The 144,179-nt window shown below is 40.2% G+C and overlaps 1 protein-coding gene across 2 annotated transcripts; it reads right to left on the bottom strand.

Annotated features, from left to right (window-relative positions):
• Positions 1–35,310: 35,310 nt before the first annotated feature.
• Positions 35,311–143,051, bottom strand: Ttll7 (tubulin tyrosine ligase like 7). Of its 2 annotated transcripts, XM_057793180.1 has the most exons (22): positions 142,865–143,051; positions 122,335–122,395; positions 105,342–105,547; positions 105,045–105,176; positions 103,155–103,276; positions 102,097–102,164; positions 99,025–99,183; positions 96,782–96,998; positions 90,463–90,627; positions 87,505–87,663; positions 84,582–84,676; positions 82,449–82,596; positions 82,182–82,255; positions 80,614–80,749; positions 77,601–77,687; positions 75,205–75,403; positions 71,351–71,562; positions 70,325–70,459; positions 67,878–67,958; positions 53,310–53,470; positions 47,357–47,530; positions 35,311–39,740 (listed from the first exon to the last, which is right to left on the bottom strand). In XM_057793180.1, exons 3-22 carry the CDS (start codon positions 105,364–105,366, stop codon positions 39,620–39,622), a joined length of 2,670 nt encoding a protein of 889 aa, XP_057649163.1. In that variant the 5' UTR covers positions 105,367–105,547; positions 122,335–122,395; positions 142,865–143,051; the 3' UTR covers positions 35,311–39,619. The 2 variants fall into 2 exon arrangements, with proteins under 2 accessions (XP_057649163.1, XP_057649162.1); XM_057793179.1 differs by lacking the exon at positions 122,335–122,395.
• Between the last annotated feature and the right edge of the window lie 1,128 nt (positions 143,052–144,179).

The raw sequence follows: 144,179 nt of genomic DNA, 5'->3' as shown, positions 1-144,179 counted from the left end.
GAAAACATGTACGGTTGTTAGCCATCACCTGTAGCTACTGGCACTTCTGAAAGCCGTTAGAAAGCAAAGCCTCACGACTCGCCAACATGGTTAAGCTGGCTTACAAAGATAGGATTCATTGGAGAAAAGAGAAACTTTAAATGCTGTGAACAAGCCCTGCTTCTTCTGATTTATTTTTGCAATTATATTGGCATCACCTGCAAGAATCAGTTGCTCTGTGAATGGCTGCCAGAATCAAGTCTTAACACTAAATGTACACCGCAAAATTCAATGGACTCCACTTATCCCAGCCCTGACTATAAAGCTAGCTGGGTATTATTTGCAAAAAGTACAAAGATGTCAGGAAATCCTTAGACTGAAACTAGATTGCCAATGCTAAGCTCCAATGTCAACCAAAGAGGCACCAATACAGGTGCTAGGACAGGATGAAGGATGCTGCGATGGGACTCTGATGGTCTAGTGGGGAAAACAACTGTTCTCAGAAGAAAGGTGATGACCCAACACCTGAAGCTTGTAGGCTCCTAGTGATCAAACAATTTTGACTAGCTCTTAGTTTGTTGACACTCAAACTACCTTCCCATAAAAATCAAACAATAAGCCCAGGCACTGGGTAGAGGTTTCAGTGGATAAAATGCAAGCACAAGAACTGGAGTTTTGATCACCAAAATCAATGTAAATGCTGGGTGGATATGGAAGCCCACCTGTAATTCCAGCACTGAGAAGTCTGGATCAGGGGTCCCCTCAAGAGAGTAGCTGTATCAGGTAAGCATTGGGTTCATTTGAGAGATTCTACCTCAGTGAATAAAGTGGAGAGTGATCAAGGAAGACCCCACATTAACTTAGGGACTCTCTGGGCAGATATACATCTGTGCATAAAGACACACATGCATTCAACACACACACACACATAAAGTAGTAAAACCATTAGAAAAAGCCTATTTGGTACTATGCTACTTGGAAAGCATATAGATACACCATAGCCTTTGCTGGGAGTGACAGGAGGAAGAGTTAGTTCTGTGGAGATCTACTGCATCAAAAGACTTAACAAGAAGGACAGGATGCTCCTTTTCCCGAGGGGAAGAGCTTGGGGGCCTCGGTGTCCACTGGTTTCATTGATGGGTGCAGACTCAGAACATATTCTTCACCGTTATTGGCCTATTTTTTGGTTGCAAACATGTATCTCAAAGGAACATAGGTTTAATTTGTGTCCTGAACAATGTGAGGTTTGCAAGGATGTCACTACGCTGCTTACTCTATTCTCAGAGCGGGAGTCCTCTGATTTGATGTCTTCTAACTCCTGCATCTGCTCCTGAGAGGATGTACCTTATCCCTTCATGTGGTACCTGGTCAGCAAGCTGGCCATGTGGTTCAAGTTCACTGAGCTCACCAGATGCCTGAAGGTTCAGAAGAAAAACTCATGAAGTCTCTATGCCAACTGTGGTGTGGCTGAAGGCAATGTTTATCTTCTCTCCTGCCATCTTGTGCCAATTCTTTTGTCCCTTACCCCAAACCAGCACCCAACACGCAGAAGTCCATCTGAAGGGAAGTTATCCATTTTATTCAGCTAAATGTAAGAATCTACATTTTTATAATGTAAATGGCTAACATATACCTCCCCTCACTGGGATCCATACAGGAGGAGCTAGGTGTTCCAAGACTGTATTGTCTACGAATGAATGGCTCTGATTGAATTGTCTATGAATGATCGACTTCTTTACACACACGAGAAGGTGAGATCATCACTAGCCCTACTACCTACTCCACAGGCTCCACGGGGACTGCTGAGGGCAGCATTTAGAAGAGCGAAGTTATTTTCCTCATTTGGGGGATCTCACTACAAATCTATACATAGAGTTCAATTAAATATCCTGTCATAGCCAGCACATTTGAGGAGAAGGGATGTCACATAAGGCAGTATAAATCACCTCTACTTCTGGGCTGGCAAGACGGTGATGGATACTGAAACACTATTAATAAAAACCCAGCAACAGATATTGGGGTTCACCCTGAAGAACAGAAAACCAAAGCAGCCAGCCACTGGCTTTTATCTCAACCTCAGTCCAAAAATGATGATCCTGCCTCCAGGAAACCTCAGAAGGAGACTGTGACTGAGAGCTGTCTCCTCCAGTTTTATAATCCTCTCTAGTTCTGGGTTAAGGGTGTGTACCACTACCACCTGGTTTCTATGGCAAGATAGTGTGGCTACTGGGATTAAAGGTGTGTGCCATTGTGGCTACTGGAATTAAATATATGTGTCATTGCTGCCTGGCCTGTAAGGCTGGCTAGTGTGGCTGCTTTACTTTTCTAATCCTCAGGCAAGCTTCACTTATTAAAATACAAATAAAATACCACTACAAGCTACGGAGCCTGATAATCTGACTTTGATGCTAGCATTCACATAGTGAAAGGAGAGAACTGATTTCTATGTGATGTCCTCTGATCATATGGCATGTGTCCACATCTGGGCATACGTGTACCATGGACAAACTATGTATCCTTCTCAAGGTATTTTTATGGCAATTAATTGACACAAAATAAGGCAGTAATATTTTATCTCTATTCTGTAGCAGTGAAGATGGAATTTAGAAAGGTCAAACAGCTTGTTCAAGATCATATAACTAATAAGGGATGAAGACAAAGTTCTAACCCAGCTCCTTCTCAAACACAGCTTTGTAATTTGGCTTCCTGTTTCACATGGTGTAGCTGGTAGCTAATATCCCTACTACCTTTGGTTAATCTATTACCTGGTTAAATTGTTGTTTTAATGTTAGCATGCATGAGTTTTTCTGTGTATATGCTGATATTTGCTAATTGTGTATGTGCACTTGTTTGTGTAGTTGTTTGTGTGTATGAGTGTATGTGTGTTTTGTGTGTGCACACGCAAGTGCATGTGTGTGCATGTATGTGTAGACACCAGAGATCAACAATGGATTTGCTTTCCTCAATCAATGTCTACATGAGTCTTGAGGCAGAATCTTTCACTAAGCTTGCACCTCACAGATTTTATGCTGTTAATAAATAAAAATCATAGTGTAGCTTTTCAAATGGATGTTACTTGGTTATTGATCTCAATGTATAGATAAACTATATATCTAAGTGATCAATTTTCTGTATATTGACTCTTCATACTCTAATTTTCTGATTGATTTGATAAAATGGAGAATCCATTCTCCTGCTGTATAAGGAGGGCCCACAGTTAATTAGTGCGAAAGTTTCTTATCTAAATATATATAACTTGGGACTCACTTAGATTGTCCAAACACTAATAAATAGGTCGATTATTTTCCAACTTTTAATAAATAGTATGTAAATGATTACAGGTCTATTAGGTAATGAGGAAAATAAGTAGTAAGCTAAATCTAGCATATCTGTCTTTCCAGGCCAACATTCTACAAGGGGAGGGTAACGATCTGACCTAGTTTGACCCTGAAGAAATTGTAACCCCATTTATTTATTGTACCACATCTAAGACAATGCACCATCCCTAACACAGGTAAATCTGAGGATTCTATCCAGGCATAATCCTGGGCAATGTGATCATCTTTTTATAGGTTAGACAGCTTTCCCTTTTGTCCTGGCCATAATCTAACGACATCAAATATCAATTTCTGTACCCACAAAATATTCTGTGTTCCTCAGTAAACACTTCAGGTGGAATAAAGGCATTGAGAATTATATTCTTGTCAAAGGTGCTGAAATTTTTTTGAAATTCTGTATCTAAATGCCTGTCCTAAAGTGACCTAGAAATTTAGACATAGGTGGTAAATAAAAGATAAAGTCAAAAATATTATGAAAGTACTTAAGGATGAAAATGAAGTTACTCTTCTTGAGTCAGAAGAAAAAAACACAAATATTTCTCTTTTGCTGCATTTTATATATGTAATTACAGAGTGTGTGATGCAAATTCTGTTAAATATTTTAATACTACAACATCTATTCATCATTTCAATTTTGCTTTCCTCTCCTGTATCTTGTATGTATAAGAGAGAGAGAGAGAGAGAGAGAGAGAGAGAGAGAGAGAGAGAGAGAGAGAGAGAGAGAGAGAGAGAGAAGAGAGAATCACGTTGCAGTCCAAGTTGGTTTTAACTTCATGATTCTCCTCTCTTAGCCTCCCAAGCACTACCAAGGGAATGAACACTATTTTAGAGACCTGTATGAATTACCTAGCAATCGGACTGAAAGTTTTTGGATATCTAAACGGGATCCATCATTTCAAATCAAAGAAAGAATTCATCAGTGTTCATAGTAATTTTGACTTACTGCAGAAAATACCAAAACTACAAGGTCCTATTACAAACCCCTTGAATCAATTTGTACATGTTCTGATTCTATGATTACCAAGAAATATTTTTGATTTCTCAGCTCCTTATGGGCCTTTTCTTCAGAAACATACTTCACAAGTCCAATAGGTTTTCAGTGTTTTTGTATATTGGTAAATTAAACTTTGGGATTTTCATGTATAAGTCTTATATCACTTATGATTCTTTGGATGAAATCATTAAAAATTAACTTGACTACTATAATCAAAGGAGAATTTATGAGAAGCATAAATTATTGATAGAGCATTACTCTTAGAAACAGGTAAGAACCAAGGCAGCTTCAGAGCCCAGAAACCAAGGCAGTGCTATGGTCCAGGATGTGACAATCGTCACAGAAATGACACAGTAAGATATAGAACTCTGTGTATGTCTCCTTCTTTCACGTCATACTCTGGAACTCTAAATTCTGGAAGGACTGGTCACCTCTACTTAGATACCTGTTCCGGGTCATGGCAGAATGAGGAGAGATGGGTGTGGCAGCAGGAACTTATTCATTCATTACAGAATAGCAGGAAGTCACCACACAAAGAGAACATGTGTTAAGGGACGAGTATTATCCCCCCTCAAAAACCTGTGTCAAAGAAAGAACAACGAGATATTTGATAGCCCAAATCAACACAGCGATGACAGATTTCAACAATTATTTTTCACGTGACTTCAGAAGGCCAAAGTCTGCTTGCATTGAGACAAAAAACAATTTAAGTTCTTAGGGTGGCAAGGGTGAAGGCTGGGGTTATGAACTGAGGTGAACTCACAGGGGGAAATAATGTTTTATGAGTTCGGGGAGAAGGGACTCCAGAGGTCATGCAGTGTGACTCCCCCACAGCCTCCCCATCGATTACCAGTGCTCTGTTACACATCATGTCTGGAAAAGGTTGGGTGACCTGGAACTTCCTAAACTCAATTTTCTAACAGTTTCACCTAAGAAGGTAAAAATCAGTGCAACCTGTGGACTCACAGTGGTGGGAAGAATTCAGAGGACCTGGATGGGCCACTCTGATGAAGTCCGTTCCATGTTGACTATTCTGAATATTAGAAAAGTACTCTTTTATGGACCCAGACACACTACACTGTAGATTAATACTCATTGATATTTTTCTAATTCATAAGATCACAATGAATAATGATTATTATTCTTTCTCCCCAACAATGTACAGCCTCTCTTCTATCCTTTTTATATCTTCTACCTTCAAGCCATCTCCAAGATAGTTATTTTCAGTTTCTTCAACTGTTCCTCTCATGCCAATATATATAATTTTTATAACATTATTCATCCAGGCTTAGGTAGCTGTGTGTAATCATGTGTGGATGGTACATGTGTTTGCATGTGCTCATGAATGTATGTGGAGTCTAGAGATCAACCTCAAATATCTTTCCTCAGGAACAGCGCACCTTATATTTTGACCAAGACTCTCACTGGGACTTGAGGTCTGCTGATTCAGCCACCCATCCAATGAGTTCCAGGGATCTTCTTGTCTCCACATTCAGCACTGGGCATGCCACCATGTGTGGCTTTTCACACAGGTTGTGGGCATTGGACTCTCACCCTCTCGTTTATATAGCAAGCACTTAACCAAGTCAAAACCCAGCCCCCATACTAAGATTTTAAATCTCTTTACCCTACCAATTTTGTGATGTGTTCTCTTATGAAGTGTAGTAGATGATCTCCAAACAGCTTTATTTCTACGATTTCAACTTCACAAACTAAGATCACACTAGTTTGCGACTATGTCTCATGTGGCACATGGGTTGGGCTCCCTCAATTACTTTTAAAATAGAACTTGTTGTAAAGCTATGCCTCCTGTCCTAAGCCTTTCCCCCTCACTTTATATCACTGAGTCTGGTTTACTTTCTTTAGGACCTGATGCTCATCCTCGCAGTTAACTCCTGTATTTCCCAGATTACACTCTGCTAATCCCAACAACTGCATCTATACCAAAGTTCCTTAAGCCTTTTCCAGTTAGTGACCTTTTCTGCCTCAGAAATTGTGCATGATCCTGGTTATCTAGACAAGGTATCATAAATCAAACATTCACTGCTCATAAATCTTGAAGAAATTTATTTTAAAACAATTCTTTGATATTCATGTAATTGTACCACCTTTATTAAAGATGAAAGCAAATTTGTACATTAATGTCATAGACATGTTTGTATGTTTTATGTAAAGAATTAAATCTTGAATGAACATTTGATATTATAGGGCATTGACCATCATCAACATTTTTTTAGAGCTGACTTTTATTTTATGGTCATCAATGTTGAGAACTCCAATTAGCATAAGCACATGTCACTAAATGGCAGAAATATATTTAGGACCATTTTGGAAATGGATGGAAATTATGCCTTAATTACAAATCAAAATTCAATCAACATTTTGTGTGTGTTTTTACAAAATCAAGCCATCAATTCAAACAGAGGTCTTTTAAATCAAACATCCTAATACAGTCCAATCCAAAGACATGGTAATTTGATACTTACACGCTGAGGACTGATGGAAAGAAAACATTAAAAGTCTTTGCTTTCTAAATGTAAGTGATTAAATAGGAACAGAAATCTGTGTGCCTCAGAAGCACTGCTGTTCAGAACACACAGCAGTCTACGGTGAAGGGTTCAGTCAGCACTTCCTGATGTTGGGTGGTAGGATGGCGTAAATTTCCAGAGCAGGGTGGGCATGTCGTGTGTTCAGAACCAAGGCTGCAGTGAGGAGTTGTGCAAGCCAACACCGGTGAGGGCTGTCAGAAACACCTCAAATTCAAGTTGTTCTTGGTTTTGTAAAATTGATTATTGGTCAGTGCACCTTCAGGAAATGTCTACTGTGGCCGAATGCTTTGTGACCCCCATATTCTGTCCCTGGACCCTGGTCCAGGAAGCCCTAATATCCATGCTGCCAAATTTGTCCTCTATATTGAAAACACTATAAAATCTCTACACGAGAGACTCTGAAGGTTAGGCAGGACAGATTCTGGAGGATTCTTAAAGAAGCACTTGGCAAACATTACAAAAGACTGATATTTCTGATGGAAGCCAATGAGATGTGGGAGACACACCTTCTAATTTATCTCTTGATGTTGCTACATCAAATATTTGACAATCTCCCCAGTTTCACCTTATTACCATGTCTGAAAATCACACCTTTCATATTTTCAAGCAAACTATTAACAGAATGTTACAGAGAACCTGTTTGAAGATAGAAATATTATAAGCTTGCTACCAGTTTAATATTGATTAATTTGTCAGAAATATATTTCCTCTACTTGTTATGACATTATTCAATTTTACTTCAAAGAAACCTGTCTCAATTCAAGCTTACTATAATGCAGCTGCAAAACATCAAAATAAAACAATGCATTTCTAGCATCTTCCATAAAAATGACTCTGACACAAAAAGAATTAGGGGTGTATATTCTGATTTTAGTAAATCCTTCCATCAGTTCAATGGCTGTCCCGTTATTCTTCCTGGAACTGACATCAGTTTCTTGAGTCTCTCTGAAAACCCTCTGAGGTCAGATGATAGATGGCCTTAACAACATTGTGTCCTAAGAACTGTTCATAGTGCTCGGCAACCAGTAGATGTCCAATGCATGTGTACTACTTCCCTACAGAGTGACACTGTGTCTGAGTTTCTGTGTGTGCATAAGAATATAAAGGCTCATGTGCCCATGTGTGTGAAGTCCAGACGTGAACATTGAGTGTCTTCATTAGTTTCTTTCCACCTTATTTCGCAGACAAAGTCTCTTATTGAACTGTAGTCAGCAATTATCTAGACTGCCTGGCTATTGAGCTCCAGGAATATGCCCATCTCCACATCCCCAATGCCGGAGTGACATATACAGCCATACTCCCCTTTGCATGAGTACTTGGCACCCACCACAATCAGGTCCTATGCTTGCACAGCAAGACCTTGAGCCAGCTCTGTTTCCCCAAGGTTGGAAACAGCAAAACGAATTTTGTCTGTTTCTCATCTTCCACAATTTGTCTAGTTGTCTATCTCAGATGTGGTGTAATAATACCAAATCATGGCCAAAATCAACTTTCAATAGATCCTGAAGCAATAGCAGCTAAGTTGTATCCTTCCCCAAAGGAATTTTATCTGTATAGCCTGCATTTTGTGATTCTTTAATGGATATGGACTAGCTAAAAGAATCCTAATCTTTAGTGCCATATTGTGATTCTGAGCATATTCATTAGACTATGATTTCAAACAAACCAAACCACCCTTGATTTTAATTTTTAAGTGGAGCTGAGATTGGTCCTTATCACAGGCTAAGGTACTAAATGTAACTCTTTATTGCCAGTCAGAGAACACATACTGGTCCTGATGCTGCTATTATTAAGCTTCATAAAAGAGTTTATGAAACTCTTTGACCTACTAACTGCACTGTGTTGCAGGAACAAAAGCCGTGATGGAGGTAGGAGCAAAACCAGAGGCCATAGAAGAATGTTGCTTCCTAAATATTCCAGTATTGCTCAGCTTACTTTCTTTTTTTATTGATTTTTATTGAGCTCTACATTTTTCTCTGTTCCCCTCCCTGCCTCTCCAGTTTACTTTCTTATATGCCCTAGGACCACCTTCCCAGGGATGGCACACAATGGCCAGGGCCTTACCCCACAGGCTTCCTACAGAGATATTTTCTCCATTGAGCTTCTTCTAAGGTGACTCCAGCTTGTGGCAAGTTGATAGCATGCTACCTATCCATAGAATATCCAGGTCTTCAACTTTATTCTTACAATGTTGCTTCTTTTCTGTTATGGGTAGGTTGAAGACTGATGATTGGTCTCCTTGACAGGTGACATAGAAACAAAAGCAACTGAAAACTGATTGTAGTTATTTTCCGTTCATATTATACTATCATTCCTTACTATGAGAAACACTTGTGTTCTAATGTTCCAGGTGGTGTTATTAATATGGCTCTTTGGCTTCTCTGTGCATGTCCATTCCATTCATTTATTCCAAAAATATTTCTGGATACCTGACAATCACTGGCTTTTATTCAAAGTGTAGGTGAGACAGCCACGAAAAGATAAAGACCTGTTCTCCAGTGTTGACATCCTAGTCTTAGTAAAAGAAAGTTAAAAAAAAAAAAGAGGTAAGTACAGCATTGAGTAATAACTGTAAAATATATATATATAAGGTAGTGAAAAGCTAACAGTGAGCAAGGGTGCCAATGGGAAGCCTTGGAGCAGCACACATCAGCAGGGAAGAAGGGGCCATAGGTTACCAGGGTGTCTGACAGAAGATGGCAGTGAGTCCACACAATACAATGGCAAAGCCGTGAAGTGGGAGTGTGCTTGGCTTTTCACTGTGGAGGATGAATTGCGCTAAGTGAGGGTGGCAAGCGAAATACAATGGGACACAGAGAATTTCAGGGAAAGTGGAGAAAAAGCAAGCAGGTGGGACAGGTTGAAAACAAATAGCAAGATACAGAGGTGAGGGAGGCAGTCATTTCAGCTGCTGCATAAAATAAATACGGACAAGATCAGTTATAATCGGAGACTATTGCAAGTTTTGGGGTTTGGACTGCGATTCAGCCCCTGCTGAGCACATGAAAAGCCTTGGGCTCAGTATTATGCACTACAGAAAGAGAGAAACTGAGAGAGGAAAACAGGGGAGGGGGAGGAGATCAGAGATTATCATCTGGTTAGCAAAGTACGATCAGCTGTCCTTAAAGATTTCAGATGCAAAGAGTCATTATCTAAATGTAAAGATGCGGAATGCTGAAAGTAATAGTAGCAAAGATACATAAGCACCAACCATCAGTAACCCACACGACCATACAGACGCTTTACTAAGGAGCAACCAGAAGAAATGATAGCACTTACAAGGATGGGCACGAGAAAGTATAATAACCTTTCTTATTATTGCATAACACACACATCTTAAAAATACCGTCTTAACCATGAAGAGATACATACGTAAGGGGAGGCTGCCGAAAACTAGGGAGAGAAGTGAAATTGCAAAGCCAGGTACACAGAGGGAATATATAGTAACTGTCAAAGCTGCAGATGGTAAAATAGCAAAAGAAAAATCAAAACCCACAAAAAAATCCCTGTTCCACTCTTGCCTTAAGAAAACAGCACTGCCAGAGACCACTGCTCTCCTCACCCCAACAGCTGAGAAAGGCAGGCCATCCATAATCATAGGATCTTAAGATATATCATATTACAAAATAATAGTAGAACTCAACTTACTAAATGCCAGAAACCAAGGAGCTCTTGCCTGCCAGCAGAGGGAGACTAACGGACACTCTTGCCTGGTCCAGGACAGGCAGAGGCTCTCTCACAGGTGGAAACTAATGATGGAGGCCACTATGTCCCTACATCTTATGCACAAACACATCTATAATTGTATAAACACCGGATAACATGTGTGTATGCCATTGGCAAATAAATGCTATCTATCCATTAAAAACTCTAAAATTCTGAGAAGTATTTAAAAAGTCTACATAGATGGAGAGATGAACCATATCCACTTGTTTAATATGTGATGATGTTCAAGTGGTAATTTTACTCAAATTGGTGTATAATTTAACCAAGTGACACCAGTCAAAGCCCACGAGAATTTTATGAGATTTGACACTTATGTTCTTAAATTCACATGGTAAAATAAAGGGCTTAAAGCTGACTAAAAGAGAAAATCGCATAAAGCTGAATGGATAATAATACTTAGTAGAAAGCCAGAGTAAGTGATTAGCATTAGCATAAATATAAAACTAAAATATCCATAAACAAAACACATAAGGAGGAGCTTGTAGCTCTTACAGAGAAGCAAGGTGCCATTCCCAGCACCCAGGACAGGCAGTGGACAACCACCTGTAGTTCCTTCTCCAAGGGACACGACTCCAGGTTTGACCTCTACAGGCATCAGATTGCAAGCACACATACAGGTATGTAGACACACAAACACATGCAAACAAAAAAATAATAAAATGTGTTACATAAAAATGCATGAGAATTTTTATCAAAGTGCTAAGATAATTCAGTAGGGGAAGAAAATTCCTCTCAACAAATGATGGTATCATAATGAAGAATCCTTCTGGAAAAATAAATGATCCCTGACACTTGTCTCACTCAATAAGCCAAACCTAATTTGAGATGGATTACAGAACTAAATGTGAGGGCCAAGTCTATAAAACCTGGAGACGAAAATATGAAAGAACACCTTCATCATTTGTGATGTGCAAAGACTTTTTACATGAAACACACACAAAGGTAATGACTCTAAAATGCATAGTGACAAAATCACTATCAATAATAAACTTTAAATTAACAATATACATAATTTAAGCAAACAAAATAGCAGACACACTGTAGAAAATTCCTGGGATACAAGGCTAACAAAAGATTTGCATATGAAACACAGTTCATTGCTATAATCATAAAAATACTTCATTTTTAATTTTTGTAGTGTCTGGTGCAGGGGAGATGGGTCAGCAATTAAGAACACTTTCTGCTCTTGCAGAGGACTCAGTTCACAGCACCCATGTGGTTGCTCACAGCTATCTGTAACTTTATCACAGTTCCAATGGAGCTGATGCCCTCTTCAAGACTCCACAGGCACTAGGCATACACATAGTTTACATATAAAACATAAAAATAAAATAAATCTTTGGAAAAATTGTGCAGATGTGTGCTTGAGTGTATGCATGTCTATGTGTGTATACAGCCGCTTCATCTGTACCAATCCACGTGAAGGCCGAAGGCTCATGCAGGGACGTCTTTCCCCACATTGCTTCTCCTCCTTATTGTCTGAACAGGGTCTTTCCCAAATCTGAAATGAACTGTTTCAACTTGACTCACTGCCCCAAGAAGCACCTAGGAGTGTCTCTGTCCCTCAGCTAGGAAGGAATTCATATATTTATGCTTGTACAACAACCACTATACCCTCTGACCAACACCATCCCCATATTTTAAGTGGCCAAAAGGCTTGAACAAACAGTTTTCACAAAGAGTAAAAATGACTAGTAAATACTTGAAGGATTTTTTCATTAGGTAAATGCAGACTCTACTCAAAATACAGTACCATTTCATATGTTCTAGGATTGCCTTAAATTAAAATGCTGAGATCACCATATATGGGTGAGACCATGAAAGAACTGGAATCCATACAAGGCTGACAGAGGTGTGTGAGATTGTTTGAACACCAGCAGAAGTGTTTAAACACACTTCTACTCTACTACTTGGCAATTCCTTTCCCAGAAAGTGAATCATAAGAAATAAGCCAGGCGGTGGTGGCACATGCTTTTATTCCCAGCATTTGGAAGACAGAGGCAGGAGGATCTCTATGAGTTCAAGGCTAGCCTAGTCAACAAAGTGAGTTCCAGGATAGCCAGGACAGTTTCACAGAGAAACCCTGTCTCAAAAATCAAAAACAAAACAAAACTAAAGAAACAAAAATACACGCCAACAAAACATCTTTGTGGAAAATTTTAATTAATCACAGACAAAAGAAAATGACAATGGCCCAAATGTCCATAAACATGATCATGAAACACCTGTGGAAGGGTCACAAATTACTACTTAGAAATAGGAAAGATGGATTATTGATACAAGCAACAAACAGATGAATCTCAAATGTATGCTGAACTTAAATGCTTAAGAAGTACTATCCCTCATACATGAATTTCAAAATGGACTTGAAAAAGCCAGGACTTAGCTTCAAAACTGAGACTGTCTGTGGAGCACAGGTTTGCCTACCCTGGGACACAAGGGAATCCACAGTTTGGGAGAAGCCTATGTAGAAAGTCAACTATGCTGTGGATATTCACATGTGTCTGTGTTATACTTATGCGGATCAGTAAATAACTGAGTGTGTACTAAACAGAGGGTTTAATTCACAAATTAATAAACTGAATGTAATGAAGGCTCACTGAGTATGTGTGGTTAGAGTTTAATACCTGTTGAACAAATATACAAACACACAGAGAGACACACAGACACAGACATACACATAGAGACACACACAGACACACAGATACAACGGACATACACACGGAGACACACACAGACAGACATACACACAGACACACACACAGACACACACACAGGCACACACAGAGACACACACAATTATACACACAGGCACATACACAAATAAACACAGACACACAGAGAGACACACAGACACAGAGACACACACACAGACAGACACATACACACACAAACACACAACACACAAAGACACACACACACACCTCACTGAGGGAGAGCACATGATGAGAAAAGAGCAAGAAGTCCCTGATACTCGTGTGTCCTCTCTAAGGTTTATGTTGGACTCAATCCTCATTACAGTGGTGTTAAAGGTTGAACTCCTCACCGTGTCATTAAATGATGAGTGTTCTGCTCTCGTGAATGAATCTGGGTCTTATAAAGGGAGTAGAGGGGGCTTCCTTAGTCCCCCATTCTTATCTCCTGTCACCTGGGCCACCTTGGAAGCAGACAAATCTGCTGGCATCTTGATGAGGGACTTTCAGACTTTCAGAACAATAAGGGATAATTTTTTCTGTTCTTACAAATGACTCAAACTTTGTTATTATGTTGTAGCAACACAAACAGAACAGAAACATGGAGACAGGACATAGTGGTAACTCTTTTGGAAGGTTCTGCTGTTGAGAGACTAATAAAAACATGAAGGTAATGTAGAGTCAAAATAAGAATTCTTGTTATGTTGTGATATATTTATAACACTGGGTACCATGAGAGGAATTCAGAAAAGAAGGGATGTGTGGGAGTGCAATGAAGGGGAGGCCACAGATGCCCAAGTGGTGTTTTCAAGAAGGTGAGGAGAGGAGGGTCCAATGTAGAAGTAGGAAATTCTCAGAAAAGTCCTTGAACCATCCTGAGGTCTGAAACTGATTGCTGCGCTGGCACATATTCAGTTTCGAGACAGTTGCTGTCTGTGGCTCTTCATCTGTCCTCCGTCTGATTGTGTAAATTACACACACTGGATGATGTCAAAACAACCTGTACCTCTAAGCATGCAAAGAAAGCCTAAGTGGTAATTAAGGATGGGTGATGAATTTGGATTCAGAAACCGCCACAAAAGGCTTGGGGATCTGATAACTTTAACAACGATGCTCAAATGACAGGCACAGAGAAAAGCCGGACTTTGTAAAGTATCTTGGCCCAGTCTAGGTTCAAGGGTAGAATTAAGGTTGAAGTAGCATAGTCCTTAACCGCCCTTTCATCATCTGCAGCTGACTGAAAGCCCCGACTCTTACATAAATGCCACAAATATCCTAAACTGCCCCTGATTTCCTAAGCTTCACTGATGTAGAATTAATATCACTAAAGCTCCATTCTCTCCACATACAGCACTATCACACACACACAAAGAGCCCGTGTTCAACATCGACAAATACCCACAGCTTGAGATTAATAGTCGGGAATTAGGAGGGCAGGAACCTTCGATAAAAACCACATGTGAAGGGCAGAGTGGGTTTTTAATATTGGGGACAACAAGCATTAACTAATTTCTCCCACTGGAGTGCAGCGCCCTTCAGTCGCTATTTTTGCTCCTAATTGTTCCTGCAGGTAGCAGGTTAACGTGGACCACACTTAGAGAAGGAAGCAATTGAATATGGCATAGATACTGAAAGAAAGGGCTCAATAAAAGAGCAGCATGTGCTCTAATCTGGCCTTTTACAACAGCCACTATCAAAGAGCTTTGGGGGTTTAAGGGGATTAGATACCATAACCCATCTGTCAGGTCATTATGGAAGGAAGCACTCCCGCTGTTTTCAAGGGAAGATGCCCTACTGTATATTATTATCATCAAGCATTTGCTGAGTGCTATAGGCGGCCGAAGAGCTTTCAAAGCATTTTTATTTGTTGCTCCTCATGAAACACTGTCACCTCTAAGAATTATCCACAAAATGGGGAAACCAAACTGAGGTACCCGAAGACGGTGGCAAATGTCCAATGTACCCAGAACACAGCAGGAGCTCTGAGGGTAACTTAGAGCCTTGAAAAGAAAAAGGGGGGAAAGGTTTCCTTTTCTAAGACACACCAAGAGTGGGAGACGAGGACTGAGCGTGGGAGTAGGTGTACGAGTGTGCACGTTAAGGCCAAGCCCAATTTCCTTGTTTCCCTGCAATCTTACACATGATTCTGTAACAAATACCTAAGGGTTATTTTCTGTAGACACGTGATGCATCTTAACCACAGCTGTGCGCCGTGATTGACACAGTTCCATATGGGAGGAGAAGCAGAACGCAGTCGCGCGTGAGTGAGTGGAACGACGGACTGATGTATTCAGCTATCGTTCACACAACTAGAGATCCCAAATCTAACGCATAATGAGGCAAAAATGAAATACTACATGCCCATTCATCCATATTGCTTGTAATTTTCTAGGAATAATTCAGCTTTCCAGTAAATCCTAGGGATAGGATCTAAAGTATAGAGTCATAAGTTCAGGTGCCCACTGTGTCCCTGCAAAGCTGTCTGCACAGGTCCTGAGAAAGGAGAATTTAGCATTGCACGGTAGCCTATGGGTCAGAATCTGACAGTTGTTTTTGTTTTTGTTTTTTTGTTTGTTTGTTTTGTTTTTTTCTAAGATCTTTTGTGTTCATAACAGAATTATTAGGCTCACTTTTCGATTATTTCTGATGGGGTTACAACTTCCATTTTTAAATAGAATTAAACCTCAAAACAGATAGCAAATAATCTGTATGTATTTAGGCATTAAAGGTGGGAGTGTTCCTCTCTATTATAAACAATTCTTTAAATATACTGATCAGTTGAATGACTTACTTAAAAGGCTATGTTTTATATTTTTTAAAACTATTGTGCCATCACCCCATTAAAAGAAGAACAATTATTCTTAATTTGTGTGTTTGTGTGTGTGTACCTGGTTATATGTGCATGACTGTGCATATACATGTGTGTATGTGTTTGTAGAGGCCAGAAAGTGGCTTCCAATTTCTTCCTTGACCTTCCATTTTGAAGCAGGGCCTTTCACTGAACTTAGAGCTCATTGATTTGTCAAAGCTGATTAGCCAATGAGGTTCAAGGATCTGTCTATCATGTCCCTTGTGCTACCATGCCCACCCACCCCTGTGTCATCCTGGTAGTTATAGACTCATGCTGTGCCCAGCTTTTACAGAGGTTCTTGGTATCCAAACTCTTAGACAATAGGCCCTTTTCCAATTGAGCCATCATCCCAACTTTAAGTTTTCATGACATTCTTTAATCATAAGTCGATAAAAATTATTTTCAATGCTCATTCATCATCTGTTGATAGCCTCCTGTGTACTGTGCACAATCTCTTTCCCATTAAGTTCACAGGCTGATGAAAATGCTTTCATAGAGGTTTGTTACTTGGGAGCTTTAGGGAAAGCGTAGTGCTGAGGATCCAAATATTCAGCTACATTGGGAGCCACTAGTTACCTTCTTAAATGTTGTCTTTTTCAGTTTTTCTCTTCAATTACACCCACTCCCTTGTCTGTACCTCAGGTCCCTCTTAACTCTCATCTGGATGACTGAAGTGGCCTCTTGACTTGCTTTTGCATCACTGCTAGAACAAGTGCTAAATTTATAAATGCATATGTCTTGATGTCCTGTGTTAAAACCTGTGTTGACTCCACATCATCTAACAGGAGGAACAACGGTCTTCTGATGAGGGCTAACCCTTCCTGCTTCATCCATCCTAGTTCCCAAGGCAGAAGCACACAAACCACACAAACATGTGGCCTTAAGGTTTCCTAAGGTCTGCTGGCTATTGGAATGTCCTGCACATCCCTTCTCTCTGAGAGGAAATATTAATGACATATACCACTTCATGTCTTGGAAGCTATTCCACAGGATGACCTCAAATATCAAAATCTCTCTCTCTCTCTCTCTCTCTCTCTCTCTCTCTCCATCTTTCCCTCTCTCTGTCTTTCCCCTCTTTCTCCTTTCCCCTCCCCTTTCATCATGTCTCACAAGACTCTTACTGCAACCCCCATTGCCTCGGTGCCTACCCAGATGGTGTTGACCCTGCTTGCCTACTGCCTTCTGCGGTGAATTCCTTCCCTACCTCACTCCTTACTTGTTTGTATTTCAGCTTTAAAAGGCCATTACTGATGTCCCGGTCCCATGGAATCTTTTATCTTCTGCTAAGTACTTAGCTATTCCATCCCACTAGACTTCTATCACACATTGAACCTATCTCTGTCACTGTGCTCTTAAACGTTGAATTATACAATACATGGGCTTTCAAGCCCATCTTTCTTTAAACCCCAAGGACTCACACAATGTGAAGCATTTCTTGTCTGTCTATGGCTTTGTCATCAGCATTGAGATTTCTAACATTTGTGAACATGGTAGTAAGTGGTTCAAATGAAAACTAGTGAAGGCCACACTGAGGACATTTTGAAGGTTGTCGCTGAGGTAGAACCTGGTGGCACAGGTTATGAAAAGCGAAGCTAAGCAAGCTGTTAAGAACAAGGCCATGCATAGGTATGGCTAAGACGGCCATGACCACAGAAATCAGAGAATGGAAGATGAGCAAGAGGCTGAAAAGAGAAAGGAGACTCCCGTGGCTCTGAATAGGACAAGCGAATGCCCTAAGTTCTAGGTACCAGCTCTGTAGACTCCGGGGAGAAGGGCAGCTCTCTCATCCTCTTTGTAGGTTGGGAATCTGAGTGTTTCCGAGCTCTGCCTGTGGCTCTTGTTCCTTTAGGTCCCATGCTATTGAGATGCAGGGTGAGCAGCTATTAGTCATTGTATGACTACACAGGAATCAATAGATGTGTAACCAGTTTATTGAAAGGGCTGAGCGTAATGAGCCCAAACAGGAAGCAGCTGTATTTTCCTCCTCCTCCTGCCTTTCAATGTGTCAGAGTCCTCTACCCCATGCCTTCCTAACATTTCAAGTAGCAACTCATAGCTGTCCAGGCATTTTTAATGAAAAAAGCAGAATTGGATCTTATTTGCGTAACCACAGAACACTTCCAGGTAGTAAAATGCTATGCTAAATGCAATGTCTGTTTTCCAGGTCTCTTTCAAAGTCCTCTAAACAACATGGATTCAGCCCCTTGCAAGTGGGGTGTGCTATTTTCTTTCATTCTCCCTCTATCGACTCAGCCAATTCTCTCTAATGTTTCCACATGAGAACGAGGAGCAAGTGCCGAGAGAAAAGAACAATACATTCTCACTCGGATAGTGTTGCCTGTGCTGTAATCGACTGCTGTGGGCCTTCTGTATACCTCAGGACGCCCAAATGTTAGCTTCTTGCAAAGACTGTTTCTGCTTAAAAGCCTATAAATTTCTTCATGTGGGCATGCTCTGGATAGTCCATATGCTTACATACAAACATAAACGTGTAAACACATATATATACACATGAACACACACTCTCATATTCACACAAACACACACTCACAAAACACAATCATAAGCATTCATGTACAGATGCATGCATCCACTCAGACACAGACACACATATACACAATTGCACACACACATGTTCGAGTACACATTAAAAACACAATAACACACAAACAACACCCAATTATACAACACACTAATTCATATACACAAATATACACAACCACACATGCACATACACTCTAACCAACACTAAAAAAATTTGCACATTGGCACACAGACCCATACACAATCATGCTCTCACAAATTCTTACATATTCACACACTCATGTATAGTCACACTCAAACTCATACTCTTACATTTACACACTCACACGTATATACTCACACACATCAAAACACACAATCGTGTACACTTTTTACATATACAGTCACACACACTCACAAATATGCACAAACACAAACTCACACATTTGCACACTCAGTACACACTCAGTACACACTCACATACACATGTACACACAAATATTCACACATACATGCACAACACCCACATACATACAAATGTACATGTACACAGGTGTGTACATATACAGAGAAAAGCACACATGTACACAAAGATACACATTTTCTCTCTCTCTCTCTCTCTCTCTCTCTCTCACACACACACACACACACACACACACCCTCAGTACCAACCTGGTTATTTCTAGTAATCCACAGAAAATACACATCTTTAACACCAATGATGGGATCAGTAGCTGGTTATACTTCTCCCAATACAGGTGATCTCATAAGCCTCCAAAAATATTGATGGATTCCCTAATACTCAGAACAAATGGTCTTTTCTTTACCATACAAAGATCAGATTGTAATAACAGACCAGAAAAATGGAGAAGAAGAAATAACAAACGTTTAACTATAAGGTTTAAAGTAAATTTACAAAACCTATGGACAAAACAACAGTGTGAGGTTTTGCCAGAAAGGGTTTTTTCTTTTTCTTTGTTAATTGAGAAACATGGTTTTAGGAATTGGCCAAGGAATAAAAAAGCAAATTAGTGATGAAGCTCAGGGCAAACAATTATGCCATAAACACTAATTAGAAAGACCAAAAGATGCCAGGCCTGGAAGATTCAGAGACCTATAAGATGTAAAATAATAATGATGACAACAGCAATAATGAGTGGTGGAGTGGAGAAGTCATTGAGACCCTGATGGACACCAGAGCCTGCAAGCCAAGTATGGAGTGCCTAGAATCTGCCCAGCCTTTGCCAGAGCCTAGGTAAAATATTACCAACACATATAAAAAGAAGCACGGGAAAGCATGCCATTTCTCCAAGGCCACTCAGTGCTCCAAGGATCCAATGGTCCCCTGTATATAAAGTACGCTAAAAGAAATAATGCAGAATAAATGTGTTACATTGAATGGGAATGGTTGCCAGAGGCTCGTATATTTGAATGTTTGGTTCCCAGTTGAATGGATTAGGAAATTGTGACCCTGTTGGAAGAGGTGAGTCAATGGGGCTGAACTTCAAAGTTTCAAAGGACCACACCCCCCCCCCCCCCCCCCAGTGTTGCTCTCTCTCTGACTTGGGCTTGTGGACCAGATGGAAGCCCTCAGTTACTGCTACAGCACCATGTCTGTCTGCTTCCAGGGTTCCCACCATGATCACCAGAGACTCGCCCTCTCAATCTGTAAGCAAGGCCCTCATTAAATGCTTTGCTTTCCATTTGCCTTGGTCTTGGTGTCTCTTCACAGCAATAGAACAGTATAAAAGACAGTAAGTTAAATTTCCACTCTGCTCGCTGCATGCACTTTGCTCCGGCTTTCTAAACTCTGTCTTAATTTGAACATGGGGAAAATGGGCTTTCAAGGTAACCGGAATTGAAACAAGTTTCTTCATTGGCTTCATGTGCAAAGAGAACTGTAACAATGCTTCATTCTCTTCTAGAAGCTCAGGCAGGGTAGATGGATCACCTGCCTTTTTAAAAAAAGAAACACAGGAGGAACAACTCCCACATGAGTTAACATGTGTGTGGGGACACTGTGTGTTGAACTTGGTATTGTTATGTTTTCATATTAAATGAGTAACACTCTGTATAGTGATTCAGTCAGCAATGGGTCGTCTCCATGAGGATGCTCTATGCTATAGCCCCGGTGCATAGCAGGCTATGCCATCAAGGTGTGCGTGTATGTGTTCTTTGATGTTTATACTACCATGAAAGAGCCAAGCACATGTTTCTCTGGACTTACATCTCTGCTGGTAAATGACACATGCCTGCGTTTAACATTTGCCAGGCCATACAGAGTTCACAGCGCATTCCACATTTCCCAAGACGGTCACAGACACTTCGTTCCGCCTCAGAGAAATTTTCCAGAACCTATCAGCAATGACCTAAACCATTCAAAGCAGAGCTATAACCTTCTAATGCCTTCTGTATCCATCAGGTAGAAAACCACTAGTCAACAAATGTCTTATGCAACTTGGAAGAGTAAACAAAAAACATCTCTATTTCTATTCATGATCAGATTTTCCAAGTATCTTATAGAGTTTACAAACAGATATTATTCAATAAAAATTGAATTTCAATATTTTAGCTAGCATTTACTAAGAACAAACTTTGGGGTCTTTTAAAATGACCAAGATGAATGAGAGATACCCTCATTCTGACCGAATCACTATGCAGAGCATTACCCATTTAATATGAAAACAGAACAATACCAATGAGAGATGCTTATAATCCCTTATTTGGTGTATGTATATGGTGGCCTCTCCTTTTCTCTATTCAATTTATCTAAACACATGGTGCACATGTGTTGAAATCTTACATCCACTCATAAGCAAACATTTAACACACACATATACCTTGGATTTTTGTACAAAAAATATTCTTATGAAATACAATGGTAATAATAAAAATGTTAAAAATAATGGGATTATTAAACTCTTATCTCAGTTTAGTTTCTTTAAAAACAGATTTGTTTGCTTTCTTTTATGTGTATGGGTGTTTTGTCTGCATGTATGTACTTCACCACATGTATGCAGTATCTATTTATGTCAGAAGAGGTCATAGGATCTCATGGAATTGCAGTTAGGGATGGTAGAGAATCTGGGTCCTCTGCAAGGGCGACACATACTCTTAGCCCCTGAGTCACCCCTCCAGCCCCTTAACTCGCTATGTGTCACCAGAAATCATGCTGTGATTTTCGTAAGGACTTTGGAAATATTTTGCATGGAGTATTTCAGAACCTGTCTTTGCCAACCTCAACAAGGACTTCAAATCGGGACGTTTACATTTTCTTTCTGCTGTTTTCCTTATCTGCCAGTTAGAATGTGTGTGGACAACCTCACTGCTCAATTTCCTTGCCTGATCTCATTTTCCTCATAGAATGTGGACTGCACTGGTGCAATGAGAAATACTCTTCACTGAGAGCAGGGAATGATTGGAATATTTGTATCACTTGTGATATCTAGAAAACAACACAGCCACAATCTGGCTCAATTGCCGTTTTTCTTTATTTCTTGGCCTTTTGTAATTAACTTCCCAGTATCAAATGGAATCAAGTCTTATAGATAATCTGTTTTATGAAGCTATAAAGATCCTAAATCAGACAATTCTCCTTATCCATCTAATTATTAAACCTTAGTCTTGTGTTAAAGAACCAAGTGATAAATACCTTCTTGTGTTTCCTCGATTTAACAATTAGACATCATACCATGGCTTTGAAAATTCCAGGTAAGTATCTCCTTTCCCCTCCATCCTCAAATGAGCTACCCCTCAAGGCCCCTCATGTTAGCTCACTAGCTTGCCTATGCTCCTTGACAGGCCATTTGAACCACTGCAGCTCTTCTGTGCCTCTTTGGAATTGCTTCCACTGGGCTTCTAGATTTCACAGAAGCACCAGGCGTCTGGTATGTGTTCAATAAACACTTGATAGACTCACTCAAAAATTGATGGACTGATGGCTCATTAGAGTAGGTAAGAGGATCATTAAGACATGCAATTTGTTTATTTTAAGATAAAGGTTTAAGTTACAATTTTTATGTTTGGAAAAGTAAATATGAAAGGATGAGTAGCCCCATGCTGTCAGAGTACCCGGGGTAAATGCCCCTTTGATACACGAACATGCTTTTCGTGTGTGTGTGTGTGTGTGTGTGTGTGTGTGTGTGTGTGTGCATGCATCTTCCTCTGTGTGAGTTCAGGCACAGAGATGCCACAGTGCACAAAGAGAAGAGAAAAGGGAACTTTGGACCTCTCTCTGTCCTTGCTTTGTTTAAACAAGGTCTATGCTGTTTGCTTCATTTATCAGGTAAGCAGTCTCAGTTCTCCAGGGATTCCCTGGTCTACCCCTCCCACCTCCTCACAGGAGCACAACCACCTCCTCCCAGGAGCACTGCCACCTCCTCCCAGGAGCACAGCCACCTTCACACAGGAGCACTACCATCTCCTCACAGGAGCACTACCATCTCCTCACAGGAGCACTGCACCTCCTCACAGGAGCACTGCACCTCCTCACAGGAGCACTACCATCTTCTCACAGGAGAACAGCACCTCCTCACAGGAGCACAGCACCTCCTCACAGGAGCACTGTTATCACAGACAAATGCTCTGCACCTGGCTTTTTAAAACATGAGTTCTGAGGATCTGAACAACTTTATCGCACTTGTACTACAAGGGACTTTGCCCCTGAGCTAGCTCCCCAACCTGCACTGACATTCTTGACACAAGCTCTTCAGCATAAACACTAGAAAGTAGACTAAAGTTTGTTCGAACATTTTAAGGCCCTATTAATGTTTTTAAAAATACATCTTTTAATGGTAGACTTTAGCTGCATACATTTTAACAACATTCTGACCTTTCTAGGTTTAAAATCACACAGGTTTGCTTTCTAAATTCAGAACTGTAACATATATTTTCAACCAGAAGGTTTTATTCTTTTCTTTCCTTAGTGACTTCACCGCACACCAAACTGATGAATTTGCAAATCCATGAAAACGTGTATTTAATAAGTGCCATAGATCATTTGTTACTGACACTTTTAGGATCCAGCCTTACCCAGCTTTAACTAATATGTATTGCAGACAACTGCTACCTGCTGCGTATAGAAACAATATGAGTTTATTATTTCATTTCTACAAGCTAAAGATGTTACGTTTCATGAAATCCATAAGTCAAAAGGCTTTCCCTAACATTAACCTGCATAATCCCAACAAAAATGTTAATTAAAGTTAACTATAATTAGTTTTTTAAAAGTTCAAAATCCGTGGCAAAGTCTCAACATTACCATTTTATTCGAGTGTGGGTTGTTTATATTCAAAGTCAGCCTTATGTTTAGCGAACCTGTTATGGTTTGAGGAAGATATGTCCCCATAGGTTCATGTCTGAATGCCTGGGACCCAGCTAGCATGCCTGTCTGGAAAGGTAAAGGGAACTTGCCGGCCATCACCTTCCCTCAGAGGAAGTAGGCTTTGAGAGAGCCTGGCCTCGCCTGCATTTCTCTCTCTTTCCCGAGTCCCACACAGTGTGGTCAGGTGGCTTCCCGAGTTCCACACAGTGTGATCAGGTGGCCTCATGTTTCTACAGCTCCATCTTCCGGCCTGTTGACATGCCAAATGCGGTCCTTCATGGTACCAACCCTTCAGACCCCTTTAAGACCAGTTTGTAATGTTGGGAGCAGTGAGACCCCAGATCCTGAATGTCTTGTAATCCCCTGAACTGAGTGCCTACAGCTGCTCTGAGCACGAGACCTTCAGGAGTTCCTGATGACAGGAGAGTGGTTTCTGGTGGGTTTGCCTGGGGGGTGGCTATCTCTATATAATCTGCCCCTGAACACAATAAAGGGGGCATTCTTGGGGAATTCAAGGATGACCCGTGTCACTGTCTGTCTGTGTGTGTCTGTGTATTTTAACCTCCAGCCCCCTTGCCCAAAGCTCACAAACTGGGTGCTAGCACACAGAGCGCAGACACGGGGGCGCGGTGCGCGGCACTGTAACACATGCCTTCCAGAGGGCATATGTCTTTCTGTAACTGTATGGCCAAATAAACCCCTTTTCCCCTAAATGGTTTCTATGAAGGTATTTTATCCCAGCAACAGAAAACAAATTGATATAGTACCTAAATTATCCTTAAATTTCCAGTCACACTTGTTCTCCTAAAAAGTGGATATTACAATCATTGTTTTAAAACAAGATTTAAAAAGTTAAAAGCCATCATTCACACATTTAAAAATCATACATTTTTTTCAGAAACTTTGTTATACCAGATGGAGAAAATATGTCTCGTTGAAAGCCATTTCTGACAGGAAAAACAATGTCAATTTTTAGAAACTCTTAAATGCAAACAGGAAGCGAAAGCCTAATAGAGAAACGTATTGTGCACAGAAAATATCTAAAACAAAACACGATGGTTGTAGAATGCCTCACCGATTGCCAGAGAGTACCCCTAATTGATCACAGCATCTCCTCCATCAAGTTCAGAGCAGGTAAAGAGTTGGATTCCTAATTGGCAGGGCCACAAAGCTAAAGCTTCCTGTGGACCCCCGCTGGGAGGCATTTCCATAAGGTGTACTTATGCTGCCCTCTCTTGGTGAAGGAGGCGCACTGCTCAACTTGACTGCCACTTTTTAAAAAAAAAAAAAAAAACTTTTTCAAAAAGGTTTTCTTGTTAAGAGAAACAGTCTGTTTGGATACAGCATTTTCGGTGCCATTTGCACAAATTAAAATGCTAATTGCTAACCTTAGAACAGCTAGAAGTACTTGAAATAATTCTGGGTTTCTAAATTGATGTGACTTGAAGCCAATTGGAGTACATACTCCAATGTTTTCATTTGTAGACTCCAGGAAATTCCATTTTGTAAAAAGAAGGAAAAAAAATGTCAAATAAAGTGAAGAGCAGGAAGGCCCTAACTTCATGGTTTTGGCAAAACGTTGCAGGGAAGGGAGAAGCCTTAGCGCTGCTCCTGTGAGCTCTGTCCACTTCCGTAGCAGATGAAATAAATTGTGACTCATTACAAAAAAGAAAAAGAAAAAGAAAAAAACAGAAAATAAAAGAAAGGAAAAGAGAAGAAAAGAAAAGGTTACTGGATAAGCGTAAATAGAAGCCCAACCATGGAAGACAAAAAGCACAACCTTTTGTGACAATCAGTTTTAATTTCAGAACCAGTGGTGTGATGGAGCCAACTGGGAGTATCTTGCAAGAATCAGCTGTGTGCATTGTTCCCCTACTCTATGTTCACTGCTATAATTTTGACAGATGAAATCTGTCTTGGTAGGCGTATAAACACTGTATAAATTGGCAAACACTATAAATAAGAATTTTGTCAGAGAGAGCGGGGGAAGGGGAGAACATGAATATCACAGGCAGGACTGTTGATGATTAAACATTTAGCAGCACTTCTTTAGATATGTCAAAAACTGAAGACATTTTCTTTTTGCCAAAGAGATATGATGATTAGCAAATTTTCCTAATATATATATATATATATATATATATATATATATGCTCCAAATAGAAGTTTTCTTAGAGAACACCATTACGTAACAAGCCCTGTATGAGTGAAAAACCAGTGTAAAAAAAGAAAAGAAAGTGTAGTGTCTGGAACACAGAGGCATCTGAGATCCTTTCTTATCAACATGTACAAATCAAACTGTGTGTTTTTGTTAGATTAGACACTGCTCACATTTAGCATTTCCTCTCCCCTAAATCGAAACTGTTCCTGAATAAGCATTCTCTCTCTCTCTCTCTCTCTCTCTCTCTCTCTCTCTCTCTCTCTCTCTCCTCATACATACATGTCTGCATGCTCACTACAGGTGTGGGTCACACATATGTGGATTGCATGTTTATGTGTGCATATACGTGTGAACACCCAACTCTGACTGCAGGATCATCCTCCATGGCTTCCTTTTGAGTCAGGTATTACTCACGGTGTGTGAGGATTATCCGGGAGAGTTGGATTGATTCTGACTTCAGTTTCAGGTCTGTCTTTGCTCCCAGGACCATCTTGAAGATGTTATACATCAAGGTTACTGTTCTGTTGAAAAGAATGTGCTACTAATTAATTAATGATTTCATATAAAAATAATGAACAGGGACTCTTCGAGTGAGCATTTAGCTAAATGGTGACAGCAATGTCACCAACAGTGACAGAACAGCAGAGCAATTGACCAACGCTTCCAGCCACTGAATGCAGAAATAGAGCCTCTGAAATTAATGTTTCCTCATAATGAAAACCAATAGCAAAGACATATTTGAAATGAAGTGATGTTAGAAAATATGATCGTTGGACATGGAGAGTCACCTACTTTAAACCGTTTAAACCTCAAAATGAAAAAATATCTGGTGATATAAGGTTGTTCCTTATGTTATTGATGGGAGGACTGAAAAACAATCCTATCGGTAACACAGACAGAATCAACGCCAGGCGAGGAACAATCGATGGGAATGCAATTTTCAGTGTTACAAGTCATTAAGTTGAAGATGTGTGTGAATCAGTTTTAAATACAACATCTCATCAGAATCTACTGTGAAACCACATAATAAAAATAACTTTTTAAAAACTACACCAAGTCAATAAAGGTGTTTATTTAATAAAATAAAAAGCCTGACCCTTGGGTATAGTTATTTTGAAGGCTCTTCTTCAGAGGAAATAAAAATGAAACTACATCGCACTGACTACACAAATGAACAAATAAATCTTCCCTGCACCCCTATGGGCACTCCCATCATCACCCCCATTTTGCAGATAAGGAAAACAAGAAGCAAGGCATCGATTAAGTAACTCACCAGAGGTTTGGTGCTGGCTAAGTGGTGCCATTGGGTTTGAATACAGCCTTGTAGCAATTGCTTTACATACTTCTCGTCCCTGTTGAAGATAAAACTACAAAACCCAGGAATCCTTCCTAAGGAGCAGCTTCTGTCTTGAACTGCTTTTTGCCTCAAACTACTTGCATGCACTTACTTTTAGGCTCCAGTAGCAGCCATGCAGTTCGGCAATGTGTTAAACAAGTTGCTAAGATGCTTACAGAGAAGGGTGGTCCCAGGAATCAGAGTCAAGCCCCTCTCATTGGGGAGAGGTGTTCCATGCTAGAAATAAACATTTGATAGACTTTCTTACACAAGTTATTATTTATCCTTAAGTTCATAATACTTTGTTTAGATAGCTTTTTCTTGCCATTAGAATTTAAGGCCTTGGAAAATGAAGACATTAATTTGTTTCTTTACTAGCTATCAATGCTCTTGATGCATAGTTGATACGTAACATGTGTTTGTTAAAATGTAATTAGATGTCATAGCCAATAAAAGCAAGCTTAAAGAAATTACTTTAATCTACATATTAAGCAAAGACTTTTTGCCTAAAGAATTTTAATGGTAATCTTTTCATGAAAGTTTCAACTTCTCCCCTTTATTCTTTGCCTGATGGAATTCTTCTGGGAAATATCTCTTAGGATCTGGGAATGTAGATCAGAGGGCAAAGTGCTTGCCTAGCTTGCATGAAGTCCTGGGTGCCATCCCCAGCAGCAATGTATCCTGTGTGTGATGGTGCCTATAATGCCAACACTCTAGGATGTCAACACAGAAAGCAGAAGTTCAAGATCATCCTAGGCTACACAGTCATTTCAAGGACAGCTGAAACTCTAGGAGACACTGTTGGAAGGGAGGAAATGGGAAAGGAGAGAAGGGAGGGTGAGGTAGAAGGGGAGGAGAGGGAAGGAGAAGGGAGGAAAGGGGAGGGGAAGAAATTAGAAGGGAAGAAGAGGGAGGGAACTTCTTTACTACTGATTTTATGGCTATCCTCTGTATCCAGTCTTTCCTCTTTCCCACACGGCTGACAAAACCAACTTCTTAGAATACAGACTCTGCGTCTTCAGTCCTTCTTTTAAAAGGCTGAAGTAATATGAACGCACAGAGACTCTGAGAACACACACAAGACCTGCAAAAGTTCATGCTGACAAAATCCCAACAAAAATGAGGGGAAGTACACTCAAAGTCCCACCTTTAACCCAGAAATGGTTTACAATCTTCTGGGGAATGGAAAATCAGTTTTCTCCAATGAAGTGTCACTGAGAACTCAAACCACACTTCAAGGCAGGCCTCTTGTTCAGGAAGAGTTTACCAACACAAAATGAATTCCACAGGTTTTTTTGTTTGTTGGTTTTTGTTGTTATTGTTGTTGTTTTGATTTTATTATTTGTTTTCATAAGAACACAAAGTTGAGTAATTATGAAGATGGAGAGAATCTGGAAGGACACAGGGGTTATGATCAAAATACATTGTGTAAATGTTTTTAGCATAATTTTTGAATTATTATTTGAAATATTTTGAAATAACAATAAATAGCCCTGTAAGGATAAAATCTAAACTATGAAGCATGACATCTAGGTATTTGAGATTTATTCCAAAGAAATGCATTTGCACGTACCTTGTGTTTTCCACTTCTCATTACTGTAGTGAAATACTTGAGACTGGATAAGTTTATAAAGAAAAGAGTTATGGTTCTCAAAATTCCAGGGCATATTAGTGCTGTCTGCTCTATTCTGGCAGACTTTATGTTGTCACAGTCTCGTGCTGGGCCCTGTGATGGCAGTTAGTATGCTGACAGAGATCAAGCTATCAGACAGTGAGACCAGGTAGGTTTACTCCTTTGGAGAAAATTAACCAACTCTTTCATGAACACTACCTTAACTCCTCCAGGCCCAGCACCCAGAATGATCTTCTAATAGCCCTGCCTACTACCTACTGCCTGGCATGTTGATGGTCAAGGCTACAGTAGATGAGCCCTTGGAAGACAAGACCCATCCAACTACAGCACCTCCCAACCCATGTTCAAGTAAACCTGTAGAAATACCTCCCATGTAAGAAGAGGGAAATCAACATCAGAACCTGCCAGATCTTCCAAAGGGTTACTTCTGGCTTACCAGGACACAAGAGATTCTGGTGGTGGCATTCTGAGATGGTGGCAGTGTCAGGCAACTGGTCACCCACAGTCAAGAGCAGATAGGTGAATGCATTGTGCTTGTGCTTAGCTCTGTTTCTGGCTCTTAACACAGTTCAGGATCCCGTTGCCTAGGAAATAGGGATGCTCACAGTGAACTGGCTCTTCCTACACCAATTAAGACAATCTCTCACAGGCAAGCCCAAAGCCAACCCAATGTAGACAGTCCCTCATGAGACTGTCTTCCAGGCAGTATTAGGTTGTGTCACGGTGACAATTAAGCTAGCCAGCACATGTCCTTCCCACTTCTGCCCCTTTGGATACGTGTGAGCTCACACTGTTTTAGTTAAGACAACTAAAGTCAGCAAGACTGGTTTCACGTTTTTATTTTTTATTTTTATTTTAGAAATAACATAGCTGTGCTTCACTGGAGAAAAGGTGGAAGTGAGTGGGATGGAACTGAGAGATGATTTAATTTGAAAATTGAATATAAGTAAGACTTGGCTGAAGAACCCGAGGCTGAGCTGCTGCAGTACTAGATGAACTTGAGATCATTTCTGAGGGATCTGTTTATCCTTTTTTTGCAATAAACATTTCATGGCAAGCCTATAACTTCAGTTTCAGAAGGCAAAACAATAGAATTAGCTGTTTGTTTGGTTTTTTAAAGCCCCATTTCTTGCCCAAATTTGAATTTTTCCTTTGTACTTTTCACATTATGAAGTAGAACATTTACTGAACAAATACCAATTTGAGCTAAAATGATATTAGGTTTTGATGATCTACCTATTTTTAGCCTGAGGACTAAGTGATTTTCTGTATTCACATTTTCATCATTTTAATGAAAATGAGGTAATATGCTGAAATGGTATTTTCTTAGAATGTATTAAGGTTTATATATTCTCGATTTTTCAGATATACTGTGTCATAGACTTTTCCTCTAAGTCAGATGTACTATAAACACACAGATTAACATTTTTACTGCTAACAGCATGCTGCAGGTTTCAAACTTAATTCCATTCTTGATCTTTTAGAAGATCTTGTTCTAATGTGAGCAACAGAACTGCCATAACACAACAGAGCTTGGCTAAACACAGATGCGTTGTGGCTACCCTTGAAAGTTTTGTTATCGCAGAATTGATTTAATATGTGAAGGGTATGTCTCCACCTACACTTGCTCTTAGGACTGTTTCATTCATTCATCCTCTGTGTTTCTATTATTTACTTAAATATGGAAGAGAGTCATAAAGTGATAGTTCAAAAAAGATGAGTATCGCTTTCTGAGAAGAGCCAAGATAGTCACTTCTCAGTTGACAAGAATGTCAATATTCTTGATAAGTGCATGAAATACTTCAGTCTGGGGTGTTGGAGAGATGGCTCACTAGGTAAGAGTGTCTCCTGCTTTTACAGAGAACCTGAATTCAGCTCCCATCATCCATGTAAGTCAGTTCAGAACCACCTGTCACTCTAGCTCCAGAGGATCTGATGCCCTCTCCTCAATTCTGTGGATACCTGCCCTCAGGTGTACATAACCACATACACTCACACATACACATAATTAAAAATTAAACCCTAAAAATCATTCTTCATTTTTCAATGTAGACTGTGATACTACATCTCAGTTTATACTCCTTAAACACATCCGAGGACAGCTTTGTCATATTGTTAAAGGGGGATAATTCAACAGTATTTGCATGGCATAAAACTGTGACAGAACTTACTAAGGCTGAGGAAGTGCCACCACGTTTCTCTAAATAAAACAGGCACAGCAAAACATCTGACATGATAAAAAATTGTCTCTCACAAATAACGTGACAAGCTTTCGATAAATTCTAGCTTCCTACATCAGCAGCAGGCCTTTTGTTTGAGAATATTATTTCAAATGGCCAACAAGTGCTTCCAGATATACCAAGATAGGCTGCGAAGCTCTTGGCTGCCAAGGAGTAACATTAGAATATCATTAAAGACAAAAGCCCTTATCACATGGGTGCCAATAGATGCTGAATATCTTGTCATTATCCATTCTGATGGCATCTTGACAGGATTCTTAAGTATTTTACACACTTTACACATCACAATTATGTTGCAAATGTCTTACCTGATACTTGTGTGCCATTAAGCTTATTGTATTTCATGCTTGCTGGATCCAAGCCACCTCTCTTGGAACTCGGTTAAATGGTCTTCTGAAAATGATTAAATCTCATGACAAGCCCTAGTAAACTTCTTGCACCAGGTCTGATTCCCTGTGTCTGCAAATATGACATCATTGTTTATTGGAATGCATTATTGTGTGTCTTGATTGCTTATCAGCAACTAGACTGGTTTAGTTCACTCTTTTCTAAGGTCCTCTCGCTAGAAGACTTGTCTGGGAAATGTACTGCACCCCATTATCATGGTGATATTGATGCAGAGCTAATGGATAGTCTAGTCCTTCTTTGTGGGCTCCTGGGATTTGCACGTTTCTGCAGTTGTGGGACTGTACACAGTGACTTGGTGGTGTGAAGAGAACAGTTCTGGGGCCACACACACAGTGAGTTGCTGGTGTGAAGCGAGCAGTGCTAGGACTGCACGCATTGTGACCTGCTGGTGTGAAGTGGAGCAGGAGTGGGACTGCACACAGTGACTTGCTGGTGTGAAGCGACCAGTGCTAGGACAGCACACAGTGACTTGGTGACTTGGCATGAGCACTGCACCACCAAGCTACACCCCCAGTTACCTTTCCCAGTTCACCTGAAGTCTAGACAGTAGTACAACATAACCAACACAACCAACACACTCACTATTTTCTTCTTCACGTTTGCCACACCAATACAATGGACACTGTTTTCATGACCCTCTGTACAAGTATAAGGAATAGCCATTAAAAACTCTCTCTAAATTAGTTTAAAATTCTATTATCTTCCTGACAAAGGGCTTAAGGTTCATTTTGTTTTGAAGATGTTTTCTAATGTCATAAATAATTCCTGGATATTTTATTTTACAATTAAAGATGTTTAGACCTTTAATTAAACTGAAATATATATATATATATATATATATATATATATACACAAGTTGCTAGTGCATGATTTGATGTACGATAATTCCTTTAACCAGCACATACCAAGCTAGACACATTGGCATCAGTTTTTTTCATCTCAGAAAAAAAGTTATAGAATATTTTTATAAAAATAGTGTGAATTTTTAAAATATATTTTAAAAGTCAGCTTTGGAAGCTGAGAAAGATGAAAACTTGGTGGATAGGAACATTTGCTGCCTAAGTATGGGGATCTAAATTCAGATTTAGTGAACCCACACAAGAGCTGAACATGGTCTGTGTATTTGTAACCCCCACTGTGGGGGAGCAGACTTACTGACCAGGGCGCTGAACTAAAAAATGGTGAGCTAAGGGTAACTGAAAGACCTTGTCTCATGGAATAGATGCTGAACAAGGAAGGAGGAGGATACCTCCCCCATTCTCTGCACATGAAAGTGTGGGCAAGCTCAAACACACATATAGTCACACATGTACACACACATACACATACTCACACACATATACATATTACACACAGATCATAGCTCTATGGTCTAAAGCACCATGTAGACTCCTTGGTAACTCTGCTTTGGACTTTGAGTTTCTTCTCCTTCACAATCTCAAATTTGTTACAAACATGTCAACAATGCAATGAACAGCAATGAGACTAAAATGTGCTTCATTTTGAGGCTTGAATATTGCTAAGAAATTATAAATTTCTAAAACATGAAATTCATGCCTGAAATAATATATTATAGAACCAGATTAAATTGTTGCTACTAACTTTTAGAACATTCTGTCTTCTATCCAGTCAGGAGACGCTAACAATTTTAGTTTTGGGGGCTAATTTTTTTTTGAGATGTCTTATTTATTTTAAAAACAGCCCTTATTCATTTTACATACTAATTCCAGTTTCCTCTCCCTCCACTCCTCCAGCTCCTCCCTCCTTCACCATCCACTTGTCAGAGTTGGTAAGGTTTCCCATGGGGAGTCAACAAAGTCTGGCACAAGACTTTGAGGTAGGACCAAGGCCCTCCCCACTATAGCTAGGTTGAGCAAGGTATTCATCCTAAGAGAGTGGGTTCTAAAAAGCCAGTTCAAGTGCTAGAGATAAATGCTGGTCCCACTGCCAGTGGCCGCATAGGCTGCCTCAGCTGCACAATCATCACCCACATTAAGAGGGCCTAGTTTGGGCTATGCAGGTTCCCCTGCTGTCAGCCTGGGTTCAGTGAGCTTCCACTAGCTCAGGTCAACTGTTTCTGTGGGTATCCCCGTCATGGTCTTGATCCCTTTGATCATATTATCACTTCTCCTTCTCTTTGACTGAACTTTGGGAGCTTAGTCCTGTGCTAGCTAAATTTCTACATCTGCTTCCATCAGTTGCTGGATGAAGGTTCTATGATGACAATTAAGGTAGTCATTAATCCGATTACAGGGGAAGGCCAGTTCAGTTACCCTCTCCACTATTGCTTAGGGTCTTAGCTGGGGTCAACCTTGTGGATTCCTGGGAACTTCTCTAATGCCAGGTTTCTTGCTAGCCCCATAATGGCTCCCTCAATCAAGATATCTCACTCCTTGCTCTCCCTGTCCTTCCACCATTTCAGCAATCCCTTTCCTTCATGTTCTCCCTTCTTCCCTTCTCACTTCTTCCTCCCCGCCTGCCTTCCCACCCCTATGCTTCCAATTTTCTCAGGAGAATGTGTCTATTTCCCTTTCCCATGGAGATCCATGCATGTCTCTCTTAGGGTTCTCCTGTTACCTAACTGCTCTGAGGTCATGGACTATAGGCTGGTTATTCTTTGCTTTATGTCTAATATCCACTTATGAGTGAGTACATATCATATTTGTATTTCTGGGTCTGTGTTACCTCACTCAAGATGTTTTTTTTCTAGTTCCATCCATTTGCCTGCAAATGTCAAGATTTCATTGTTTTGTTTTGTTTTGTTTTTACCACTGAGTAGTACTCCATTGTGTAAACGTACCTCATTTTCTTTATCAATTTTTGGTTGAGGACCATCTAGGTTGTTTCTAGGTTCTGGTTATTATGAATAATGCTTTTATGAACATAGTTGAGTCCTTGTGGTATGGTGTGCATCCTTTGGGTATATGCCCAAGAGTGGTATTGCTGGGTCTTGAAGTAGATTGATTCCCAATTTTCTGAGAAACTGCCATATTGTTTTACAAAGTGGTTGTACAAGTTTGCACTTCCACCAGCAATGAAGGAGTGTTCCCCTTACTCCACATCCTCTCCAGTGTAAACTACCATCTGTGTTTTTTATCTTAGTTATTCTGACTGGTGTAAGATGATATCTCAGAGACATTTTGATTTGTAGTTCCCTGACGGCTAAGGATGTTGAGCAATTGCTTAAGTGGCTTTCGGCCATTTGAGATTCTTCTGTTGAGAATTCTCTGTTTAGATCTGTACCCCATTTTTAATTGGATAATTTGGTATCTTGATGTCTAGTTTCTTGAGCTATTTATATATTATTGGCCTAATTCTTTAAAAGCAGGTAGCATTATCACCCTAAAGTTGCTGCACAGCAGCAAAATTACTGTAAAAATATGTTCACTAAATTAAATACTTAATTCAATTTGTTTAATTGGTTGCAGTCTCTTCTCCTACTGAAATCAGTATGTGTGCATGTAGTGTGCATGTTCCTATGTAAAAGGAGAAATCAAATGATGATATACTGTTGGTTTCTTGTGTTGACATTTTTATTATAGTAACATATCTGAGTAATTGAAGTAATTTCTCCATACAGGTGTCACATGCTAGAGCATACCATCGCAATGTTAACTGCAAGTTTTGTTTACATTCCAGGTGCATCTTCTGCAACATTTGCATTCATATACGGGAAGTAAAGCACAAAGGGATAATTTGATCCATGATTTGTGTTAGCAAATGTATTCCCTCATCCTCAAATTCAGACTCCTCTGCAAGTCCATTAAAATTCAGATGCTGTAGCACGTAGGGTAGTTGTTATATGAACTCAAGGACCAGAATGGCTATTAGCCTTTGATAGAAATAAGCATCTGACCACTTTTCAAAGGCAAGCCTTCTTGCTAATTAAGACTGATTAGTCTGTTGAGTGATGTGTTTGTCAAGGCAAGCGCTTTCTAATTCACAGGTAGTGATAAAGTTGAAAGCATCATACCGTTCTTCTTAAGTGGCACACACCTCAGTATCATAATGTTTACCTGAGTAAATTTCTTCCAATACACCATATACCACTTCATGATATATCCTCAAAAATAGAAGCAACCTCAACATGTGTCATTTCAATGCGCCAATTTCTGTTGGAAGACTGTTAAAGTGCATCTCACATCACAGAGATCCACACACTTCATGCGTTATAGACATACAGGCCTCAACCTTGTTCTTAAAGTTCTCAGCAAACTTAACTTGATCCAATATTTCATTAAAGTTTTATTGTTGCTCAGGCAAAACCACACCACTATAAGAATTCAAGGAAGACCAATGTCTAAAAGGCAAGATTTCTCTTCTTTTTTACTTTGGCCATGCACAGTTAAAGTTTCAAAGGGAATTTGAAGAAGGAAAATAGGAGAGAGAGAAAGCGGTGTGACAATCAAGTTTTCTTTATGAATATATTTCTACAGTTTTCATTTATTTACAAGCCAATGTTAGTCTAAAATCAATTAAATCTCTAATAATCAATGTGTAGATGACATGGCCCTTTACACTTGAAGTCCTCATTTTAAAGAGAAAAATCAAATGACCCAAAATCACCAGGTCACAGTAACACAATTTTACAGTTATACTTTTATTGTTGATTAATGCTTAGAACAAGTACATGAGATCCTGAATTCAAATTAGCAATGCTAAATAGGAAAGGAAGGGATTTTTCTATCACTCTTGAGGTATTTACTACCTTTTAAATAATATATATTTAAGAACAAATCAGTGCTTTACAGAAGATTAAACAATGACATGTATGCAGCTATCTTTTTGGTATTTTGAACAGTGCTATTGCATATGTTTAAATTTGAAGATAATGTTTACATAGAATGACACTGACATGTTAAAGAAGAAAGCATTGGGTTTATACTCAAACATCTGAAGCTTCAAATCAGCATAATCCCATACTCATCTATTTTCCAGGCTAAAGAGATAATTTGAATATAATCATTTTTTCAAAGTCTAGGAGACACTTATTTCCTGTGCATGCATAAATATTAGTTAAAAGAAAGGAGTGTAGGTTTGGTTTGAACTTTAGAGATAAGGAGTCAAGGAAACTTTAGGGGATTTGATCTAATTTAGGCAAATCCTTACAGACAGCAGAGTTGCTTCAATCTGTGCTCCATATAAAACTTTATGTTCATATGTTGAAGATAAATGAAATCAAACAAAATAAAATTCAGGCAAAGTAAAATGAATTGCAGCAGGGTCTTTTAATAGATTCAAACCCACAAGGCTAGTTTACTTAGGGAAAACTAAACTGTGACTTTAGATTATGTTTGTAGGTGATAACATAAACAAGCTACTACTTAGTTTGGAAAAAATTCGTATCTTACAGTTTGGGGAAGTATTCCAACCTTGAGATGATCCAAACTACTAGGGCAACATGTCTATACCTATCCCCTACCCTGGTAAGTAAACCAAAATCCATTCTGAACAACAACAACAAAACCCTGATGAGATCAAGTAGTTTCTGAAGTTTTCTTTCTTGTGAAAGAGAAATTCACAGTCTTTTAGGTAGATATGTTTTAACCATCTGCATAAGAAATTGATAACAAAAACTACGGAATATTTTATACCTCTAAAACCTGTCTATGGCCTCCTGAGACTTCCATGGCTCATTATCATGTCTTCTCATAGCTACTCATTAGGGAATGGTGCTATGACAACCACAGCCCACAGCACACCAGGTGATGCACACAAATAATGAGCACATGCTTTCTGCACGACTTCATCGTAGCCAACCAGTTGAGACAGAAAAATGTAGGCAATGAAATTCTAGTTCTCAGAACAAGGCCTTGCTTGAGTAGCTAAGGGAATGATGTTTGCTCACCAAACACTTGGCAGTTTTATGTATTTAAATCTACGCTTGTTTTTAATGTATGTGTGTTTCTAGGGTGAGAATACCTACTGTGGCAAAGCCCCAATTTTTTTTTTTCGGTTTTAAACAAAAATTTCTTTCTTGTATGAAATAGCAGTTTCAAAGCATACACTCTATCTCATCAAATAATTATTTGTGATTTAATACACACAAAGTGAATGACCAACCAATTGGGTTGGTATCACTTACCAATTACTTTAAAACATATATCCATAACCTCTATGTTTTTTATTTTTCCATGATTTTTAAACATGAATTGAAAACAAAAATGACTATAAATAAACCATTAAAAGGACTGACTGTTGATTATTCCATAGAGATTCTGTAATGTTCTAATATTTGTATAACTTATTTTAATTACTCTGTACCTTATTGAATAATTCACAATATGAACTCCTAAGTTCCACATTCATTTTCTTCATTTGGATGCTTTAGTCTCCTTTGAAAACACAAGAAAAAACTATGTGGGTTGTACTCGGAAAAATCTCTAATGGAATATGTGTGTGGGTGAGCAGCCATAAAGAAGTAAAATGGCTACCACTAATTTGTGTAAAATAATGAATATTGCAGTAAAAAATATACTCTCCAAAGGTGGTTTTAAAAGTAAAATACATATACCTTACAACTTGGGTCACCAACGATCCACCTTTGAATGAACCTGGGACAAATGGGCTCTGACTGCTCCCGCCTGGAGTTATTTCTTCATTTACTGGAAATATATTCTAAGATATGAAAAGATGGTAAACAATCTTGAGTTTTGCAAATACTTAGCATCTATGAGTAAAACCTTTGGAGGGAAGTTTGATCAAATATTATACTTCCTGAGTTAAAAAATCCATGACTGTGTTGTCTGTGGAAGCTGAAAGCAACACATTGGCTTTGAAACTGCAGGCAAGAAGAGGGAGCATGGGAGTATGCTGCTCGGGAACACGTGCACAAAGCCTGGACAGGAAGACAATGCCACGCTGAACTTGAATTAAAGACTGGCTCCATGGCACATCAGAGGGTAGTGACATGTGCTCAATGTAGGCTTCTCTTCAGAGCCTTCAGGTTATTATCTGAGGTGAACTGAGACACTACTGTCATTAGACTTTGCAAGGTATATTGGTCTTCAACACTCAGAGACTTAACCCATCCATGATATATTTTCCAGAGAAATTTGAGTGCTATGTGACACGAAAGCCACACAGCTAAGCCCTGTGACAGCCACCATTGTGTTTCCTTGTGTGACTCTCACGGAAAGTCAAAGCAAGTGTACATTTTATTCAGAAGCCACTGGACTGTCTCCCCTTTTAAATCACACCATGACCTCACCAGATCTTTCCTGAAAGTATACATTAGAACAAGTAGCTACGTCTCCACATAGGAGAATAAAATGTTGGGGAGTCAGGCTAGGATTTTGTTCTAGTAGTTTGCAGTGTGCTACAGTAACCATAAACCCATTTCATCCTAATCCTATCATCAAGCCAACCCCAGGCTTCTACGTGTGTTTCACTGCTAAACAGTTGCTAGAAGTGAGAGAGCTCAGTGATAAGACATGAGCAGTGCTTTCTGAAGTCTAAGCTGTGTTATCTAGAAAATAATTTAACACTGTAAGGGGATCTTCAAGATCAATTCTGCTTTATATACTCTGCAGCAAAAATAACATTTCTAGTAGGAAGTAATTAATTGTAAACCTAGCAAATTCTACACATTTGCATATTTGTGTAAACAACTTTAACATGGTTTATTATATTTCCAGAAAGGTTAAATCTTATATTCAGTTTTCTGCTAATTCTTCTTACATATAATAAATAAATATATATATTTATATGTTACTTGAGTGCATGTGTGTATGTATTCCACACACTTATATGACATATATACATAAAACAGCACATAAGGGTCACTTCTTCAAGGTTCAACTAGACAAAATAAATGAATTGCTATAATGCATAGCCCATGACAATACTCCATTCAGCATTCAGTCTCACAAATGGCCATATCTGGATGTAAACAAAACATTGGAGCGAGTCATTCCGGGCGAATTATATTTCATGTTGTATAGTGGTGATCTCATGAGGAACTGGGTACTTCCTGGCAGCAAATACCTAAAAAAAGAGAAAAAAAGATAGTTAAAAAATTGGTTTGTTGCAACAAAACTTTAATGTCAATATAATTCATGAAAGGATTACACAACTAGTTATTTACCCTTCTTATCTGAAAACTGTGACTATCACAGCAATACAGTTCATACAAAAATTTCCATCTTAAGAAAGCTGAACATATACGACATATGAAATTAGCATACCATGACATGCTATTATCATTGTACTCAAACATCACAGTGCTGTTTGTTGGTTCACATAAACTTATAATTCATTATCAGTGCCTGTGACTAACACATAGAGCCATTCTAATGTCTCCTTAAAATGTGAGAGAAGAATCAGATACTTTGATATCTCAAATCTTCAGCCTTTTACTAATTATTTTCATGAAAAATTTGGCAAGTCACATTAACCTCAGTGTTTATTTAAATGATATAGAAACACAGATCCTAATTGTGTAATGTCTCATTGATTCAATATAACTATAGTTAATCTAAAACATTCTTAATTAGAAGCTTTGTATTCTTAGATAACTCAGTGTTTATGTTACAGATTGATGTAATCATAAAGCCAAATGTATTTCCAAATATGTGATTTTCCCCCCAGATTTTAGAAAGACAAGATAGTATATGTATTATATATACATACATACATATACATATACATATACATATATATATATGGGTGCCAACATTCTTCAAAAAAACATTAATTTTATATAATTTTATATTCACAATTGATAATAAATACTACAAGCAAATTTATGTTATAATTCAGGTCAAATTTGCCAAGAAACTGGACCTTGTTTTTTGTTTGTTTGTTTGTTTGTTTTCAATGTCAAGTTTTAAAAACTGGGAATTACATATGAGTTAGGTACCCATATTTTCTTTACCTGTAAAAATCTTGATAGTTTGGTCAGTCCAATCTATAGATCTATAGCTGAATGGCCAAGAAAATCCATAAATATGAATGAAAATTAACCATGGTATATAAAGCCTATGTTGTAGTAATAACTACAGCAATGTATTGCAAAGTCAGGTTAAAGGTATCTATGAGGAATTTCCAATAACAAGGGTCAGGAAAGCATCACTGATTCATTTCCTTCTTTGGCCACTGGAATCTTCTAAGCAGCATCATGAATGAACACATAAGAAGCAAAGTGATAGGTAAGACCTGTCAGCGGCCTGTTCTATGACTTCAATGCTGAGACCTAGGACACGTCTATATGAATGAGAAACTAAATTTACAGTTGATTTCTGTAAATCTTAGGAAAAGAAAAGAATTCATTATAATAAAACTGCAAACAGCATAAGATTAAAATAGAATTTTTCATAATGTCCATAAACATTATTTCATCCTAAATAATAATACCTACTAAATCTGTTACCTAATATCACAAACTATAAATAATTGTGCTGATCATTAAGTTACTAGAGCAGTAAAATAATGCACAACAAAGTAAATTAAATCAAAACTCCAGAATGGTTGATGAATAATGAAACAACTGATTTCTCACATCACAGATTTTATAAATTATTTTCTTAATATAACTAGGGTAATTTATACGGATTAATTATGATGTCAAGTGCTGGTGAAGTCTTAATGATTAATCTGATACCTTTGCCACAGGAAAGCGTCCCTTCTTATGTAGGGCAAGGAGCAAATAAACTAAGGTGCTGATCAAAACCTACTAATCCACAGTGGGTGGGGACAGTCTAAGCTCTGTGGAAAAGGCATCAGGAATAACACAAAAACAGCAACTTCTATCAGACTTCACACACGTGTATGTGTGGTGTGCAAGCATGCGTGTGGTCGCCTGAGCACGCCTGTAGCGGCTCTAGGTCGATGGCAGTTGTTTCTCTCCATCTTGTTCTACTTTATGTGCTTAGACGGTGTCTTTCAGGGAACCTGTAGCTCAGCAACTCCAGCCAGATTGTCCCAAACATCCCCATCTCCTGGGTTCTGGGATTATAGGTGGCCAGTACACCTGCTGAGTTTCTGCTATTAGGTGGGTTCTGAGGATATAAATTCAGGTCTTCATTTGCTTGTGGAGCAAACATTTTAGCCACTGAGCTATCTTTACAATCCTCCAATTAAAATTTTTAATTTCCAATAAATTGGCACTATTGACACTTGAGAAACATGCACAAAAGCGACTTTCTATTGTCTCTCAGTAGATCTGGAACCCATGCTCCTCCCATCCTCAGCCTCCTGAGTGTTGGGAAATCATACCCAGTCTCACAAAGACCTTGAGCTCCATTTTGGCACATTAGATAGATAGATAGATAGATAGATAGATAGATAGATAGATAGATAGATAGATAGATAGATAGATAGATATCACAAAGTACAGGATCCTAGGTGATTTATTTTATACTAAACAATTATTTAAATAGCATTTTATTGACCAGCTCTATTCTATTTTTTATAAATGTCAACATATTTTATCCTAATAACAATTACCTAAGTACATATCACTGTTAGTGACATTCTATAGATGAATAAGCTGTATGAAGCAGCGGCCTTTCCCCTGCTCACATGACTAACGAAGGGACTCGACAGGTCTCAGAGCCTGTGCAAATCTACAGCATTGCTGCTCTTCAGGATTGCACTCCTTGGTCATGACAATTCCAGACACTTGTCACGGCACACAAAAATACCCCTTTAAAACCTGTATACAATCGTTATAATAACACTTTCAGGAACATGAAGCATAAAATTACCCAGGAAGTACAGTGGGTACGGACACCACAAACCCCAACTTTCTAATAGAAGCGGTAGTTAGTAAGAAACTGTTCTTTTGGACTTGGAAGAAGGAGAAGTGTGATATGAACTGGAAAAAGTATATGAAATTATACTGGAAAAACACTCTGCTTAGCTAAAACAAATGCTGTGGGTATTGCAAGGCATTCCGGAGAAATGCAATAGCTATTTGCCTCCAAGTCTCCACTAATATCTCCTGGGAGACTCCAGTACTGAACAGCAAATATTACTTTTAAATTGTTCTTTGCATTGGAATTAAATAATACAATTTGATTTTTTTTTAGACAGGAAGACTGTCTCAAGGAAGGGAATTTATAGACTATATCTGAAGACTTTATATAAGCATCAAAATACAAAAAAAATTTACAGTTCTTAGCCTAGCTTATTTGTCCTGTACCACAATAACTCACAGCTAACTCGTACCCAAGAGCAATGCACCTGACTATCTCCATTGACCTCACTTCACACCCATATCCACACTCGTTGTGTTAGGCTAGGTGTGTGCATGCCTACATACTCACCATGTAGATGTAGAGCACACAGTTTTCATAAGCTATCTTATTGTTAACTCTGATGATGCCCAGAATATCAGTCATTTAAAACTGATAGGGGACTTTTCCTTGACCATGTAAGTGACATTCACCTTCCAACATCTTTCTGTAGTAGGACAAGGACGCCTGAACTCCTTCAGACAAACCCAGCTTCCAAGTTTGAGGACTGCAGGGTAAATAAAATTCAACAAACTATGTGCACTATGCTTTTGGAGGATTTTTCTAGAATTTCATGACAGAAATATTTTTTATCATTCCTGGATATAAAATTCAGTAAGCTAAGTATATTAATCTTAGATAGCCACCTGCAAGCCAAGAACACTGTCATCATCACAAAAAGAAACTCTACATCAATTAATTTTCCTAGTTTCTCCTCCTCAGCTTGGGTTTAGGAACTCAGCAATGAGAGCACTGGCCTAGAACATGTAAAGCCCTGAGTTTTGGGGGAGATGCTCACCTCTCCCCTAGTCCCTTAACAGGTCCCTAACCACTGTGGTTATTTGGGCGGTACCATGCAAATCCAAGGCTTAAAAGCTAGTATCCATATATAAAGCAATATATATAATATTTGTTTGTGGGTCTAGGTTGCCTCACTCAGGATAACTTTTTCCAACTCCATCCATTTATCTCTGAATTTAATGACTTCATTTTTTTAACAGCTGAATAGTATTCCATGGTATAGTTGTACCACATTTTCCTGTCCATCAGCTGATGGACATTTAAGCTATTCCCCATTTCTGGCTATTGTGAATAAAACAGCAATGAAAACGGATGGGTATCTCCATCTCCATGGGAGGATGTCAAGCCCTGTGGGTAATCGCCCAAGCATGGTATAGCTGAATCTGAAGGCACATCTGTTCCTAGATTCCTGAGGAACCATGACCCTGATTTTCACAGTGGCTATATGAGCTAGCCCTCCCATCAGCAGCTCTCTATCCTTGACAGCGTGAACTGCACTTGGCTTGATTGATCGTGGCCATTGTGACTGTGCTAAAATAAAACCCCAAAGTAGTTTCCATCTGCATTGTCTGGATGGCTTAAGGAGGCTGAACATTTCTCTAGGTGTTTCTAACCCATTTATGTTTCATTTTTTGAAAAGTAGCTTCTTAGTTCTGTACTCCATTTTTTTTCAATTTGGTTTTCTTGATGTTCTGCCTTTTTAGTTCTTTATATATTTAGATACTAATCCTCCATCAGATGTACAATTGATAAAGATCTTTTACCATTCTGTAGCCTGCAGCTTTGTCTAAACTGACAGTGCTTTTTGCCATATAGAAGCTTTCCAGCTTCATAAGGTCCCATTTATTCACTGTTGATCTTAGTGCTTGTGCTATTAGTGTCCTGTTCAGAAAGTCATTTCCTGTGCCAGCGAGTTCAAGCCTAATCTGCACTTTCTCCTCTTTCAGGTTTAGCGTGTCTCTTAGGCTGAGGTTCCTGATGCATTTGGAGTTGAGTTTTGCACAGGGTGGGTGATAAATATGATTCTATTTCCATTCTTCTACATGCAGTATCCAGCTTGACCAGCACTATTTTTTGAAGATGCTGTCATTTCTGTCACCAACCCCTTACCCTCAAGGCTCAGGGAATATGCAGAAGAGGAGGCAGAAAGATTGGTGAGAGCCAGAGGTGACAGGTGACTCTGAGGAAATGAGTGTCTTCCAGACACAGGAGGACTGATGTGCAGATGAATTCAGAGACTATAACAGCATTCATAAAGTCTGGACAGGCTCACGCCAGATGGGATTCCAGTACTGAGTGGGGGAAGTGAACAGGGACTCCCACCCCTAACTAAGAAGCTATTCTCAATTGATACCCACTGGGAATGGAAAAGTTAGTTTTCTCCTGTGTGGTCTCACTGGGTGTATTAATCACATTTCACAGTAGGTCTCATGCCCAGAAGTAGTTGGACAAAAAACAAACTTGGGGATATTTTTGTTGACTTTTTTATTTTATTTCACTTTGCTTTGGGCATTTTTTTTTGTCTTATTGGTCTTTTGCCTGTAGATTTTGGTTCTCTCTCTCTCTCTCTCTCTCTCTCTCTCTCTCTCTCTCTCTCTCTCTCTCTCTCTTTCTCTCTCCTGGTTTTCCTGTGTGTGTATCTGTGTATCTTGGCTCTTATTTGTGTTTTGTTTTATTTTGTTTGTTTCTTAAAGAGAGAGAAAGAAACATAAATTTTGGTGGGTAGGGATGTGGGAAGGATCTGGTAGGAATTAGGAGAGATGAAAACATGATTAAATATATTATATGAAAAAAGTTCTTCTTCAATTACAAAAATAAATAAATAAAAGGCCAAGACCAAAAACACTGATGACAGCTTAATGCTGGAGAGGTTGTGGGGTAAAGAAAACACTTCTGCATTGTTGGTAGGAATGCAAGCCCCTTTGGATGTCAATATGGCGATTTCTCAGAAAATTAAGAAACAACACTCCTCCAAGAGCCAGTAATACCACTTTGGGATATATATCCAAAGGATGCTCAATCGTGCCACAAGGACATGTGCTCAACTATGTTCACAGCAGCATTGTTTGTTATAGCCAGAACCTGGAAACAACCTAAATGCCCTTCGACTAAAGAATGGACAAGGAAAATATGGTACATTTACATAATGGAGACATAGCAGAAAAAAAATTAATGACATCTTGAATTTTGCAGGAAAATGGATGGAGTTAGAAAACATCATTTTGAGTGAGGTAACCCAGATACAGAAAGACAAGTATCAATGTAGCCACTCATAAGTGGTTTTTAAACATAAAGCAAAGAAAACCAGCCCACAAATCATAATCCCCAAAAAACTTAGACAGTCGGGCGATGGTGGCGCACGCCTTTAATCCCAACACTCAGGAGGCAGAGGCAGGCGGATCTCTGTGAGTTCGAGACCAGCCTGGTCTACAGAGCTAGTTCCAGGACAGGCTCCAAAGCCACAGAGAAACCCTGTCTCGAAAAACAAAAAAACAAACAAACAAACAAAAAAAAAACTTAGACAACAATGAGAACACTAAGAGAGATATACATAGATCTAATCTACACGCGAAGTAGAAAAAGACAAGATCTCCTGAGTAAATTGGGAAATTGGGAGCATGGGGACCTTTGGGGGGAGGGCTGAAGGGAAGGAGAGAGGCAGGGAGGGGAGCAGAGAAAAATGTAGAGCTCAATAAAAATCAATAAAAAAAGAAAAACCACAAAAAAACAATAAATAAAATAATAAAATACAGTTAACTTTGTCTCTGTAATTGTTATGATCAATCAGTTACTATTTGCAAAAAAAAATAGTCAAAACAGATTATATATACTACACAGTGTACAAGAAACAAAATCTAAGACAAATATGTGGGTTGATCCTTTCTGAGGAAAATATTCCAATCCATTCTGTGATTCCAGGTCCTGTGGAACAGAGTGGGCTTGTGTGCTCTCACCCTCCCCGAAGAGAGATCGTCTCACTGCGTCCACTTCTAGTGATTCCAACCGCTCTTTATTTTCAAATCTACTCCCTGACTCTAACTCCTTTTTGACTATGACTTCATTTTCATCACTCACTTGCTTCTACTCTCAGTAACACTGCAACTTTGGTATAATAAAACTAAAGTGAAAAAGGCTGGGAGCATAGCTCAGCGCCCATCCTGTGTAAAATCCTGGCTCCAATTTCCTATCACCAAACCAAGCTGTAATACGTACCCAGAGTTACAACTCAGCTTTAATTCTGATAGGAAGTGCAAACGTATAGTGACGTTCTAAAGTGACTTCACTTTTATTCTGACCATTTGCAGCGTGACAGTTGTTTCTTGTTAATGTGTTTCTACTTTCAGAAGAACTACATGTTTTAACTGGATACACCTGAAATTCAATATTGTGATAGAACTTGACAAAAATTCATCTCCTGCTGATTGGCGTGGCCAATGTCTTGGTAGAAGCATGTTGAATAAATAACATCAAACCACATGCACTTTCTCAACCATATTGTTATCAGGGATGAATGTTGAAATGCCCAATAATAGTTCATTTTATTCCAGCGTTTTGGAGTGCTCTTCCAAGGCTTTTAGAAACAGGAATATATACATCAAATATGCATATTTCCAATCACATTACATGTACCCCATTAGGCTAGTGATTGCTCTTCGGTTTCTTAAATACAAAGGCTGTGCAAATAGAAGCTGCTTTGTAGATTAGGAAATGGATGCATTTTCAGTTTTTGATGATCCCCTTACCAGGCATAAAAAGACTCCTAATTGAAAAAGACCCTCAATTTCAAACTGTCCCATGCCATGTCTCTACACGATACACACAGGGAACTAAGAAAGTCCGACTCACCTGGAGTTACCCCAGTCGGGGCCGATGCCTGAGATGGGCCCTCGCGTTTCATTGGTGTATTTGTAAACCACCAGCAGACACTGCTTACAAAGCTCCACCAGGCGCTGGCAACATTGGAGCTGCAGAGGACTCACCACCTCCGGGCTCTTACTGAAGATGCTCTCCCAAGAGGTCCTGTTGGCATGGAAACAGACATGACTTTGTGGGGTTCGCTGCTGGAAATGGCAACCAGCAACAAACTGGGAAACAAGGTAGAACTGGCCTCTCATAGATGTGATGAATATGGAAGCTTTATAACAGATACAAATTAGGAAGTCAATCTTCGTTTTTGAAATATCAAATTATTATAGGATTTGTATAATCCTATATATGTATGTGTGTGTACATATGTGTATACATGGCCATTAGTGCGACCCAACCTGGAGAGCTAACAAAATGACTCATTCCTGCTTTTAAAAAATGAAGCTGTTCCATATTAATTTATTAATTTGTTAACTGCTCAAATTTTAGGCATTATAGGAATTTAGGGGTTTTTTGAATTCTATATTTAGCATAATACCAGACACAAAAAGATTATAAAGTCATTGTGATTTGTGGCTGCCCTGCTCTACGAAACTCAGTTTGACCCCTTTCTAAATACTCTCTGTATTGATCATCCCTTCTGCTTCCTCTAACATAGTGATACCCCAATAGTGATGTCACCCCAATGGGCACTCACCTCCCACAATAGAAGTTGGGTGTCCCTCCTCTTTCAGGGAACTCACTCCAAAGGAGGAACAGTTCATGATTCCCTGGGAAGCCCCACTGTTGGTGCATACATGTTTGTCTGTGTCACTGTTATCAAGTCCCAAGCTATCATCCATGGCTTAAATCAGAGATATCTTAGCGTGGATGGAAGAGGGTTAGCTCTTCAAATCTTGAGAGGAAAGTTCAAGTCTCTTTCGACAAAAGTCAATGTTTGTAAGCCTCAAGGCAAAGAACAGGTTTTCGGAAAGAAAGGAAAAAAAAATACTAAGGAAAAAATCCTTTCCCTGGGGGGAAAAAAATCTCAAAAGAAAAATCCAAAAACTCAGTTTTCAACCTTCGGTAGCTATTTTATATATTTGGAATTAAAAAAAAAATCTTTACATACTTCAAAGTGCTTGAAGTTTCTTTGTTTCATTTTTTTCCTGCAAAGACGACTGTTTATTTTCTCAGGAAAAAAACATGGTCCAAGAAGACAGCATGTCCTCAGCAAATGACAGATTTTCTTACAGGGTTAAAGCTCAAGTGAGTTAATTGAAAGAAATAGATTTTCTTCTGGGTTTGGAAATGTTAGGGTCTAAATATAATACTTCTTCCTTACCAAAGACATAAACATTTCTGATCCAATTGATTTAATTAAACAATTAAATGTGAGCTCAATTAACTCAACATTTACTACTAAACATTTAACAATATATGTGTGTTAGAGACACACATTACAGCCACAGATATAAAGTTAACTTACCTAATTGGAGCAAAAAAACACTGGATAAGATAATTACCATTTATGTTTGTATTTAATATGCATAATCTAAAAGACCTTAAATGCCTGAGCTGAGAGATATAAAACTGTATATACCTGTAAATACACATAAAAAAACACCCTACGTTTTGACTGCCCATCTAGCCCTCTCTGGTGGGATTCTGATATGTCTATATGAGCATCTATCTCCTTTATTACTCTCCACTCTGAACAAGAGTTTTCTTTATACTTTGAAACATCTGGTTAGATCTGGACCAGGTCTCTCGCATCAAGGTTATTTTTCTTTACTGACTTTGGGATTTAGAGGGGCGAGAGGAAGAAATAAGAAGGAAGAAAGATAAAGGGGTTTCTTTATTTCAATTTGATACAACTTTTACATATCGTGTGGGATTTGTCTCTAAGGCCATTGATGCTACCAACTCAGAACAGCTATCCAGTTTGCTGGGTTTGCTGGCTCCTGCTTACAGAAGAAGAGCTTAGACTGGTCTACCACTCTCTTCTCAAGGCAAATGTATGAACCAATGTCCTATACACACTTCCTGTGTAAACGTTCAATATCACTAGTAAAACACTTCATTCTAGTCTATTAAGTTATATTCAAGTAACAGCATACAAAACCCCCCAAAAGAGAAAAGAAAATGAATAAGACTCAAGCCCTGTTGCCAAAGGCTACCACAGCCTATACACAGAAGAGCTGTGACACTCAGCACTGTGTGCTCCTCAGCTACTGCCTGCCGTAAAGAGTATATATGAAAAGCTCCTTTGCTACAGTTGTGTCAAAGTAGTGACACAAATTTTTTTTATTGTTGTTGTTGTTGCTGCTTCTAGCAAATGTAAAATGAGATAGGAAGAGGTGAAAATACCAGAGCTTTCCAATCAAAGAACCCAGGGTCTTTTTGCCTGCTTTTAAAATCTAAATTCAAAGAGAATAAAAGCACTAGCGTCATTGAATTCTAAAAGAAAAATTAAATGATTTAATAGTTCTTTTGAGTTTTCCCTAATCCTCAGAGAAATATTAAAAGGGATGGCTTCAGATGACATTTTTAGTGACATAATGACAAGGGATAAGATCCTGAATACTTCTCACAACAAAGAGGGGTTACTGAAATCCCAAGACTTAGAAGGTCCTCCTATTATTCAATAATCCAACCACTTCACCCTTTTCCTCATGAAAACTTTAATAAAACATTTATCTGAAGAAGGGAAATAATTTATTCCTTTGCACCCTGGAAGAAAACCTAAGTGATGGTTAAATGTACAGAGAAAGAAGAAAGAACGGTTTTGCTTTGTCTATTTAAAAATCTAGACAGTCTGTCAAGCAAGTGGATAATCACCAGAAGAAAGATTTGAGTGCTGAAGATCTACCAAGAACATAGCCAATGGGAGGACTGTGAAGGAAGAGGGTTAGGTCACTAGACAACTACATTTTGTGTGTATGTTTTTCACACTGGGATAGTTCACAACCTAAAACCAAGCCACTTCCTACTGCTTGTGTTTGGTCCTTAGTTTGGCTCTTCCATAGTTCTACTGTATCTTTTGAAGCTCTGCTCTGTCCTTTTGTATTCCTTTAAGAGCTAGTCTGACAGCTAGGACATCAAGGTGAAATCTAGTCTTCTCATTTCTCTAGAAAGAATTTTAACTAAAAATAAAAATGTGTTGCTTTCTTGCTCAGTTACAAAAAAAAACAAATATAATTTAAGTAACTCTTGGACAGCTCTATTGTCTGTATGGACAGGTATGTCTCTGTCTTTTAACATACCCAACAATATGCCTTAGAACATTTCTTAAAGCTTGTTTCTGAACTAAGATCTAAAAAATAAATAATAAAGCTTCCATATGACACACACCCACAGGAAATGTTCTGGGCTAAAAATGTCTGGACCAGAATCTCTTGCCCTGGGTCTAAAGAGGACTTGTGAATCCTTTCCAACATGGTGGTGCTACCCCATTTCCCTTTTCTCTTCATTCCCCATTTCCTCTTCCCTCCCCCTCACTTTATATGGCCAACACCTAATCTTCTGCAAGTCTCAACTGAAATGTTACTCAACATAGCCATATTTCCTGAGCTAGAGTCCACAGAAATCTGACTTTGGATCCTAGCACCTACATTAGGCAGCTCACAACCACCAGTAACTCTGCCTTCACATGATCCAGTGCCTCCTTGTGGCTTTATGGTCACTTGTGCATACTCTCAAAGAGACATATACATGCCATTTTTTAAAATAAAATATATCTTTAAAAAATTCTCCCAGGGGACTACGTGGAACCAAGGGGTTTTTGCGCATGAGCATCCAAGAAGAGAAGGACCAAGATATTTGATACAAAAGCCCTGAGCTAAATTTATTGAAAGGAAGGAAGGAAGATTTATAACATTTTTTCAATGTTTCTGGAGACAGGCAAAATAGCTTACTTGTTTAATCTTATTCTTGGGTATTAACAGACAAAAACAGGAATGGAGCTGCCCTATTGTTATTTAAAATATTTGTCTAATATTTTCCACATAGGTGAGAAAGAAAACAACATTTTTTTTAATTAAAATCATTCATTAAGAAATGAGACTAGGTTTCTTTCACCTTAGCTACTGGATCGGCTATTAAAGGAAGACATACTGATGGGCAAAGTATCAAAACTACAGTCAAACTGTGGAAGATCCAAACTGAAGACCACTGAGCATAAGTAGCACCATGTGACTTCACAGAGTCGACAAAGCCTACAGAGTTCACTTGTGTCTGTCACATAAAGCACGGAGCTAAGCATATAAAAAAAAAAAAAAAAAAAAAAAAAAAAAAAAAAAAAAAAAAAAAAAAAAAACGCCAGCACGGAAGAAAAGTGTGTAGAATATTGAACTCCAAAGTGTTTCTCCTCCACCTGCTCAGGCATAACTAGCTAAGCAATTGAATGCTGGGGAATTGAAGTGAAGAAGGCTTGGTAAACGCGGCAAATGGCAAATATGTCTGGGGACAACCAATAAGGCACTGCACTGAGAGCTCAACTCAGACTTTCTGGGTTTAAAGGGGGGGGGTCATCCAATTGCTATGGCAACCTGGATAATTTATGTATTCTGTATACATTTTAGTTTCTTTGCCTATCAAATGAAAATAACAGTAATAGTCTAGATATTTTTATGGTGACTATATGAACAACTGTCCTATGCTTAGTAAGCCCTAAGTAAGTAATAAGTGTGACTTACTATTGCTGTCAAAATTTGTAGAGAAAGATACTACCAGGAAAATGTGCACAGAGTATTATGTTAGTGGCAGGTGAAGAGGATACTCAACCAAGCCAGAATATGTTACCAAAAAGAGTAAGGAAATAAAACCCTGTAATCAACGAAGTCACTAGATGTATATATTTAGATGTTGACACTGGCAAATACCCAGCATTAATGTAAGTAGCAGACTGCCTTACAGCCTTCCATGGTTGGAAGGAGCTAAAATCCCTATGTAGAACCAAGCCAAAGGATCAACAAACAAAACAAACCAAAGAGAATTCAGATAGAAACATTCCAGAGAGCCATCAGTTGGAGTGGAGGGTGGCTATAGAACACAGATTAAATATTTCACCTAAATCTCTGGAGGGAAGTCTTATAGTCAAGATTATCTTCAGATGGAATTGCAACCAGGGGTGATCTTCTACTGGTGAGTAACTGACAAGGGAAGACACCTAGTGTATACAAGGGGTCTGAGAAAGGCACACATGACTTTAAATTAAAATCATTCATTAAGATTTTAAGATTAAGTCTCGGCGCTAAACAGAATGCTTAGATTTTACAGCAGAGAAGAGTGTACTCTGGGATGCTACATAGGGCTCAAATCATGCAGAATGGACAGATTTTTAATATTTGAAAAATAATGAGTTTTTTCTGGAGCACATGGTGGTGGGCAGCCTGTGTCTATAGACAAGCTTAGACTCTGATGAAAGATGAGAGAAATGTCTACATTTTAAGCAATGATCTTGATAAATAAATAAAACACTGGAATCAAAACTGCCCAGAAATCTCTTTAATTGGGCATGTATGTGTTTGTGCAGGTATGCGGTTTATGTATGTATGTATGAAGTATGTGTGTGGTGTGTAGGCACATATCTGTATATAGGTGCCTCTGCATGGTATGGTATGTATATTCTGTGTGCATGCATATGTCCTGCAAGTGTTTCTGTATATGTGCATGGGGGGAAGTTTGATGATGGGTCCCTCCCTTTCTTGATTACTCTATATCTTATTTTTAGAAAGAAGGTCTCTCATTAAACCCAGAGCTCACTATTGACTTATGCAAATCAACTTAATTGATATAAATTATATTTGAGTACTATAATTACATGCAGTAAAAGTTCGTATTTTAAAAGACTACTATTAAAGATGTTTGACCATGTCCTTTGTCTGCCTGCATAACTAATGATAAAACATTTAAAATTGCAGTAACAGAAAATGAAATGACTTCAACTTACCCTGAGTCACAGAAACAGCTCCACAGTCCTTGGCCATGACTCCAAAGTAGGCGATTAAACACCCGGTTGAAAATCCGGTATAAACTCAGTTCTTCAGCATCCGGGACCCTCCAGATTCTTGGAAGAACTGTGCGGATACTTGATTTTACTATGTCCAAAACCTAATGGGAAAACAGATACTTAAAATAGACATATGCACACATGAGTTCAAAGGTATCTGTTATCAGGGAAAGGAGTGTGTCATCTCCTGCAGCCCAGGCTAACCAAGAATTTGTTGCCATTGAAGCTGGCTTTGAGTTCCTGAGTCTCTTGTTTCAACCTCCCAAGACTTGCACTATGGGCATGTACCACTATGCTGGCTTAAATATAAGAGACGAATGTGTGTGTGGAGACAGGAAGGGAGGAGTGGGGAGGGAGGGAGGAAGAAGAGGATGAAGAAAGAAGCAGTAGGAGAAAGGAAGAAGCCACAGCCACACTTGTGCAAGTCTGCTGGTCAAGAGACACCACTTGAGGAAGAAGAGAAGGACCAAAACAAGTGGAGACCTTGAGAGAAATGCTTTATGGGAAAGATCACATGAAGCTGAAGCCTTCGTTCACTCAAATCACAAATCCCAACTCTAGAAGGATTGAAATGTCAAGTGTTAAAAAAAAGTCAACCATTCAAATGTCAGTGCGTAAATATCTTCTAGACCCTGAGTGGGAAAAAACTAAGCTGCATAGCATCAATTATGTTAATATAAAGAACGTGGATTCATTAAAGATATCGTAAAGGAAAAGTCAGACACCATGGCGCATTTGTGATCTCAGGAGTGGAGAGGCACAACAGGCAGATCCATGAAGCCCACTGGCCTGTCCTCTGGGTTTGGAGAGAGGATCTGTCTCAAAAAACACAAGGTAGGAGGGGCAGCTAGAAGGCTCACAGGTAAAGGTGATTGTCACCCAGCAGTCAAAGTCCACTGACCTATGTTCACTTCCTAGAACTCCTGTGAACGTGGAGGCAAAGAACCAGCTCCACAAGGCTTTTCTCTGAGCTCCATATGTGCACAACAGCTATGCATCCCCAAACACACACATAATAAGAGTAAATAAAAAAATAATAAAAAATAAGCTGGAGAGAAATCAAGGAAGACCTCTGGGCCCCACTAGTATGCGTATGCACACATCAACAATATATAAAACACACTCACATACACACGAAAACACAGGGTCTAACACACACAGGTCCACAGCCTCCCAGTGCTGTCAGTGTGAGGAGCAGAACCCATTGAGATGGGGGGCTGGCTGCTGTAGATGTTAGGTTCACAAACAAGAAACAAAAGCACAGGCCATGCACAACCTGATGTGGAGATTATGGAGCAGAAATACTGTAATCAACCCATGAGCGAGACTCATGAGGCCCTAACAGACATGCAGAAAGCTTTTCAAGACAAATGATCAGGTGCTGGACATATTTCTAACTGAATGTTGTAAGAAAGAGATATCAACAAGCCAGGCAGTGGTGGCACACGCCTTTAATCCCAGCACTCGGAGGCAGAGGCAGGCAGGTCTCTGTGAGGTCAGCCTGGCCTACAGAGAACTCCCCAGGACAGACAGGGCTATTTAATGAAATCCTGTGTGGAAAAACCAAACAAACAAAAGGCAGAGGCAGGCTGATCTCTGAGTTCAAGGCTGTTGATGACCAAGTTCAATTTCAAGCAAACAGCCATTTAGAACTCAATTTGATAAAAACCCATTTTCAGACTAATATTGTTCTTTCTGACAGAATACCAGACTACACAGGTACAGCTCCTCACAGTGAAGTGTGTGAGCCACACATCGGCCTCACGTCCCTCCGTCCCGCTTCCATTACTGTGATATGGGGGCAGAAAGGCTCACAGTGAAGTGTGTGAGGCACACAGTGGCTTTATGCTTCCATTGCGGCGACATGGGGACAGAAATGCACATCCTGCAGTATGTTGAGGTTCATCAGTAAGCACGGGGACAGAGGAGAGATTGTGCTGCAGTTCCTGATAGACACTATCCGGGATAATCACTCCTTAATTACAAAGGGGATTTAAAAAACACTTCCATGTGAATTATTCACAAAAATACTAATATAATATTCATATCAGGCATTAATTTAATTTATGCTGTTTTAAATTTCATTTAAGCTATTCATTTAAAGATCTGCAATATTTAATGTAGAAAGCAGGACTCATGATTGGTGCAATGTAAGAATGAACAGCAGCAGAAAACATGATAAAAATTTGAATCATTTCTCACCTTTCCTCTCTGCTTTCTGTCATACTATATTAGTGAATCATATAATAGGCTAAAAATCAAGAATGAAAGAATAAAGTAGCCAATTACAGGTTATTCTAAATTAATCTCAGAATAAATGTAAGGCCGGGTGGTGGTGGCACAAGCCTTTAATCCCAGTACTTGGGAGGCAGAGGCAGGTGGATCTCTGTGAGTTCGAAGCCAGGCTGGTCTACAAGAGCCCAGAACAGGCTCCAAAGCTACAGAGAAAAACCAAAAAAAAAAAAAAAAAAAAAAAAAAACCCAATAAATTTGTGTTATATAAAATAACCAAAATTTAAATGATGTTCTTAATACTCAGGATTTAAACATTACCCCAAGCAACTAGTTTTACATTAAATTATAAGAGACATTTGTCTTTCCAATGAAAAGGCATTTGGATTAGGATGTGTTTATTCTTCCTTTTTACATGTACCCTGGTGATCACACATGATTCACAAGAACCAAATGGAAGGGTAACCAGTGTGGATTAGCAGACTGCCCTGAACCACGCAGTGTGCAAGTCATACTACTGAAGAGATTCTCTGGGTCACGTGGCTACATGTGTTCCATTCTTAGTCTCGAGGAAAATTAAGAGCACGATACTCTAGTATCCTAATCTACGTATGTCTTTAAGCCAGGGACACAGAGCTGGAGAAAGCTTCCATTCTTCAACATTCCCTTCCAATATGGACATGGGGAGAACTCTTCAGCCATCACAAGGGCCGTACAAGCCCCTCTGCGCAGGAGAGCTTTCCCGTCTGGGAGAGCTATGTAGATGCTTGCTCCTTCCCACAGACCAGCACTGGGAACTTGGATTCCCCTTTGATTCTCCTTGCTTTCAGCTTTCAAGAGGCCTCCTCTGAAGCCGAGCTCTGGTCTTAGGAGAGGGGATGGGCTACAAAGATCCACTTTGACAGTGCAAAAGAAGAGAACCCAAATGCCTCCTCTTCAGGATTGTGAAACCTCAGCTAAGCTCTCTGCTAACAGAGCAGTATCTGCATGTCTGCCTGGGGAATTCCGGATCTTTTTTTAGATTTGTTTTTCATTTTTATTTTTAAGATTTTTTAAAATTCTTTTTAGAAAAACTATCTTTTCTCGTTTTACATGACAAATCCATTTCCCACTGCTTCCCCTCCTCTGTCCCCCCACCAATCCCACCCCTATCCACTCCTCGGAGAGGAAAAGGCTTCCCATGAGGAGTCAACAACGTCTAGCCCATTGCTTCGAGGAAGGACCAAGGCCCTCCCCACTATGTCTAGGCTGAGCAAGGTATCCTTCCAGAGAGAATGGGTTCCAAAAAGCCAGTTCAAGCAGTAAGGATAAATCCTGGTCTCACTGTCAGTGGTCCCAAAGTCTGCCCCAGCCATACAACTGTCGCCCACATTCAGAGGCCCTAGTTTGGTCCTATGCTGGTTCTTTCCCTGTCAGGCCAGAGTTGGTGAGCTCCCACTAGCTCAGGTAAGCTGTTTCAGTGGGTGTCCCCATCATGGTCTTGACCTCTTTGCTCATATTCTCACTCCTCCTTCTCTTCGACTGGACTTTAGGAGCTCAGCCCAATGCTCCACTGTGGTTCTCTGTAAGACCCTAAGCAATAGTGGAGAGGGTGCCTGAAGGACCTTGCCCTGTAGTCAGATTAAGAATTCTGTATCTCAAGACAGCATCACATAGTAGAGACAAGCTACTTACCACCAACCCACAGTAGGGTCCCTCAGTGACCAGATCTTCCTCCATCAGTCACCTGGCTTTAACTTCCCATCCAGCTAACAACAGAGAAATGATGCCCTGCCCAGTCACACATTTGCCCTGTCCCCAAAGGCTTAGAACAAGGTCTACCACTTACCAACTACTTACAAAGCAAAACCTATGCAGACGAGGCAAAAACCAGAGCTTAGGTTTATTCTAGGCATGTCTGCATATATTAAATCCTTAAATCTCAAAACAGAAACATAACATAAGCACTGCTGGTCCATGGCCCCTTCCCAAAACTCCTGAGGCTGGAATCAATGATCACACATGCTAATATTTCTACAGGAAAAGATGAAAATATTGAAAGCAAGATATAGAGAGAAATAATATGTTATTTCCAGGCAAATCTGCAAGTGAGTTCTAGTGGATTAGGCTTTGGCATCCAATGATTAGGTAAACTTGCAACGTCCAGATCAGAAAACAACTTCTCTAAGATTACAAGTCACGCAGACCTCAGTCTCTCCCAATACCGCGGCACAGTCTTGTCTTCTCAAGGGCCAACAGCAAGAGCCTGGGAGACAAACCCTGACCTTGTCTTCTTAGATTCCGACCCATTCTAACAAGTGACATTTAGGAAGATAGGTGAAGTCACTGTACAGACAAGGCTGCTAGACACCTCCTTCTTGTCCTTTATGCCCATTGAATTTGGACTAGACTGCTTAAAGGTATCGTGGACAAGCAAAGATGGTTGTATCTTCAGCAAACTACCCACAGGAAGGTAAAGGGCATGCAGGCCAGAAATCAAACCCAGACCGGGATGAGGAAAATCTATTGCTTATTCTGTTAGTGATAAGCTTTTGGATTCCTGGTATGATCTTGTTAGACAACTTTAAACTTTAAATAACTAGCCTTAAAATTGTTATAGAGCTGACAATAGCAGTGAATTTATAATTCTCCTGCCTTCTTTGCCCGAGTTCTGGGATTACAGGCATGTGACACCATGTCCAGCCGGGGATTGAACTCAGAGCTTTGCATTCCAAGTCACTCAGATCTGAGATCTTTCTAGGCAAGGCTCTCCCCACTGTGCTACTTCCCCAGTCCAGAGCTGAATAATTTGTGAAGTATAATAATAAACGGCCAGCCTGGTTCCTCATGCTTATCTGTGGCCCAAGCAAAGCCAACCTATAAAACCTAAGTCTCATTCGTATAAAATGAATTTTCTGAGCATCCCAATACAACATTAAGCTCTCTGTGGAAAAAAGTAAATGGAAGATTCAGTGAATAGCAACATTGATAAAATGAAAAGATTTGTCTTTGTGTGAAATATAGCACATCTGAAGGCATAAAACACACTGACAAATACATATTTTGCAACTACAGATGCTGAATGACAAACTGCCACCTACGGCTGAGCAGTTGGCCCTAAATTCAAATAATGGCAAGAGGTGAAGACGGTTTCGAAGCAACATTAAAATCACTGTGTGCCGCACTAATGATGCGTGCAGCCGCTGTGGCTATAGGGTAAAGGCATATTTGCTGACACAAAATGAACCGCTAAGAACGGCATCCTTGTCAGCCCAAATGAAACAGAGAAGGGAAACAGCAGCCCTGAAATACAGGCGGCAAGCGGCAGCTAAGGTAGGTGTGGAAGAGAATTTGCTACCGAGAAGCACTAGTAAACAAGGCTCCATTAGGAGCCCTAAAACAAATGCAAATGGAATATGACAAGAGAGCTGATTTCTCTCTACCCCCAGTCCTAGTTTGTGCCTAACTATGGCAATGGAGAATGTGGTTCTCAGCAAATTGGGTGTTCTTCACAGCCCATCAATGCGGCGGCACACTCAGACTTCATATAAATTCCTTCCGGAATGTCTGCAGCGAGGCTCTTGGCAGAAAGCTAGACTGCACAACTGTGGGTTTACCACAACCTGATGTTAAGTAAGATGAACGGTTCTCACCTTCACCCACCAAGGACTCGCCTCAGTATTTAATTCCTGAGTTCCAGGAATTAAATGTATATTTTATACCCCTTAAGGAAAATGTGAAGAAAGGCAAATCATTTTATTCTTTAAGAACATACACACACGTGCACACACAGGCATGGGAAAGCATGTGGGAGTCTCTATGAGTCTGGCAAGGTAAGCTCTGAATCTCACAGTTCTCTAATGAAGCATCAGCAATGTCACTGTCCTGAAACAGAAAAAGAAAGACAAATATGTATTTCAACAGTAGCCTCAGAATGGAAGTACAAATGCTTAGAATGTGCCAATCCCTCCACTGTATCTGCAGAATCCATGATTAAATGAGAAAATAAATGAAGGAACTTCCACAGACCCTACAGCACCTAGCTGAGTTCATGAACAAAACCAGCAATCAATAAAGGCTTGTCAAATTAAATCAAGTAACACATAACCTGTGTGACAGCCATGGATGCAGGCGAGTCAGATCAATCTGCTTTAGAGAGCTGGGTCATTTGATGCTTTCTCATTCAGAAGGGGAACGAATGCCTATGCGCTACCTAGGCTGCTCCCAGCCAAGGAGTGAGCAAGGCTGGGACACAGTCCAGGCACTGCTGCCCAGGGCCAACCCTCCTACATGCAGCTTTTTGTCTACTCTCTCCAGCAGCCTGGCCAAAGCCTTCTTAAGATTAAGTCTGAGGTCACTTCCATCAGAGCCAGCCCTTTTGTTAGCTTGCGTCTGACCTGTGCTCCGGTTGAACTCCTCTGCCTGCCTCCTTCAGATCCCTCCCCACTTATCCCTCTTGGGTGTTCCCCATGGAAACCTTCTTCACTCCTAATTATCCCTGCTTAGCAACTGCCTCCCAGCGGAGTAAAGTGGCAGAGCTCGCCAGTGATGATTGACTGTTATCACAGCTGAAAGAATGATGTATCCGATTAATCCAATTCTAATACGTTAATTAAACCTTTGGCTTTCTAAATGGGTAACACTTTATAATATCTACTGCACAGTCTATGGCTGACTTACATTTCTTTATTTCTTCCTGTCTTGGATATGTTTTCTAGCTTTATAAGGAAGTCACACCAGATTAGACACGGCTCAATACGGGAAGTCAACAGGCCGTAGGTATAGCTCCTTTCTACACATTCTGTGCACACAAAGTCCAAGTGCACACAATGTTTCTCTTTCTCCCGTGAGCTGTGCAGTGCTTGGAGCTACACATCTCAGAGGTTTAATAAGCCACCAGGAGTAAGACAGGAACCTAACAAACCCACATCCAAACTCCCCTAAGTCCCAGGACTCTTTCCACCCCTGCCACTGACTCTCTTGTTCCCCACATAAAGCTTTCTGGTCAGTGCGCTTTGGCATGCTACATTAGCTCTCTTGTCATCAAAAGAACATAGTCTCGTCATTCATTTGGTACTCACTTCACTTCTGATTTCATTGGAAATATGGAGAAAAAATTATATATTGAATTTATAATATAGATAAATCAGTTAGTCACATTATAATGTGTCCCAATGATCCTTAACATGATAATTCAACACTTTTATTCCTGCCTGAGGTACATTTTAAGCATTTCAGGTAATTAATTTCCATACTATGGATTAAGCAGGGAAAAAAATGTTTAAAAATTTAATTAAAACCATAAATCTTTGTTTACAATGAAACTCAGTGCCTCCCTTGTTGGCTGCTGGGATGAAGTGTGACCATGGGTGTGTTCATCTGTGCTTCTTTTCACAGACGTTGGCGGAAGAGCTATCGATTGGGCACAGTTACTTTTACAAAGATGTTAAGTTCTACACAATTGACAACTTAGAGTTGAATGAAGACTTATGGGAGAGACCGCTGAAAGCAGGCCTGCCATAGAAGAACCCCATCACGGAAGGACAGCTGCTAAGAGCCCTTCCCTGCTGCTCTTCCCAGGTGGGCTCGTCTCTTGCTATTCTGAGGAAAAGGAAAGGGAGCTGTGGTAACCATGACCACAGCAAGAAAAACTGCTACAAATGAATTGCACATGTGGGTTCCAGAGCCTCTGTCTTGCAGTTCTCCACCACCTCCAGAGGCCTCCTGGCAAGATCCAATTTTCTCTAATTGATATCAGCCCTTCCTATTCTTTGAGTGCCAAAATCCAAGACATGAATTCTTCGGCCTAAACTAGAATAATCTATTAAATAAGCCATGTAGGAGAATGATCATAACTGTTGAACTAGTGTGAACTATGAGACATTATTAGCTGGTTTTTTTTTGGGGGGGGGGGTGATGGGTACTTTATTGTGTCTTAAAACACACAGGAAATAATACCTTTGGAAAGTAATTGACCAAAGGAAGTAGCAAAATGGGAGTCCAAAAAGGCAGTTAAATCTGTATAAATTGAAAATAAAGATTCTGGAACCTCACACTGGTACTGCCTCTTCATCCCCTCGAACAGCCTCTCAGGAACTCTTAACTGAAGAGCACACAAGTATTCGTGTAGTAAATTGCCACGACGGAGCTGATGTGATAGCATATACATGTGCTAGTAAATTCACAGGCAAGTACTTATATCCACTTTAAAATTTCAAATCCCACTAAGCATAACCCTTAAGCATATGGAAGAGTCTTTTCTACTCACAGACTGCATTCTACCCAAGTCCATCAGCTGCTCACCCCATATTTACCAGCATTCTTACACCACATGCAAAACACAAAGTACCATTTCATGGGTGGCTGCACTCGTGTATACACCAGGTTACTAAAGAAAGGAGGATACAGACAGGTGCCAGCTTGCTGATAAGAAAACTCAAACACCGAGTCTAGACTGAACTGGTCTCAAGAATGTGTACAGCAAACTTCCTGCCAGTGACTATCCATGAGACTTGGTCACGTTGGGACAGATTAGAGCAAACCGACTCTATTTGAGGTGGTAGGGAAAAAGAGGCAGGACAGTGATGTTTGAAATTGAGGATTACAGATGCTGCCAAGTGCCAATCCACGGGTGGTTAGAGCCCGGAGATATAAGCCTCCAAACTGAGGGCCTAAGCCTCTAAAGAATTGGTGCTGTCAGTCTCAGGGTCTACTCAGCCTTCCCTAGCGCTGTGGCTCTGGTAATAACCATCCGGCACTGACAGAAGTTTTCTTTACTACACCCACACCCTCTGGTTAGAACCCAGGCAGGTGGCCGATAGTATCTTAGCCTATAGTGATATTTTATTTATGTTTTATTAAATAAAGCTTCCCTGAAGATCGGAAGGTAAAACTAAACCACTAAGAGGCCAGACCTCTTAGCAGACTAAAGACTCATGTGGTCAGAAAAAGACAGATAGACAGTAAAGACAAATTCAGATGGGGGAATGCCTGTAAACTGTTTACAGTGTATTTAAAAATATATGTAGGCATGGGAGAGAAAAGAAATTAGATAGAGAAAGTCCTTTAAAAAAGAAATAGAGTAGCCAGGCATGATGGCACATGCCTTTAATCCCAGCATGTGGGAGGCAGAGACAGGAAGATATCTCTGAGTTTGAGACCAGCCTAGTCTAGTTCCATCTAGAACAGCTAAAGATACACAGGGAAATCCTGTCTCAAAAAAAAAAATCAAAAATTAAAAAATAAAAATAAAAGAAATATAGTAAAAAGAAAAACCACAATAGCCAGGCGGTGGTGGCACACGCCTTTAATCCCAGCACTTGGGAGGCAGAGGCAGGCGGATCTCTGTGAGTTCGAGACCAGCCTGGTCTACAGAGCTAGTTCCAGGACAGGCTCCAAAGCCACAGAGACCCCTGTCTCTAAAAACCAAAAAAAAAAAAAAAAAAAAGAAAGAAAGAAAAACCACATAAAGATAGAAAATACACAGAGAGTCTGGATAGTGTACGTTATTGTGCTGTCTTTGAATTGTTTGACTGCTGAGGAAGGAGCAACAGCTCCTAAAAGACATTTGATTATAAATGCTGTTGGATTAAAGCAACCTATATATTTTAAAAATATCTTGACTTCAAAATTTAAGCCAAAAGACATGTTACTTAGGGAGAGAGGTTCTGCTTTTATTTCCACAGGAAATGAGAGGCTGTGGATTCATTCTCAGTTAAGGAAACTCAGGCTTGATCAAGGAAGACTCCCTGATCAGTGTCTGACATGAGCGGATGGCCCAGATGACTCAATGTCTCAAAGCACATCTGCTGCAGTTTCTTCTGAGTTCTGCGTCCATGACAGCATCAAGGCTGCTGGCTGAGATGATCAGGCCTCACAGAATACTCCAGTCAGGACTTGACCATGATCCTAAATTTTCTCAGGGCTTTCAAAGATTACTGGTGCCCCAATCAGCAGGAAGCAGCCTAGAAAACTATGCCCATATTTCCCCCTCCGCCCCCAGAATGGATTAAAGGCCTGGGATCAGAGCCCAGTTCCACCTCCTTTCCTTACTTCCTTGGGACATGGAGTCAGACATGTCCATCTCTCTCAGCCATCCCTCCACTTGTAAAAAAGATCATTCATTGTACCTTGAAAAATATTAAAACACATAAAAGAAAATGGGAAAATGGTTCAGTTAACTTTACTCTAGAAATAAGTCATCATAATTTGGCAGAGTCCAAACGAATAGGGGTTCTTTGAAATGAGATCTCACTATGTAACCATGGCTAGCCTGGAGCTTGCTACGTAGACAAGGATGGCCTTGCATGTATATTCATCCAGCTATCTTTCCCTCCTCAATGTTGGGAGTGTAGGGTTTGCTACTACATGGCTGCTATTAAAAAAAAAATGATGCCAGGTATGTATGTAGGTAGGTAGATGGATAGATAGACAGACAGACAGACAGACAGGTTAATTTGGGGGTAATGAATATGGTACAATATGTATTGTAACTTGTTTCTTTAATATAGGGTTCTTTTTAGGATAGTATCAAATGGAAAACTTCACTGGATCCTCTCACAGCCTCTCTAAATTCCTAAGTGGGAAGACAGCACAGAAATTTTTATCTAAGACTCTTAAATGTAGAAGTCAATTAACATGGCTGGATTTTCACATTTAAATAAATTAAAACTAAGTTACAAACTCAATTCCATGGTCACAGTAGCCACATTTCAAGCATTCAGTAGCCTCCTGCAACTGGTAACTACTGTATTGAACATCACAGACACAGACATTATCCACCCTTGCAGAAAGCTCCTAGGAGCTGAGCTCACAAAATATCGGCCCAGAACTCCTGGAATTTTTATCTCACTTGGCTATTCACATTGGAGCTCACCATTCAGGATGCATGGGGGAAACAGAGATGAAAAATGGAGGCCATACACACTCAATAGGTTCCCTCTTTTCCAACATGAACATGGTCCATCTTGTCTCCAGATAATTCAGAAGGAGAACCAGACAGCAGAGGGCATCAGCCTCCCATAGACCCTGCATTGAGCCTGCTTCATGCTGTGCCTTCCCCCACGACAAAGAATGTTCACGTTATTTTACTACCATGTTTGTTCCACCAGTCTTAAGTCACAGGCTTGAATTCTACATTCTACTCATGGATGGTTCTAGAATAGTCTTCAAGCAAATGCAACTGAATTCCGTGGATGTTCCAGATCTTTTTAACCATAAACCCACTGTGAGCCACTCCAGCTGCTTCTGGTATTCGACTTTCCTAAATAGCACTGTTCTAATGTTGATATGTGGAAATCTTTCCTATTATTCAGGATGAAAATCGACAGGACACGGGCCAGAAATGGTTTCTCCGAGTCACAAGGTTATGAGCACCTGTGATCTAACAGGTCCCGTAAATGACCTTTCTGAAGCGTTAAACCCATGCACCGATGGTGGAGCAAAGGCCCTCTTAGCCATGCTAGTCCCGCTGGTGTGCAATATCCATCTTACTAATTTTGACCAATATGAGAGTTTCCACCGCTATTGCTTCATCATTAGTGAGGCCAAGGATCTATTTACATGCTAATTGGCTGTTCGAAGATCCATTAAATTGTCTCTACATAGCCTTCTTATGCACTTTACCGTGCTACTTTCTGCAGACCAGTTTGTCTTTGGCTGATTAGTAAGAATCACCACTTCACCCCTGTTACCTTTCATTTTAAATGCACTAAATCGATCTCTCCTCCCCAAACCACCCTGCTGGCACAACACCCTCTCTTTAATTTGGTTTAAGATGGTTTTGTCCCCCCATTTGTATGGTTTTTGGTTTTGATTTTTTAAGCTATGGTTTCACAGTATTGCCCAGAATGGTCTAGGACAACCTTCGTGCCTCGGCTTCTTGAACACTGGGGCTATAGAGAAGAACCACTACATGTAATTTTAAGTTTTCATATAACTTGTTGGGATCAATTGAGTCCTGGCCTTCAGCTGCTCTTCCCTGCTAGAGCCTTCTAATTGAAGTTACTAGAAGCTGTGCCTAGCCTAGAGGATCAGAGGATGGAATTTTCACCTGTCAGCCACTGATTGCAGGGTATTTAAGCCTCCATGGTGCTATTAAAGAGGAGCTTTTGTACCAGCGATTAGAGGTCCGTGTGTTGATCTGTCTTTGGGAGTGTTTCCTCAACCTCCAGCCCCTTTGCCTGAAGCTCACGAACTGGGTTCTAGCACATAGAGCATAGACAGGGGGCGGGGGGGGGGGGGGCGTTGCGCACGGCAATAACTAAATATTTCAGGCTTTCCCTTTAACCCCTCTTTGTCAGGTCTTTCTTAAGATGCTGTTTCCCCACTTTATGACTATAATCATCTTTCTGCATTTCCTTTTGTCTTAATGTTTTCCCATGTTACATACATAATGTTTTCCATGTTACAAACATCATGTTTTCCCATGTTACATACATCATGTTTTCCATGTTACATACATCATGTGTTCCAACACATACATCATGTGTTCCCATCTTACATACCAATTGTACCCTATAGGGGATTTATTTTGTGTAGGATAAGAAATAAGGTCCCTTATTTTCTTGTGAAATAACCAATTGTTTTGACATCATTGCATTAGTTGCTTTTGTTCCTGTGGTAAAATGCCCACCTCCCAGTCTTCTCTGCAGCTGTACCTCATTCTCTCCTCAGATCTCACTTTTTCCCACCATCTGAGACCCCTCATCTTCCCTCTGACTACAACAACTGCTCTTGGCTAGACCAAACCTCAGTTTACTCAGGAACTTTGTGCTGCCCAACCCTGGCGGTCCTTCTTCCAGGCCACTGCCATCGAATCATCAACAATCACCTTTAGGCAGAAAAACCCTCTCTGGTTTCAACTCTCTCCTCACTACCACCATTTCCTTTTGTCTTCTTCCCCCAATTTCTTGAAACCTGCCTGCAGCAGCTAGAGCTTTATTTCCTCTTCAAGGTACAATAATTGGATCCCTTCCAGATAATTTTTGCTCCCCACCATTCCTCAAAATTTGTGATCACCACTAACCTCCATGTTTGCCTGAAATGACAGACAGCTTGGTGCTCACCTCCTAGAGGCAACTTCCAGCACGGCCTATGGCATAATGATTAGTCTGCCACGAAGACGATGCTCCTGGGCTTTAGCGACACTCCGTCCTCACTGTTTTCCACACTGCACCTCCTGTCTCTTCTCAGTCATCTTCAGAGACTCCCTTCCCTAATTCCTACACAGTTGGGATTTCATTCCCAGAAGGCTCTTTTCTTCTAACAAACTCTGCATGTGGTTCCTTCCAGCCCCATTCCTTTAACTACCTTATAGACTCCTCATCTTTCTTATCTCCATTCCCAAGCTCAGTTCTGCCTTCATGTTCATATGAACATCACTTATATCACATTTATCATCACTTGGTATCTAATCAGTACATCAACATAACATATCTAAGATCAAAACGGGGGGGCTGAAGCGATGACTCAATGGCCCCAAGCATTTGTTCTTGCAGAGTTCCCATGTTTGATTCCTAGAATCAATATGGAGGTTCATAAGTGCACAGAACTTCAGTTTCAGGGAATAAGACACCATTTTGGACTTCTCTGGGGTCCTGGATGCATGTGGTCCACAAATGTAGACTCAGGCACACACATATACATAAACCCACACGACAAATGGGCAGAATCCCACCTATTCTAGCACCACTGTGCTAAGTACTCCCTCGTTCCCGCCTCAGTTACAAGAATCCTAGCTCCTTTCTATCCCAACTGTGCCACATTCTCTCTGCCTCAATTTGACTCCTCTCAAGTAGTTCTCAGTCCTTTAAAATTACTATGTTTTCCAAACTTTTCCAGTCGCTTCTCATGTGCAAAACTAAAATCTGATCTTCTTGTAAGCCATAAAGCTGTCATCTGAGCCCTGCCTCGCCATCCAAGCTCATCTCTTACCGCTACTGTAGCACTTACTTTTCCAGCAAATAAATGAGTTCATTTTACAAAATAATTAAATTATCATATATAGACACACATATATAAATATATGTTAATAAGAAAATTGCCTCTGTGGCCCTTCTGCACCTCAAACTAATCTCCACTCATGATCTCTGTTCCTGCCCCGCCCTCTGTCGCCACACGGATCCACAGATTTCCGCACAGCTAAACTGCCTTGTCCTCAATCTACTTTTCATCCTCACAATCTAAATCCTTGTCTAACACAAGCAAATCAATGTTCACATATAAAATTGCTATGAATTTGACCACATGTTTCAGCTTAATAAACACACAAAGGGCAAAGGGATGCGTGTCACTCACTTTTCGTTGTTTTACGGAGTCCAATTTTATGAGCCAATATGAAGCCACTTTTGTTTTATAATGCTTCCAGTTATCCATGATCTGTGAGGGAGAGACGTTAACAGATTTAACCTAGAATGCTCACCAAGGTGGTAGATAAACGTGTTAGCACCGATTCTATTAGCTTCCGCAGCGGAAACACCATTACACTACTTGCAGTGAAACTCCACTACTTGCACAAGCAGAGGTTTTAAAGCCAAAGCCTTTTCTTCCTTTTCACTAAGAATAATATCACTCAATGAATATAAGTCAGAAATCTGTAGACACACATATTCTAGACAGAAATCCAGCCTATAGGGTTTTCATCTTGCTATGTTACCCACCTAGTAATAGAATATTAAATAATTCATTAAAAGTCAGCCTATATCCAATTAGGATTGTACTAACCCATTCTCTGTATGACCTGTATCACAATAGCATTTCTCAACATATATTCTAGTAGCATATATTGTTGCAAACATTCAAGTCTGGAACACAGTAAACAGGCAGCAAAGAATCTAATGTACAATATTAGTTATGTTTCATTAATTATATATGCCTGGTAATCTTCTTTATAATCATAATAAGCACAAATATTAGTTCTACGTTCTCATCTTCTAATAAAAAATAACCTTAGCAGGGCTGCATTGATAGCCCAGTGGCTAAGAGCATTTGTTACTCTCATAGAGGACCTGGGCTTGATTCCCAGCATCCATCTGGTGATGCATAAATGTAACTCTCGTTCTATGGGATTCGACACTTTCTTTGACCTCTGAGCATCAGGCACACATGTTGTGTATACACATGCATACAAGCAAAGTATCAAACAAATAAAATGAAAAAATTTTGAAAGAAAATGGCAGATCATAAAAACAAACAGAAAATGATATATCTGGTGCAAAGTTGCTGGTTTTCCTTAAAAATAAACACTGTCAAAATAAGTAATCGCTTATCCAGCTGGTGGCACAGTGCCGTGGGCAAAGGTGCCCACTGCCACGTGCGACAACCGGAATTAAGGCGCTGGGACACGCATGGCAGTAGGAGACAACCGGCTCCCTGGAGTTGTCTTCTGCCCCCCACATGTATGCCATGGCATGTGTCTGCTCACGCACATACAAACACTAAACAAAAAATAAGTAAGTGTAATTTAAAATTGTAAAACATATCAGCACAATGCCTGATACTCAACCTAAAGTTTCTTTTGTTGTAGCAAATAGCAGCTCCCCCACAGGCAACATACCACTTTCATGTTTGAAAAGTCTTTATCACCAAAAATGCAAAACATTTGGATACTTTATTATATTATCTAATAACAAAAATACGATGCTCTTACGGATCTTTACAACAAGAAAGCTTTTTCTTGTTTTGTTATTATTTCTATACACTTGATTTATAAAGCAATGTGAACAGTAGAATGAGCCAGTGTAAACTGTGGTTGTTATTCTTCATATGACCACTAGATGGTGCCTTGTCTTCTGGGGAAAAAAATCACAACCTACCCGACCCTACACTCCAAACAGCGTTCTGTAGCTGAAGAACGACCTAAGTAAGAATGGCCATTTAGAAAGCGTGTTGGATGCAGGAAAGAAATGTACTTCTACCAAATCATTTCAGTAACCTTAGATTTTCTTTTCCAAGAGAGGAGCTGAGCCTCTGAAACTGCCGTTTCCAACGCCTCCACTGGGTGGCAAATGAAAATAACCCAGCCAGACTGTTCCAACACATGATGTGCTAGGCATCGCCTTTAAATCTTTCTGTCGTTTCTGAGCAGGGCGCTGCTATTATCCTCGCATCTCTTTTCACCTTAGACTTCTTCAACTCAGTAAACTTTTTCATAGAAAAGTTAATCCTGATATTTCTTTGATCGTGAAGAACAGTTATTTGATGTTAATTATTCTCACTTGACAGCCTCATTAGATGATAAAATGTTCCTAATATCTAAAATAAAAGTTTCTTGGAAGGGAATAGAATTACATTTCCTATGCAATTAAGTACAATTCAACAAGAAAACACATTTTGTTTCGATGCATGGGAGCCATGTGTCCATGCACATTTGTGTGCAGTGCACATGCATGCTGGTGTGTGTGTACATGCTTGTGCATGAACATGCACACCTATGGATGGCAGAGCTCAGTCCTGGTTGTCTGTCCTCCAGGGGGAAATTACCTTGCATGTTTAAGATCCAAACTCTCACTGGGAACTGGGGCTCACCAGGTACCCTGGGGTAACTGCCATATAATTACTGAAATCCTCCTGTCTCTGCCTTCCACTTCCCAGGGCTGAGACTACAGGTGCATGTCATATGCCAGGCTCTAACGTAAGTATCGGGGATCCAACTCAAGACCTCATGCTTGCCCCGCAAGCATTTTGCCAGCGGATCCTGTCTCTCGGTCCCAGGGAACACATGCTCACGCTTGCTGGATACTCACATCTTCTATCATCAGCTCAGACTCTGCATCTGACTTCCCTGGATAGCGGATCCTCATGTCCTTCAGCACAAACAAGGTCTGGCTTGTGAGGTCGTCCTCCTGTTCTTTTGTTTTCAATTGCCGCAAAGACTCATTCTTAAATTTGAAAGAATACAGAGATGTGGAGGGGGGTCTTACTTCACTGTGCCAGTATCATTTAAAAGATATTTCTAGGTAAAAATGATGTGCTTTTAAATTTTAAATGGACATTTGTGAATTTTTAGCATCAAAATGGTTATTATTAGCAAGGATATATTTTATATTTCCTCCTGGTTGTATTTTACTGTGCTCAAGGTATAAATATTAAATATGAGTATTTTTAAAGGACTTCCTAGTCTCTTTCATTTACTGCAAATTCTTGGTTTGGAAAATAAAATCAGTCATTGTTATAAAATGAATGAAATCGCTTGATTTCCTGAGTTTTACCCTGGGAGACATCAGCGTTAGTGAAACAAAGACTTTAACTAAATCTCTGGTCTAGCTCCAGGAAAATAGAATAGACCCACAGACTACCTCAACTATACGTTTCTGGAGTTTATGCTGAAAGGGGATATGACATGTTAATTTAGTATGCAGAAAGCACTCTGAACAGCATTGTAACCAGGCTCTATAAATATAATTTATCAGTTTTTAAACTACTGATCTAGTATCTTAAGAGTTATTTTCCATACAATAAATGTGCTTGTGTCTATAGACGCCAATAAAACACTGCAAAACCATGCATTTACTCAGATGATTGCCAACAGCATTACCCTCCTGTAATGGAAATGGAAAATAAAGCAATGCTTCTTTCTACACATCCTTGAGGTCTGTGATATGCTGGGGTCTACGATACATGAACGATACAATTTCCAAAGGTCATGAGTTGAAATGCAGAAGAAATCAGGGGTTCCACTCATCATGCGCTCAACCAATCCCTTTGCCACCTACATTCTGAGTACAGTGTTTTCTGCAACCTTGAAAGGGCACAACGGATCAATAGCTTACCACCAGAGAGTGGGAGCTGGAAGAGCTGGTATCGGTACTGCTAGGCAGGTGTCTCATGTAGGAGGAAGCACGGTTTAAGGAATGTGACCGAGAGGCTGACGTTGGTCGTGCTAACGGTATCACTTGTTGAGAAGAAAAGGGGCGCACATCCCCGTTGGAAGGTGAGTGAGCAGAGATGGACCGAGGGCAGCTGACGGAACGCCTCATGGAATCTATCGGTGATGGAGAAGTGGTGCTGTTAGTACAGTTTCCTCCCTATTCCGTCACCATAGACTAATGATTAGACCAGGCAGTGGCTGGATAATAAGGGTCAAACCCTAGACGCCATCACAAGAGGGGAAATTTGGAATTAATTCATCAATTTGAACAGCGCACGTGGAACAAAACAGTTCTGGCATAGGAAGAATGGTTGCACCAGGAAATGCTGCAGACAGGACTTCAATTCTAAGTTCTTAATGTAAGAAGCATTCGAGAAACAAGGAAGGGGATACACACTCATGAGGCACTTGTGAGCCAGGCATCCTCCAAGGTCCTGCACCTTGATGTCATGCTTTATGGAAACCTCTACAAGGGGTGTGTGTGTGTGTGTCTGTGTGTGTGTGTTCATGTATGTTGAGTGCAAGAACATACAAGCCACGGCACACATAAAGAGTTCAGTTTTCAGTTCCTGCCTTCAGCTTTGTTTGAGACAAGGTCTTCTCACCATCATCACTCACAGCTGTAGACACGAGAGTAGCTGTCACCACCAGCATCCAGAGGACAGGGATTCTTCTGGCTTCACACCCCCTCCCCTGTATCTTGCCATAGGAACACAGAATTACAGACATGCGACTGACCTGGCATCACCTGGTTTCTGAGAACCCACACTCAAGTCCTCACACTGACACAGAGATTGTTTCACCCACTGAACCATCTCTCTAGCCAGGAGAGGAAATTTCTATTCTCTGTTTTTCCCAAAGGACCACAACAAGAAGGTGGCCAAGGTCAGCTGCCTAAAGTCCTCACCACTGAATGCTAACAACCTCACTTTCCTATAATGCACAATTATCTATTAGCCTTGGGTGGAAACTGGCTGTTAGAGTCTCTGTGTAGGTTGGAGAGTTTACATTTTGCAGCAAAGATCACAGGAAGAAGGAAAGAACAGAGACAGGGTAAAGAGATAAGGTATAGAATCCAAGGCCTCTGGTTAGAGTCACAGAACATAAGAATATTATGAAGAATATTTGAATGTAATTTAAATACAATAAACTAGTAAAAAAGAGCTGCAACAAACTGGTGTAGTCTTATTCTCTCTCTCTCTCTCTCTCTCTCTCTCTCTCTCTCTCACACACACACACACATACACACACACACACAAAGAATTTCAACAGCAAAAGATTTAAGTGAAGAAAAAAATTAAGTCAAAGAACAGAACTGTTATCAGAATAAATATCTAATGAAGCCATCAACTATCTGCCCTTGTGCATTCTGGGAACACTGATGAAAGTGAATTACATGGCCATGGTAAGCTGCGGCTCATGACCTGGAAAAAGATAATTGCTCAACACCGTCAGCATTTTTATCTTTTCTTCTGCTCGTTTGTCCTGCAGATCCTCCATTCTGGATTTGTTCTCTGTTTGGAGAATAGATCAGTCTTCATTAAGGAAATATTTTATAATTAAACTCACATGAAGTCAGGTTGCATACCCAAATATCTATCTTCATCAGCTGTTGAAAAGAATTCAAACTTCGTAAAGGTGATGGTTATGAATGGCAGATTTAGGGGTGCACTTCTAAAAGATACTGGGAACATGTGGTAAAAGTAAAACTCTTTATGTTCTGGAGAGCATAAAATACACGCTCATTCAAGTTTTAGGAGATGCTGTTTAAAAACAAAACAAAAAAAACCTTGTTTGTTGCAAGTATTAACTTCCTTCTGTACCTGTGACCCAGCACTCTTTAACAGTCACTGTAAAGGAACAGAAAACCGGCCGGGTTACCCTTAAAAAATATTAGTTACAAAGGTCACATATTTAACATAAAACAATAATACAAAGGTCATGTCTTCAAAAAAAGAATCTAAACCATTTGCTCCAAGCTACACTGTAGGTCTATCATCTTTGTAGGCCTAAGATAAGGATTGAATAAGTAAAACCTGCTCATTGGTCAGAAGGAAATATCTTCCCAAATCAGCTCAGATTTTTGCTTTTCACCTACATACCTGGAAATTCAGACAAGAAAACTAGAGTAGTTTGATATACTGGTGGTAGATTAAGAAACATAGTTGTGAGTTAACATCTATAAATTATGGGAGAAGAAAGTCTTTTATGTTGTGTCTGAGGCTATAACAATATCCTAAGTCCATTGTCTGCATAAGAAAGTGTTACTCTTGGTCTGGATTTTGTCCTTGGTCATCAGTTTATGGAAGATTTGTGATTATGAGACTCCTACTGTAAGATTAAAGAATGAACAAAACAAAGTGAAGCCCTTGCTATAATCTCTGCCTAAATATACAATAAGGAGATAAATATGTAATTGAATTAGACTGACTCAAAATTTCTACATCAAAATGTTTTTTAATTCTGTATCCTACTTTATGATACTCTATCTGACCAGGGCTCTTTAGACTATTGGCCCCAGAGCATAGAACAGTCCCAGAGTTGTAAAACTCTATGGAAATTTTCCTCTCCCTGACCCGCAGCCCTCGTAGGTTCAAGCTATGAAATAATAGTCACATTAGCTAACAGGTAAGCGATCTAAAACCCAGCAAAATCTCAACATAAAAATGTCAGATTCCAGAATAAAAATCGAGTCATATCATACAGAGACACACTTACGGGATCCTTAAGGAAAAGAAGCGAGGGAGTATAACTTACAATTGCTGATACTTGGAAAATTTCAGTCAATATGATGGAACACAGTTTCCTCTCCAAGTATACAAACCTTCCTTGACTAGAGCAAGGGAACATGTATCTCTATGGACTATTTGGGGGAAAAGAAAACCAAAGTGCTGTTTCTCTGAATTCTTCATGTTTTAGTTCTTCTTTTTTGGGGGCTCTTTGCTACAAGTCTCGAAGGCCAGTTTTAAAACACATTATCAGGCCCCATATATACTAAACATTGCTGGGAATCAGATGTGCAAAGGCTCCAGCTATGTTTACTGCAATGCTGAGCTGGCTGCTTTGAAACCTTGGGACACTGTGTGCTATGCAAATGGCTGTGTGACATGGGTGTTAAGATAGTCCTAGTTCAGAAGTGGCAGCAAGAAGGTGTTTTGTTTTGTTTTTTTTTAAGGAAAATGGAGATAATTAGGTTCTATATTTGAGGGTGAGTGCCAAATCAAGAGGCCAGACCGTGGATATCTGGGATTGAAGAAAGGAAAAGAAAGAGAGTGAAAATAGAGGGAGAGAGAGAAGAGAGAAGTTGTTTGTTTTCCTAAATACCCATGATGTGCCCAAAGTCCTGATTGACTGCTTGCCCAGGGTGGAAGTGAGAAGGAGCAAAATCAAAACTGCTTCAGAGCTAGGTGACAGCGTCAAACGAAGTAAGCAAAAGGTAGACACTGGGGCAGAGTTGACGCGGCCCACGAGAGCTCAGTCTGCCCAAAAGAGTTGTCGCATGTTTCTAAGACCCATGCCACAACTGAGCATGCAAACTACACAAGATTGGAGGAAGGAGCCTTAATTCCATCCAGCTCCTACTTGTAAAGTCTGAGAGGGGACGGATTGGGCTCTGGCCAGGTAAAGAACACAAGGTATAGAATACGGGTCCCCTCACACATGACAACACTTCTTTTGGCCCAAGGACTTTTTATTGAGTTCGAGAGTTTCAATTCTATAGCTCTTCGTGTATCAACGTAGGAGAGATTGACTTACTGGATTGTTGAATTAGTTTGCAGTGACTGGTGTGTTTAAGGTTATACGGGGCTTGTTCTCGTCTCTTCTGGCACAGTTCCTTTTCATTCTCATCCAGTTCTGAACTGCTGCTGCTGCTGCTGTCATAGCTACTCTCGCTGCTGTAGTAAGACTTCTGCTTCTTCATCACCTCCGCGCATTCTGGCATGCAACACAGGGGCTGAAACACAGTGACACGCCATGTGTTTAGAATCCCCTAGATAGTCATTATTTTTAATTCCCATCCCCACCCCCAATGCTCACTGCTTATTGGTGAATATGGAAGTCTCTCTCTACTGCTTGGTACTTTTTAGCCAACAGAGCACACACTACTGTGAAGTTTCCTTAAATACTCCTTCTCCAATTATATGGCTCAGTCCTGATGAGGACAAGGCTGTTTCTATATAACTGTAATAAAAAGTATAATTTCTGCAAACAAAGAACAAAAATATTTGATCGAAAAAAAATGTAACTATCATAAACTATAATCTGCTTTTGTTCACTCTACTTAGAGGTGCTGTGGGAACTCCTTCAGCCAATAACCTTTAAGATACCAGACCACTTGGGTATGGTCTCTTATACTATAAATGCAGCTGTAAAACGTGCCATGCATATCTCTCTCTCTCTCTCTCTCTCTCTCTCTCTCTCTCTCTCGCTCTCGCTCTCGCTCTCGCTCTCGCTCTCGCTCTGCTGCTCAATTCAGTTCCTGTTCCCCATTCATACAAAGGACTGTGATTTGTGAGTCTACCCCTAAATAAAGAACCCCTTATTATACTCAGTTATGAGCTAGTGTGGGACTACTTTATAGCATCCATCTACACAGAGAGATTAGACATCAAGATTCATCCACTCAAAAGTGAGTGGGGGTGGGGAGGGAGAAAGACAGGCAAGAAGAACAAAGGGACTAAGAAAGTAGAAGCAAGAGAAGCCATTAGAAGATCATGCCTTCAAGCCAGGTGGTGGTGGCACAAACCATTAACCCTAATACTCAGGAGATAGAGGCTTGCAGAGCTCTGTGAGTTTGAGGACAGCCTGGTCTACAAAAATAGTTCCAGGACAGCCAAGGAGGTTATGCAGAGAAATCCTGTCTTGAAAAACCAAAAAGAAAAAGGTTATGTGATCATGCTGCTAAAGAATGTGTCATATATGAAACTGTAGAACCATCACCACAAAACAGATGTGAAATAAAACAAGCATCTGCCTCTCTTTGCCTACACAACAGCTTTTCCCATTCCTAAGCGCTGAATCTATTTTTATGAACACATTGTCATTGTCACTGAGTGAGCAAAAGAAGAGCTCCCCAAGACAACACAGCACAGAGATCCTGATATCAGCGCTTATTACACACTGTTCACACGGCTACGCTGTGGAGCTGACCCAAATGTCAACAGCAGAGGAACAGACAAGGAAAATGTGGTCCACATACACAGTGAAATTATCAGCCATTAAGAAACCAAATTCGAGAGGGTGGAGAGACGGCTCAGAGGTTAAGAGCATTGCCTGCTCTTCCAAAGGTCCTGAGTTCAATTCCCAGCAACCACATGGTAGCTCACAACCATCTGTAATGGGGTCTAGTGCCCTCTTCTGGCCTTCAGGCATACACACAGACAGAATATTGTATACATAATAAATAAATTAATTAATTAAAAAAAGAAACCAAATTCGTGTCCTTTATAGAAAAACAGATGCAATTGGAGTTAGCCCTACCAAGTGAACTAAGACAGTCACAGATAAATATTGCATATTTTTTCTCGGTTGTGGTTCCTGGATTTTATACAGATACATAAAACCATGCACACATATTTAATATGATAGTAAGAATAAAAGAGTTTAGGAAGACAAGGGAAACTAATGGCATGAGAGGAGGGCAAGAAAGGGGAGAGCCGAATCATGCTAAACTAAACATACAATGTGGACATGCATAGTACGGCGACTAGACAGATAGAAGGGGCTCCATATTAGCAATGTGGACATGTACTGTACAGGAACTAGATAAAAAGACATAATGACTCACCATTAATGTATCTCTAGAGTCACCATCTGCTTTATCTATAATCCTATACATTTCTATGTTAGTTATTTATCTGGGACTGTAACAAAAGCCTGATGCTGAACTTGGAAGAGGGAAGTCCTCCTCACTCCAGCCTATCTGAGTCACTAAGCATCCATTAGCACTTGGCAAGGAACCAAAAATCTAAAGGCAGCCAAAGAAAGAATACTTGTGAGTGTGAGATAACACCATTTGCCTGGTTTTACCTTTGCTGGACACAAAATTCCTGAAGTTCCTATGCATCATAGCTCTTACAGGAAATACCTAGGAGGAATGGCTTCCCCTTGTGACATGGACTTTGGCACTATGCAAGGCAGAGACATTTCACCTTTGGTCCTCGGATTCTGGCAGTTTTTCCCATCAGCTTTTCATCATCAATTTCACATTGTTCCAGGAGATCCAAAATATCTTCCTCCTTCAAAACCATGATTAGAATTGTGATCACTAAGCAAATATAGACCTTTTACAAGTTCATTAATCTCAGTACATGTACAGTGATTATTCTAGAAACTGTGCAGTGGTAATTACTCAGACAAAAGAAGGAAATATAAAAGACAAACTCTCCAAGAAACTTATCAAAATCTGGTGATAAGCACAATACACAGCTAAGTCCATTGTGCAATCACCATATGCAAGCAAGTCCTTTCCAGCATACTACAAAAATCCCAGAACCCCCAACATTATGAAATGAATTTACTGAACACTAAGATATGTAAAAGTCCATGCTCATTTCCCAGACTTCATCCTATTGATCATTCCTATACTGATTAGTATAATTTAATATTAAAACTTGACCCATGAAAACTGGCCTGAGCGTTTCATTTAGAAAGAATTTAACGTTAGAATTTGGTTAATGAGAACCATTTAGTGAAGTTACTTAGAAACATTTGTTATTGCAAGAATATTTTACAGCCTTAGGAAATATTTTCATTCGAGGACAATTACTGGTAGAGGAAATTTCTACACACCCCAATAGCTTCCTCTTATGCTCCTCTAAATTTATTTTGAAGTCAAGGTAAAAAATATGAGATTATACACCACCATTGGAAGTTGAGCAAACCTGAACAACTGAATAATAAATCATCTCATTGTGTGATCCAGGCATGAACACTAACAAAACTATGTTTATATAACTGTGATTTAAACTTCAATATTCCCTTAAAGTTTACTGAAAAAAACTAGGAATCACAGCTCACAATAGAAATGTGTTCTAGTCTAGGAAAGATGGCTCTTAAAATGCAAAAGACTTGGCCTATGATCCTACAACAGAGTATATGGACAGCATCATTACAAACTCAATATCAAGGAAAATTTTGTTCAGAAGAAAGATAATAATGAAAAATATTTTCATCCTAAAAACTCCAGATGAACTAATAGTCACATATTTTAAAAGATAAAGCTACAGATGAACAAAGAGTAAAGAAATTAAATTATCCAGATAGGGTTAGGTTCTTCCCTAAAGAGCAGAGAAGAGAGGTCATTTTCCACTTTGGGGTCCTCCATCAAATCTTGGCTGAGGTGAGTAGATGCAAGGCTGCCATGGATAACGTCTACTGGGTAAAGGCTGTCACCTTTAGACATTATCAGGGTGATATATGAAGAGAGCCCACATAGAAATAGAGACCTTCAGCCGGCTCCCAGGTGTGCCAACATTTTATGTAACCGCCCAGACATGTGAGTGAGGCCACCTAGCATGCTAGCCCCAGTTAAATGCAAGCACGTCTTCCCCCACACAATTCATTCCAAAGAAAGATCAGACCAGGAACCACTCAGCTGTTATGGACCATACAATAAGAAGCAAATAAATACAGAAGTTTGTTACGCTGCAATAGATAACTAGTAGATCTTGCACTAGGATAAAGGGAGAGAGAAGGGGAGAAAGAAAGTGGGAGGAGAAAAGAGTAGAGAAAATGGACAAGGGAAGAGAAAAAAGGAGAGAGAGGGGAAGAGGAGAAAGGAGAAGGATACAGAAGTAATGTGGAATGTCCTTCTGTACGCTGTGAATATATGCTGCTTTTACTGATTGATGAATAAAGCTGCTTTGGCCCATGGCAGAGCAGAATATAGTCGGGCAGGAAATCCAAGCACAGGGACAGGTGAAGAGGGGCAGGGTCAAGAAAGACATTAGCAGTCGCCAGAGGAGTAAGATGCCAAAGCATTACCAAGAAGCCCTGGGTCATCTGGTGATAGACAGATTAATAGAAATGAGTAAATTTAAAAGTAAGAGCTAGCTAGTAAAAAGCCTGAGCCATTGGCCAAACAATTATAATTAATATTAAGCCTCTGAGTGATTATTTTATAAGCAGCTGTGGGACTGGGCAGGTCACAGAAAATTTCCAGCTAAAAAGAATAGAGATAAGGGGAAATGACACAGATAAATGAAATGAAAGAGAGATGTGAGGGAGCATTTTATTTTTTAAAGATTTTTGAGACAGGGCCTTGCTCTGTAGCTCAGGCTGCTCTTAAACTCTATATGCCATCTAAGCAATCCTTCTGCCTCAATTTCCCAATTGTTAGGACCTCATGCCTGTGTTTAATTACATGCTCTCATTTGCCAAGTCTATGTAGCATCAAGACAAACTACTACAGTGTTGACTATAATTTAAACCAGAGTGTCCTTGTCATTGGGTTACTGCAATGCATTTCTTTATCCAGTTTCAAACATAAATCTATATTAGAAGAGATATTATAATATAATGAAATTACAATGCAATATCAGAATTATCTGCTCAAAGTTTATCCTGGTATGTATCTTATTTATGAAGTTCCTTGGTTTTCTCTGAAATATAACCACCTCAAAGAAAAATGTTACTAAATGTATAGCTAGGGTGGCACCCAATCTGTGTGTGTCTCTGTGTGTGTGTGTAAATGTGTGTTATGAGTACATGTATGTATGTGCATATGTGTATGCCTGTGTATGTCTATGTACATGTGTGTATGAAGTATTTGTGTGCGTGTGTATCTGAGTTCACATGTATGTATGTGTTTGTATGGGTGCATGCAAGCACACATGTGTGTATATGTATACAGAAGTCAGTGGAAGCTCTCTGCTCTATCACTCTGCCTTATTTCCTTGAGACAGGGTCTCTCCCTGAATCTGAACCAGGTTGGCAGACAGCAAGGCGAGGGATCTTCTTATCTGTGCTCCTGAAAACACTGAGGTACAGAAGCATGTGTGGTTACAATTGGCTTTGTACAGAGGTAAGAGCACTTGGAGTCAGGCCGTCATGCTTAGACTACAGCACTCCTACCTACTGAGTCGCTTCCTCGCCTCCTGTTCTTTATTAAAGACATGTTCGGCTTGTTTCTTTTTCTCTCTGTGCAAACCCTCGCCCTCTTACCCTCATCTTTTTCAGAGGATTGTTCAGCTCTCGCTGGAACGAAGCTGCTCGTCCTGACAGGAAGGTCTGGAAGGCAACAGCCAGCAAACTTTCATACTTTTCGAGCAGTGTTTTATCTTCAGGAGGATAAATTCTCCTACAAAAAGAAAATCAGAGAAACCCATTCCCTTAAAAGAATCCAACATAATTCAACAGTTAAAAATAAGCTTTTTAGAAAACCATTGCCCTCCCTGCTCCAAGCTAAGAAGGTGCCAGAAACAAACAAGAATGATTAAAGGGGAGTCACAAATATCCATCTGGTATACCAGTTAGCGTTTACATAGAGGCATTCACGGAATGTTTCACAGCGCTACAAGGTATAGCATAGCGTCCGGCTGAAAAGAATGCTTGAAGAACAGGTTTTGGACAGTTGGTGAAATACTGAACTTGGAGAGGTGTGTGCTGAGGACCTGGGATAATGCAGAAGGTATCAGGGATGTGCTGAGTATGTTTGAGGAGAGTGTACTGAAGACCTGGTGTTGGCGTGTGTTGACGCTATGCAATTACAGATATTCATCTAGATGATCTTTTGGGGCGAGGAAATGAAAACCAGGGTAGATGCTGAGTGGAAAAATATTTTAGCCTCTCTTTGCAAATGCGGAAGTGTTAATGTCAGGAAAGAACATCTAACAGAAGGATAGGAAAATCCACACCCCTCCCCCACCCTTTGCTGGATTCTGAGGAGGCAATGTCAGCTGGGAGGATGGAACATCTTTCTAAGAACATTAGGATACCTTTTCCTGCTTCCCAGGGGAATACTGTGAATACCCCCACACCCTTGTCTCCCACCTCCATCCAAACACTTCAAATACTATCTTACTTTGCCTGGTTGTTAAGCAATTAGGCTTGCAACGAAGTACAGCAATCACAAAAAACTATCAGAAAGAATACAAGAACACCCGAATTCTGACTTTCTTAAAATACCTACAGTAACAGTTGGTTAAAAACCTCTCTTGGCAGAGCAGAGCCTGCTGGCAAAAGCTCCCCCAGTTAAAACCATCTACTTACAGCTCCCTTTCCTCTCCTGAAATATAGTGAGTGAAAAGCTGTAGCTAACAAAAAAAAAAAAAAGCAAGCACTAGTAATGAAAAAAAACCACTGCTCAGACACCTCTTCTACCTCTAAAACAAACAAACAAAAATCAAAACAAATGTGGGAACGTGGGCTACATGCACATTGTGTGAAGGTGTATTGCTGTGGTTGGTGTGATAAAAAGCTGAACAGCCAATAGCTAGGCAGGGGTATGGGTGGGATTTCCCGTGAGAAAGGAAGAGGAGGAGAAATCTAGGTGTGCAAGAGATGCCAGGAGACACAGAGAGAAAACAGGGGTTCAAGTGAAAGAGAGTAACCCCACATGATTAAAATAAAAATTACTATAAATGGGTTAACTAGGTTATAAGAGCTAATTAGAAAGAAGACTAAGCTATAGGCCAAGCTTTTATAATTAATAAGAAGTCTCTGTGTCATTATTTGTGAACTAGTGGCCCGAAGAAAAATCCAAGTACAAACAAGCAAACGGCAAGAATTACCTGTAATTCCCCATATGTCGGTTTTCATGCTCTTCTCGCGAGACCTGCTTTCGTACTTGAACGAGTCTCTCTTTCTAAAAGGGAACAGATTTTATAAAGTGTGATGAGTCACGCACCTCAAACTGTGGGGATGTTGTTAAAGGTTCACACCAGGCTGGGGTGCGTGTAGCTGGGTGGCAGAGCACTCGCCTATCCGGGGTTCACTACGCACCACAGTGCCGCCAGAATGAAAATAAGCCAATACACCAAGCCCCGTACGCCCCGTACCAACTCTTCTTTCCGCCTCTCCAGCTGATGCCTCTGCTGTTCCCAGTCGGAGGAGCCCGGGGAAAGCCTTCTGATTGGATTCTGACCGTACAGCCTCTTTTGAGCCTCGGCTTTTTGTTTGGCCATGTTTTTCCTTTTATCACTGGTCCTGAAATGTGAAGAACAAGACCATAGCTTTCACTGTAGAAAACTTCCAACTCCGTCCCTTTGAGGAGAGCATGCCGAAGCAGGAACGAAGTTATTAAGCTTCTATCTTCACACACATTCTCTTCCTCTGTCAAGGAAGAGGACTCTGGAAGGTAGTGCTTCCGAAAATAACTAGAAATAAGGAAATCCTATATGTCTTGAAGAGTCCAAGGGACCTGGTTTCAAATTCCACCCTAAAAACACAACATCTATAGTCTTTGGTAAATTAACAGCTGGATCTGTCTCCCCATCTCTTCAACTTAATCAACACTAACTTTATCCTCAATGTGTTCTAAGACTCCGTCTATTTATGAACACATGTGCCTCTCTTCCATTTACCAACTTGCTTTATGTACACTCTCAGCTCTACTGACAGCTCTCCAGTGCATTCCCAATCACGGCTGAAATCCTAGTAACTGTTACCATTTCAAAACTGATCACCCTTCTTATCTTCTTGCTTAATTGTGATCATTTAGCAACAGCCCTCCCGTTTTCACACGAGAAGTTGCGCTCTGGGATTATTTGCCTCGGTACCACCCGGTCCCCCTTTTCTCTCTCGTCCCTTCCATGTGGAGGAGTATTAAGTCTGAGGTCTGCCTTTGCCACCACAGTTGCAACAGCGTAGAATCCAGGAGAAATTGAAAAGACAAGTACTACCCTTAGCCACACAGAAATAACAAAACAAACAGACCAGAGCCCTCATCCTTAATCTTACACACCTCCACATCTTCCGTCATCATTACTCTGACATGGATGCTGACCCAATGCTACCTGCTCAGTTTCCAGCCGGAAGAAGGAAACGGGTTACTTAAGCCACAGAGAGCTCCACTGAATTCATTAGAGATTGCATTCAAACGTCAGGCCAAGCCTTTAACAAGCTCTCCCTTAATACAGCCAGCGTGACAGCTCACAACAGAGTGCTAGAAAACACTCATGCTCTTTCACGACGTGGAGGCTTAAAGGGCTCGAGGGGTTCAAGGTTGAAACAGAAGGGATAATTTGAGAGAAATCAATAAGACACACTGATAAAACTGAAAGTCATCCAGTAGGGCTGGTGGTCTGAGTAAATGCAAGAAATTCAGCTGACAGCAAGGGCTTCTGCTCGTTGGAGAGCTTCAGGTATAACTTCAAGCAGCAAAGGAGGCAGAAGCCCTAGAAGGGCCTGGTCATATCAGCCTGTGTGAAGTCACACCCTTGGCAATGAATACAGAGCACAGGGGCTTACAAGTAGGAGGGAGAGAGGGAGAGGGAGAAGGATAGGAAAAGGGAGAGAGACAGAGGGAGAGACAGAGACAGAGACAGAGAGAGATTAAGATAAGGATGCTATCTTACTAGCAAACATGAAGCATGGAGTGAGGATCAGAGAAACTGGAGTGGGTCAACGCTGAGGAATATTTTGAAAGGAGACTAGATAGATGTAAAGTGCGGAGGGACACAGACTTCTGGTGTTCACAAATGGGTGACTAAGAATATCGTTGTTCCAATGATGACTACTAGTCCGGCTGAGTGTGTTCAGTGGAAATAAAATGCCTGAGATAGCTAATAATAATAACAACCTAGTTTTTCTAGAATGATCACTTGTATATAGCATTAGAGAGGACGGTAAGCTAGAGGGCCTCCTACCATACCTCGCGAGCAATCAAACCGTGTATGCCACAGAAACTTCTGTGATGAACAGCAGCTGAGGCGGGTGCATAGCGCCATATGGGGGAACGACGGCAGCGGGAAAGGGGAAATGGAAAGGTTTTGTGTTTGTTTGTTAACAATGTGAATTTTCAGAATGGAATGAAGAAGGTTTAAATATTAAACACAAACATATAAAGATTCACGAGGCAAAGCCAGTTTCATGTGCAAATGCTTTATCAGTGCCAAGGTAGGGGGCGCCAGTGAGTTGGGAAAGGCTCACCTGTTGTTTGGGGGACCCCAGCAAATGGGGAAAAGGCTTACCTGATGTTCAGTAGCTTCAGCGCATTTAGCAGAACTCCCCTTTTCACATCATAATCTATTTTCTGATCAGTTCCAAAGCTTGGGGCGCGATTAATCTGAAATTTATGGAGAAAACAATGAGTTTGGTTGAATGTCGGGAGGTCAATACGTGATTCAGTCATGTTTGCTAACTGATGATGATTTCCAGCTATCAGTCTCAGAGCTCTACGTGGAAGATGCTCCAATCATCACGGCCACACCTGGTTTTCTATCATCCTTTGGCAAAGATCTGCAGAAAAACATCTGCAAGCACCAACTCCTCCATCTACAGCGGCGGTTTCTTAACCAGTGCATCAAGACCCCTTTGGAGCCAAACGACCCTTTCTTTCACCAGGATCACCTAAGACCACAGGGTCACCACAGATAAGATCCATGACAGTAGCAAAATTACAGTTATAAAGTAGCAACAAAATAATTTTGTGGTTGGGGAGTCACCACAACATGAAGAACTGTATTAAAAGGTCACAACATTAAGAAGGTTGAGAACCACTGCCCTAGTGGCTTAGCGTTTGCTGCCAGCATTACCTGGCCATTCCAACCTACCGATCCATATCACTGAGCCTTAAAAAAAAAAGGTAAGTTATCTTGAGAGCTGGGGAGACCCATAGTAGATATATTTCTGACATAGTGACAGATGCACATACGTGTCTGCTTAGCATACAGGAACATACATATGTGTCTGCTTAGCATACAGGAACAGTCAACTCCCGCCTTTCAACCACCTAAGAGCTTCCTGATGAGTTCTATTGCTTCCTAAAATATAAACTTGGTTTCCTCTACCTGGCTCAACAGTGACTCATTAACTTTCACCTCAGAAAGCATTGATTCAACCACTTGGAAGACATTCCTAACAAGAGGCACAGGCTGAGCTCAATTTTCCCTCCTGAGAATCTTCTTTTTTTTTTTTTATTTATTTATTTATTTTTTATTCTTTTTTAATTAAAATTTCCACCTGCTCCCCGTTTCCCATTTCCCTCCCCTCCTCCGAAATATTGCCCCCTCCCCCCACTCCCCTCCCCCTATCCTGAGAATCTTCTTAACACTTGGAAATTCCTTCAAGTTTGCCACTGCCAACCACTGCCTGGATTTTAAGCCGCTAGACTTTCTCATCCTCAGAGGCACCCTCCACTTTATTCCACGTGGTGGCGCCAGAAGGATTTAACACCGTGTATGAGACCCGCAGGGTTTTCAGCTGGCAGCAAAACGCAGAGCATGCTCTCAAAATAGGACATGTAACAATCTGAACATGCAAACTGTTCACTATTCACAGAGAGCAACACTGCAGAGCTTTCTTTTTATTAATGATTCTGAGCTGAGTAAGAAACAATAAAGAAGATAAAGCTTTCTTTTTATTAATGATTCTGAGCTGAGTAAGGCAGAAACAATAAAGAAGATAAAGAACAAAAAACGTGTTTAGGTGAACCCTTTAAAAAAGCGTACAGAATCCAACTGTTCAGGCAGTTCTGATTTAGCAACCTGATGGAAAGCTCCTCTGAACAAACGCTTTTTGCAAAGGTTAATTCACATTCTACATAAAGTTCTTACTCCCGGCAGTTCTCTCATCTCATCCCCACGCAACGTGAGCACACTTTCATGTCTCCACCCATCAAGGGTGAATGCCCAGGACAGGACAGAGGAAATCACAGCAACAAGAGGAAACCACTACAAGGTCCAAGGGTCCAATCTCCAAGACGCCAGGCCTTACTAAGACGGAGGGTCTGTGGTACACAGTCAAGAACTTCTCCACCCAAGGATGGCAGAAGCAGAGAAAATGACTCTGCCAAGTCCATTTCTAGGAACAAAGCTGGACTCAAATTCCAGCTAGCAGAAAAATGACTTTCCCTGGGTCTCTAATACACATTATTTGCCCAGGATGTATGATTACTCTTCTCTTTCTCTCCCTCACTCAAATTAGAAAAGTGTGCTTTTCTTCAAAATGTTTTGAATCGAGGTCTCACTTAGCACATATTCAGGTTTGATTACAAAATCCTGGAGACGACGATGTAACTTCTGACATTTAAATCACTAACCTACAAGAGAGACAACCCTCTGAAATGAAAGGTACTGGTTGATTCCAGCTTCTGTGGTAGTGTGTTCCTTAAAATATAACTCATTCTGGAAACACAGTTCAGATGAGTATATGAGAAGCCCTGGGGAAGCAGGTGCTTTCTATGACTCCAGATCAGGGTCCTAGAGAGATCATCTGGATGGAAGAGCGCTGGACAAGGGTTCTAAAGGTGCCTTGTGAGTAGCACAAATATAGATGTGATTGCACAATACGATAGCAATCTTGAACAGGGGTCACTTTTGTATCCTTTACATTGTCCCATATGTTAGGTGACATTTTATACTAAAAATAATAAGAACTAGAGGGGACAGGTAGCAAATCCAAAGACATTGTTTTTGGGAATATCAAATGGCCATAAGGGAGGATTTATGTTTGCTGCAGTGTTGAGCACTAGGTACCGAGCCAGTAGTGAGCCCCTCTCCCTATGGAGTGCTGAAAGTTATACAAAAGACAGGGTGCAGAGGCAGTGCCCACCCAGGGGAGATATAATATTCAGAGTTCATGAAGCGGTAGGTGGATGCCACCAGGTTGAGAAAACACACATGTAACCAGCCGGCAGCTCAGAGGCAGCTCACACTTCAGTTCACTCGATGCTAATGAGAGGAAGCGATATGAAATCATATTGATTCATCCGGGCAAGTGTTCTGGTCCCAGAGTTTTCATTCACTTCCTCCCACATACTCCATGCGGGCCTCATTCCAGCCAGTGAACTAGGGACACCTGTGCCAAGTGCACATTTGAAATTCGGTTTCTAACTACGTGTCAAGAGTAGCGCTGGCTCCTTCTTAAATTTTAACTTCTTAGAGAATATCTTACCTCCAGAAGCCATGGCTTTAACTTTCTGTCCAACAAGATGTCGAACCCTAGGACTTCGAAGCAGACGCTTTGACTTCCTGGGGGCTGACCAGGTCTGCACATCCGATACGCATGCAGGACATGAGGTTCTGCTACAATCAGCGTCTTTACCACCAACTCCTATCGAGGTTGTGATGAGAGATATAAAAGTGCCTTATTTGGATGTATTTTCCTGAGAAAATGGCCTGGGGACAAAGTAGCATCCTAAGTGGATTCACTGATGCTCTTTGTCCGAGCCGCCCTACCGCACTTCCTCCCGCTCTGCCCTTCCCCACCCGTCGTTCTGGCCGCACTCTCTTTGAATTTCTCTAGTGGATAACACTTATTCCCATCTTCCTGAGCATCCTCCCTTTGATTGCCATGCCTAGTCACTAATATTCAGACAGGGCTGCAACCATCGTGCTTGAAAAGCAACCAAACTTGAAAGCGAAATCTACTGTCCACAGCATGCAACCAACTGACATTCCCCTTGCTATTTGAACAAGACCCTTGCCCTTCTTGTTTTTTGCACCATCCCAGCACCCATAATAGTGCCTGGCATTGGAGATATTCAAAGACATTTGTAAACAATAAGTAAGATAAAAAAAAAAATAAGGAGCAAAGGCTAGCCCTTTGCAGAAGAAGAAAGAATGACAGAGAAGAAAAATTCTAGGGAGAGTTGCAACATTTTCCAAACAGCCTAATGGAACCTCCACTTAAACAGGGGCTGGGAAGAAGGAGCTCATGCTGCTTTATTTCGTGGCGCTGGTTTGTACTCTGTGAAGGTTCCTCTGAGAAAGAAGTACTTGGTTACCACGACTGGAGATTTGTCTCAGTGGTTAAGAGAACTTCTTGTATAGGAACCGAGTTCAGTTCCCAGCACCCACAAGGCAGCTCACAGCCATTTAACTCCAGGTCTAGAAGATCCCATGGCCTCTTCTAACCTTCACAGACATCTGGTGCACACAGTACACACATACATGCAGGCATAATATTCATACACATAAAATAAAAATAACTTTTTGGAACTCTATCAGATTTTCCCATGAGGAAACGCACAATGGAATACGGAAAAGCTAGTTATTTTCTTGGCCTTTGCTTACATTGATTTCCTAACTCCTACTGTCTGAAAATAGATAACCAGAAAGATGGTTAAGACTTTGACTCCTTGGTCAGAATTCTGGGCTTATGCCTGACTTTTCTGTTTGTTATCAAGGCAAGGCAAGCATTCTGCTTGAACGGTGTCTTGTTTTCCCTGAATGTAAATCACCAAGGTATAGGCTGACAGCCCAGGCACAAATTTAAGCACAGTGCCTAGAATAGCATAAACCTTCACTATTGTTAGCTACTTAACTACTGTTCTATTGCTGGTCTGTCATTTCTCAGGACTCACTCTCATGGCTCAGGTCAAATATTCTACCACTGGGTGGAAGCAATATTACACGGAAGAGAAACGGGGAGAGGGGTACTAAGCTCATTGCTGCTACCCAGAAACATAAATCAGTTCAAATAACTTCATACACACAGACACTTTAGTGTTTGTAATAATGAATTTGGAACATTTAATAATATTCACATTTAATGGGTTATTTATAATCACTGTATGCATTCTAGCTAACAGACTAAATATTGCATTTGTAGACAAGATCATGAAATGTGTCACTGATTAAAAGAGTATTTTGGGCTCACATCTAGAAAGTATACTTCAGGATCTAACATAAAAGTTCATTTCCATACCCCATCCCCTTTGCCATGTTTGAGCACTTTCTCCTAACTCAGTGGGGTGTGAGAAGTACTGCCTAAAGCCAGTGTCTGAGTAGGAGGTTGGGACCATTGCTCTCTGGCTGGCCCTTCACTCTTACAGCTCACTAAGGCAGCCCAGTAGGATATACTTTTTCACAAGAACTCTCTCAAAGACCCAATTTCATATGGAAGTTAACGTACTGGTAGAGAAGAGAAAAAACAATGAGGAAAGAAACAGAATGCCAGAAGTGTATAATATTTTCTTGGTACCACAGAGACAGTGATCTAAGGGCTTGGAGTACTTGAATGAATGAGGGGATAGATGGGTGAATGAATAGAGGAAGGAAGGGAAGGTGGGAATGATGGATATATAAACAAGAAAAATTCCTTTCCTTCCTCTTCAAAATAAATTCTATACATAAAAAACTTCTTCCTATTCTATTTCAGATATCACATCCCTTTTCCCTTCCACTCTTCCTGAAAACAGAGATCCTTGCCCCTCTTCTGTATTATAGACCATCGTCAGCCCCAGTGTCTTGCCCCTCTCACTGTGGTTCACGATAAACCATCCTTTCACCTCAACTACTTACAAGAGTTCCCAAGTGTCCTCTCTGGTTATCCTTAATGTTGGCTTTAATCCAGTCTATGCCTGTTTGATGTGGCTTTCAGATGCATACATTTGATTATATCCATCATATTACTCTCCTCTGTTAAGAATTGAATGAGGCTCAGCACACGACAGTGCTTTGTCACCAAACCTGATGATCCTAGCTTGATCCTCAAACTTATACAAAGGGAAAATCAACTCTCACACGTGTCCTCTGATTACACACATATGCTGTGTTATACATGTGTGTGCACGAACGTGTGTGTGTGCGCGTGTGCATGCATTTCAGTGGGAACCTCATGGAAACCTCCTACAGACCATCTGTGAAACCCTGTACATCTCTCCCCATCTCATATCTCCATGCCCTTGATTATGCTATTGTCCCCAGATAGAATACCAATCCCTAGAAATGAGGTTCTTACTTGCTAAGGTCTGCCACAATCAACTTCCTTAAAAAACAAACAAAAACTCATCTGCTCAACCTCATCTACTGCATTCTTTAGTAAAAGGTTGGATGCTACTTCAATCTCATGCTGATGAAAGACAGTACAGTTATAGAATGTAACAGTTACAGAACAGAATAACCTTACTGAAATATCATTCCAGAACTTAGAAACATCGTGTTGATTGGCTTGTAGGAATTCTGTAAACCACTTGATTGAACGTTTGCTCCCTTTGTCTTCGGTTTCATTGCGTTCAAAACGCTCATTGTGTTTGTTTACGGAGTAGTTGGTCAGATGCATGTATAGCTGGGTCTGGAAGGAGGAAGAACAAAGGGTTACCACCTAGGAGAGCCACAATGGAGTGGTCTGATGGGGAAGAGAACCTCAAAGACTAGTTCTTAAACTTGGAGATAACCAGCATATGTGGGTTAGGCTGCTCCTAGATGCCAGTGGTTGATATAAGGATTTTGATATGAGGATGAGCTACCTCCTTGCAAAATGCTGGTCAGTGAGGGTCCAGTGACCCCAAAATCAATACAGGCAATAGCCGCTGCTGCTGAATGCCCACCAGAGCCAAACACTGCTGCTGAAGATGCTGCATTATCTGTTCACAGGATACACAAAGATTAAGCTGGAACTGAGTTGACCCCCCCTCCACATGCTGGCTCGTTTCCATGGTGTTGGAGGGCGCTGTGCTGTGAGGTTAGAAAAGTCATCGACAGTCTTGCTGATGACCAAGCAGGTAGGATATGCTTACTGTTTCTAAAGTGATAAGTCAGTAATCGGGTAACCACATTCTGACTGGACTCAAGGTCCACTCCACAGCAGGGAATCCATATCTGGTACCTTAAACCTGGTCAAAAACCCATGATTGGAGAGATAGTAGATCATAATGAGGAGTCTATTGCTGCTGTTTTTCTTAAATGGATATGATGTGCCTGCCAAGTTGCCTTCAAAATAAGGATGCGTATGTATGTGGGTTAATGCTGCTGCAGTTTTGGTCAGAGAAGCTTCTTCATACAGTGGGCTTGGCACCTACAGAGATTCATAACTGGTCAAAGTAATGAGCATACATGACAATTGAGTGCTCAACTATATCCAGAACATCTATATTACCCCCTCCAAAGCTTAGTGAACATCACAAAAGAAAAAAAAAAAAGAAAAAGGAAGAATGTCAGAGCTTAAAGGAAGGGTAGAGTGTTGATCAGTGTTATCTTCTGGAAATGGCATGGCGACTATACCCATGGGTTCACAAAGCTGTAATTACTTGCATGAGACATACAGAGGATTAGAACAGTCAATGTCCAATCATAGAGGTCCCACCAGCCTCACTGAGTGACCTATAGGAAGTAAATGGTTGCTGGGGGAGAGACAGACATTTTTCTTCAGTAGAACAGACACTGTTGGGATGCCTATGCTCTTGTAAATTGTAAATAAGCCCTTCCCCTGTAACGAACCCAATGAAACTAAAACATAAAAAGACATGCAAGAATAAAACAGGCTTCTTAGAAAGAGAAAAGGTATCAAAGAGTAGGGAGAGGACAAGAGAGAGTAATAATGGAGGAAATATGATCAAAATGCATCATATATGTATGAAAATATCATAATGAAGCCCATTATTATGTATGATTAATATAAGCTAATTAAAATCATAAACCTTTAAACTATACCCACTGATGATTCTGGTGCTTAAATATTTCCCAGTGAAATGCTACTTTTCCCTTGAGAGGACTGTGAGCATCCGTACTGCAGAATAGTCGACTTCCCTAATTATTATGATATTTACAATTAAAGTCCTAAATGAATGACAATATAGGCAAAAATTAAAAAATGAAACTAGACTTGGCTAAATAAAACACTCCATGTCTGCCTTCATTACCCCTTTTATTTTCAATGCTTGACCCTTAACATTATTCTTTCAAATCCATTTGAGGAAAGACTTTCCTAAGAAATATTCTCCATCTCTAAAGAGAACAATTAAATACTGAAAGCATCAGTAAAAAGGGTACCCAAGACACTGGACTACCAACACACCAGTCCCTACACCCCAAACCGACTGCACCTGACCTCCCTGCAGACAGTGTACCTGGGGTCAGCAGGTGGTGTATCCAATGTCGCTGGACAGATCACAGCTGTGAAACCCATCTGGCTCTGCTTGTGTTTGTGTTTTAGACTTTCTGTGTTATTTTGTTGTTTTAGATGGGGGTGTGTGCTTGTAACAGGGTCTCACCAGACAACCTGGAACCCACTGTGTAGTCCACTCTGGCCTGAAACTCGTAATAATCCTCTTGCCTCGGGTTCATGAGGGAGCCACCACACCCAGCTCTTTGGTTTGCTGGTACTATTTTCTTTAAGTAAACTTGAATCCAAAACTCAAAACTACTCTTAACCCTCAGTAAATATCTAATGTTTCCTCATCAAATTAGTATAAACATTAATAAAGTCTATCTTTAATTCCCACCCTTTTCCTAATTCTACTCTCCAAGACAGTTTTGAATAGAAATATTGTATCTTATATCTACATATTTGTTTGTATATTCTACCCATATGACCATTATTTTGATTTTTGATAACCAATTATACCCTTATGGTTTCTTATTTTTACTACAATCCCAGAGATCTGTATATTAATAAAAATCTTTGAGGCAAATAAGCAGAGACAACTACTTGTTTGTTAATCTGTGTGCCTATCACTACTGAAGATGTCTTCTCATTCATGATGCAGTATTTAAAGAGCAACTACAGAAAAAAGTGCAGAAAGGAGGCCAGAAAAGCCTGCAGGTGTTCAATTGTGTGGCTACTCAACACTGTGTGTCATCACATTGGCTTAATCAGGTAAATTGGCAAATATGAAACTTTTCAAGAATGGACTCATCTCTACAGGAGATGGTTATTTAGCATGTGCCTCTAATTCTAGTATTTTGAAGGTTCTCCTGACGACAGGAGAATCAGGAGCTAAAGTTCATCCCTGGCTACACAGTGAGTCTAGGCCAGCCAAGACTAGATTGAGACCCTGTCTCAAAACAGCAAAACAAAAACAAAACAAAAAATGGATGCTGTATTTCAACATCTGAAATTCCCTGTCATAATCTCCTTTATAGTCATGAACCAAATTGCATGGAATGATGCTCATAAATTCATTAATAACTATAATTAAGTCTACAATATAATTTCCTATGGAAGTACAGGAGCTATTAAAAATGCACATTCATTGTTCTAAACATTAGAAAACGGAGTAGAAAAAACTGTGCAACAGCACACCACCCCAAAACTGTTTGGACTTTTAGTTCATCTTTACAAATAATCCTTTACATAATATACAATCAGGTCACATGGAATTTTGAGGTTTCTCCCCACACACACCCACCAGGGATTCAGTAATGAAATTATAGAGATGAACAATGAATACAGGCAAGAAGAGCTTACCTTTTGCTATATATGTAGAAACTGAAGGCAGGAACTTACATGTTCAAAAGCAGCTATCAAATGAGGCACACAGGTTGTGCCTCTCTTCTCCCCAGCTTCCATTAGGATCTTCTAGCCCAGTGAACTTACTACATATGCACAGGGTAGTATTTCAGAATAGAATCCCCAAGCCCTGTCCTGTCTAATATCAGCAGTAGATACTTTCTTCCTTACACAAATATGACCCACCCTTACCCATTCCAGTTGTTTAACTTATAATCTACAAGCTGACATGTCCCAAGTCAAGCCCACAACTCAAACGGTTCTTCTATGAATAACCAAATCCCTGTGGAACAATTGAAAGTCAAGGCCAAATATGTTAATTTCCACAAAACCTTCAACAGCTCCTGAACTCCACTGTCATGGGAGTACAGCTCATTCTCCCTGTGTCCAGGCCACACACGCTGAGTTTCCTCTGACTTCCCTTACTTCACATACCCAGCTCATGACCCTGCCATAGCAATGCTATCTGTGTTACCTTAAATGTACCTCAAATCCACACTCAGATTCCCAGCCTGGCCCTGATTTCAGAGTCTCCTCTCATCTCACATGGCTAGGCAGAAGTCTGGTTTCCCACACTTCGAGTCTCTTTTATTGCCCCCTATATGACATATTCCCATCTAATCCCCCACACTGCAGGTCAGATAGGCTTCTTAAAACCCCAAATTTCATTCTCCTTTTCAGTGTGTCATCTTGAGCTGAATCCCCAAGTCCTAGAAAGTCCTTTACAATGTCTGGAGAATCCCGTTTCTGTGACCCTCTGTATTCATCTCAGAAGAGACACATCCTTCCTTCTGGTCTGTGCTTTGGCCAAACTGAACGTGTCTGCTTCCTACACAGTATTCATATTCCTTTCCCTAATCCTCTCTTTTGTGAGGTGCTCTACCCAATCCTGAGCCAGGCAAGCTTGTTCCTCAGTCTTCTCTGACCTTAGACTCCATCTGCAAAGTTGAACCCCTAGGCATGGCCATAGCTCCCTCAGATTGGAGAACCACACTCAGACTTTCCATCAGGTATTCTAAATGCTTACTTTATCTTCTACCTCACCACTAAACTGTTGCTTCGATGAAGTCACTTACTGCATTTATGTAATGCTTATATTAATGTTTCTTCAAAAACAGCACAATCCTAGGGAATGCAGTACACTTCAAACATGACTTGTGGAAAACTCAGAATAAACTTTATGACCATAAATAAAACATTACTTTATTTTAATATCTTTTCCTAATACTTTTATAGTTTCCTTGTTTTTTTTCCTTGCCAGGCTTGTGAAAATTTTAGTTTACTAATGGAAGCAACTTTGAGGGTCAGCCACTATTTCATTTTGAAATGACTAGTCTTACTAGAAGCATGTACAAATGCTGAAGAAATTGGGCCTTTGAAAAGATGAAAAACAATAACTAATTGTGACTTTTCTTATAGCCAGTACATTCACAACATAAAGTTAGAAGTTAACTAAATTTTCTGGGTGATAAATTACAATTTAATATGGGTAAGCAATAAATTACAGTTTATTATCTTCATGGTAAATTATAGTTACAACTTTCATGAATATTAGCTGCTATACAAAAGAAATTTTTATTGAAATTTTATTGAACTTTTAGTGAAAAATTGTTGCAAGGAAGGGCCACTTGTTTCCTGGCCACCCAGCAGAGTATACCTAAAATAATCACACAGAAATTATATTATTTAAATTACTTCTTGGCCCATTAGCTCTAGCTTCTAATTGGCTAACTCTTATATCTTAATTTAACCCATTTCTAGCAATCTGTGTATCACCACAAGGTCATGGCCTACCAGCAAAGTTTCAGCAAGTCTGTTTCTGGCAGCAGCTCTATGGCTTCTCCCTGACTCTGCCTCCTTTCTCCAAGCATTCAGTTTAGTTTTCCCCTCCTAGCTAAGTTCTGTCCTACTATAGGTCCAAAGCAGCTTCTTTATTCATTAATGGCAATCACAGCACACAGAGGAGAATCCCACATGAGTATGCACACTGACTATCATAGACCCAGGTGATTCTGACATTTTTAGAAGCATACACAGAACAGAGCTACGTGGGGAAAACCATGGAGCTGCTGCTGGAGACAGGAAAGTCATGAAAAGTCCTAAGTTATTAAAACATTTTAAATGCCATATTTTGAAGATCTCTGAAAGATTTGAAGAACACCTAACTGAAATATATCTCTATATATCTAGAAAATCTAACATGATTACAAGTTTGACTACTACAGATGACTCTCTATTAACCTATATTTTTAATTATATACTACATTTTAAAATGAGCTGCACAAACACAATACGTTAATCAAGAGCAGAAATACACATATAATAAAATTGACCTTAAATTTGTATCAATAAACCAAAATCCATACCAATGCAAATCTCTATAGCAAAAAAATACTAACAAAATAGTTAAGAAATACTTAAGAAATTTTTATTGAAAATTTATTGAAATTTTACTGAATTTTTAGTGAAAAATACATATAGAAACTGTTCATTTTTTCCTTGACTTCATTTGTGATCAATGCAAATTTAGAACCTACCTCCCTTTACCACTAGAAAATAACCCTAACCACTGACAAGGTTTGATTTTTATCCACATACGTTCTTCCACATTTACATGTTCACATTGTACCTTGTAAACAAAGCTTCATCTGATATCAGCTCTCCCTTGAGAAACTGAACTTCATGATCCCTGTACTTTTCTGTAGTTCCCATACCACATTGATTTTATTTCTAGTATAGCAGTTTCTAGAGAGGTCATGGCATTGAGCCAGAAGCTCAGAAACCAACCCAGAGAAAGTATCTTTTCCTAATTAACTAATCAGATTGTCTGGTTTCACAAAGCGTCTTTAAGTGAGAAGCAGTCTTACTTGTGCAAACGATTCTTTCGTAAGCTCCTTAGAGAAGGAACTTCGATTCACACAGTTCTTACACATCACAGATGATTTAAAGGCAGACATTGAACAAATGAGCGATAACTAAGTTCTCTGTCGTCACTTACCAAGTTGGACTCATTTGGTGGGATGTACTTCTCTGTCCCCATTCGCACAAGCCCATCATGGTAGAGAAATATCTTTAATGGATCACAGGATGTAACCAAAATATAAATCCGTAAATCAAACTTGTAGCCTTCCATTAGGAAAGGCTTTTCAATGTATTCTTGAACTATCAAATGATCCTGAGATGGAATTTTATCCCCATTTCTTATCAATGAAATCCTAAGTTTAAAGAAAACAAATAAAAATAATTTGATATGGAAGTTGAGATGCCAGGAAAATCAATGTCATCAATGTATTTAGGAAGAGAACAGTGTTACAGAAATTCCAAAACCCTGTCCCTCCACAAGAGCAATGAGTGTGTTGCTGTCAGAATCAGTTCTGTGGCGGCACGAAAGTGAAACAAAAGCTTGAAACACCCAGGGGATATTTTACCAAAGAGGGAGGAAGAAAAAAGTGGGGGAGAAAGGGAAGAAAACAGCAGCTAAATTCTGTTTAATGGAGTTTTGGGCATTTTAACTGATTCAGTTATATCACCCAGTTCAGTGTGGTTTAAACAGCAACCCAGTCCCCAGCCCCGAGGCGAGTTCTAGGGTAGGCCAACTGGACCTGATGGCTGTCACTATTTACTTTTGATCTGCCTTGAGCTCTCTAGAGGAATTAGTTTGCTTTGATAAAGAAATGACTAAATAATTTCAAGCATATGCAAGAAAATTACTATTCACATAGAAGAGAGAAAAGTAATGAAGAAAACTGTAAAGTGCATGAAATATAGCAACATGGTATAGATACAGCAAACAGCAAAATGACAGAGGAAAAACAGTCTCTTAGTAAGCAAATTTAAAGTCAATCGATTGACTTGAAAAGCTGGGCTTGAAAAACAGGTTTAAAAATATAATCTAACTACAATGTCATCTAAAAAAGACCTCTTTTTGAATTAAAGATACAAAAGGTTGAACGTGAAAGCAAGCAGTATTCTGAACTGGTTACCCTTGCATCCACCTAAACAAAAAATTGCCATGACAGACAAGAGACAAGATGTGGCACTGGATGATAAGCAAACATCTCAATATAAAAATTGTGATACTATATGATAAGCAAATGGTGATCAAAATGACAGGAGAAATGGCTGAGCTAGGGTGGCTGCAGTCTTCAGTCATTCACCTTCAGTGACAGGACGCCAGCAGAGTAGCAAGGAAGTGGATCTCTGTGACAGGCAACACAAGTCCCTGTTCCCATCCACCATTACAGCACAGAATTCCACACTATAGAGAATACCCTTTCTGCAATGTTTTCCCATCGTTTCTGCATTGCTATGAAATACACTGTACTAGTATTAATAAATATTTATTACTTTCATCACAAACATTGAGGAACCCATACCAATCACCATCCCTCCTCCTTTTTCCTTTCCACTAATGGATAAGAGGGAGCCAACATGCCAATAATCAATGGACAGAAATTCCCCAGTAACACACTTCTTAATTTGTACATCACCAAGCATTCTGAACATATTATATGATGGAATCAGTGCATCATGCTCAAAAGTTAAATGGCTTTTAAAAAACAGTTTAACTGGGAAGCTAAAATGTCCAAGGATCTTTTGCAGTATAGCATCTGAATTTTTTTTTTTTTAAAAAAAAGGTGCAAATGACTCACATTCTGCAAAAAAATAGACCTCAGCCAACTTCCTATTTAAAAAAAAAAAAGTGTACTACAGAAAACTAAATATAAGCAAAGGGGATAAAAAATGTTATGCTGTGCATTCTATTCCTGGAAAAATTGTCTAGGTCTTTGGTGTGCCAGCTTAAAATGTATCCTGTGCAACCTCAATCCAGTTACCAAGGATACGAGAGGAAAACATTTATAAAGCAGAGAATACATACATTTTGCTTCAAGCATTCTCATTATAACAAGACAACTCTATTTTGTTCTCCAAGCTAATTTAGTTTTTCTGTAGCAATTTATCTTATTACCCAAGATTTCTGAAATTATTATAAGTATGCATTGTGTTTATGAATAAATAAAATAAATTTTCCCTGTAAGTTATTATTTCTCTGATGGCTCACAACTCTGGTGTATTTTTAATTGGATTAGTGAAATCTGTCAGGAGAGTCAATCATAAAAACATGACAGTTAGAAACTTATTGCTTTTCTAATAAAATATTCAACCATGAGTAACTGTGAGCACATCTTCTCTCTTATTTTTCAATGATTATATTTTCCAGAGGAAAAAAAATTAACCTACCCATGACCCATTGCACCATTAGCTGGTTTTACTATAAAAGTTTTCTGCTTCCTTTTTTTCTTCAGTTCTTTCACATAGTTCTGGAATTGAGTATATTCAGAAGGGAAAATCCACGTTCGAGGAACAAAACTATAATCCAGAGGCCGAGACTTGATCATTCTGTAAATCAGATGCAAGAGAAAATATAAATTCTATTCAACATTAGTAAATCTTATTTTTTGTAGCAATTATACTATGAAGACTTAAATTTCTTTATTCTTTCATTTATTCTTTTGCTTATTGTTCTACTCAGAAAATGTCTGTATACTAAACAATAGCCCAAACTTGAGACTATCAACAAAATAAAGAGATAAGAATCTCTGCCCTGTTTGTTACACATTGATTTATATTTAACACAATTAATATTTTTGATTGTATACTATGCTAGGCACTGCTGAAGCAAGGGGAATTAGCATGACCTCTGCCTCCAGTGAATTTACAGACAGTCTTTGCGTACAAGACAAAGCGATGAAGACTGGAGGAGAAAGATCAGTCACTAACCCCCAGGGAGGGGTCAGGAAGCACACCGTTTATACTGACATCTGTTCTTGGTGCTCCAGTCCCCCAAGGCATCCACAGACAGCAGCTCCTGACTTCTCTCTATGCCATTGCTTTAGAATTTAGCCACTTTTCTGATAAAACCATCTGAAAGCCTCTATTCCATAGAAGTTTTATGTGAATGAGCCATCCATTCATGTGATGGTACAGCCAAAAACGGCTCCCAATAGCGTTGCATTTGCTAGGATTTGCCTAAAGTGACCCCTAATGTGATGACGAAGTTCGTTCTGAGGGGAAGTAGAGGTACTGGAGACAGGACACAAAGCCTCCCGTGTGTTAATGAAGCGTTCCACTACTGAGCTGCAGGTTTTACTTTAAAACGAGGGCTCATTCATTGCCCAGGCAGGCGTTGAACTCACTACTCTTCTGTCTCACCTTCCTGAATTGCTAGGATTACAAGTTTGTGACACCAGGCCTGGAAAAAAAAAAAAAGTGTTTCCTTTTTGATTGATCTAAAAATGTTAAGTATTTTATACTTATCAATTCTCGATTAAAATGAAAACGAAGAATGATTCTTTTTAAAAAAATTATTAAAAGTAATGCTTTCTTTTTAAACTTTTTGTTTACTAAATGTGTGTGTGTGCGCGCGCGCGCACACGCGCACGCAAAAGCTTAGGCCTGACCCTGCGTTTTGCCTGTGCACCATGTGTGTGCCCAGTGCTGCATAGGCCAGAAAGGAGCATCAGATCCCCGGGAACTGCAGTTACGGTTATGAGCTGCCACATGGATGCTGGGACTCAAACCCAAGCTCCTCTGGAAGAGCAGCTGGTAATCGATCCCACAAACTAAGGTATTTCTCCAGCCCTGAAGATAACACTTTCAAAAGAGATTTTTTTCCTTTTCTAAATGTGGTCTTTTATTATAAATGAGAATAGTCTGCAAATAAGGTTAGCCAGCATTAAAATGGAACCACAGTGGACAGAATGCACAAAGGTGGAGACTAAACTCTGAGAGAAGAAGAGCAGAACATCAACGACCGGCGAAGCAACCGTACACTCACAGCATCAACCCATCTCAAGAACTTTCCCAAGATTTCACTTTTAAGTGATGTTGACCTGGGGCAATAGGTCAGCAGCTAAGAGTGTAGGACTGCTCACAGAGCAAGCATAAGGACATGACTTCAAAGTCCCGGAGTCTAAGTAAATAGTGAGGTGCAGCCACATAGGCACTTAGAACCCCAGTTCTACAGGGAAGTGGAAGCAGGAGCATGCTCAGAGCTATCCATTAGCCTAGCTCTAGGTCAGTGAGAGACCTAGTCTCTAGAAAACAAGGCAGAGATTGGGTGAGCAGGGCACACGACTTCCTCCTCTGGTCTCCAGGAGCATGCACCTGCACACACAAACATGTACACGTCACACATTCATCTGCCCCTCCCTCCTCCTCGCCTCCCCCTCCTCTAGCTCCCTTTCATGTGCATGTACACAGATATGCCATTACCACCATGGGAAACGAAATTATATCATTTCCAACTGCATTTGCTTAGAGTATGTTAATTCCACAACTAGGCAATCTCAATTGAAAACAAAAAAAGAATAATATTGACTGGTTTGATAGTTTGACTTTTTAAATAAAATTAATGCTAATGTTGTAGTTTTATTGAAACACCTTTACATGTGTTTATTATATTTAACAATGACCTGAAATTAGGCTGAGTTAAGACTTTAATTAGAACTTTAAAAGGTACCTTTTTTTAACATATGGAAATACATATCTTACTTATCTCATGTACTTAAAATTATCAGTTTTTGCCGTATAACCTAGATATAAAAATTGTTGTATAAATAGATGTATAACTATAAATATTCACAGGAATAACATCAATGATGATCTTTAATAATAGACATGTCATATTAATTTTTTATGAATACTCCTTTATTCAAAAATACTGTTTGCCACTAAACATTCTCAAGCCCAAAAAAATCCAAGAAAGTCTAACCAACAGAAATATAAACTGCATAAAAATTCCACGGTTTTGTCCAACAAAACATTTGATTCTTGACCTTGGAGATGAACGCAGCATCACCCTAAGTGAGTATGGGTATGTGTGTCTATGAGCATGTATGCACACATGTACACACGTTTGGAAAATGTTAGATATTTAGTAGCTAATAAACACACAAAGCATATGATGCAACAAATAACTTCTCCTGAGGTTTGACTAAAAATTGAACAAGAATTTACTTTTCTATGTTATCAAGTTGTAATGAAAAGGGTTCATAGGATTCTGAAAACTAGTTAGGGCCCAGCTTCACTGAGAGCAGTTTGAGTTTGTGCCATTTCTCTAAACCTCAGTCACAGTGACGTCCTGTGCAAAGTTAAAAATAGAACCAGGGACCCATTAAGACTGCTCTGCCTCTGAGTGTCTCTCTCCCATCTGACTAACTCATCTGAACACAACATTATACAAGATAATACCACCACAAACACAGGATAAACTTTGCTCAGGCCTTCTCTGTACAAGAAAATGAAGATTACTTGGTCATATTTCTTGCTAAGAAATCCTTCCTACAGATCTCTCCCATTCCTGGAAAATGGTTGATCCTCTGAAAAATAAAAAGGTAAATATTAACATTTATTGAATCAATGAATCTGTTCTTTTATACTGTAACAGTGAAAAACATCCTTTGAGGATTTTGTTCTAATAAATTAAACATTACTATATAAAGGATTTTAAATTAAATAGCTAATAATTATTGTGAAATAAAAATGATGATCAGAGAATAATTCTGTAAAATTTGGAAGAAATCTGGAAAAGATTTTACAAAGATAATAAAGTTTTATTGTTTGTGTTGGATAAACGGCAATGTAACATCCAGACTGCTTTTTGGATCCAATGCATAAATACAGATATTTATAACATAGGACTTAAAATATTTGCTTGTCAGTTCTACCACACATTCTCTGATTTTAAAGTAATGAGGAGGAGGGAATAGGAGGAGGGAAGGGAGAGGAGAGGTAGGGGAAGAGGATGTGGAAATAAGAAGAGGAAGGGAGAAAGGAAGGAGAAGGGATTGGGGTACAGAGGAGGGGGAGGGGACAGGAAGGAGGGGAAGAAAGGGTGGATTAGAGAAGAGGAATAGTGAGGAGGGGAAGGAGGAAGAAGAGGGAGAGAGGGGAGGATGAGAGGATGAGAGGAGGGGGAGTAAATAGCAAATGTCAATTGTCTCAGATTTCTTGTAGGCTTTTCTATTTGCTTTTCATTTCTTCCAAACACCTCTGTATTGCCCTCTAGAGATAAAAGCCAGAGGCACATAGGCGATACCATACAGTCTTTGTCCATCTAGACACCATCATTCCCTGTCACTCATCCTAAGGTATGACACAAAGCATCACCTTAGACGGAATTCTTTCCTCTCAATACTCCTTTAAAGAAATAAGCTTGCTACAGGCTATGTAGGAACACAATGCAGCCTGGCAACAAGACAGGCTGTCCAGGGAACTCAGAACTGAAATCTAGTATGTCAACAGATTAAGAAGCTCAATAAAGAAAATCATGTCCCTCCGGACAGGAACAACTGACGACTAAGCCCTACCTGATAGTTCTGCAGTTCTGTGATCTTCTCCTGCTGAACGGCAGCATCACACCATATAAGGTTACTCGTTTCATCTTCATCTGGAGTCTTTATAAATCCCATTTCATCTATTACTAAACGAACTGAAAAGAATGGTTAAAATGAATGGGAGTTTAAACCTTAAAGACATCGTTGTAGAGACGTCTGTACAAACCTCCATACTATTCCGTTCACAGACTACCCACTACTTACAGCATAAACTCCTTATGAGTGACAGCTGTTTACCAATTATTCTCCACAGCAGCTGGGAACATAATTAGATGGCCCAAAACATCCTTAGTGATAGTCCTTTCAGATTTACCAGAGGGTTTCGAAAGTGACTTCGTCACCATGAAAACACACAGAGAGCTGAGGTAACTCTACACAGGGTCATTCGCTCTCGTGGGTTTTCCATGATCTGGAACTAGGTATAAAACTGGAAAAGATAAAAATATCCTTGACCATCGGATCTCTCGTGCGCCTTTTACCTTTCCATTTCAAGTCACTATTACCACAAAAGTGAGTCAGCTCCGTTTACTCGGAGGACGAAAGAGTGAAGCCAGATTTCCAGGAAGGATTTAAAGACTGGCTCTCTGCCACTCCCCCACCCTGAGATCCCACTAAAAAAAAAAATTATTCTCAGGGTTTACTTTTGACTAAATATTATTCCTCCTTAACTGGCATGTTACAGTTACTATACGGGCATTTGTCTTTCAAGAGATCTTGAGTTTACAATGAAGATGAGCTGTACAGTTGGGGTGATAATTGACTTCTAGTGAGTTCTGAGTCCTGAAAGAAGAGTGTGTTTGCATGGTGATGCTTTGGTGCTCGCTTTTCATGCTTCCTTTATCTGAGAAGTGACATGGGAAATGGTAAGGATTGTCTAGCTGACTTAGCTCAGCTGCAAAACTGATAACCAGGAACAGTTGGCCTCAAAACCTACAGGCTCTTGGCTATTTTCTGGAGAAAACAAAACAAAACAAAACAACACTGGCTTTGTATGCAGTGATGCCTGGGATAACAAGGACACCTAGAAACGTTCTGGAACCATCTATGTGAGGGCAGCAGAATGTAGTTTGGAGTTCTGCTGATACCTTGTGTCATCAGTGCACACACAAGAGGAAAGTGCCATTTTCCACTGTCACACACTGTGCCGCCATGAGATGACCTCCCTCAGGGCTCTGCTGCTGCTGTGCCATTTGGACACATACAGAGAGTGAGAGCAGTGGCATCAGGTCCTGCGGGATTCCTCTAATGAGCTAATAGCAGAAAACAGCGACAGGGGAGAATGCCTGCATGAGACCAAATCTACTCCTGAGAAACGGAGACACATCCTCTGAGCCCGGACATAACTGGCGAGAACCTGATGATGAGACAAGGTGAAGATGGCGGCCACTCAGCTGGCTAATTAAGTCGTGGATCTTCATGTACTAACACCAGTGAGGCAGATGCTTCCAGATTACATAAGAATAGTGAAAAGATCTACTCTATATTCACAAACCTTCATAAGATCAAACAGGAATAAATCTTTCTTATGATGATTTTCAAAGCTCAGATAGCTGACAACATCGAACATTACAGGAAAATCCAATGTTGGGTAGAGACCTACACATTTCTTTCTCCTAAGTTAATGGAATGCGTTTTTCTTTGTTTGAACTAAAACTTTAGAAATCCATTAGTGCCTTTTCAAAGCAGATCATCCCCCACTGCATAGGAAAGAATTCTTCTAACCTGTCAGCAGTTTTACAGAAGTAATTTAGAAATCTATTACATAAAAGATAATCACCTCTCCCAACTCTACATTGTTTCCTATGCCAAGGCAGTTTTCCCGTCGATCATGGGAAATGCTGGGTTCTGGAGACACTCACTCACCAATTTCAAACTTTGTCCCAGCAACATTCGCTGTAATGACGCCCTTCTTTTTCTTTTTCCTGACTTTCCTTTTCATGGTACATTGATAAGGCAGCTCTGTACTCAGATCCAGGGGAGAGGATCCCGGAATAACTTTAAAGAGAAATAGACACAGCTGTCACTAAAAAAAAACAATGTGACCACAAACATTCATGTTGCCCCAGCAAAGAAAAACTATGAATGGTGACACTTTCAAAGTTTTAATATGTATTCTGAACACACTCACAGCCTGTAGTATGGGCAGGTTAATCCACTTACCCCCTTCGTGAGGCAGAGACGGCATGGTCACCTATGCCAAATGAGCAAGAGCAAGAAAGAGGCGCACAATACCAAGCTCTCAGTGATTCTGGAAGTCCCACGTTCATCTAAGTAGGATATGGCCCCAAATCACAGGAAGTTCCTATCATATTATCTGGGTCAAAGTCTCAGATTTCACGACACAAAGTTTTGGGCTAGGAAGCTACCTGGAGAGGTTTAAAAACAAAGTTAGTTCAGACACAGCTTCATGATATTTCTCATGCCAATGTCATTCTTGTGAGATACCACATAATAACAAAAGTTAATTTGTTCCATCCAAACAGTATGTGTTAATCAGTTATTAACCCATACACAAAATGCCAAGTTACAGCTTTCTAGTCTGGAAGCATACAATCTAAATAGAGAGCTTTGTTGTTTTAAATTATAGACCCTTAACTATACAAATTACACAAAGAAATTAAAAAATAAAATTCATTGCTGTCCATTGACCACTGAGGATCTTGAGATTTATCATAAACAGCTTAGCCTTTAATCAAGCCTAAGAGGGAGCTTTTTGATCCCTGTGTTATAGAAAAGTTAACTGAGCTCAAAAAGGGCAAATGATTTTCTCTCCTTACAAAGAAGGTAAGAGGTAAAGTGGAGACCAAAATGAAGTGTGCCAAAGCCAAAGTCCCCAAGCCAGGATCCCATACAATCTTCAATGCAATGCTTCACCTGTTACTGGGACGATGCTTCTAACATGAAACAGTGAAATAGCCACGAGGGGAGGGGGTTGCTCACAGAATGAATACAGGCAGTGATCCAGTTTTACAGGGTAGGGAGGAATGGCTTCTTAAAGCAGAGTGAACCATGCCTTGGAAGAAGTTTGAAAGGCTCAAAATAGGAAGGACCATTACCAGGAGGATCTTATTTAAACAACGTTCTCTTAAGGAATGAACTATCGTGATTCGGCCGCATCCTGACAGGACCCACAGTGTGCTCTGTGGGCATCTGCAGTGTTGCAGGATCCAGGCATCCAGGTCCTAACGATGCTGACCAGCTCACACTCCCAACTCTTGGACTTCTCTCTTCCTTGAGCTCCTATGTCTCCAACCATAATGGGAAAAGCCATCAAACTATTCTACTAAACACAGGTGACACGGGAACTTTTGCCAAATTATCAGGGTTTACAGAGCTCATTCAGCCATCATCCCTAATAGCATCATTAGCAGGAAGACATCATCAAAGGACATTTACAGCTTTATTTATTCTCTAGTATCACCTTAAAGGAAAAAAAGTCTCCAGTATAATTTACTATAAAAACTAGTGAAGTATTATTTATTAGAGACCCACATGTGTAGGCAGTGCGTTAAGTATTTAAAGCAAGTAACACCACCAGCAAGCTTTGAGCTTTGGTTCATTTTCCCACAACTTCTAGATATAGAAACCATAGTTTAAAACTGAAAACCAAGAGTTTTGACACAGTTATGCCTAAGTGGGGATCTCATCCTTCTCACTCTCCTATTTTTAGACATCACACTGACGCTACACAGACACATAAGGAGCTGGCAGGCTAATTTGGTACTCAGGAAGACAGGCTGTATTCTGAAAATTCACAATACCTCAAACCAAACAGGGAACTCACAATAACATCTCCAAACTGATCTCCCGGCTGGAAATGGACTAGGTCACCACTCAGAAGGAAGAAAGGAGTGACTTGAAGGTCAGTTCTGTTCTGTTTAGAAGCTCTCTGATACTGAGATTGAGTTTGGGATGTTGTGCCCAGCACCTTGTTACTGGAGTAAACAAAGGTCCCTTTACAGTAACACCTCGCTGATCCCATTAGCAGTCGGTGACAAAGTCAGGCTCCTAAAACAGACCTGTTGATTTCTGAACTTAAATTATGAAACAAACGACTTCAAAGTGCAGAATACAAATGTTCCATGAGCCACACGGGGATCTGAAGTGTTTGAAATGCTCTTAGTTATACATAGGCTCTACTCCATCCCACTGCCTGACAAACTCCAAGGTCTTGATTGTATCTCCCTCCATCTGAATTAAGTTTATTTTAGGCAAGGAATTTGAGAAAGCAGACTGAACAGCACACAGGTAAGCTACTATTATCTACTCTCCAAAAGCTGGAGGCATGATTATTGACCTAGAAAATACTTTAAGCCAATGGTTTCTCACCAGAAATCAAAACACTCTGAACATCAGTGCCTGAGAACTCTTCCCTGTTCTACCTATCGCTCTAAAACCTAAGGAAGCAGCTACTTCAGCCTTTGATCTTGTTGAGGGATTCATTCCCCCTTCTTCTGGTCAGTCATGGGGTTCATTATTTGTGTCTCATCAAAACCACCCATCTAGAAGGTGAGTTCCCAAAAGAACGAGCTTTCTTCAGTCTTGCTCATGACTGCATTCCCAGAACCAGAGCCTGGCAGTGCTCAGTAGTCACCTGGTACTAAGTTAATGGGTGCTATGGCTCAGGGAAATCCTCTGAAGTGGGGCTTGATGAGGTCAGTAGGTCACAGAGGTTTCCTCACGCACAAAAGTATGTGACCCTTTTTGCTAAAGTGAATATATTAGGGGGCTTTGGTTTCTACTGATTACTTCATGTGTGTGGAGGAGAGTAGATAACAGTAGCTTACCTGCATGCTGTTCAGTCTGCTTTCTCAAATTCCTTGCCTAAGACTGAACCATGATAAATGTGTGTTAACTTATGATAAGGTTAGTTATCACATCATTGGTGTGTGGAGGAGCTCAGGTGTGTGGAAGAGCTCAAGTGTGTGGAGGACTCTGGTGTGGAGGGAAGCTCAGGTATGTGGAGAAGCTCTAGGGTGTGAAGGAGCTCAGGGGTGTGGAGGAGCTCAGGTGTGTATAGGACTTGGGTGTGTGGAAAAGACCGTGTGTGTGGAAGCGCTCAAGTGTGTGGAAGATCTCAGGGGTGGGGAGGAGCTCAGGCGTGTGGAGAAGCTCAGAAGTGTGGAGGAGCTCAGGTGTGTGGAGGAGCTCAGGGGTGTGGAGAAGCTCAGGGGTGTGTAGGAGCTCATGTGTGTGGAGGAGCTCAGGTGTGTGGAGGAGCTCAGGTATGGGGAGGAACTCAAGTGAGTGTCGGGGAGCTCAGGAGCTCACTCAGGTGTTAGCTTCTATGTTTTCCTTCTTCTCAAGGTATCAAACTTGGTATTTATTCTTCTCATGATGCTCTTAATACATTTTTTTCTTTCTTATGTATCAGTTTCTATGCAATATCTAAGTGTGTGTAATTTATATAATTTTAAACTATGTCAATAATATGCTATATATTCTTGGGCTGTTTTCTAAACTTTGAACTTTTGTGTGATTCATCTAGTTCCATTTCTTTTCATTAAGAAGTACCACAGTGGAAATCACCCTCAAAGCTTAGTCAAGATCTTACTTCAATGGCAATGCAAAGCCCCTAAAGGACTTCTCATATAGATTACACTGGCTGTGTAAAGAAAACAGGAGAAACAGTGTGGGGGAAGATATTTTGAAGGTTTGTGGCAGAAAAAAATGAGAGCTTGGGCACAGGCAGCCTCACATATACATAGAGAGAATACTGCTACAGCCATCAGGCTTGGGGATCAGGAAAGAAGTGGATTTCAGGATGGCTGGCTTGAAGAATCGGGAAGAAGCTAACATCATGCATCAAAAAACCTGCAGAAATAAAATCCAACCCCAAGAGTTAAGTCAACATTTGCAGAAAAATGTGAATGAATAAAGACCAGAAAATAAATAAGATTCATAAATGAAGGTAAGACAAAAAGCTGGAGAGATGGCTCAGTGGCTAAGTTTTTTTTTCTCATTTTTTTTATTCTTTTTTAATTAAAATTTCCAACTGCTCCCCGTTTCCCATTTCCCTCCCCCTCCTCCCACATATTGCCCCCTCCCCCCGCTCCCCTCCCCCTATCCCCACTCCTCTTCTCCTCCCCCCAGTCCATTCCCCCTCCCTCTCGATACTGAAGAGCAGTCCAAATTCCCTGCCCTACAGGAAGACCAAGGTCCTCCCATTTCTATCTAGGTCCAGGAAGGTGAGCATCCAAACAGGCTAAGCTCCCACAAAGCCAGTTCATGTATTATGATCGAAACCTAGTGCCATTGTCCTTGGCTTCTCATCAGCCTTCATTGTCCGCCATGCTCAGAGAGTCCAGTTTCAACCCATGCTTATTCAGTCCCAGTCCAGCTGGCCTTGGAGAGCTCCCAATAGATCAGTTCCACTGTCACAGTGGGTGGGTGCACGCCTCGTGGTCCTGATTTCCTTGCTCATGTTCTCCCTCCTTCTGCTCCTCATTTGGACCTTAAGAGCTCAGACCGTTGCTCCAAATTGGGTCTCTGTCTCTCTCTCGATCCATCGCCAGATGAAAGTTCCCATGCCATTCTCCTTGGCCTCTCGTCAGCTCTCATTGTCCGCCACATTCAGAGAGTCCGGTTTTATCCCATGTTTTTTCAGTAGCAGTCCAGCTGGCCTTGGTGAGCTCCCAATAGATCGGCCCCACTGTCTCAGTGGTTGGGTGCACAGTGGCTAAGTTTTTTACTGCTCTTGCAGAGGACCCAGGTTTGCTTCCCAAAACCTACATAGCTGCTCCCAACTGTCTCTAATCCCAGATCCAGGAAGCTCCAATGCAATCTTTTGGCCCCTGCAGACACTGCACACATGCGATGCAGAGACATTCGTGTAGGCAAGACACTCATACACATAAAATAAAAATGAATCTTTTTTTAAAAACACAGAAGATTCCTTCCATAGCCTAATTGATCCAATTTCTCTGTTTCTGCCAAGAAGTGACACTATATACAGCTGTATAACTGGCAAACAACAGATGATGTCACCCTAACTGTTCTCCTAACAATAGTGTATTGAACCTCTTCGTTGTGTGTTCAAATTCAAAAAGTTTGGAAAAGCTGCTTGCTTCCTAAACATAAGAACTCTTGTGTCCCATCCCCAGGCTGGCTATCCTCCCCGAACCTAGAGCTGGCTGTGCAGGATGTTACTGACCTGAAAGAACTATTTCATCAGACACTTCTAGAAAGCCGGTAAGAGCCAAGCGTGAGTAACGAATCAAAGAACCATTTATTCATTCTGGTAACAGAACTAACATTGACCTGAGGCAATAGTAGCTCCCCTGATTTACGATTATTTGCTTTTCATATTTCCATCGCTTGCTTGGCATCTGTTCAATGTTTATGGCTAAATAACGTCACCCAAATGCAATATTCACAGAGATCTGTGGAATTTTTCATCCTTAGAATTTAGTCTACTGTGACATGAAGAAAATGTAGGCACTGCTAACACAGCATACCTGGAAGGCATCTTCTTTTATTAATATTTATATTTCCACTATGTGACACAATAAAAAACCATAAACCTCATTCAGCAAGTGCGTAATTGAATAAAGCTCAAATCAAATAACAGAGCTATTTAAGTAGCAGACGAAAACATTATTTCATAACATCTTAAATGCTTAAGTAGTGTCAAAAGCCCCTTTGGACATGTTATCCAAGAACATAATATTGTGTCTTAAATAGTTCTCAAACCATCCTAAAGGGGAGAAAAAGAAGTTTCACTCGCTCTTTAGGAATACCATATGATACTAGTAAAGGTTTACATATCTCACTTACCTCTGTCTATCCATTTACATGTGTTCATGATGCACACACACAAACACACACTAAATTTACCTGATGTCTTTGCATCTATGCACACATGCACATACATACGTACTCACAGTTAAGAATCTAAGACATCCTCAAAGTACCAGCATACACTTTACTACATAAAGACCTCTTGTTCTGAGATTCTTGGGTGGGATTGAGGGCCCTTTGCACCCAGCTCCCCCAGCCCCTCAACCTGCAGTGGAAGGTGAAACAGAAATCTAGAGGCAAGTGGAGAGTTTCCAATATAGTCAGTTCTCTGTTCTTTACCAGAAAGTTCGCAATAGATACCAACCTGTGCATCTGCCTCCCAGGTGAGCAGATGACATCACAGTGGGGCCATGTGATGTCATCAACTCATCAATATTGCCCATAAACCTGGGGGTTCCTCTGACACTCTGTGGTTTGATAAAGTGTGTAACAACATAGCCAGACATCAAAAAGACACAACAAAATCCTCCTTAGTTTTCCACTTGAATTCTTTGTTTGGTATTTATTCCATGTACATGCATTACCAATTTTAGGGTATATGTTAGTCTAATGCTTATGCTCCTATCCATGTTTACGAATTATTAAATGTATTAAATTCATTAAACTACTAATCATGACAAGGCACGACTGCAATCCAGGCATGTAGAAGACTGAAGCAGGAAGATATTGAATTCAAGACCAGTCTTGGCTGCATTGTAAGACCCTGAACAGCTAAAGAAGCCCTCTTTACCATCCATATTAGTCAAAAAGTTAATGGATAGGGAAGACTCTGTCCCCCATCTGAGATAACTCATTAAATTGTCCTTTCTAAACAACCATGGAGTAAGCCTTTGGGGGGTAGAAATTAGTAATGTGCCTAATTAAATAACTAAATTTACCTGATGTCCTTGCAAGTGTATGTGGCCATATGACTCTAAATGAGTAGGCATTGAGGAATCAATAGGGCAGGGGGGAGAAAATGAGTGGGAGGGGCTTCCCAATTGAAAGAGAAATAGTCCTTCAGTGGACTCTCCCTTGTTTGCTCCCATTTCTTGAGAGCACATGTGATTGTAGCTGATGTGTAATTCACAGCAATTGGGGTTTCCTCTTGGAATTGCTGCATCTTTTGAAAAGTAGACATCTGTCTTGTTTAGGCCACTGGTGCTTTAATTTTCTGTCACCACCAGCTAACTAACCTCTTGATGTATGAATCTGCTACTTCTACAGCTACTACTGTGGGGTTTTAAAATGACACACCATGCGTAGAGAGGTGGTTCAGTAGTTGGGAACTGCTGTGGAATAATCCTTTCGTGCTCTGTGAATATGCATTATACTCTTGTTGGTGTAATAAAGAGTCAGCTGGCCAATAGCTGGGCTGGTGTAGGAGGTTCTTCTGTTTGTGTGTTGCTTTCATTGGTTGAATAAAGAGACTGCCTTGGCCTTTTGATAGGGCAGCCCTTAGGACTGGAGAGGGATGGGGGAGGGTGAGTGGGGGAGTGGAAAGGAAGTGGGAAGTGGAAATTTTGATTGGTATTATTTATAAAGTAATAAAAATAAATAAATAAACATTTCGACCTCTGAAAAAAATAAAATAAAATGATGCTCCAAGAAAAACAAAACTCTCTAAGTTTAAGCTGGAGAGATGGCTCAACAGTTAAGAGCACTTGCTCTTCTTCCAGAGAACCAGGGTTTGGTTCGCAGCACACATACGGCAGCTCACAAGAGTCTGTAACTCTAGGTCCAGGGGATCCTATGCCCTTTCTGACCTCTGTGGACCCTGCACTCACATATGCTCTTGCATATACACAAGCCAACACTCATACACATGAAATAAAAACAAATAAATCTTATTATAACCACTCTCTCTAGCAGTGCAATCTTTGCCACAGAACTAGTCCTTTTATAGACACACGAAGGGAAAGGGATATTTTTATCCTTCAAAATAAACAGGGATGGAATGCAAAATAGAACTGGAGCACAAAGTGAGCCAGGGCACAATAATATGTTCTCCATAGATACACTCAAATTATGAGCATCTATTTTCTCAATGATTCCCTCCCTTGACCACTTCCTTCCCTGATCACATTGAGTCAATTGATACTGTAAAGTTATTAGGTCACATAAGGCATTGAATCAGTAATCTGTTCAAAAACTTACTGCCCCTTATTTTATATTAAACATTTTATTGGTGTGCCAGTTAGTTTTATGACAAGGTGACACAAGCTGTGGTCATAAGAGTGTATGTAACCTTGATTGAGAAAGTGTCTCCATAAAACTGGACTCTAGGCAAGCCAGTAGTGTATTTCCTTAATTAGTGACTGATGAGGGAGGGCTCAGTCAATTGTGGCTGGAGTCACCCCTAGCCTGGTCCAGGGCTCTATATGAAAGCAGGCTGAGCAGGCTCTGCGGTGCAAGTCAGCGAGAGTACAATGGCTTCTGCATAAGTTTCTGCTTCCAGTATCCTGCCCTGTTTGGGTTCCTAGCCTGAATTCCTTCAATAAATGGACTGTGGAGCAGAGGTGTAAGCCAAATAGAACTTTTCCTCCTCAACTTGCTTTTGGTGATAATGTTTCATCATGACAAGTTCTCACTAATTTATTAGGGACTCAAGCAAGTAAAATATATGTCTTCTATTTCACCATGCTCATATATATGTGGGAAAGTTATTTAGCTTGGACCATCTTACAAATAAAACTTCATTCAAAGTCCATGACATTGGCTATTCATATCAACCCAAAGTATGCTGAAGAACGACAGTCAACACTAGACAACTACATAACCAGATATAACCATATATTCATAGTATGCACATCAGGAATACAAATTAAAAACAATATTAAATCAACAAGGCTGATTTTCAGTTCTGCTACATGGGATTGGAATTTACCATTTTTAAAATCTTAATGCAATATCTACAACTACCCATTATACAAGCCGCACTAGAAAAAAATGCAAACTCTTTAGGACAGTTTTAAATAATGAAGTGCCAATCACATCCATTTCAGTCTCGATCTGGCTTGGATGGCCACACTATATTGCTAGAACTTATACTCAGATCTTACATATTTTATTATTTGTATGCATATGTGTGTGCATATGGGTTTGCACACAGGGTTGTGCCCATGGAGGACGGAAGAGGTGATGTGATTCCATGGAGTTGGAATCACAGGTGGACTTGAGCTGACTGACCTAGGTACTAGAAATTGAACTTTGGTCCTTTGAAAGATCAATACACACCTTTAACCAGTTAGCCATCTCTCCAGTCTTTCAGATATTATCTTCAAAGAACTTAATCTGTTTTCAGTCAATCCATTGGGCAGAAAAGACTGTTAATAACATAGAAAAGATGAACCTTACAACAATGTACATTTAGTGTGTAATTTAAATGCCCTCCATACATTACTATTTTCTGCTATTCGATTATTTGAGCATTTCATTTGAATCTCTTCGTTGAACCACTAGAGTATAAGCCTCTTAGAAGCAAATATAGACATTCTGCACTCTCCACAGAACTTGGCAATATACTCTGCATCCATAAGTTCCAAATCATTCTACAGGAAATAATGCATTTCACCTAGTACAATGGAAATTCCAAACAATCTATGAGGGTGGCCCTTGCTTAGAGATCTAACAAGAGAGGATACAAAGCCTGAATTGGACATCTCTGGTAATCGGGCAAAAATTCTAGATGAGGGATTGGAACCAACCTAGCCACAAACCCTTTGACCTATAATCCTATAATTTGTACGTCCTGCACAGTGTATTGGGGGTAAAGATGATACAGAAATTGTGGGAATGACAAAAAAAAATTTCAGGCCCTTCTAATTCTTTCTCATCAGCTGACAAATTCACCTACAGTTAAGAAGGCAATCAAAGATGGCATAGAGCGGACCAGGAGGTGAGTAACCAACTCCCCAGCAAGACCATGATGGGTACTGAAACAGTCTACCTGAGCTAATGGGAGCTCACCAATGTCAGCCTGAATGGGAAGGAGCAACCATAGGACCAAACTAGTCCCTCTGAATGTGGTTGAGAGTTACATGGCTGGGGCAGACTGAGGGGCCACTGGCAGTGACACCAGGATTTATCCCTACTGCAAGGGAGCAATCCTGACATGGTTATCTCCATCAATTCATACACATCTAAATCAGCAGCACTGACATCAGTTACTACAGAGAAAACCCCATACCAACATAGAACAAGAACATAGCCCCAAATACCCCCAAATGTAAACTTATCCCCAAAATACCCCAAAATGTAAACTTACTCCCTTTCTCCATGCCTGCCTCCCCCTTCCCTTCCTTTCATGCTTCCCTCTTTCTCTTTCCTTTAGACCATCCCATTACATAGCCCCAAGGCTGTTCTCAGACTGGAAATACTCCCACTTGGGCCTCCCAAATGCTGGAATTCTATGCATCACCCTCACCCCTGGGCTGCACCATCCACTCCTCATAGCCAAGTCAGACAATGTGAATCAGAGAATGACTCAAAAGAATCTGTCCTCTAAGGGGGAGACATTAACCAGTTTGTCTTACTTATATTTTTCCTTTTTTGAATGCATAGAAATAGTGCAAAGTAAGAGCTGTCCTTAAAGTCACTTCCAGTGTGTATAAAATAAAAGGCAGGACTTTTAAAAGTACTTTTGCATATTTGAACTGCACAAGTTTTGTTTTCTCGAGTAAATGAGGTAACGTTGTGTCTAGCAATGAAATTTCATCTTGGCTGGAAAATGGTGGCTTACCGGCTATCACTATTTCTAGTGTAAAAAATTAATGAGAGCAACAGCTCCTTTAAGCCCTGAGGTTCTCACTCCGCATCCAGCATCATAATTCCCTGCAGAACCAGCTTGCTGGGCAACATCCTCCAGGTGAGAAGAGTGTGTGACTCACGCCACGCCTCAGCCCTGGGCTAGGGTGAGGCCCTCGGCCCTCCAGCAGCCTGACCTTGACAATGTGAGCTCAAGAGCACAGTTCTGAGGTTGCAGAGCAAGAGCATCAGCGCCGCAGTGGCTCAGGGCAGGAGACTGACAGACCCCAAAATCCTCGCCCACAGCCAGTCTAATGCCGACAATCCGTACCGTGTACACGGGCACTCAAGCCTGAAAGAGTGCAACTTGGATTGTTTCTAGTTTACACATTCTAACAACGTTGATTCTGGAGAGAAAGTAAAGGAAAACAAAAGCTAGCCACTCACCATCAACAGAGGGCTTCTAACTCACTTCTCCCTCAAAATACCGCTTTATAAAATTCTGGCTAAAATTGGACCCAAGTGAAAGCATTGTTAGCTGTTCTTCTTGATTAAAAAAAAGTGACAAAATTGCACAAAACCATGCAAACCAACTGCTTCAGTTCTGAAAAATACCCTGAACTATATTAGCTTTTATGGGCAATTGCTGTGCTTGAGGGTATGAGATAGAATTGGCATTGTAGCCCAAGGCAGTCCCTACAGCACCATTCCCCAGGGACATCAGCCAATCAATGCCGCAGGCCCCTGGGTGGGAGTCATGACAACCAGCATCATTGGTGCTGGAGGACACTGTCTGGGTTGGAAGCAAAGTATAAAACAGCACCATGCCCTTGACTCCACCGCAACAGTAACAACCGTGGGGGCAATGTGAAGGTCAATGCCACAGCTGCTTATAGCTCGGATCCCAGGTCACATCGGCATTGGCCAGAGAAACATGAGCCCTGAGTAGCAGCTCTGCTCTCTTGTCTCCCAAATGAGCTTCCCTGACGTTTTTTCCTCCCCTTATCATCCACACAACCTCTGCTCCTCACTCACTCACCAAAAACAAGCATTTTAAGTATAATAAGTCCAGTGTAAACTGCCTGTGATTAATGGTTTCAGTGGAGAAGTCACTCTGGCTAACCAGGGGTCCATTTTATTTACTTCTTGGTTTTTAGTAGTTAATGTTAGGAAACAGCTGAATTCCAGGCCAAAGCAGATTTTATTTCAAGCATAATATATGCACATATATGAATCTGCACTATGTTCAGTGGAAGACTCAGAGATTCTTTTTTTTTTTTTTTTTTTAGTTACTTGTTTCATTATTGCAACAAAATGCCCAACAAAAGCAACTTAAGGATGAAAGAATTGAGTCTGGTTCCTAGTTTGAGTGCACAGTCCATCATGACGAGTGAGTCATAGCTATAGGAGCTTGCAGCCAGTTGGTCACACCGATCTACAGGCAGGAAGCTGTTCACGATGAATGCTGGGGCTGAGCTAACTCTCCCATGGAATGGTGGCGTCCACAGCTGAGGCAAACCATTGCTCCTCAATTAATTTAATTGAGATAATCCTTCCTAGCAAGCCTGGGGCATTGTCTCCTAAGTGAATCTAGACGCTGCAAAGTTGACAGTCAATATTAACCATCACAGCCAGCTAGAATAGGAGCCTGGGATGCTACACTTCTTTTGATTCTTGTAACACTGGGGCCGGGAGCTGACTCATCTTTCCTATGCACAGGTTCTCCGTTGTTATCTTCCCATGCAGGCCTCATCTGAGGTTGCGAAGGAAAAACAGGACTTCATAAACCTAGTGCACACAACTGTTAAGTGATGTTCTCCTATGCCACGTGAGGAGCCAAGTTGCAGGAAGAACATTAGGAACAGGCATTAAGGTTGTTTAAAGGAGGTCCTCCCTTTATTCTTTGTGGATGTTGCTTGTTGAAACAAAGCTTTGCTTTGTAGTCCGGGCAGAGCCTCAGCTTGGCTGCAGTCCTCGTATCTCAGCCCCCTGGGTCCTAGGATTACAAGCATAAGCCACCATTCCCAGCTCCTGTCCTTTCTTACTGTTTTATTTATTATATTTTACTTAAAATCCATACAACTTATTCTTTTTTTGTTTGTTTGTTTGTTTTGTTTTTCGAGACAGGGTTTCTCCGTGGTTTTCTTTTGGAGCCTGTCCTGGAACTAGCTCTTGTTGACCAGGCTGGTCTCGAACTCACAGAGACCCGCCTGCCTCTGCCTCCCGAGTGCTGGGATTAAAGGCGTGCGCCACCACCGCCCAGCCAACTTATTCTTCTTAAAGATATTAATAAGAACTGGCGACATTTATTTCAGGACCAACTCTTTACTCTCAGGAGAAGACCATTCATGCTTATAATATAAAATAGGAAAAAAAATATGAAAGAGGAATTTTTCTTTGACTAACACACGTCTGCACAATGTAGCACTCTATAAATATGTGTGTATGTTTGTGTATATGTGTGTGTATGTGTGTATATGTATGTATGTGTGTGTTGCTTCCATGTATTTTTGTGTACCAGATGCATGCCGGGTGCCCACAAAGGCCAAAAAAGGGTGTTAGATCCCCTAGAACTGTGAGCCGTCATGAGAGTGCCGGGAGTGAAACCTGAATTCTCTAGAAGAAGATCAAGTGCTTTTAACTGACTAGCTATCTTTCCACCATGAATATTTCTTTAAACTTTATCATTTTAAACAACAGCTGCAAAGTGCTTCTATTCAATTTTATTGTTTCTATTTTCTCCACTTGAGCACAGAAATACCACTTGACAAAATCCAATGTCAGCAGTTCCTTGGTTATATTACTTTGGAAAAGACAGCATGAAGGTGATGGAATTCCTTGGCAAATGAAATATTTATATTCCCAGAAAGGAAGCGAGTGCACTAAAGCAGAGTGTGCCATGGTGGACAGTGCCAAGTTTTCTTAATTTACTTTCTAGATTATACTGACTCAGTGTGGTGATACTAAATTTGAAATGATATTTACAAATAGCATACCTCAAAACACAACAGTAAATTATTGTCTCATATGTCTCATTGATTCATAAATCATTACTTTATGAATAACTGACTTTACTGCTATAAAATTAGAAAAATGAGCATCGCAAATTATTGAAATAAACTGAAAGCAATGGAAGCTGTTGCTTCACCTGAAGGTAATCCATGGTCTCTAGACCATCAGTAACAAAGAGTCTGAAAAGTCACCCAAAACACTGAAAATCCTCAATTAGGTCATATATGTGTGTGTCTAGGTTAATTAGGTCACATATATGCATGCCTTAGGTTAAGGATTCCAAGTTCAGAAACTAGTCCTAAGAAAATCATCTCAAGTGTTGGAGCATGCCGAGCTACTCTTTAAAATAAAAAATGCAGTACAGACCTAAACAGAGAACTCTCAACAACTCTCAGAGGAATCTAAAATGGCTGAAAAACACTTAAGGAAATGTTCAACATCCTTAGTCATCAGAGAAATGCAAATCAAAAAAACTCTGAGATTCCATCTTACACCTGTAAGAATGGCCAAGATCAAAAACACTGATGACAACTTATGCTGGAGAGGATGTGGGGTAAAGGGAACACTTCTGCATTGCTGGTGGGAATGCAAGCTGGTACAGCCCCCTTTGGATGTCAGTGTGGCGATTTCTCTGAAAATTAGGAAACAACCTTCCTCAAGACCCAGTAATACCACTTTTGGGTATATACCCAAAGGATGCTCAATCGTGCCACAAGGACATGTGCTCGATCAGCTTTGTTTGTCATAGCCAGAACCTGGAAACAACCTAAATGCTCCTCAACCGAAGAATAGATAAGGAAAATCTGGTACATTTACACAATGGAGTACTGCACAGCAGGAAAAAATAATGACATCTTAAATTCTGCAGGAAAATGGATGGAGCTATAAAGCATTATTTTGAGTGAGGTAACCCAGACCCAGAAAGACAATTATCACATGTACTCACTCATAAGTGGTTTTTAAACATAAAGCAAAGAAAACCAGCCTACAAACCACAATTCCAGAGAACTTAGACAACAATGAGGAAACTAAGAGAGTCTTACATAGATCTAATCTACATGGGAAGTAGAAAAAGACAAGATCTCCTGAGTAAATTGGGAGCATGAGGACTTTAGGGAAGGGTTGAAGAGGGGAGGGGAGAGGCAGGGAGGGAAGCAGAGAAAAAATGTAGAGCTCAATAAAAATCAATAAAAACAAAGAAAAAGAAAATAAAGACAATAGCAGATTAAAAAAAAATACCAAACTCCAGAGAGCTGACTCAGCAATTAAGATCACTGGCTACTCTTGCAGAGGACCCAGGTTCTATTCCTACGGCAGCTCAGGAGCATCTATAACTCTAGTTCTAGGAATTCCATGCCCTCACTGGGCTCTGTAGGCACTACACACACACTCCCCCACCCCTTAATATATACATGTGTGTGTGTATACATGCACATTAAACACTTATGCACATTAAAAATAAATGAATCGATTAAAATTAGAAAATAAAAAAGGAAAGCAGCAAATTGTAAACAATCTAAATGTATTCAATTAATATAGTAAATAATGGGTTATCACATGTTTATTAAAGCAGACTATGAAAAGATTTCACTAGTTTGAGAAGATATAATTATTTGAGCAAGGCAGTGAATAAATGATTCATATGAAATGAAATAATATTTATTTTTCCATGCATCGATGAACAAATTGTAAAGCTTAATATTTACTTTGATTTACTGATTCTGAGTAAATATGCCATTTCTATCCACCTGTGTTACAACATTATGAAAATAATCATGAATCATACGCCAGGGTGAATTTTGATAAACTGTATCAATAAAGATCTGTCTTAATAGGGAACAAATTTGGCTTCTTCCAGAAGAGTGACTCCTAAGTAGTACGGAAGGATTACAAAGGTGAGTCACGGCATTCTGAGTTTACTTCAGTCCTTGAAATATGTGTTGAACCACCTCTAAGGTTAACACTTCCAGAGTAAATCAAAATGTAAACAAGCTGATCCCAGATTCCAGGTATTCAAGCCAAGCCTGAGATCATCGGGTAAAAATAACTAACGGTGATGTTACAAACGCAAGTTATATCTGTATGCTGTGCTATTCACACTGCAGTCAGAGCAAAGGAGGAGCACGCTGACTTACTGAATTCAGCTAAAATGTTTCTTTCCCCATTACAAATGAAGAGAGAGAAAGCACACTGCTGAAATCAATGTGGAAGTGGCTTGTTTTTCAGGTTCTGATTGGAGCTTTCTTTGCCATGTCAGGTTTGAGAAATCACTAGCAAGTAGGTGAAAATGAAGACATCTACAATTTTTACAGATACTAAGATGCGGTCAGGGATAGAGATCAGTAGTAGAGATCTTGTTTAATGTGCACAAGGTCCTGAGTTACTTAGTACTCAGGGGAAGAGAAAGGGAGAACAGGGAGGAAGAGGAGTAAGATGAGAGAAAGAAGGAGCAGGTATAGGAGGAGGAGGTGGTGGAGGAAAGAAACTTTGAAGACGTGGGAGTTGACTCTTCTTGACCTCTTGTTGGGCTTAGTTCGTGCTCCTCAGAAGCAAGGATTCAAACACCAGAAGTATGGGGAAGTTGCAGAAAATATGGTTAAGTGGAGCAGAGAAGGGAGACAAGGAAGGACAGGCAATACAAAGGGTCAGCTCCGCTGTGAGCAGCTGGGCTTAGTCCCCTAGGAAACGCAGACAATCAGCATAAAGCACAGGGGTTCAGAGTTAGTGCATCTGACACCAACCACGAGTTGGAGGTTCCTGCAGAAGTGATGCAGAATTAACTCTCACAGCCTCCTGACCTTGGACAGTAGAGAAAGGGGGTGCATGGAGAAGGCCAGGAATGGCAAAGACCCCCCAGTCCTACATCCTCCAGTGGTGCCTTAAACACCCTCAGGTAGAGAAAGGCACGGCTGAAGTATACTAAGGCAGGGAGAGAAGGGTGAGGTGCTAAGACACTGGGGACAATGAGCAGGGCACTGCGGGCATTGACTCGGCTCTAGCCCTAAACAGAACCCTTATTATGAGATTCTACGAATGAGGTCTTTGAAAAAGATTTAGATCTCTATCTTCAGATATGAATAAATAATTCATGCCACTGGTAAATTAATAGACTGATGGTTTATTCCAGAGAGGGCCAGGTATAAAAGACACCGCCTACTTCAAAAACACTGATTCCAAGATGTTTGCACCTTTTCTTAATTTCTTGATGTCAGCAAGCAATGAGCACTCCTGGTCCTCTACATACCTGCATTTTTATGGTGTCAGTGTTTTAGAGTCTGGCCATTGGAGGACTGTTTTTTTACCTCATCTGTGCTGTGGTTGGTGAGGCTTAATAACGCAGCTAATGCATCTCCCTTTGCAAGCCGAGGACTGTGCGGATCATCCTTTGTAAAGAGTTTGCTAAAGGCTTAGGCCCATTTTTAATAGAATTCATCTTATTGAATCTCATGAATTCTTTGTATATTCCAGATGAAAAGTCTTTATCTAATGTGACAGGCAGTCATTGGAGACAGGACAACAATGTGGAGACCACAAGGTCATGGACATTAGGGGAATAGCAAGGACACGGTGTGCACACACTGTTGCTGAGACCTCTCATTGGAGACTTCTTCCTTACCTTTCCAAGGGCATTGTGTAGACAGATATTTGAGGAGAGAGCAGGAGGAATTCGTCTTACTCTAAAAAGAAGAGATCATGACTATTTTTGAGACAGCAGTACAAAAAGTCAGATTTTTAATATTTAACTATAAAAGAAAAGGAGACCTTCAAGGGAAAAATAAAAAAGAATTTTACAATGAACATTGATAAAGCAGGAGCAGAGGGAGACAATTTCAAAATTTTGGTCATGTTCTAGTCAGGAGATTGAAGACGATTGAAAATAAAGGAGACAATGAAGCACATGATGGACTGGTAAAGGGGTCATAGGTCAAGTCTGTTCCAAACATGTTTTGAAAATCCAGACTTAGTGGACACAGTAGTCTCCTTTGTGCATTGTCCCCAGACACTCAGACCCTTAAAAGGCAGACTGGAATTGCTACAACTATTTGACTGTGCAAATAAAGCTTGTTGATCCCCGAAATAGGGACACCAGGGATCACTAGGAACTGGAAGGATGTGGAATTAACAGAAGGAGGAGGAGGAGGGAAATCATGTGATTACACAAAGATTTAAAGAGTGGGGCAGAGGTGTGAAAAGACAGTTCTCTGTGCCGGGGAAGCAGCTGCATAAACCATAAAGCAGAGGTGATCCTTAAGGCCCAGGAAAGGAAGCCAGTGATGAGTATGTTGCAAACTTATATTTCTCTGCTACTGATGATCCTGGTCCTATAGCAATGACTGATTGAATGTGACGTCCCTACCAGACATTTCCATCTAGGTATTCTCCACGCCACTGTAAACTCAGGGTCAAGAACCAGTCCGTGGCCTCGACACTTTCCTCTGCCCCAACATGTAGGAATCCCATCACCAACTCTGAGCTCTCCAGGACCAGGGCATCTCAGGACTCATCCTTCCTTGTTGCCACCTCTAATCCTAGATGTTCTCATCTCTCACTAGGACCATTTACAAGTTCCTAACAGAAGTATTTCTATCTACTCAATTTTTTTCCAATCCATTTTCTTCAACAATTAATAGCTTTCATAATTTTGGTTTTATTTTTCCCAGATATTCTCGGAGACCCCGATAATTACACTCCTGCAAATCCACTCAACACTCCACCACACATTAAACCAGAATGATACTTTCTTTGCAGGACTCCAGAATGTGAATCTAATATTACTCTTCCATCCTCCCTCCCTACACCTTAACTAATCACCCTCCAGCTGGCTCGCATAACTCTGGTGACTTTCCAAAGCTCACATGAAAACAACCAATGTCTAATTAAAAATGATCTTTGGTGGACAGGTGCTTAAGCTAATGTTTCCTGTGAGTCCCATCCTTGCCTGGTTTCAGGTTAGGGACAGCCACTGAATAAATCAGCATGCATTATTAAGATTGCTATTATGTTGTAAGAGTAAGTATAGGGGACTAGGCACTGTGCCTCCCCCACGTGCTAGCCCTGCTCTGCTTCTGTCTTTCTTGACACGGGGAAGTGTCTAAACATGTAGCTATCCTAGCTATTACAGAATCTTCTCTTTCAGCCTCTCCAAACCTGGCACATCCAGGCTTCTTCAGATAGGCACAGACGTACATGACTCCATCGCTCATAGAGGTCAACCACACTATCAGGGGTACATAGAGTAAGTCTGACAAAGGTTGGTTTTCACCTTTGCTTCCCAAGTCATGCCCAGGTGTTGTAATTTGCCTGACAGCCCTATTGATTTACCACAAGATGCAGAGATGCAAGAACTTGATGACTTCTTTCTAATTCCTACAACAAATACCTCACTCTGAATGCTTCTGGCAAGCCATTTCCAAAGACTCCCCTCCCTGGGGGGACATCCATCAGATCCAGATGCCTGCTTCTCTCCTGTCTTTCCAGTGAGACCCTGAGCCACATTGCCTTTCACTGTGCTCCAATCACTTGTCTCTTCTAACTTACACAGACTTTGCACATCCCATCCTTCCCTCTAGAAGGCAAGCCCTCCTGTCCCTAGCTGTGTTCAGGTAGAATTCACATTCTGGTGGCACAATAACAGCCTTTGGTCCCTTTCAAGCCTAATTCTAGCCCTCTCCGGTGGACTATAAACTTACAGATAAGAGGACTGTGTTTGCTTCTGCTCACATATTCCCAACACCCGGGAAAGCTCCTGGAGCGTGTTAGGTACCAGATAGGTGTTTGCTGAATGCATGGATGGAGGAACACAAGCACTGTGTTGCGTGTTTAAATAGGCTGTGTAATAAAATCTAACCCCTCTGAGTCGTGTACCGTAATGGTTTCTGTTCTGCAGATAAACATGACAATGTGCACTAGAGGCAGTAAGACTGGCATCTTACCACTTGTAAGCAGAGAATTTTACTTTACCATTCAGAGCCTTAATCTCTATGTCCTCTACAATAACACAAAAAGCCTATTCGGTAGAGACTTTCCCCTTCAGCTTACAAAGGATGGAGTTGAGAATAATTAAGTATGTCATGTAAAGCTATTCTGGGTTTTATAGGACCCAATTCTAACACCATCTCTTTGGAGAGAGAGAAGTGGGGGGGAGAGCAGTTCCTCCTGCTACAGGCTAGACACGTCCCTATTACGTTCCAAATTCATAGTCCCTACCATGGCTGACCCCTGCATTGAAGGCTCCCCACCATGTCCAACCCCAGATACCAATAAAGTTGGCTTCAGGACATAACAGCTTTAAAAAGAACAACATACATGTGTACTCCCATGAGCAAGACCTCCATGGTTTCTTTTATATTCATAAAAAAAAATGCTCAAACTCTTTAATAAAAAAGCAGTAACAAAAAGGAAAAGATTTATATCATATACTGTTTATCTGTAAAAGTTCTTCAAAAGAATGTAGTTAGCTTTCACAGAGAAATGGAAATACTGTAAGGGAAAAGAGCAAATGGAAGGTTGATGGAAGGGACTGTGGATAAATTCTAGTCTACTTTATCAGTCACACAGGAATGTATGATTTTATTAGCATCTATGAGTTTGTTTTATTATCAATCTTAAGTCACTGAGCCTCTGGCAACATTGTTCAAAAATCTATCTGTAGTACATGCTCCATTCCAACTTTTAAATATAAGAGACTCACATGGTTCCACAGTGTCAAGGGGATAATTTGAAAATTAGAAGGGGTGCATAAGACTGCAGATATTCACACTGACAATACACGTCAGTCTCTCCGAGATGTAGCTCTGACTGCTTCTCACAAATTCTAAAATTCAATTTGCATGGATTATTTCTGACTTGGGTTATTCACTTTGGTGAGCTCTGAAAACAAATGACCCTTTGACCCTTTACTGAAAGGTTAGACTCAGAAAGCGGTCCCCGTTCTCTATGAACAGAGAGTACATTTCTACTATTGAGTAAACTCAACTACATCCTAACAAAGGTTAAAAATGTAAAGGACTGGGCATTTCTCTAGACGTACAGTTCTTCAGTCATGGTCCCATAGTGTCAGGGGAAATAATCTAATTCTAGTGACACCAACGTGAGATCATAGAGCAGATGCTCATACTGATATTACAACAATCTCCATCATTTCAATTATGGCCCCAGTACCTCTCCCAAATTTTACAGGCCCACCCAAATACTATGTACACATATCACATGCTCCACCACATAATATCAGTTTACTCTTGCTAATATCCGGATCTTACATATTTGAAGACTTTACCTACATCGAACTGGTACAGTACCTACTCTATGAGGCAGTATTTAAGGTTCACATTCTAATCTAAACTATTTAAGTCTTATGTATAGTCTATAAACATTTGCATATGCCAATTGCATTATTTAAGTAATGCTACTAATATCTTAGCTCCTAATTGTTCAAGCCAGCACTTTCCACGTCACTAAGCAATGTTTTCTTTTTATGGCAGCCAAATACTAATCCATTATTTGACAGAATGACAAATGCAAACCAAATACATCCTCTTCACCTGGTCAGCAGCCTAAGAAAGGTGAACTACATATGTGGGCGGTGCTTGTCCAAGGTAACCAGACATGTGTCAGGCGCCTACCACACAGTATGCATTGTGCTCTAGAAATTACAATCAAGCTTTTACAGACAATGTGAATTAAGAAAAAGAAACCTGAAGTCTCATTCCCAGTACCAAATGTCCTAATGCAACCAGTCTAGAATTCAGCCTGGACCAAGATTTCTGAAGGTTCCTTTTGTGAACCAAGGCTGAGAGCCACTGATGGACTCTGCCAGTTCATCCTTGTGTGTTGCTTTATTGGTTCTGTTTTAAATGGGAAAACTAAAACCCAGAGACATTCAGCAACTTGTTAAAGTGTTGGACAGCACCATTAGAGTCTCAAAACCTTCGCACTATGTCAGGTTGCTTCTCGACGGCAAAGAAGCCTTCATCATTGAATTATTTCCTACCTTCCTGCAGTTCTGCTGAGAAATACAAATGGTCTTTCTTCACATCTCATGTAGATACAACAGGGCCTCTCTATCTACGGTGAGTTCTAGTAAATATTTTTCTTTCATTATTAAATGCAGGTCACGATTCTTAGAGGGGCATGGAGTTAACTCACTCAAACTCAATGAGTGTGTGTGTGGTTGAAACACTAGAATGGATTTTAAGTATCCAAACACTAAGCAGGAGAGACTCTCTCTTTGAATGATTGGTCAGGGCAGTACAAGTGACCCCCAACACAATATAGACTATTGATGTAGTTGTTGGTTGCCTCTCAGGATTTGGAGACCTCAGTTGCTAAAAAAATAATGCACACTTAGGACACAGGACTCAGATGATTCAAGCTGAACCTGACCTGGAAGCCTCTTTCCTGAGGTCTAGTTTCCATGGTTCCAAAAACACTATGCAAGCTGCCAAGGGAGGGAAGCAATTAAAGAGTTCTCCACAGCTGTCACAAGTATGAACCACAGCGATAACCAGCACGGCAAGATAGCCATCCATCGAGGTGCAATAAGCGGCACTCACATCTCGGTGACAATGAACAGCTGTCTAACTGGGCTTCAGGACCACTCAGCGGGAGGAAAGTTAGGACTGATACTGGAAACCATCTCTCTAGTCCCAGAAAGACAAACTCGGAAACCAGTTTTACTGAATTGTTTACATCAGCCTACTCTACCAATTTCAGTACAAATAGATTTTCCAACTCATCTCTTCCTACTTGATTTTAATTCAGCAGACATTTGCTGAGAAGCAACAAGATATATTAAGTTGTGGCTTCTTTCTATCTTATAAATTATAATGGAGAAATTACTAAACGACAATCACATTGAAGCCATTGAGCCTCTCTTTTTCTTGACGTTTTAGCTCCACCAGAAAATTTTCCTTATGTGTATTCATCTCTATAAAGCCATTTGGTCATGTTTTTCCCAATTATCAAAGTTATTGAAATGCTGGGACTTTTGATAATTAAAAATGAGATTTGCTTTGGCAATACATATTATAGATGCAAATATATGCTAATGCACATGACTTTAATACCTTATATTCCTGATAATCAGAAACTGCTTTATAGCACAGTGATCTGAATATTAATAGAGTTAAATAAATATCATTGACTGCATGCATATTCTAAACTAGAGAATATACAAACTTTAAAAACTAGAATTAAAATATATTATTAGTGTAAAAGGGGAATTTAAAACTATGAGGATGAAGATGAGACTTAAGTTTAGAAAAACCAGAGAACCTAGACATTGCTCTGAAATAATCTATTTTAAGAATCCTAAGCATTCCACCAGGCTTTCTGGGGAGGAGGGGGAGCTTCTGGAGGATAAACTGGAGAAGTTCTAGTAACAACTTCACCACACAGACTTCAAATGTGGGGTAAAATTACACACCACTGCTTCGTTTCAGTTTTCGACCCAAATCTAAGACTTTCTGACCTTCTTTGTACAGCATCACTTCGTACCGCAGGCTTGGCTACTAGTGTCAGAGAGCAACTGTCGCCAGAACAATGGTGGACAATGTTGCTGATTCATCACAGGAGGAGTAGCCTTCAGCATCCTCAGTTCTGACAAAGCCCAAAGAAGGTAAAGACCTGGTCATCAGCCAACCGCCTCTTGACAGCCAACCACAGCGAACTGGGAAAGGGAGAAATTCGCAGCTTGCTACCACTAGAACTTCAGCTCAGATTTGGCTCCTTGGGGCCAGAAAGGGAGGTGAAAGTGAATGACTTGTGGCTAGAAACAAATAAACAAGCAGACAGACAGACACACAAAGCAATGCTGTGGCTCCAGGAGAGATTATCTGCATTTTGTTTATTTTTCTGAGCACAGCAATGTTTCCCTAGGCATTCACAGCAGCCCTATGACAGTCCCATCTGTGTATGGAGAGTATGCTTTAAGTACTACCCCCTACAATAGCCCCGCCCCCATACTAGGGTTTTCTATTTTCCCCTCCATTTAGTCTATGAGGTCTGAGCTCCTCCATAACATCTACCTCACCTACGAAGGATATAACCAGTCACCACAGAGGCAGAATAGTCATGTTTTATCTGCGTGGAATCTTGGGCAGATGCTGAACAGACCAACACATCAGAAAAGAAGATTCTAATAAGTTACTAATAAAGTCGCCAAGAGAAGCCAAGAAAAGAAGCCCTTCTTTCTCATCTTCCAATGACAGCTACCTGGCTCCTCAAAGACAGACAAGAAATTGCAAATGGAGGACAAAGTCTACTGAAAGGGTTCCTCCTTAGAATGCAATCGAAAATGCAAATAAGGGTAGATTACAATCATTTCATGAAAAAGAAAGGATTATCCTTCCCAGCCACCCCCTAGAATGGCACACTGGAGATTCCGAATGTAATAAGAATGTACTTTGTCGAAACAGTCATCTACCTACCAATATGACACCATGCCAGTAAGAATGAGTAATACATAAGACTCAGGACAACAAGGGCTGGTGAGCTCGTAAAAATTACAGGAACTCTTGACTCAGCTGGTCAGAATGTGTATTAGCAGAGCTATTGCAGAAAATGGTACGGAAGCTCACCAAAAGTTAAAATAGAACTATCAGATATTCAAACAATCCTGCTGCCAGGACACGGCAAAGGAAATTAAATCCATATGCCAAAAGGGTCTTCTTTGCTCTCACATTTACTGCAGCAGTATTCATAATAGTTAACTCATGGAAACAGTGTCAATCAGCAGATACACAGATGAAGAAAATGCAGGATATATGGGCAATGCGCTAGTATTGAATAATAAGATGTAAGGAAATCCTATCATCAGTGAAAATGTGGATGGAATTGAAGAGCACTATGTTTTTGACAGAGAATTCTCTCCCACCCAGTCCCGTAGTTGTTCAGTCCCAAATAAACACACAGAGCCCTGCATTAATTATAAACTGATTGGCCTATTAGCACAGGCTTCTTATTAACTCTTATAACTTATATTAGCCCATAATTCTTGTCTGTGTTAGCCATGTGGCTTGGTACCTCTTTCAGCAAGGCAGTCTTGCTTCCTCTGTGTCTGGATGACAACTGCAGACTGACCTTTCCTCTTCCCAGAATTCTCCTGTTCTTGTTGCTCCACCTCTACTTTCTGCCTAGCTACTGGCCAATCAGTACTTAATTAAAAATAATACAAGTGACAGGATAAAAGACCATTGTCCCACAGCACTATGTTAAGTGAAATAAGTCAGGAACAAAGGTGAGTAGTGCATAAATACCGCCATTCACATATGGAATATAACAAAATTGATCCCATACAAGTTGCAAGTAGAATAATGATCATCAGAGACTGGAAGTTTTGGGAGAGGGAAAAGAAAGGGAAATGACACTCAGAGAGCACTGGCATTTATTGCACTTACTTCAAATTCAAAAACTCTAATCAAGATCATTTTATATGAAATACTTTTGGCTGTTAACAGACTGTTTACAATTTCAGAATGGTCATGGGAGACAGGACATGAACTTGATTCTGACTCATTCACAAGTTCAGCATATCCAAAATTACTAGTGACTCGGGTCTTGTAACAATAACCTTTCAACAGGCTTAGTATGGACGGGGGGATCTGGTCTATCCTTTGGGAGTCCTTACATAGAGCAGAGGGTGATGAGACACCAGCTCATTTGGTCAACAAATAAGCAGGTAGGTAAATGTAATATATAGAGAGAATGGAGATCTAGTGTGGAATACTATCAGCCTTGAAAGAGGAGAAAACTGTGTCACCTGTGGCAAGATGGGTGAATCTGAAGGGGAATATGCTAATGAAGTACCAGTCACTGAAAAAAAACAAACACTATTGACCGTATGTATGTATGCAATATATGTATATATTCATATATATATATGAAAGCTCATAAAGTTGCTCTCAGAGAGTAGAGCCGAGCAATCACAGGCTGATAAGACCTGGTTGGCTTTAGAATACTCTACTCAAAACCAGGAGGGTACACATTATTCCAAGGACCCATCAAGCTTTTATCACGTACGATATTTTCATTCATTAAACACAGGAAGACTTATAAACCAAGAAAAACTTAGACAAATTTAAAATAATTTAACCACAAAGTAGATTCCCAGACTAAGTAGAACTAAGCTAGGAATCTTTCTACTTCTATGAGAATAACCTTTCAACGGGGCTAGTTTGAAGAAGGGGGATCTGGTCTACCCTTTGAGATAACAGCAATAACAGTAAAATCTCCAAGTCCTGAGAAATCAAGCAGTGTCTTCTCTCAGCCAGGTGTCACAGCCTGTGCCTGTAGTCTAGATACTCAGGAAGTTAAGCTGGGATGATAGAAAACCTGAGCCTGTGAATTCAAGACCAACCTGGGCCAAATAGTGAAGACTCAATAAAAATTAATTTAAGAAAAAAAAAGGAACTAGAAAGCTGAATCAGAGGTTAAAAGGACTTACACCTCTTTCAAAGGATCCCAATCCTCAACACCATGTCCGGAATCTAACAATTGCTATAATTCCAGCTCTAAAAATGCCCTCTTCTGGCCCCCAAAGATACATGCTCACACATTCTCTCTTCTCTCTCTCTCTCCTCTCTCCTCTCCTCTCTCTCTCTCTCTCTCTCTCTCTCTCTCTCTCTCTCTCTCTCTCACACACACACACACACACACAGAGAGAGAGAGAGAGAGAGAGAGAGAGAGAGAGAGAAATAATGAGATCAAATCTTGAAAACACACATAGAAAAAACTAAAAAAGTTTCTCAATAGTCCATGGCTTAAAATGGAAATCCCAAAGGAAATCCTTTTTTGAACGCTGCTATAGAACAGAATGCCAATGAGAACATGACATCCTACTCTGTAAGGTAAAGGCAAAGCTGGGTGGAAAGGAACTGTGTTGAACATAAGTGTCGACATTAGAACGGAGCAGCAGTCATGAGTCCATAGGTATAGAACATAAAGGCAGAGCAAGCTGAAAAAAATAACAGCCCCGAAATGAAAAGCAGGTGATAAAGGAAACGCAAGAGCAAATGTATGTATAAATCTAATAGCCTAGAAAAGTTTCTTTAAAAATTGCAAACTACCAAATCTCAATCCATGAGAAAAAGAGATAATGTGAACAATTATTCAACTGCTAAAGAACATTTTTAATTTTAGAATCCCTGAAAAGGAAATTTCAGATCCCAGATGGTTTCATCGGAATCTCGCCAGTTAAAAACTTAAGGCCACTCTCATACAAACTCCTTCAGAGTATAAAAGAGGAGATGGTTCCCTACTCATGTTCTAGTGTGCAGAACCAAAATCAGACAAGAAAACATGTGAATAAAAGCAGTCACAGACTACTGTCCTTCAAAAATTTAGATGCAAATGTCCTTAAAATTTAAGAAATGTTGCATATACACTTGGATGAACACAAATGTGTACACAAATACTTGCGACTAAACAAGATTTATTCCATGTCTATAAAATTGATTCACTATTCAAAGAACAATGCAATGTGCCATATCAACAATATGAGGAAGAAAAATTATACACTCATATGAACCAGTAGTTCTTTTTCTTTTGTATTTTAAGACAGGGTCCCATGTAGCCCAGACTACCTTCAAAATCACTGCATAACCCTGAGCTCCTAATCCTGCCTCTTCTTCCCAAGTACTGGGCTCACAGACGTGTTCTGCCACTATGGCTGTAACCTCCATACATGGCGAAAACTCTCATTGTACTAGAAACAGAGAAGAATGTCCTAGACCTCCATAAACAACATGTGAAGAGCTCCCAAGATCCCAAATAGATACCAAAATCTATCAGTATTCTAATGGGAGCTCACCAAGGCCAGCTGGACTGGGACTGAACAAGCATGTGATCAAACTGGACTCTCTGAATGTGGCTGACAATGGGGGCTGACTGAGAAGCCAATGATAATGTACTGGGTTTTGATTCTACTGCATGCACTGGCTTTTTGGGAGCCTAGTTTGTTTGGATGCTCACCTTCCTAGACCTGGATGGAGGGAGGGGCCTTGGACTTCCCACAGGGCAGGGCACCTTGACTTCTCTTAGGACTGGAGAGTGAGGGGGAGGGAGGGAGTGGGAAGGAAATGGGAAGATGGGAGGAGGTGGTCATTTTTAATAAATAAATAAATAAATAAATAAATAAATAAATAAATAAAATAAATCCTTACATAAAACAGCACAATATTCCAATTTAATGGACACTTCTCTTCCCACACATTCCTCCAGCTCTCTCTAAATGACTAACAGTACTACATTATGTAAATAGATACTCTATTTTTCTGGAATTATAAAGAAAAGAAAATATATACATATGTACAGCAATTTTTAAACATTTTCAATTTATGGAAGGGTTGACAGATACAAAGGGATGACAACGCTACACATACACACACACACAGAGATACACACATACACAAACTACAACTAGCTTTGTACTCAATAGTGACTGGATGATATCTGCTTAAGACTGGCAACCAGGCAAAAATATTGACTCATCACTTTTATGCAACACAATAATAGAAGTTCCAGCCATTGTATGAAGGCAAAAGCAACAGAGGTGTGTATGAGAAAGAAAACTGTCTCTGTTTTCCAGATAGAATAATCATGTTTAGTATTAAAAGTAAATATCAGAGGATCTGCAAATTCTATCTCCAAGAAGCAAATTCAGTAATTGTATGCTAACAAAATTGAGATGCAAAACCAATTGCATTTTTACTCACTGGCAACAAAGAAATGGAAACAGAAATATGAAATCCAGTGTCATTTATATCTGTTCCAGATAAAAGGTAAGTGCTTAAAACATGTGCAATATCTGTATCATAAAACTTATAAATGTTGATCAAGACCTAAAAGCCCAGGAAAATACTTCATGTTCATAATTTGCAAGAACTGATTTAGTGAAGATGCCAACCCAGTTTAAATTTGTCCTCAGAAAATCAAGACTAAGATTAAGCTTAATTTATAAAATAGTATGGCATATGTCGTGATTGCAAATTAAGAAAAATAATCTTGTAGATTTTTTAGAAATAAGGTAAAAAGAATTAAAGAACATAAATCTGAAATAATCCAACAAATTTTAGACTACTATAACAATCAATAATATATGTAAGTAAGAAAAGCAAAAACAGACAAATTGACTGCATAAAACAATCAGGCCATAACAGAGCAAAACGTGATCAAAAGAATGGGAGGCCATATCTGCAAATCATCTGCCAGATACATGGGTAACAGCTAGAACACATAAAAACTACAAATTAACAACAAAATTCAAATAATGCTTTTAAAATAATCAAATAACTAATTCTAAAAATGGATGACTTTAATAGACATGTCTCCAAAGATGATGTATAATAAGTATATGAAAAGATGGATGTTCAGCATCACTAGTCATCTGAGAAACGCAACCAAAACCACAGCAGCCAGATAGTGGTGGCACATACCTTTAATCCCAGCATTTGGGAAGCAGAGGCAGGCAGATCTCTGTGCATTCAAGACCAGCCTGGTCTACAAGAGTTCCAAGATAGGCTCCAAAGCTACAGAGAAACCCTGTCTCAAAAAATAAAAAAAAAAAAAAACCACAGTGAGACACCACCTCACAAAACACACCAAAATAGGAGATGTTGACAAGGGTGTAGTAACTAGAACATGTGTGTGCTGTTGATAGACTGGTAAAAAAAAAAAAAAATTGAAAATATTGTATAAAAAATCACGAAGGCTCCTCAAAGTATGCAGACTAGAGCCCCCATATGACCCATGCATCCTGCCTGTGAGTACAAGTCAAGAACAGCGGAAGCAGAGCCTTGAAGAAATGTTTGATTCCCATGTCCACAGAAGCACTATCCACTAGTGCCATGAGCTGGAAGCAACACAAATTTTACGAATAACCCAACAGAGAAACACAATGTGTTCCATCCAGACAGTGTGCTGTTGCTCAGCCTTGAAATGGAAGAACATTTTGTCATGTACACAATGAACCTTGAGAGTACTATGTTGAGACGAACTGTTACAAAGGGCAAAGACCGTTTTGTGCAAAGTCTTTACTGTATTGGTTACATTCATAGGGTTTGTCTCCAGTATAAGTTCGTTCTTTTATATGAATGGGACTGCTACATGCAAAGTCTCTACCAAATTGATTATATGTGTAGGGTACAGTATGACATCTTTCATGACTCTGAAGATGACTTTTACGTGCAAATGCTTTATCACATTGATTACATTCATAAGGTTTCTCTCCTGTATGACATCTTTGCACAAAACAGTCCTCTTCACAATCTTGACAGAAATCATATGCAACAAAAACCCAATGAATGTAATCAGTGTGGCAAAGTCTTTCCGTGTTGCATTGTTCTTCAAAATCATGAAAAATTTCACACTGGTGAAAATCCCCATGAACCTAATAAATAAGGCCAAGCCTTACATTCCACATACATGTTTTTTCACCATGCTAGCTCACCAGTGCTTGAGAAAGCTTAGTAGAGCCCCTCCTTAGTTAAAAGATTGTCTCTTTTCAAGTAAACATATTGCATTCCAAGAATACAGAAACACATGATATTTTGAATAATAAAATGAATTGAAACTGCTTAAAAAAAAAAAGGGCAAAGACCGTATGACTCTAGCCATGACGCATCTAACATATTTAAATTCATAGAAACAGAAAGTGGAATGTTGGGTACGTGTGGCTAGGACGAAGGAGAAAGGAAGGAGAGCTACTGATTAGGCATAGAATTTCCTATTTAAAGAGGACAGAATTCTGTAGGTCTGCCTCACAACAATGCAAATACACTAAACATTCTAGGGTATATACAAAAAGCTAAGATGTTATATTATATATTTTAGCATATTAAATAACTTCATTATAATAAGTTGGTGGTACAAAATAGTGACTGTAAGAAAAAGATGCCCTCTTGATGTGCATACAAGATATTTGGAATTGCCCAAATAATTATATCAATAACAGCTTTTTTCATACAATTTTATGAGAAAAGATTACAGTGGTGTTCCTACTTGATTGGTAAGGATACTTCCCCAGACCCATAGCAAAGCTTTGAAATTCTAGCTAGAGACAATTCTTATATACTATGTTTTTGCATGTGTGTGCTATATGTGATAGATAGATAGATAGATAGATAGATAGATAGATAGATGAATACATAGATGACTGATAGATAGTTGAATAGATAGATGATACATAGATAGATAGATAGATAGATAGATAGATAGATAGATAGATAGATAATAGAAACTAGGCACAGTAAGAAATCAACAGTGACAACTAATAGTAAAATGGAACCCAACAATTCAATCTGTAAAAATTATACAGATGTGCTTGCATAAGCCTCACTGTACTACATGGTAACCTCTGCCATGATTTTCTTCTTTCTTATTGAGAGTTTTCATGCTGTAACTTAGGAAAAGTCCCTCTTGCCATATCTAAGTCACCAGCATCACTAGATGTGCACTTTGGAGCCATACTCCTCAGAACTCTGTGCAATTTAAAACTTAACAAACTTTCAAGAACTTCTCCTTTAATGTTTTTGGACCATGGTTGCCCATTTGTAAATGAAACCATGGAAGATGACAATAAGCAATGGCTACTATATTTTTTCTTCAAGAAAATGTAATAGAAAATATTACAATGACTTTAATATTGACACATAATACACAATTAGGTAAGAATAGAAAAATTTACATCTACATCATTAGCTAATTTTATTTAGAGATCTGAATCTGTATATTCATTGTCATTGAGTAGACTTTTTGGTAACCATTGAGTCATCTCCCCATCCCATGTGCATTTTCTTAATGCTACTCCCAGTAAAAACTGTTTTCAATGCTTCATGTATCCCACATTCATGTTGTCCTCAATCCTTGCATGTTCTAGAAGCAACACTCATGAATGCATTGTTAACCAATGAGGAACACGTTTTATACTTAATACTGAGTCAAATATGAAAACAGCTCTTGAGACATGCACCCCAAATAAACACTTTAAATGGAAAATGCCTCTTTCCAAAATGACAACCCAAAGTATATGAGTAGTTAGCATTCATTGTACCAAAAACGTTTATTCGGCATCAATATTAGACAAGTGGAAAAGCTTTTGTACATATACAGAAGCTGATATTTTTTAAAAACAGTTTTATATTGTTCATGTGTGTGCATATACACTGTTACAGGAAGGGCAAGCATGTGCATGGCACGCACAAGGAGATCAGAGGAATGCTTATGACATAATTTCTCTCCTTCCACTTTCACATGGGCTCCAGAGTTCAAATTCAGGTCTCTGGCTTGAGCAGCAAGCACTTTTTCTGCTGAGTCAACTCTCTGACTCAATCTAATGGTTTTTGAAAAGTACGGATGCTTCCCTTACAACTTCCCTGTTAATACTTAATACTTAGTAATACTTAGGTTCTAGAAACAATATTTATCCTTTGTGAAACAAATGAGTTGAAACGTGCACGTATTAACCACATAGGCATTCAATAAATTCAAGTTTTCTCAACTTTCCTAAAGGAAGTAAAACCAAAAGATTATCAATAAACCAGTGAAGGTCATTCTCTTAATTCCATATAAAAGTACAACAGCAGGTGTCAAAATGTATATCTCATAGGGACACTATTAGCCAATTACTAATCTCACTCTGGATACTAATGTTCATCTGTTTTTGTGTATGGACAAAGTAATTTCTACCAATGATAGATTCTAGGTATTATAAACGCTATGTCACTCAAGACAGTTTCTTGGATTATTTCTTGGATGTGACCAAACTTAAAACTAAATGATAATGCTTACAGATGGCTCATGAATATTAAACAACTGACTAGAGGAAAGGAGTCAGCTTCAATCTTACCCCTTTCCAGGACTATCCCATAACCTTTAGTTAGCAGCAGACTGTGTTCTGATTTTCTAGCTATCACTCCAAATGTTGCATGTGGCCATGCATTTTATCTTATGAGTTCTTTGAAAAAGTAGGTTTTCAGTTATGACAAAATTACACATTCAGATGATTCTAGGAAATTCAGTGGCTCAAACCCACAGTTGTTTTTCTCACCAATATTCCACATTTAAAATACAGTCAGGCTATGCCAATTAAAACAAATCCTACATGCAATTCAAGTAGGATTACACTTATAAACAAAGAGGTGGCAGGACCTTTAATGAGAGTGCCTCAGCATGTCCACAAGCCAGAATGACCTACAGCCGTGGAATGATCTACAGTCATGAACTGACCTACAGCCATGGACTGACCTACAGTCACGAAATGATTTTGAAGATGCTGCCTGGATTACTGCCTCTTTGCCTTCTAAATCTACAAAAGGCCAACTTACTTTAAAAGATAGCTTCACTGCCCAAGCCCTAACGGAGGAGGAAGAAACTTTTAAGATAAAAATAAACTTTAAAAAGAAACCAAGCTATTTTCATCTTCTCGAATTAGCTGTGGTACCAGTTCACACTTCACAAAGCAGTGGGTGAGAGAGCTAGAAATGTTCAAAAAAAATCCCTTGACAAATAGAATGTTCCATTTCACATGGCTAGGCAGAGTGGCAGAGAGACAAAAATAACATAGGTTTGGAAGCTCAGGTGTCAAAGCAATTTAGAAATAGCGGCCAATACAGACAGTTTGGCATATCAACAATATCATTGATTTCAGGGTATAGCAAGCCCGAGAGAAGTGAGCTCTTGTCCACTGAATTCTAAAACCTAAAGAAAAAAATTAACCAATCAGGAGCTTTATTGTAAAAGATGTGGGTGATAATTTATCACTCACCACTCCCCAGAGCCTAAATGAGCCCAGTGCCTTAGGTTTGTCACCAACAGTATACATTAAGAACAGCCATGTGGTTAAATGACAAATGGGGAATAAACGCTAAAGGGGAATAAATAGTTAAACTTTTTAAACTTTCTACTTTTAACTCAAGAGATGGTTTTCGCTAAGCCCACTTTCCATTTGACAAATAAAGCCTAAGAAAAAATGGAAATGGATTTACAAGCTTCCAAGAACTTAAAGAAACTATAATAGGATAATAAGTTCCAAGTAAGCATAAGACAAATTCAGCTTAAAATATTCAGGTCCTTCAAAACCCAGCTTTTGTCAGAAATCATTTCTTAGGATCTGAGAAGAGGGTCAAGGTTCATTGTGGTTTACAATGCAATGCAAAGTTTCCATTGCTTCAAGACTGACTCATTAGAAAGAACTTCAGCTCCTAATTGTGTCCTCAAGTGCAGTCATATCCCTTGACTCCCCTTTCACTAGTACCTAGAGACACTTTGAAGCCAGCCACCTACGTGGAGTCCCAGTCTCATGACCCAAACAAGAAGGCTGGAAGTGGATCCCAGGGGAAACCCAATCATTAACTTTGGGGAGTAAGTCAAGTGTCAGGTAAAGCACCCTTTCAGCTTTAGGTCCTGTCTTACTCATAAGAGAGAGGGAATGATATATCTTTGCAACACACAAGGGAAACTGAGGTACAACCTCCTCTACAAGGGAATTTTTTCCTCTGGTGAGAAAATTAGGTGGGAGGTGACTCTATGAATGTCATGCATCCTCTGGCCGCAACTCCTCTCAAAGGCCAGCTGTGGCCACCACTCTTCTCAAAGGCCAGCTCTGGCAAATGTACACCAGGAAGTAACTGTCGTATTCAAAGACCTTCAAATGTGCCTCCCATAGACCCTGTATGTTCTACTGGGGGCTACTGCTAAGTTATAATCAGGGAGAGCTCCAATCTGTGCCCAGCATTACTAAGGTACCAAAGTTAAAGACCTGGGTATCTGACACAGAACAGAATCTGAAGTTTGAAAACACTAAATTGGGATATGGTTTCTGCTAGAAGAAAAGTTGTGGAGGCAAACGTTCCCACAAATGTAGCCCTGAAGCAGAAGGTCTGTTATCACATGCACTTCTTCTCTGACCAGACTCCACCTTACTCTCACCAAACCTGTTCTGACTTTAATTCCATCTCTTTTCTTCTCTAGTCCTCAATGCTCACCTTCCTCTCAGTTCTTAGGATCTAGCTAATTGTTCTAATGAAAAGCGAAGTTGACTGAAACTGTGTGATCTAAGGAGCCACAGACATAACTGTGACTTTCTAACAATGTACAAATATTCTATACCGAATATGTAAAGTCCAAAATTGAACACAGAAAATTTAGTAAAGATTCAAAACTTGCTGAAATAGTCTAATAATATGAAGAGTTCATACCCTTTCCCCAGAGATGCTAGCCTACAGGATTAATCCTCAAAATAAAAAAGCCCATGGATCAAAATGTTCATCACGGTGTCAAGACTGATATCAACAATATACTCACAAGGAGGAATGATTAGGAAGTTCCAGTGTGTCTATCTCATGGAAACTTATGCAGGCATGTAAAATGTTTGGTACTCACTTACAATTTGGTGAAAACTAGAATAGGAGAATGAAAGTAAAAATAAGTTCATTTAATAATATAGTATGATTAAAACCATTGATTAATGCCATCAATGGCTGCCTTTACTTGGTAAGAGTATGATATTTATATCCTTTTTCTTACCTATTTGTACATAATTGTACAGTGGATAAATTTTTAGGGTGGATCTCTTCAGAACAAAAGTATTTTATTTTCATAGAATGTTTTTTCTGCATTTAGTTCATAATTCTTTTAATGTCAAAAAATGATTCCATTTTCCTGCAAGAGTATTGAGGCAAAGGAAATGATAAAAATGGGCAAGAAACACTTTCTCTGATTAAAAATATGTCTACTAGTTCTCTGTGGTGACCACATCAGAAACAGGTCTCATGCCTGACATTCAAAGTTCTCCATAGACCACAGCCTGGCACATCTCAGCTCTCCCTGTTTCTCAGCCTATGGAAATCAGTCCAAGTCTCAGAAAGTCATTTAATCCACTTCTGTGACTGAAGACATCCCTGATTCTCTGACCACCCAGCTTCCAATGATTGCCTCTTCTCTTCGGATGTTCTCATAGCCCTTAAACTTACACCACCTGCTGGTATTGAGACCATTCTGTATCATTCTGTTATTTCTGGGTAAATACCTCTCAGCTAGACTTGGAGTTCCTTGAAGTCGTAAATTTAGATGCTTTTCAGTAGCTATTGGTCAGATACATCCAGAGGCAGAGAGGAAGTAGAGTTCTACAGCGACAGCCAGGGTGCTATTAGATTCATGCCCTCAGTGATATTATCTAAATGAAACATGATGTTTTAAAATGCTGCCTGTGACATCACTACTGGGGCATACACTTTCCATTTTCTGCTTTAAAAGCAGTAATATTCTATTTCTGCTTATTCATTCATATCAATTCTGAGGTTCCCCCTGGGATCAAACAGATTGGATTGCAATATGCCTCACCAGGACTTATAATATAAATAACAAATGAAATGACCTTCTAAAAATCAACTTACGACCACACACAGGACCTTGCTTCTCCTGCAGTTTTATCTGAACAATAAATATAAGTTTGCATCTCCATGTTGTGCCCTCACTTAGACTGTGGGCTTTAATCTATCAATATCACAATTAACCAAAAATTAAAGAAAAGAAAAAGAACTCTCCAAAGCAAATGGTCCAGAGCTTTAGAAGTGATGGGCTAAATGGCTATGCTCTTTTATGCCATCAAATACTCTGCCAGGATTTAGAAATAAACACCATCTGTACATTAGCAACCCGACACCCGAGACATAACGAGAGTTGCATATCTTAAGAGAAAATCCATAAATCACAAATGAACGCAAGTCAAATGACCCACCAGAGGAGAAAGACCTAGTGTCCATTACTTTTGCAGGAGCATACAAGGTCAATAGGATTGTTGTCTCTGAAGGGCAGGACATCAATTAAGAAATCCATTTCCCACAGTTCACATCTCCATCTCACGACAACACACCCATGTTTTTTTAATAAGTGAAGCAGCACTCAAGAGTAAGTGCTTCTTCATATTCTACCATTTACCGGATGATCTTGTACTGTCTCCAGATTTTAGTTCCTTAACCCATAAAAATATCACCTGCTATGCCAAATCCCAAGATTGTGATAAGGCAAATAGCATGGCCCGAGTCTGGGTTTATCTGTCACCCTACTGTGCACGATTCAGTCTCATACCCCATAAACTAGATAATTGTTCTTTTGAATGTTGCCCAAAGATTAAAAAATGGTTTCTAGATTTCTTACTGTGACGCCAAATGATTCTCCCAATACTTGAGCATATAGCATCTATCACCACCAAAAATCACACTGGGCATCTCTGGTTAGGACCCAGTCTCCCATGAACTGTTGTCTAAATACATCTTCTTACTGGATGCTAAGGAAATAGGTGTTTTCTCTTACGAGCTATCCAGTGAGTGCAGGGTTATGTGCAGAAAGTTTACAGGTTGCTGCTGTGAGTGTCTGAGATAAATCCTATGAAAATTATTATACGTCACATCTAACAGTGCATACTTGGACCCAATACAGATTGATACAGCAGATGGTCCATGGATTTTGGAGTGAGGGAGACCTGGATTCAAATTCCTGTTCTGCGACCTTGAGATTGTAATTTAAGATCTCTGTTCCTCGCTTTCCACAAATGGTTCTGGGTGGGTATGATGATTTAACTCAATTACACACACACACACACACACAAGTGCCTAAAAGATGAAGATATTGTTCATAATTCCTATACATATTTTCTTTATATATGAATCAGTCAAACTCTGCTGAACTCAAGGCAAATTCTACAGAAAATTTTCACAGTTTGGGGGGACGTTTTGATATCAAACAAAGTGGATGTATGGTGGAATGAGAAGCAGAGGAAAGGAGATGTGTGGAGAAAGACATCATACTGACACACTTTCAAGAACGCGCACAACATTCTCTGCTCAAGGAGGTTGACACTAGGGTGTGGGGACATAATGTCCTGACCAATCAACCCTCTGGGGACGAGGAGCACTGCCCCCTTCACCATGCCAGGGCTGATCTAGAAACTAAGGCTGGACCCCGCAAATGACCCGGTCCGGTCCCCTCCCCCTGCTGCCCGAACCTCTGGGTGCCAATGGTGCTGAATCATGAGCCTGGCAGCAGCCGCCCTCCTCACAGCTTCCACCCGGGCACGTCTCCAGGACAGGGACTGGAAAGAATGGGCGTCCCACCTGGGGTGTGGAGGGGCGGGGGCAAGGGCAGGTACTCACAGCTTCGGCACCTCGCCGGGTGGCTCCTGTGGCCGGTCCCTTGGTGGTCCCCACTCCCCGCCCGCGGCTGGTGGCTCCCTGTCGGCCACACACAGGTGGCCCTGGGATCCCCTCAGCTCGCCCACCGCCCAGGGAAGCCACGGCTCAGAGCTCAGAAGCTCGACCCGACCAAGAGCAGCTGGAGCAGCTGTCGTGCCCAAGGGGTGGCGGCTACCAACGGGCCAGACCATTTGCCTGCTGCGCCCAGGGGTGCACGTCCTGCAAGGAGGCTCCGGCACCGGGACTCCACGAGGGTCAGCGATGGGCGGGAAGGACCAAGGAGTAGGCGGAACCTCCGCCCACTGAGTTTCCGGAGAGCTGGGGGTCGGCCAGACCAGCAGCTTCTCCGCCAGGTGTTCAGAAGGATAAACTCGGCTTTTCGGTGCACCCCTCACCCCGCCTTATCCTTAGTCCCGCTCAGGGAGCTTTCAGAACGCTGCTAACAGAGGACCTAGCAACGCTAGCTCCAGGGTGGCATCCCCTTCTAAGGGGATGTAAAGTACTCTGCCCTGACACCTGTCTGGGGTCACCTCCTTCTTCACCTTGCAGTCTGGACCACCAGTTCCCCATCCAGAGGAGTACTTGAATCTCGGGAAAAGGGCCCTTCCAATCTTTTATCTAAGCATCCTTTTTTTACATAAGAATAAGAGGGTACCAAAAGCCAACTTGAAAGTTAGACAGATCAAGTGAGCGCCCTCCCTGCAGGTGGTTTCTATGTCTGAGGAGGTTAAGAAGCTTCGAGCCGCTAACAAATGCTCAGCAGAGAAGTTGAAAATATAGATTTGAAAATATAAACCCTTTGAACAGGTCAATGGAAAATTCCAGAAGAAATTCAAAAATAGTTTTTTCTGTTCATGATTTTAAAGGTTACTGGGAAATAATCGTGAAATCACCATGACCTCACTTGAAATAAACATCACAGAATGGAGAGAAGTTCAGAAACATCCATTTTCCTTGCCTTTCCTGGTTCCTGCCTCTGTCCCAGCCACACTCACACATGGTTTCTGAAGACAACTGTATAGCTCTCTGTCTAGAAGGAAATTGGCAGTTACGTATAAAATGTGACTAAGCTGGGGTGCTCAATGTACCCCAAATAAAATGAAATTTCACAACTTCAAGGTATTTCCGGATTAAAGTGGTGTCTTTTAAATTTAAATAAGTGTGTCCTCTTGAATAAGCCAACACCAATTTACATTTACAATGAAGATGACCGTGAAAGCATCTTCAATTCCAGCCTTCACTTCCTGCCCTATTCCGCCTACTGAGGTCAGTGGAA

The sequence above is a fragment of the Chionomys nivalis genome, chromosome 18, assembly GCF_950005125.1.
Source record: "Chionomys nivalis chromosome 18, mChiNiv1.1, whole genome shotgun sequence".
Lineage (NCBI taxonomy): Eukaryota > Metazoa > Chordata > Mammalia > Rodentia > Cricetidae > Chionomys > Chionomys nivalis.
Note: the sequence above shows the minus strand (reverse complement) of the source record. Positions and strands in the feature narration are given on the sequence as shown.

Excerpts from the sequence above, each read along its gene's own strand:
- Ttll7 (XM_057793180.1), bottom strand. The coding sequence starts at position 105,366 with ATGCCGTCTCTGCCTCACGAAGGGG. Across the intron at positions 105,177-105,341 it reads GTCTCTGCCTCACGAAGGGG|TTATTCCGGGATCCTCTCCC; the intron begins GTAAGTGGATTA and ends TTCTCTTTAAAG. Across the intron at positions 84,677-87,504 it reads TAAAGCCATGGCTTCTGGAG|ATTAATCGCGCCCCAAGCTT; the intron begins GTAAGATATTCT and ends CATAAATTTCAG.